This window comes from Phalacrocorax aristotelis, chromosome 3 (assembly GCF_949628215.1).
Source record: "Phalacrocorax aristotelis chromosome 3, bGulAri2.1, whole genome shotgun sequence".
Classification (NCBI taxonomy): Eukaryota; Metazoa; Chordata; class Aves; order Suliformes; family Phalacrocoracidae; genus Phalacrocorax; species Phalacrocorax aristotelis.
In genome coordinates this window covers 92,297,872-92,442,050 of record NC_134278.1, presented here as the reverse complement: position 1 = coordinate 92,442,050, position 144,179 = coordinate 92,297,872, and the positions used below count along the sequence as shown (strand labels likewise).

The window sequence follows — 144,179 nt, the reverse complement described above, 5'->3', positions numbered from 1 at the left end:
AGGGGAAGGAGGGACACAAGCCAATGTCCTAGGCAAGTCAAATTGTTTTGGTCTGATTTTGAAAAAGACAGCTAGTATTGTTGCTTGAAGCATTAGATTTGTCTAAATAGCTCTGGGCCTTACAACTGTCCTACGTTCTCCCTGACACACTGAATCCTTGAGAACTGAGTGGCTTTTAGATTGCAAAATATTTGGGCAAATTATTAATTATAACCCATTTCTGACAGGAACTTAAAGTATGCTGAAAATTGGACTCGTGTTCTTTAGCAGTTCACATTTTCTTTAATTGCAGACAACAACAGGTAGCAGAAAGGGAGAAAAATAAAAGAGAAGCAGCGCAGCAACGAAAGAAAATGGGGGAAGAAGCCCAAAGGCTAATGAAAGAAGAAGAAAACAAAACTGATGTAGAAGTGTCCGGACACAAGCCAGGCATCAGTGGCACAGTGCCAATGAAAAAGAGAATTTCAGCTCTACAACATACATATTGGTATTGATTGAAGTATTTCTAGGGCTGCAGCATTTCTAGGACTCCAACCGTTTGGTTTCAGTACATTCTTCAGGGCATCTTGGAAGGCAGGGTTCTCTCCGAATATCTTCAACGACTAGTAGGTGGTTATTAAAGGAGAAAAAAAGCCCACAGAAAATCATGCCTTGATGGAATGAAGTTTCCTGCAATAGTCCTATTCCAGCACCCTTCTTTGCAGCAAAAGTGATTGAGCAAGGATGTTGACTGAAAGACATCCTTAATGAATAGTTCAAGCCTAGAGAAAAGAATGGAAATACCTAAGAGTGTGGTAAATCTCCTGTATTGTCTATGCTTACCCAAAACATGTAATTAAACAGTTTTAAAGAACCCTTTGCTTCCTGCCTGATCGAGAATGTCTGCTTTTGCCTTTCCATAAAGGTATTTATAAATGTTTCACATTTTTCCATGGGAGATAATATTGACGCGTGCAGAAGAAAATTACTTGTTAAAGGTGACCCACGACTCTCAACGTACTCCTGGTAGAGTACGCTCTGGTAGAACACAAGTTACAGCTGAACACAAAAGTGGATTTCTTGTCACTTTGTCACTTGCAGCCCCTGTGCTACCTTGCCCCTTTACAACACTACAGTGGTTAACAGCAGGGGCATCGCTACACAGCAGTGGTGCGTGCTGCTCCTTTCTTATGAAGGCTAATGTTGTGAACGTAGGGGAGCAATTCAATTGCTTACTTGTATTGGTAAATTTGTATTTCTAGCAGAAATTCTTCTACTTCCTACATTACGGGGAAAAAAAAGTCTCACGCTGTATACTTGTTGCATAGGTAGTACAACTGAAAAAAAGGTGTCCTCCTGTGAATACATCTAAGTGTGAAAATTCTCAGTTCAGTTAACAGCACTTCTCAGGTTCCATTTTTGTACACTTACTGTATGTATTTACAGTGGGATTCCTGTCAGAAAAGCGTGCAAGGTAAATAGGCAGTAGAAGACAACAGTAGTTTAATGAAGAAGAAAAGTTAATGTCTGCTGGAGGGCAAGGTGTGTGGGAGGAGGAGGGTCCATGTGGTTATTAGGTGCAGCTCAGAACTTCAGTGAATACCTCCTGCATCTTCTGCTGTGCGGATGCTATTATCCCTGAATTCATGGGCTGTCTTGTGGCAGATGAGTGAGGACAGCAAATCCTGTGCCTGAGACGGGTTCCCTGTGTATCCAGGGTCCTGTGAAGTTGTAACAGAATGGGAAGGGGCGGGGGGACTAGATCACCTCTGCCTCGAAAAATAGAATTTTTAACTAAGTTGTAAGACACAAGTTCTGCTTAAAAGAGAAGTACTTGAGAAAGTAAAGACAGTAAGACTTACTCTGAATGGCCTTTGTCATGGAGAAAAGTTTTAAAAAATACTTAGTATGCTTGTCATGCTGCTTAAAACCTTGCACAGACCAACTGATTTGACAGCAATTTTTAGACATTAAAGAAGTCATTGAGAAATGTGAAATTTTAAAATACCTTTTAGAAAGCAACAATATGCACTTTTGTGTGTATCTTCTGCGCAAGTGTTCTGGCTGGAGTAGAATCGATGACTACAGTCTGTCCAGACTGAACAGCAGTATGGCAAGCAAATCTGCTCCTAGTACACACCTCTAAAGTATCTGATGGTGGATTGGAGATAAGAAGAAAGTCTGTGAATAAGCTTTAATAGCAATCCGTGTCTGTCCTTTTAACCACACCGATGAAGCAAGGAGGCACATGTCGTAATTCTTTCCCTATTGCTGACACAGGGCAGGGAAACCTAATACCTGTTGCCTAGTTTAGGTTGGAAGCGACATCGCATCTTTCTAAAAAAATTAGTTTAGTGCTTACTATTGCTATTTCTGAGACAATGTAAAATAGGTGCAACTAGATGTTATTTATTAAAAATAACAAAACATTGGCTAGTTAAGAAGTTAGAAACAAAGCCCCTGACTGCGTCATGAGAATGCTCGCGTTTTTTGAGCCTTCAGCCGTTTTAAAAACGATTAGGTGCTGCCACCTCCTGCACATCAGCCCTCCTGCGTTGCTTTGCCCTCTCCTGCTGCGTACTCACACTGTTTTGCTGTTCTTCCCTCCATTTCCCTGCCTGTACTTGAGCACAACTGCTCTAGGAATTGCTCCCATCTACTCTACCAAGTCCTGACATAATGCCAGAAAGGGTACAGTGCTCTCGTAGCTAGTAGTCTGTATGTCAAAACAGCATGCATTAGTTTCATATGTTTTCCTGCGCTACAGTTGCTTGTGTCTGCAATGCCCCATGTTCATTTGTCTGAAGGGTTTTGGAGGAAAATGCTCCCCTGTTCTGCTCATGTAGGACATAAATAAAACAGTGGTTCAATTTTAGCGCATTTCTAGCGGTTGGGATTTAGGTGAGGTAGTTGATTTGGGGGGGGAAAGAAGGCAAAATGAGGAAGGGATCAGAAGTGAAGAAGAGCCTTGTGAGTGGGTGGACCTAAGTAAGCATGCAGGTGAATCTCTGGTGAGGCGGTGGGCAGTGCCTGTGCCTCGGTGTTTTCAGCAGCTGAGAGGCATGTTGGGTACCTCTTCAGCTGAATATTAAAGAAAGGCTTCTTTGAGCCTGGATTAGAAAGAGAAATAGAGAAACGCATAATGGGATTATCAATAGGTGTTGCTTCAACCAGGGAAGGAGCCGCCTTGGTTCCTATGCTACCCTGTAAGCATGAATTCAAGCAGCCACCTGCTACCTGACCCTTAACCTATGCCCTGCTTGTCCTCCCCACCTGCACACTTTGAGGCAAGACTTCAATTCTTGCCTCAGTATGGTATGAACAATTTCTCAACTCAGAAAAAGGAGGAGGTTTTATTGAACTCTTTGGAGGCTAATGGTCCTCCCCTGGCTGCTCCATACAGCAGCAGCAGGATCCAGGTGAATCATGGCTAAGAGTAAAGCCAAATATTAGATGGGGAAAAATCAAGGTGGTACATTTGTCACAACAGCTGGGATAGCCTCTGTGGATCGGGGAGCAAAGGCCAGCCCCACAAAGTCTGGGACTGGAGCATTTATCGTGGTACTTCAGGCCTCTTCTTACAAAGGGTACCTTGAGCTGTCTGCATACTTGCAGGATGGAGGAGGAAAGGCGGCAGCTTGGAAGCGAGCTGTATTTCAGGTAGAGATCAGAGCACGGACTTCTATCAGGAATGTGACGGGAACTCTCTTGCTGAGCATAGTTAAATAACTTATGAGAGTTGAGCGGACAGAAGATTTTTAAGGGCAAGAAGCAATTTTGACGTTATTCTGGTGTTAGCGCCTTGTGTCTTAAACATGGACCACGTCCAAAACATGGTTTGAAATGAGTTCAGCCTATTGACATTTTAAATGTAAGTGTAGGTTCATACTGCTTTGTTGCCTGCCTGCTGCAAAAGACACCCACGTAGTCACAGGTGAATCTCTCTCCTAGAACTGAAGATCTAAACTAGTCCTCTAAACTGTGCTCCATTTCACCACCACTCAAAGCAAAGATCACTTAAACAATAGTGGCTGTTAAAGAGAAACCCAAAATTGTGATAAAGATGGTAAAATCCCATATAAAATATTGCGCTCTCAGCCTTGAACAGACATGCTTTGAAGTAGCAATAAGGCATGTTGTGTCATGTGTTCCAGTCCCATCCCCTCCACCCGCCAACCTATTAATTTTGGCCCTTGTGCCCAGGTACTTAAAAGAAAAGCTTTTGAAAGTGACTTTGCAGCAACTATGTATTGCAGTAGTGTCATAAGGCAAGTCAAGTGGCCTGCAGGAACCCAACAAGGTAGGTGAGCGTGGAAGAGGAAGTTGCTGGCAGAGGAAGCAAGGCGCTCTCGTGTTCTCATCTTTGTGAACTCTTGGAGCCTGTGTTACATCAACATGCCTGTTTGATTCCTCTTCCTTAGTGAAATGCTTAATGAACACTAGGGAATCTGTTGCAAACACAAGTAATTCAGAACCCAGGCATTACAAGGATGCAAAAGGTCTCTGAATTGCCTCTGTAAGCATTGGTGCATGTCACCCTCTTGAGTGTTGCAAATGCTCCCCACATGCTGGCCAACTATTCCTCCTTCCTTGTGGCTAATAACTCCATTCTTCCCCAAAGCGGCAGGGCAGTGCATGGCGTTGTCTGGCTTCACCAGGCTTCTTCTGCTCTGGGTTGCACAGAGAAATATTACACTTGCTTTGCTGGAGGGGAGAACAGGAAGCCAGTGAGGTTTAACCGGCCAGAGGTGTTGTTGAAAGGTTGGTTGGGTGGAGGCAGGCAAACACCGCTATGTCGCCTGTTGGTTAGCATTGCCCTCCTCTGAACTATGCATGGATTTCAAGTTTTGGACAGGAAGAATTTGTGGTTTGATGGTCACAGTGGCATCTCAGCGGGCACACTGAGACTGCATGGCTCTCAGGTTAATTAAACAAGGTATTCTGGACTTCTGTTAAATGCCGGGAAGACTGACACTCTCCTGGCAGCACAGAAATGAGCAGTTACAAGCTTCTGGAAGATTGCATTGAATTAAAGATTAGGCACTTGCATTTGTTAACTCAGCATGGGTGCAGTCATGCAGGTGGCATGTGTGTCCACCGACCAACTGGAGCCTTTTTCTCTGCCTGAGTGCTTATGCTTGGAGCTGTAATGAAGTTTTTCTCAGCAGAATTCTCTTCTTTGGGTCCTGATGGTTCCTTATGCCCTGATACAGTGCCTCCGCCAGCTCTGCCTGTGCCCAATAGCTCAGCTGAGACCGGCTATTTTATATGGCTTTGCTACAATAAAACACTCACACATTTACCATTTCTAACAGGCTTCATTGAACTTGTGATTATAAAGGTAATTTACAATAAAACACTTAAATAAACAATAAGCTAAAGCACAATACATTTCAAAGGGCTCATATGACTACAACATTCCAACACATTAAAACTTTAAAACAACATTAACACTCAAATTGTACCTACACCTATACTTATATTTCTAACACGTTTCAAGACTCTCAACAAAGTACCTTTTTGGTTACAGTCCCTGTAAACACACAAGACCAGTGAAACACTCAAGCAATTGTACAACTGAGAAGAACACTACACAAGACAGGAACAAACAATGTGCTGGAAACTGCCTGGGGAATAGGGGGTTTACCTCTAAATTGAACTGACTCTTTGGACAACGAATGGATAACACTAGCATGCTCTCTGGAATACATGTGTGACATCCTTAGCGGGAACAAGCCTCCGTGTCACTCAACACTGTAATTTCACAAAAGCTTTAGGTTAGTGCTGCCTAAAGAAATAGCCCACCTTTCTCTGGCCGTTTGCTCCCGTGCACGTCTCACGCTACTCTTGAGCCAGTGCAAAGTGCTGGTATATTTGCCCAGTGAAGCAGCCAGGGAAACTCATTGAGCTTAACAAACAACAAATTAACATTCAGCAAACAAACATGAAAGAGAACTCACTGTATTCTCCTTGATCTCCCTGGTCATGTTCACTGTGCAGATATGTTGGCACCAGAAAGACACCAGCGCGGTGGGGTGGGGGGGTGGGGAACATGGTGACTGGGAGCAGGAGGACTATTTCTGTAGGCAGCAGTACTCTCAAAAAACACCAGTTACAAACATCCTGTAGAAAGGCTTTACCTTTTCCATTCTGAAACAAGTAACATGTTTTCAAACCGATTTATAGGGCAAATCAAATAGTCAAGAGCAAAACGGTGGACTAGGACAGAACTGCAAAACAATGGTCTAGTACTGTAAATGAGATCTGTTCCTGCTCCATGAGTACTGAAAGGCCGCATGATAGTTGGTACAACAGGGGCTGCTACAGCCAGATCGCTGGCGAGTCTGCTGCTCCAGTATCTCTTCTTTATTCCTGTCTGAGAAACAGTATTGACGTACCCAAAGACTTCATCATCATGAGGTTCTGTAAAATCAAGTTCTTTCACAAAATGGTTTTCATTAACTCCGTGCTCCACCTTCCTGCATGGAGGTGTCACAGGAGACAAAAGGATGGTCGAGTTTGGCTCACCTGGAGTTAAGTCCACAACGATACCAGAATCACTGAGGCTTTCAAGAGAAATTGACCCAATTCCTTCAGTGAAGAAGGCGGGCTTAGAGGACAGGCATCTTGAGCTCTGAGCTCTGAACATGTTTTGAATGAACTGCTCCCCTTCTAGGCTATATGGCACCACATCAGTCTGGATGGTCTGCTCCACCATCATGTTTCTGACTTTCTCCTCCTCCTCCTGGGAAAAAGTTAGTTTTTCATCCAGAACATTTTCAAGCATCTCTTGATTCACAGTAGAATTGGAGGGAGCTGGCTCACTCAACTCAGGGGTTGTGGTGGTCAAACTCTCTTCAAATAAATCAGTCCCGTTAGCTGTGTCCTCATGAAGAAACAGCCCACTATCTGCCAGCTCCTCCAGAGCTTGGTCCTCTGTGGTGGGGCTGTCTGGCATCGTGGTACACAACGGCTTGCCCTCAGAGTCACATGTGTACTCCGGGCGCTGCTCATCTCTCACAGAGCTCTTCAGGGCCATCTCCATGCTCGACACCAAAGATTCCAGTTTCTTGTTCTCAATGCTTATTTCTAGGAAGTATTTCTGAAATTTTTTGTCTTTCTCAGCCAAGCTGTTCTTCATGCTCTCAATAACTTGCTTGAGTTCTTTAATTTCCCTCCTTGCTTCCAAGAGGCTCAGCTCCATCTCCACATGATTACACTCGTCTTCGATCCAGTCTTCCTTCATATGTTCCACCTGAGCTTTGAGCTTTTCGATTTCTCTTTCCCTGGAGCAAAATAAAAATATCGTAACAATTCTGGTGACTGCCTAGTTAAAGAGTCAACGTGAGGCTCCACCTCACTGGGGTGGCTATGCTGCAAAGATGCTCCAAGGAAGAAGCAAATTCCTCCATGCATCGTTTGCTGCCACCTCTGAGAGAACTGGCAGAGATGTCAGCTGGCTGCCAAGACACACTGGCTGATTCCTAGCTGGAGTCACCAACCTTGCCACACAGCCAGCAGCCTTGTGGGCTATGCTGTGATCCTGGACACTTTGAGGTGAAAGTGGTGGCCTCTGGGTTAGGTCCAACCAGTACAGTGCTTGACATCTCATCTACTGCCTCACCCTGGAGGAAATGACAAACAGCTGCCTGGATGTGTCCCCTGTGCCTGCCAGCAGCTCGTCACGTATAGCCAGAGCCAACAGTGGCCTCAGACAGCAGGATGGCTCAGGGCTGCAGGCACCTGGCTTGCTTTGCACCCGGCTTGCTTTGCACCCCCCCAGCTCAGCATGGATCCAGAGGCTTCTGCCTTCGCTTGCAAGCAAGTGGGGAGAAGGGCCCCCTGCGTGAGATCCAGCCCTCACAGGTACAGATGTTGGGCCACCCAAAGCAGGACCAAGGGGTCCCTGGGACTCTACCTTGGGGCTCCATTCAAACAACCCGTTGTGCCCGCTTGGGTTGTGTGTGCTGGAAAGCCAGTTCTCAGAGCACAGCTTTAGTAAAAGAGACAACATCTGTTGCTGTGTAATGTACATTGTTGCTTCTTCGCTTAGCATCCATACAAAGTGCTATTGCAAAAAAGTCCATATCTAAGCAACAAAACCACAAGCGGGCACACTAGCTTGTGTCAGAGCTTTTCTTTCATTAGGGGAAAAGGGGGACATTTTTGGTCGTATTTTCTGAGTGAGGTGGAACTTTTTTTATGTATAAAAGGTCTCAGTGCTAAAGTAGGCTGGTGAAGAACTATCCTTTGAAAGTCTTCTATCGGGAAAGTTCAAAAAAAGGGAAAAAGAGACAGCCATATTTGTAATGAAAGTGCACGGTACATATTCACTGAGCACACAATGAAACCTTAAATACCTGAAAACAACCTAATCAGCCCGATCATATTTCAAATCTCTTAATGAAAACTTTACATGGTCAAGAAAAGAGTACAAATGATCAGGACTCCCATCCCTTAATGCTCCTGAATAAATCTTGTCCAGTCTTATTTCTGAAGTGAAATATACCTTTCTGTAACTTTGCACTCGGATTCCTTCAGCTTTTTTTTCAAATGCCGTATTGTAACTTCTTTCTGCTGCAGAGGAGTCAAATACCGCTCCGGATTTTCTGGCTTAGTGCTGCAATTGTGACCACAAGAAATAGATTTCCCTGATCGCCTGAAAAGAAAAAAACCATCACACCATCACATAACATCACTCCTACAGTTCTTCAGTCCTGGCAAAAAGGAACACATCCCATAGACTGATATGGCGCTTGACTCATTTTGGGCTCCTCAGTGTCCACACAAGTGACTCCCTCTGGCAAATCAAAGTACTTGAGAAAATGGCTGATTTGTGGCTATAGTACAAAATTTACTATTTATCGTACTTGTTTTCAGTGCCATTACCTCAAATGAGACATTTAACTTTAAAACACCTAGCCATCTCCTCACCCAAAACGGTGCCCAAGAGCAGGCAGCTGGGCCATTGGCAAGGGCACCCAGCTGCAGACACAGCCAGGTAAGGAAGCGTACAGACTGAGTTCAGCTCCACATGTGAGTTAAGAAGCTGAGCACCCTGAAACCTACATTAATCCTGTCTAGCTTTAGGTGTGTATCTGACATGCTTGGCTGTTGAGTTGCCTGGGGTGGGAGGAAAGAGAGAGAAAGGGAGGGAGAGAAACAACCAATTTCTTCTCTGCAATACCTGTCGCACGCTCCCGCAGGTATTAGTTTTCTTCCCTGTAGAGGAAACTGCACGCAGAGGTACCTAAGGCCGGGCAGGGTGAATTTTCACCCGAGCATACAATATTTTCTATACAACCCCACCCAACTCTCTCCAAAGGAGAAAGGACCTTTCTGTGAAAGAACCAGGAAAGCCACGTGAGAACTGACAGCATAAAACCACGGAAAGGAGCCTGCCTTGGAGTGAAAACCAGCTACAAAGTGCTTTGACTAAAAGTAACCTTGAATTTTACAGTACTGAAACAGTAAAACTTCTACATGGGATAGAGCACACTGTTGATTGTCGAGCCACCAATATGAAGAGTCACACCCATGCTGAGGAGCAACACGACCCCTTTGGCAAGCCAGACAACCAGCTGATGCCCCATTTGAGTGCAGAGAAGGTAAGTCAGTGTGCTGAACACCAGGATGCTGAAATAAAGACTTGCCTCGTCACTTGGCTGCTGTCACTTCCTTTGTTTGAGCCTGAGTTGCTTCTGCTGGCTAAAGAAGCCCCATAATTCTGACGGGTGTTCGCAGGACTCGGCTGGTTTTTGCTCAGTGTTGACAAAGGGGCCTTTTCACGGGAAGCAGGTGGGCTGGGTCTGGACTTGTTGGATAAGGATCCATTATTCTGACCATGAAGGCCACAACTGGAGGAGAACCAACATGGTTAAAGCATACTGGATTATCTTTATCACACAACTCATTATGTGTCTTATTTCACGCACAAAGTTGTCTACACACTAAAACAGGTAGATAACTGTGAGTGGCCGGGAAGAAAGTCCTGAAGTCATCAGCCACTGCACACTCTTTCACTGACTGTGGGGCTCTCAGTCTGAATTATGTGATCTAGGGAAATGGTGGCCATTTTCACATTTCTCTGTGGCTAGCACGGTCCCCACTGACTCCACCAGATCATCCACATTCCCTGAACCTCTGACTCCATTAAGTAATGAGAGGACTGCAGCCTGGGCTAGTGCCAAAAGAACCACGCTTCAGCCTTCCCTGGCCAGACCTGCAGAGAGATGCCTGCTCGTGGAGGTTTGCTCTAAGACTGCTTTCATGCTCCTTGGCAAGCAGCCTGAGGGATCACAGTGTGTGATGAAAACAGATTTGTTTGAGCCACTGTTCCTTTCTCTCTTTGGCATAGAGGGTGCTTCTGCTGCCACTGTCAACTATTCATAGAATCATAGAAGAGAACCATAGAATCATTAAGGTTGGAAAAGACCCCTAGGATCATCAAGTCCAACTGTCAACCCAACATCACCAAGTCTCCTAAACCATGCCCTGAGGTGCCACATCTACACATCTTTTAAGTACCTCCAGGAATGGCGACTCTGCCTCCTCCCTGGGCAGCCTGTTCCAATGCCTGACCATTCATTTGCTTAGATATAGTTCAAACCCTACTGTGAGCAGGCTGAAATAGTATTAAAATAGACAAAGAAAACCACACATTTTTTTCTTCCTTCCTTCCTTCCTTCCAGTTTCCCTCATACGTATCTACCTTTCTTTTCCCACTCTTTATTAAATAACCTGACTGTCGACTGTGGGCTTGAAAGCAACTGGTATCTGTGCTGCTGGCAACTGCCAAAGGACTGAGGTGCTCTGAGCACAGCTTCCCAAGGTGGGTTCCTCGCTTGCTCACTTGGTTTGTCTTCCTGCACTGCTACACTGCTACCTACATCCTCTCATGGAATTTGTTCTTCTAAACTGTAATGAACGGGGTGGTTTCAGAAAAGAAAAAGGCAAATCCAGCCAACCAAAGAGGCTTGAACATAAAAATTTAAATACCACAGCACTATGAAGCAAGAACTCTCCTCAAGATTCCCTAACTTGGTTTCGTCCCTCCTCTGAAAATGGAACAGTTTATAAGGAAGGTGGCTGCTGCAAACCTTCATCACACTGCTGTGGTTTGGGTGATTTTATAATTATTTTACAATGAAGTGCTGGACTGTGGTTTGTGACAACACTGAGATTTTTCAGAGGAAGTTGAGTCAAACAGTTAAAAGAGAACATATCGCAAAGGAGACCTCTCCTTCCACTTCGTACAGTACAGCATCAACTCTTGGGTGAGGCAGAATTCACATAGACTGTGCGTAACGCAGCAATGCAATTGAAGGAGCATTATTACAGAGGACTTCTGTCTAATTAAGTGGGTCAGGATGCTCTAATTTAAAGTTACATTTAAATGCACAGAAATACATGCAATGATACAGAATCTTACTGCAAGTAAGGTGATTTTAGGGCTTCATATTATACTTAGTATTTTTCACACACACACACACACACACCCCTGTCCAGTACCTTTACTGGTTAGATTTAATCTAGAGAGTGCTTAGGTAATGTTTATTTTTCTAACAGTCTCATGACACAGATAGGAAACTGCTCATTAAGCATCATTCTGCCGATCTCTGTGCACTGGGGCACACTCCGACCTCAGAGACATCTGTGTGACTTAAGCATAGAGGTATCCCACTGCCAGTCCCGGCCTGGCCTACCTGCCAGCACTTCCACAAAGGGCAGGAAACCCGTCCTGTCAATCTGAACTCTTTGCACCTGCTCCAACAAATGTAACCAGCAGGGATTTTGTGGGTGGAGCACAATGTGCGCTGCTCCACCCAAATGTCCTCACCCTCGCATTCACAAGCTCTCTGGATTTGCACTTCACAAATGATAGGGAGAAATCTTACAGAAATCTTTCTTGAAAGATTTGTTTAGATAGATAACTGATTTATTTTTTTTTTTTTTTATTTGCATATAGTTTTAGTTACAGAAAGGTTGGGCAAGGGTGTTGAATACAAAAGCATCAAAGGCAATATTGTCTACTTCTTCCTACAAAAAATAAGGTCATGACCTGGAAAGGGACATGCCAAGCTGACAGTTTATTACAAAGAGAAAACAGTGATAAGACCAAAAGGTTAAGGTTAACTTCTTAGAGGTACTGCTGTTAAGCAACATATACCCAGTTGTCTCCTCCTCCACTCCAGCTGAAGTCTTTTCTGTCTTACCTGAGGGTATCTCCCATACTTGTTATGAACAAACAACAAAAAAAATACCTGTCGGCTGATCTGGCCTACTGACATGTTTTGGTCTCAAAAAATATAGCTTTTTTTTCCCCTTTCTCATATTACAGTTCTCATCAGGGTAAGTGCTGCCCAAGAGCATAGTGTTAGCCAAATTGTTTCAAAACTCACACTAGTGGTATTTTATGTATTAGCTGCAAGACCTTACATAGTAGTCTCTCTCTGCACTAGCAACTCTCTCACTCTTCAGGAAAAATTGCTTTGCTTACTTGTGAGAAAAAGACCTTTTGCTTCCAGCAGCCGACACACGGGCTTCAGGCACTGAGGTACAGCCTGTGTTGCTTGAAGAGCTAAAATTGGTTTTAATCCCTGGAAAAGAAAAGGGATGAGTAAAAACACAGTGGAAATCATAAGTCAAAGGCTGTTTTAAAAATCACAATGAACAACAGGCATCATCCCTTTGCCCATCCTGTGTGAATTTTAGCAGTTGCATGAATTTTCCAACATCCCTGATGTCAAGCACGTGATTTGTTCTGGATTTGCAACATTTCTTCAGAAGTGGCACTTAAACAAGAGCAGAGAAAAACCATTTGGACACAAACCCCTCACACTAAAGAAGCCCTTTTAGGACACGGCTAGGAACATTTGTTGTGACAACCTGTTTGCTTTCTTACAGCCGTCAATACAAGAATCAGGCTGCTCACATGGCTCCTGCAGCAGCACACAACTGTCACTGCAGATTTCGCTTGCTTTAAACCATATGAAAAGACTACGCGCTGGGGGAAAAGCCGCTTCCATTTTGGTTTCTGAGACGATGTACACATACATGCATATGCACATATAAATGTGTATAGGCTAATAGGGTATATGTGTCTGCGTATGTACACACATATGCAGGTTCTCGTGGCACACAGAAGGACAGTAAAGCAGTTCTAATAGCCTTAAATCAATCCAATAATCACGCGCAGCTCTCAAGTGCTTCTGGGGTGTTAAGCCATCTACCTGATTTCTGACTTTCTATGGATCACAGCTTTTATTTCCCAAGCCCTGGCATGTACAGGGAAAACCGCTTTCATTTTGCTACAATCAGTAGTAGGTAGAGCTACTAAGAAAGTCTTATCACCTGGAAAAATACCCACCCTAAAGTTAGGATCTTTTTCAGTCTGTCACTCAAATGGCAGATGTCCAAAGCCATATCTGGGCCTTACACTGCAAAGCCACAATATTGTACGACGACTTTATTCTGAGGGAATGGAAATAACTTTCCAACATCCTTTAAACAGCTGGTCGGGGGGAGCATCTCTCACCTGAGAATTTCTGGGCGCCGTCTCACGCACAGACACCCCCAGCCAGCAGCTGCAGACTTTCCATGAACCCCATTTTTGCTATATTTTCCATGATGCATCTGCAGATACCATCATCCCCCACTGGGGTGGATAAACCTTCAGCTGCACAGTCTTTCTTAAATCCTTTGCAGAACTGATGGTGATGTGCACGGCTTGTACCCCAGTTGACTAGGTTTGTCGCTGTGACAATGTGATTGCGAAAGCTCACACATCTAAATCCCAGAACAACCCACCTAAGCAGCATTAACCATGAAAGAGGCTGCCATTTCTCAAAAACCATTTCTTTTGTCTGAACTGGCTATAACACTTGTTTTGCCCTGATCTGAGACTCCCCTGACTAAGAGGATTGTCTTACCCAACATTTCCCACAAAGGATACCACATATTGAGTCATCAGCTTAAGCGGGATCTCAGTTGAAATTCATTCATACATATATTTCCATGCTGCGGCCACTCAGTGTCACAGTGCTGGCAGGCAAGACAACTTGGCACTATGCTCTGACGGAAACGCTCATGCCACGCGTAGTGGCATCCAACACTGAGAGGCCCGTCACTCTGGCCCCAGCCCACCTTGCAGCAGGCTACAAGCAGCAGCACGCCCACTCCCTAGGAGCAGAGCTGTGCACCGCTCTGTGCAACGGGAAGAACAACACAGTGATGGCCAACAAAGTACTGCAACGTTTTCCAGGATTGCTTCTTGCCTGCAAGACACTGGAGTGAAATAGTGCAGTATCAAGTGCTGTCCCTGCACTTTATTGCTCAGTGGGCAACGGCACTGAGCTAAGAGAGTGCTGCAAACAGCATCATGCTTTCTGCACTGCCTTTTAGCCTCCTTGCTGCCCTGACAGCACCACTACAGTCACCTAGCTCTAGCTGACAAGGAGGGGAGAGGGGAGCCTGCAACCCCACGACTGCATGCTGTGCTGCCCATGATGAGGAGTGCAGGCAGTGCCAGCTGGCACAACCCAGGCAGAGGCAGAAAAGGCAGTGACGGTACGTCAGACGTGTGTGCACATCTGCCCCATGGGTTGGAGGACCACTGCTTAGGGAGCTAACACCGTCCTGCCACAGCACTGCAATTGGCTGGGCAAGGTAGAACAGCTTAGGTATACTTGGTCTGCCAGGACAGTATGCAACAGCATCACATACGTACGTATGTATATGGAGCCAGTATATACATTTCTTACACAGATCCACACAATAACCATACACCACAAGCAATCTAGGAAAGAAAACCAGACTGCTCACATGCACGAACAAATGTAAGAAAAAGAAGCTGCACAGAAGTGATGAAGTCTTGCTTCAGCATTTCCGGCTTTTCTTCAGATAACACCCTTTAAAAAATGACCCATGTTGAGGGCAAAGGCTGCCAGCAGGGAATGTACTCAATTCACAGTGTCAAGCTCAGCTGACAGCGTGTTTTTGTTCCAGTCCCTGGCCTTTGACTTACTATGCGATTTACTATTACTATACATGAGACTCTTGCCTTGCACTTTGCTATAAATTTCACATCCAACAGTAACTGCGTAAATGCAGATATAATCCTGGGAGCAAAGACCAGGACTCTCCTCCACGTAGACTGCTCTATTCTTTGTGTGACAGAGAAGCTGCTCCCATGTGCTCTGCCGCTGCCCATGTCCGACAGATACCCTCTACTACCACGAGGTCTAAAGCCAGTGGAGGAAGCTGAAGATGCTCTGTAGGTTGCAGTGGTTGAGAACTCTTGTGAGAGGTGTGGATTTGAACTCCTTTGGTCTAAGGAGGGCACTGAACTCAGATCTTTTCCCCAAGCTCTACTTGCTCAGCTGCCACACAAAACAGGGTGGGTGGTAGCACCAGTGCTGGCCATAGTTCAAAGCAATGAAACGTGCTGGTTGCTGGCACTCACAGAGGTGGTCTGGCTCTGGTACAGAGGTTCAGAGTGAATGTGAGGCATGTGCATGGGCGCAAGCAGGGTACAAGTAGGTGGCCAAATCTGGGAGATGGGCACGCCTCTCTGGCCTCTCCTGTGGACTGGGAGAGGTGCGTTCCTGCCTGGCATGCTCTCTGCTGTGAATCTTGGATTGTAGTACCTAACCACCCCCTCTTATTTTATATGCAGTTTAGTCATCAAGCTCAGACTTGCAAGTTGTGCTCCCAGAATGACAGTGAGAACCTGAGCACAGCAATGCCTGGCATCAGCATCCCCTCCCCTATCCCACTGCGCTGGCCAAAGAAGCTATCACTTATCATTCTTGGGTGGACATCTACCTGACTGCTTGCCTGTGCTCTCTCATCAGACAGATCTGTTAATCATGTTGCAGCTGATTGCACAGCGCAGTAACAGCTGATAAATTGGCAGCTGGCAAACATGCAGTCAGAGAAGACGTGGAGCAAAACTTTCAGTGTGGGTGACCATCAACTGTTCAAACCTGCTGGGTGAGGAGACTTCCAGCTCAATACCAGGCAGAAGACTTTGGGGAAGAACTTCAACGCAGATCCTGCTTCCCTGCATTTAGATCTAAACTTGATTTTACTTGATCCCCTCAATTCATACTGCTGGTTGTGTGATCTAAACTAATTATGCATCTTGATTTTTGCTCATCTAGTTCACCTACTTTTCTTACTTTGGAAGAAAGTTTGTTTTCAAATAATCAAAATTTATCTCATTAAGCAGTTTTCCAATCTCATCTAAATACTATAGCTTTGGTAGTAATCTGAACTGCATTCATGCAAAGTATAAGCACTGCAGATCTCAAAATAAATATGGAACGTGGCTTGTGCGTGCTGTGAAACCACAGTCAGTCAAGCTCATCTCTAGAAACAGTCACTACAAACTAATTACTGAGATTGGCTGAGAGCCATCATGTAGACTCTGCATATCACTGTATCCTGAGCCAGCATTTTTCTTCATTGTTTTTAATTCATGGATTTGCAGAGCAGCCACGAGCAGATGTTGGAACAGACAAAGAGCATTACTAGGTGTAGTTTTTTTCCTGCTTTATGTACCTTACAGAGATTCTTCGTACGGATATTAGCCTGACCTAATTATTTTTTGTGATTCTATATGCAGTTTGAGCTCTTCTAACACCACTTTAGAACAGCTGCCAGCAATTTTCCCTTCTCATCCTGAAATGACCTCTGTTGGGGGAACACATGTTCATGGAGAAAAGAACAGTCTGGACAACTTATCTTTCTGTTCAAACCAAAAGGCTCTTTCGATCAGAGATGGAAGGATGCTACTTTGCTACTCCAACCTCATTAGAAACATTGAGACTGGAGGTTCAAGAAATACCAATAGATGTATAACATGATACTCAACTTGTATATGACAGTTTTGGAAAAACGTCCGTGATGTGTAAATCCACTTACGGACAAGTCTTTAACAAGGAAGCATGTGGTGTCACCTCAGGAGTTTTCTCATATGCCTGGCAGTACTACCTGGTCTGCTTGACTAGAAATGAATAGGCTGGTCAGAAGTACTTTTAGAAGCTGGAAAACATCATCTTTGGCAGGGATGACTTAACAGGACACAGAAAGGGAGTGAACTCATAGTTCACTATGACCTAGTCATAGACTAGGTCAACATCCCAGCCGTCCCGTTATGTTGGCGGCAGAAGTTTAACAGAGGGCTTTCAGAGGCCTCTTCAACACATCTCCTAAATCTGGGTCCAATGCACAAGGAGGAGAGAGGCTGGCTGGTGCACAGCAACAAACCCCGCAGGCATGCATTCACAGCAGCAAATGCTGCAGGTATGTGTCCACAGCATATATGCAAACGCATGAAATCACATGCTAAACCTGATTCAGCTGAAAGCTTTTGCACAATCACCCTTAATATAAGGCACATGGTTTTCATTCTAATGTGCATAAAACATTTTAAATCAGTTTTACATGTTTTCAACAGGGAAGAGAAAACCACCAGAATGAGAAATATATCTGAGAGGTAACTAACTAAGCAGCCCTGCAATCCCAGGATCAAAAGCAAAATTTGTCATAAAGCTAGTCAAACATTTACTGTAACGCACACCTTGAAATTATTACAAAAAAATAATAGAGATCAAGTGCCATCTACTGAAACGAACAGTAAAACCCTACCCAGTATATTGATTGGTTGCCTAAACTATGTTTCTATAGTTATAAAGAAAGACAAGGTGGGTCTCAAAGCAATGAATGTCAAGTTACGACTGCTGTCATTTGCTTGTTTTTCCCCCCAGTAGCACTCTTAGCATTAAGGAACACTAAGGACAGACATGAAGCCTGTGCTTTTCCAGCCTATTAATCCTTGAGGGTTTGCGGTCACACCGTATTCTGCCAACTTGAGCAAAGACTCACAGCGTGCCAGGTGCCCAGACTTCGAAAGCCAACAACTTCCTGTTACTTAGAGAATTTCAGAAGGGAGGAACAGACGACCTGTAATGAAATGCCTCAACATGGAAGCAAGACAAGGCTTGTAATCCAAATAAAATACAAAACAAACTCTGCAGAATTTTCATTTCCTTTAAACACAGCTTACATAACAGTACACCTAAGATACGGTATTATAAGGTACATCTACTGTTTTGTTACAACACATTAAAAGTAATATATTTCAAGCTCCTTGGGGAAGCGATGTCCACCTTACAGCGGCTGGAGCAGGATTTATGAAAGGATGCCAGGGCCCCAGCTCCACGGGGGGAATTTTGGAAGTAGCGCTCTCCCTATCTGCCACCTCACTTGAGAAATCCCGCTCTCAATCAGCAGAGTGTCTCAGCTATGTGAAACTCTTGTTTCTGGGCATGCCTAGAAGCAGGTCAGCTTTAAAGGAGCTCGGTGCCTGGCTCCTCTCCAAAGACCAGGGTGGGTGTTTCACACTACACAAAAGACATCAGGGTCCACACAAAAGCAGCCCAAGGAAAGCTCTCTTCTGCTCTCTGCTTTACTGGAGAAAGGATCCACCTGGGATTTGCAGGGCCAGATTTAGCTTTGAACTGGGAGGAGGCTGCACATCATCTCCCCATCACACCACCTGGGACACGCACTGCGTCCAGCTGTAAGAACCAGGGGAGGAGATGGGGTTCCTGTCCTCTCAGCTTATCAGGGCCTTCTCTAGCTCCTCCACAGATTCACCCAGTTTAGGGTGCCTGCACGTCTTTGTCACCCGTTGCTACATACATAGTGGAATCCAAACAGGCCTGAATTTCCCACAGCTCCCCTGCCTCCATCAGGAGACCCTGCCTAACCCCTGCACCCAACACACCTGAGAAAAGTAAGTTCTACAATCTAGAGTTTTGGGCAAAGTTGGGCAACCTCTGTCTAGTTGCTCTATCAGATGCTGGCTTTTATTTTCTTTTCATAATTGTGGTTTATTTATTGGAACAGGGACTGGGCATGCATTTCCCCCTTCTTCCAGGCTCTTCCTAATCTCGAAATCATAACGACAGGTGAGGACCAAAAGAGATTGAAGGCATCTAAAACACAGCTTCCCCAGGATTTATATAGCTAGGTACGTAAAAGCAAGCAAATGTTCAAAATGCCACCGCTATCTGCAAGGTCCTGCTTAGTTGTTTATGGCTGAGTTTCCACTGTTGAGCCCATTAACCACCAACTTCCCCAATGTCCATATACCACAGTGAAACCAAATCAGTCAGATTTGCATGGCTAAGATAAAGACGTTCCCTTAGCTTTCTATGCCTGCATACAAATACAGATGTATAAACAGAAGGAATATAGAGACATATCCACTCAATACTGATCAAAAAGGATTAAAAGATGTCACTCTAAAGCACAAAAAAAAAAATTTCTGAGTGATTTGGTCACCAAAAAACAAAGTTCAGAGAACACTGAAACTATTTCTGATTTTAATTCAAACATGGCCAGATAATGGAAAAACAGAATTTTCTACTTTCTGTCTGAAATGATGCTTAAATTTTGAAAACTGTCAAATTCCTTTCTTCTTTTAAAAAAGGGGTACAAATATTTTGATATTTTTATTGCTTTAATTTAACTAATTCCTAATTAAAACTAAATCCTTTCCGTGTTTAATTTAAAAAAAATTTTACATTTAAAATTTAAAATTAAATAAATTAATTTAATTAAATAAATTTAAAATATAAAATTTAAAATTTAAAAATAAATTTTAAAATTATTGAATTAAATTAAGTACATTAATTAAAGCCTTAAAATATCTCTAAGCATTCTAAATATTTTAGATTGAAGATTGTCTTTGTTCACTCTGAGAGAAAGGCTTTCTTTAATGTTTTGATTTGGTCAACAACAATGATGACAGGATTACAGGGCACTGTTTATGAAGGAAGATTAAGGGAATACAATTTGTGTATTCTAATCAGTCTGGCAACACTCTATCATGGGGAGGAGGAGTACAGCTGGAAAACTGTAAAGAAAACCATTGAACAGCAACACAGGATTCTGGCTATGATGCATGTTATGTCATGAAAAATTACTTTAAATAAAAACGGATGTTTGGTGGAAGTGCTCATAGTAGAATGTAGCTGGAGGATGTTCAGAATATTTTAACCAGGGCATCAGAAAACTATTTTCAACATTGGCATAAATAATACAGGTTGTAAATTACAAGCAGAGCACCAAGAAAAAAAAAAAATCTCCTAAGAGAAGATTTATAATGGCCTTTCCATAGGCACAGTATTTCCTTCCGTACAGGTGAAGCGGGCTGAAAACCACGGAAAACAGCCAGAAAGAGCAGAACACTTGCTGCAGTAGATACACAAATTGCAAAGCCTGCTCCAGCTTGACCTCACACATATTTTAAAACAAATACTTAAGAGCGTGCAGTGTGTGTAGCATCGGTTTCTCTTATTTGACTCATATTCCATAACGAATGAGCAGAAGAGAGAAAAAAAGCTTCTTAAATATAAAAAAGACTTTTTTTTTTTTTTACTAAAGATCACAGCTCTTGCCATCTTCCATACCTGCCTCAACTCTGACCTCTAAACCTCAGTGCCCTTCTTACGCCAGGAGCTCAGCCGTCTTTTCCAGATGGAGGAGGAGCATGTCCCCACAGTCCCCAGGAGACCTGCATCTCTATCAAAAGGCATTTGGCACTAAAAGGTGAATCGGCTGGCACAGGTCTCACCTTGTCCAACAGCCCAGCGGCTGAGGTGCTCCCTGCAATAGTCCCATATCTGCATCCCCTACTTACTCAGATTTGCAGTTGGAGCCGTGGCTTTCTCACGGACCATGCGCGAGGCTGAGCTTGAGGTTGCAGGCGTCCTGAGGCGAGAATCTCCCTTTAACAGTTGGCGTCCCACTTTCAGGAGATCTGGAGTGGTATCAGGACAATTAATGGGCCAGAGAGAGAGAGAGAGAGAGAGAAGAGTTATGGTGTGCCTGCTGGGTACTTGGCTTCAAACCCCCAGTACAAGAGTAACTAGATTATACAAAGTGGAAGAGCTTCCCTGGGAGCAGACTCCCTGCATCCCCTCAGCCTGCTCAGCGGCCTGCTACTAGGGCACTCGTCTCCTTTGTGCTCAAGTCCAGCCTCCAAAAGAGGCAAACAGACCTAAGTAGAAGTTTCTTTTCCCTTTACTGAACTAAGTAACAGGCATCTCCTTTTAATGTTCTTTTCCTTTGTGAGGAAGGACGTAAGCACCTAAGTGCGCAAGATTTGTGCCCGAGACCCTGAATTGTAGGTGGCCTGTGCCACCAGCCCAGAGCTGAGCAGATCATTGCTTAGGACAGATGGGATTCAGGCTTTCGCCTTTTACTTGCCCATTCCTCCTTTGTAACTTGCTGACTTCTTTTCGGGATCCTCTATTATCTCTGTGATGTCTGGGTGCCTGCTGCAGCCCGGTATCCTTCTGAACAAAAGGAGATATATGTCTTGAGGGGCCTCAGCCCAAACACGTCCCTACTAAGCAACATCAACAATAATTTTTTAGAAAGGGTGGATCATACAATCTGTGACATTTTTCTAGAACACTTTAACAGGAACTTGCAGATTTGGGTTCAAAAATACAAAACACTTGAAAGCCAAAACAGTCTTTGTAGGTGCTACTTTGTTTATTCTTCTTTGAAAGAAATACGTGGCCCTTTGAATGTGTTATCCACACCAATTCAACTCAATTTGTTGAAATTCAAACTCTAAATCTAAAACATATAAAAATCCTAAATAAAAAACCATAGCGCTATGCTCATAATTTTTCAAAGATGCTTTTTCAGCATCTTTTGCTGAAAATATTTGTCTTCCAATTATATTCCGTTCTTATCTCTTGGAAGTTATACAGCACTTTTTTCACTTCAGTGCAATTCAGTTAGCTTATACCCTAAAAATTCTTCACTCCTGCTAACAAAATTCACGGTGCAACGGGAGATACAGGCTGTCCATGTGCAATGCTAGGTGCCTTGGGCAGCGGTCCTCAGAAACAGGACAAACGGACAGTGCCCAAGCCTGTGAGGGATGAACAGGAGAGGAAGAGGCATCTAATTAGACTTAGTTGAAGATCCAAGCGTGATCTTCAAACACAAACTTTCTTCCGCAAATGAATGTCTAAGACTGGGTTTCCTTTCTGTTAAACAAAACAAAAACAAAAACAAAAACAAAACAAAACAAAAGAAAACAAAACAAAAAAAAGAAAAGAAAAAAAAAAGAAAAAGAAAAGAGACAGAAACCGTACTTGGCTTCAGTAAAGGCTAACAGCAGAGCTGTCATAGACCTGATGAGGAGCACAGGAGATTGGGGTGGGATTCATCTGACTAAGCATGGATGTCTCTAATGTAGACACCCATGTCTGAGCCAGCCTCGGTCCCATATTTAGGCAACCGAGAGTTCGTCAATATAACCAGTGAGTTCAAGGTACTCCCTCACCCCCGAAACAGCTCCCACAACGGCCAGGAGAGAAATGGCAGATTCACCTGTTCAAGCTGTTCCACTTCTGATCAGCGATGGGACCAGTCACTGGAGCAGACAAGGGGGGCACCCCCCCATCTGCAGCCCACAGCTCCTGAAGGTTGTCTAAGGAGACCCGTAGATTCGGTTTTCACCTCTTCTGAATCACAAATACCGAGGGATTTACCCCAGGCAGAGGAGCCCCAGCGGGATCCGCCGCCTGCGCTGGGTCCGTTGACCCAACTGGCAGGGACCGGTCAAAAACTGCCACAGGGGGGACCCAGGCGTTCCGATGCACGCGGAGGGGGCTGGGCTATGCAAATGAGGGAACCCCCCAGCAGCCGCTTCCCCCCTGCTGCCAGCCGCCAGACCTCACAGCACCAGCTGCTACAACACACCAAGCCTTCACAGGGTGACGCCTCTCTGTGCTCAACTCCGGGATGCAAGCTTCGAGGTTAGCGCGGGCTTCAGCCTGGGCACGGCATCCTCGCTCACGGAGGGCGACATGTGCGTGCTCATTTCCCTCTGAAAGAGTTAAAAATAACATTAGAAACCCTCAAGCTGACACAACAACATCTTCAACTCGTTTAGACTAGACACAGGAGATGTTTCTGTGATCCTAGTTTTTAAGAACAAAAACACATGCTTTTTTGAGCCTTCAGCCGTTTTAATGCTGACTGTACTCCAGCAGTGCTTATTGAGAATGAAATCCATGTGCAGAAAAAGTAAGGATCTCCCTTAGCTGCCTGTGTCTGGGTACCTATTGGTGCTCAGTTAATATCTGGAAGTGTCTTAGAATGGAATCATTTTTGTGTAGTAATGGAGGGCTGTGTTCCGTTAAGTAACAGGGAAGACTATATCCTGTGACCTTTTCTCTGGTGGCTTGGTATTTATGTGTAGCAGTTGAAATAAGCCCAATATGGCTTCCTGGAAACCAAAGCGTTCTGGAAGACAGTGCTGAGCAGTAGGCTACTAGTGCCTGCAAAGTTCCTGTAGTCTCTTTCTTCCCCACTCCCCAGCAGATTCTGGGCTGAGATGCACCCAAATTTTCCAGGCAGTGATCAACATAGTGGACGATAAAATGGGATTTTCCTTTAAACTGGATTTTCAGTTAATTGAAGTTAGTTAGAACTTGGTTGCTTCTGCAAATTGTAGATACCTATCTGCACCTTTAGACTTTCTAAATGCCAACGAATTTATTTTTTTTCCCAACAGGAACAGTCAAGCTAAATGCTCTTTGGCTGAATAAGCAGCACTGTATAAAATGTCTCGTGTGTGAAAATGTTTTTTGTGCATTTATAATCGTGTTGAAGTAAAAGAATAGTATGAAGTCGTTCTTCTTACAGTTATTCAGTAGGTCTACAGTAAGTAAAAACACGCTGGAATAAGAAGGTCTGCTAAGAGTGTGCTAACAGTGATTATAATTAGTGTTCTGTTAACCAATGAGTTGGGTTTTTCCGGGCATAAATTGTGTTAGGAATGCAAAGCAAGGCTGACATCAGGAATGAATACTTCCCTGGTTTAAACAGCTTGCATCATTCCATCCAAACTCCGCTCAAATTCTTGCTTTGGAACCCAGAAAGAATGAGTCACATGTGGCTGTAGTTCATCATAGGTGCCTCTTTATTGAGAAACGAAACCTTTTCTGAGCCTGAAAGGTCGTAGCTTTATGTTGAATACGCATAGGAAGTTTGGAATAGAGATCAATGTTTGGAATAATGACCAAGTAAAAGAGCAGTGAAAAGGTAATCACTTTGTGGTTGTATTTATTGCTTGTATTTATTTTTCAGTGACTTCAGTTCCTCTGTCTGAGGTAATGTGAAGGTCTCCTCTCATTTGGATGCTACTGGACTCCAATAAAATTACTCAGCCAGCGGAGTGCATGGAAACCACCTCTCTGTGCAGAGGAGTTGTGTGTTGTGCAGTTTATAGGGTGGGGCAGAAACATGATCTGCTGTGACTATCCTCGCTTCAGAATTGCAAATGAATAGCAGCACTGCTTAACGCCTCATGTGGCTTTTTGGAATACCGCTGCCTTTACATGCAGGCTAGTGCGCATATACCGTCTTCCTTTCTGCATCAGTTCAGAGGTGCAGGGAACATACAAAAATCTGCTACTGTAAAGTGGCAAACATTATTTCTCTGCATATGCTAGACTGACAGCACTGTCACCTACCTGGCCTTCTGGTGGAATGTACAACAGTGGGACATCACCTCAAAAACACCGTTGGGAATTCCGTTAACTTGGGAGGTAGATCCTGATGCAAATTACTAATTTCATTCTTCCATGACAGACAGCAGAGCAGCTTAACAGAGCATAGGGAAACTTCTGGCCATTAATAATCAATGAAGGGAAACCGTGAAGGTACTGAATAAGTGCAGTCCCTCTCCTGTCCTGCCCAGTCCAAAGATAATATGAAGCCTTTGTACCTCAAATACTTCTAAGTTTTGTGTGCCCAGTTTGTCCATAGTTGGCATCTACCAGACACGGCTGCATCCAATGATGACAGCTTTTAATTCTCTGCATTTTACACACTTATGTGGATGCGCACGCGTAGTTTAGGCATGTTGAAAGTTAACTCCTTACGGCCTTGTCAATGAGAATTCTTGATTCTCTTTTAATAAGCACATCTTTATTCTTACCGAATCTGTGTTAAATTTCACCTTTTCAAACTAATGAAGCTTCATTTTTATTTTTAAGTCCTCTTGCAAGCAGCTTGACAGATTTTTCTAATCTAATAAACTGAATGCGAAGCGGCAGCGACCTCCTAACATCATTCTGTTACTACTTATGCAATCGAGGAGAGAGCTGCAACGTGCCACTTGGAGTATGGATCCAGTTGTTGCCCCAGCGCCACTCAGTGATGTGTTCTAGCTGAAGTGGGGAATAAAACAAGTGGATTTGGGGGTTACTTTTTTCCTTTGCTCTAGTCAGCCATGTATTTGTTGAAATTAGAAACCTATTTCTGTCGACAGATTCTCTGAGCTAGCAGGTAATGATGTCTGGGGTTTTATAGCAGTGATAAGAAATAATGCTAAAAGGATACACAACTGTAGACTTTAATTTTTTTTTCCTTAAAGGCTATTGTTTCTATCTGTACTGAGCAATAGAATACAACACAGATGCTGAATACATGAAAAGGAACATTAGAAGTTGTCACCTCATCTGATCATGAAGAAAATGTTTGTAGTACTTGCATTACAAAGAGGATAGCTTCTGATGCCTCTGCTGAGGGGAAGGAGGGACACAAGCCAATGTCCTAGGCAAGTCAAATTGTTTTGGTCTGATTTTGAAAAAGACAGCTAGTATTGTTGCTTGAAGCATTAGATTTGTCTAAATAGCTCTGGGCCTTACAACTGTCCTACGTTCTCCCTGACACACTGAATCCTTGAGAACTGAGTGGCTTTTAGATTGCAAAATATTTGGGCAAATTATTAATTATAACCCATTTCTGACAGGAACTTAAAGTATGCTGAAAATTGGACTCGTGTTCTTTAGCAGTTCACATTTTCTTTAATTGCAGACAACAACAGGTAGCAGAAAGGGAGAAAAATAAAAGAGAAGCAGCGCAGCAACGAAAGAAAATGGGGGAAGAAGCCCAAAGGCTAATGAAAGAAGAAGAAAACAAAACTGATGTAGAAGTGTCCGGACACAAGCCAGGCATCAGTGGCACAGTGCCAATGAAAAAGAGAATTTCAGCTCTACAACATACATATTGGTATTGATTGAAGTATTTCTAGGGCTGCAGCATTTCTAGGACTCCAACCGTTTGGTTTCAGTACATTCTTCAGGGCATCTTGGAAGGCAGGGTTCTCTCCGAATATCTTCAACGACTAGTAGGTGGTTATTAAAGGAGAAAAAAAGCCCACAGAAAATCATGCCTTGATGGAATGAAGTTTCCTGCAATAGTCCTATTCCAGCACCCTTCTTTGCAGCAAAAGTGATTGAGCAAGGATGTTGACTGAAAGACATCCTTAATGAATAGTTCAAGCCTAGAGAAAAGAATGGAAATACCTAAGAGTGTGGTAAATCTCCTGTATTGTCTATGCTTACCCAAAACATGTAATTAAACAGTTTTAAAGAACCCTTTGCTTCCTGCCTGATCGAGAATGTCTGCTTTTGCCTTTCCATAAAGGTATTTATAAATGTTTCACATTTTTCCATGGGAGATAATATTGACGCGTGCAGAAGAAAATTACTTGTTAAAGGTGACCCACGACTCTCAACGTACTCCTGGTAGAGTACGCTCTGGTAGAACACAAGTTACAGCTGAACACAAAAGTGGATTTCTTGTCACTTTGTCACTTGCAGCCCCTGTGCTACCTTGCCCCTTTACAACACTACAGTGGTTAACAGCAGGGGCATCGCTACACAGCAGTGGTGCGTGCTGCTCCTTTCTTATGAAGGCTAATGTTGTGAACGTAGGGGAGCAATTCAATTGCTTACTTGTATTGGTAAATTTGTATTTCTAGCAGAAATTCTTCTACTTCCTACATTACGGGGAAAAAAAAGTCTCACGCTGTATACTTGTTGCATAGGTAGTACAACTGAAAAAAAGGTGTCCTCCTGTGAATACATCTAAGTGTGAAAATTCTCAGTTCAGTTAACAGCACTTCTCAGGTTCCATTTTTGTACACTTACTGTATGTATTTACAGTGGGATTCCTGTCAGAAAAGCGTGCAAGGTAAATAGGCAGTAGAAGACAACAGTAGTTTAATGAAGAAGAAAAGTTAATGTCTGCTGGAGGGCAAGGTGTGTGGGAGGAGGAGGGTCCATGTGGTTATTAGGTGCAGCTCAGAACTTCAGTGAATACCTCCTGCATCTTCTGCTGTGCGGATGCTATTATCCCTGAATTCATGGGCTGTCTTGTGGCAGATGAGTGAGGACAGCAAATCCTGTGCCTGAGACGGGTTCCCTGTGTATCCAGGGTCCTGTGAAGTTGTAACAGAATGGGAAGGGGCGGGGGGACTAGATCACCTCTGCCTCGAAAAATAGAATTTTTAACTAAGTTGTAAGACACAAGTTCTGCTTAAAAGAGAAGTACTTGAGAAAGTAAAGACAGTAAGACTTACTCTGAATGGCCTTTGTCATGGAGAAAAGTTTTAAAAAATACTTAGTATGCTTGTCATGCTGCTTAAAACCTTGCACAGACCAACTGATTTGACAGCAATTTTTAGACATTAAAGAAGTCATTGAGAAATGTGAAATTTTAAAATACCTTTTAGAAAGCAACAATATGCACTTTTGTGTGTATCTTCTGCGCAAGTGTTCTGGCTGGAGTAGAATCGATGACTACAGTCTGTCCAGACTGAACAGCAGTATGGCAAGCAAATCTGCTCCTAGTACACACCTCTAAAGTATCTGATGGTGGATTGGAGATAAGAAGAAAGTCTGTGAATAAGCTTTAATAGCAATCCGTGTCTGTCCTTTTAACCACACCGATGAAGCAAGGAGGCACATGTCGTAATTCTTTCCCTATTGCTGACACAGGGCAGGGAAACCTAATACCTGTTGCCTAGTTTAGGTTGGAAGCGACATCGCATCTTTCTAAAAAAATTAGTTTAGTGCTTACTATTGCTATTTCTGAGACAATGTAAAATAGGTGCAACTAGATGTTATTTATTAAAAATAACAAAACATTGGCTAGTTAAGAAGTTAGAAACAAAGCCCCTGACTGCGTCATGAGAATGCTCGCGTTTTTTGAGCCTTCAGCCGTTTTAAAAACGATTAGGTGCTGCCACCTCCTGCACATCAGCCCTCCTGCGTTGCTTTGCCCTCTCCTGCTGCGTACTCACACTGTTTTGCTGTTCTTCCCTCCATTTCCCTGCCTGTACTTGAGCACAACTGCTCTAGGAATTGCTCCCATCTACTCTACCAAGTCCTGACATAATGCCAGAAAGGGTACAGTGCTCTCGTAGGTAGTAGTCTGTATGTCAAAACAGCATGCATTAGTTTCATATGTTTTCCTGCGCTACAGTTGCTTGTGTCTGCAATGCCCCATGTTCATTTGTCTGAAGGGTTTTGGAGGAAAATGCTCCCCTGTTCTGCTCATGTAGGACATAAATAAAACAGTGGTTCAATTTTAGCGCATTTCTAGCGGTTGGGATTTAGGTGAGGTAGTTGATTTGGGGGGGGAAAGAAGGCAAAATGAGGAAGGGATCAGAAGTGAAGAAGAGCCTTGTGAGTGGGTGGACCTAAGTAAGCATGCAGGTGAATCTCTGGTGAGGCGGTGGGCAGTGCCTGTGCCTCGGTGTTTTCAGCAGCTGAGAGGCATGTTGGGTACCTCTTCAGCTGAATATTAAAGAAAGGCTTCTTTGAGCCTGGATTAGAAAGAGAAATAGAGAAACGCATAATGGGATTATCAATAGGTGTTGCTTCAACCAGGGAAGGAGCCGCCTTGGTTCCTATGCTACCCTGTAAGCATGAATTCAAGCAGCCACCTGCTACCTGACCCTTAACCTATGCCCTGCTTGTCCTCCCCACCTGCACACTTTGAGGCAAGACTTCAATTCTTGCCTCAGTATGGTATGAACAATTTCTCAACTCAGAAAAAGGAGGAGGTTTTATTGAACTCTTTGGAGGCTAATGGTCCTCCCCTGGCTGCTCCATACAGCAGCAGCAGGATCCAGGTGAATCATGGCTAAGAGTAAAGCCAAATATTAGATGGGGAAAAATCAAGGTGGTACATTTGTCACAACAGCTGGGATAGCCTCTGTGGATCGGGGAGCAAAGGCCAGCCCCACAAAGTCTGGGACTGGAGCATTTATCGTGGTACTTCAGGCCTCTTCTTACAAAGGGTACCTTGAGCTGTCTGCATACTTGCAGGATGGAGGAGGAAAGGCGGCAGCTTGGAAGCGAGCTGTATTTCAGGTAGAGATCAGAGCACGGACTTCTATCAGGAATGTGACGGGAACTCTCTTGCTGAGCATAGTTAAATAACTTATGAGAGTTGAGCGGACAGAAGATTTTTAAGGGCAAGAAGCAATTTTGACGTTATTCTGGTGTTAGCGCCTTGTGTCTTAAACATGGACCACGTCCAAAACATGGTTTGAAATGAGTTCAGCCTATTGACATTTTAAATGTAAGTGTAGGTTCATACTGCTTTGTTGCCTGCCTGCTGCAAAAGACACCCACGTAGTCACAGGTGAATCTCTCTCCTAGAACTGAAGATCTAAACTAGTCCTCTAAACTATGCTCCATTTCACCACCACTCAAAGCAAAGATCACTTAAACAATAGTGGCTGTTAAAGAGAAACCCAAAATTGTGATAAAGATGGTAAAATCCCATATAAAATATTGCGCTCTCAGCCTTGAACAGACATGCTTTGAAGTAGCAATAAGGCATGTTGTGTCATGTGTTCCAGTCCCATCCCCTCCACCCGCCAACCTATTAATTTTGGCCCTTGTGCCCAGGTACTTAAAAGAAAAGCTTTTGAAAGTGACTTTGCAGCAACTATGTATTGCAGTAGTGTCATAAGGCAAGTCAAGTGGCCTGCAGGAACCCAACAAGGTAGGTGAGCGTGGAAGAGGAAGTTGCTGGCAGAGGAAGCAAGGCGCTCTCGTGTTCTCATCTTTGTGAACTCTTGGAGCCTGTGTTACATCAACATGCCTGTTTGATTCCTCTTCCTTAGTGAAATGCTTAATGAACACTAGGGAATCTGTTGCAAACACAAGTAATTCAGAACCCAGGCATTACAAGGATGCAAAAGGTCTCTGAATTGCCTCTGTAAGCATTGGTGCATGTCACCCTCTTGAGTGTTGCAAATGCTCCCCACATGCTGGCCAACTATTCCTCCTTCCTTGTGGCTAATAACTCCATTCTTCCCCAAAGCGGCAGGGCAGTGCATGGCGTTGTCTGGCTTCACCAGGCTTCTTCTGCTCTGGGTTGCACAGAGAAATATTACACTTGCTTTGCTGGAGGGGAGAACAGGAAGCCAGTGAGGTTTAACCGGCCAGAGGTGTTGTTGAAAGGTTGGTTGGGTGGAGGCAGGCAAACACCGCTATGTCGCCTGTTGGTTAGCATTGCCCTCCTCTGAACTATGCATGGATTTCAAGTTTTGGACAGGAAGAATTTGTGGTTTGATGGTCACAGTGGCATCTCAGCGGGCACACTGAGACTGCATGGCTCTCAGGTTAATTAAACAAGGTATTCTGGACTTCTGTTAAATGCCGGGAAGACTGACACTCTCCTGGCAGCACAGAAATGAGCAGTTACAAGCTTCTGGAAGATTGCATTGAATTAAAGATTAGGCACTTGCATTTGTTAACTCAGCATGGGTGCAGTCATGCAGGTGGCATGTGTGTCCACCGACCAACTGGAGCCTTTTTCTCTGCCTGAGTGCTTATGCTTGGAGCTGTAATGAAGTTTTTCTCAGCAGAATTCTCTTCTTTGGGTCCTGATGGTTCCTTATGCCCTGATACAGTGCCTCCGCCAGCTCTGCCTGTGCCCAATAGCTCAGCTGAGACCGGCTATTTTATATGGCTTTGCTACAATAAAACACTCACACATTTACCATTTCTAACAGGCTTCATTGAACTTGTGATTATAAAGGTAATTTACAATAAAACACTTAAATAAACAATAAGCTAAAGCACAATACATTTCAAAGGGCTCATATGACTACAACATTCCAACACATTAAAACTTTAAAACAACATTAACACTCAAATTGTACCTACACCTATACTTATATTTCTAACACGTTTCAAGACTCTCAACAAAGTACCTTTTTGGTTACAGTCCCTGTAAACACACAAGACCAGTGAAACACTCAAGCAATTGTACAACTGAGAAGAACACTACACAAGACAGGAACAAACAATGTGCTGGAAACTGCCTGGGGAATAGGGGGTTTACCTCTAAATTGAACTGACTCTTTGGACAACGAATGGATAACACTAGCATGCTCTCTGGAATACATGTGTGACATCCTTAGCGGGAACAAGCCTCCGTGTCACTCAACACTGTAATTTCACAAAAGTTTTAGGTTAGTGCTGCCTAAAGAAATAGCCCACCTTTCTCTGGCCGTTTGCTCCCGTGCACGTCTCACGCTACTCTTGAGCCAGTGCAAAGTGCTGGTATATTTGCCCAGTGAAGCAGCCAGGGAAACTCATTGAGCTTAACAAACAACAAATTAACATTCAGCAAACAAACATGAAAGAGAACTCACTGTATTCTCCTTGATCTCCCTGGTCATGTTCACTGTGCAGATATGTTGGCACCAGAAAGACACCAGCGCGGTGGGGTGGGGGGGTGGGGAACATGGTGACTGGGAGCAGGAGGACTATTTCTGTAGGCAGCAGTACTCTCAAAAAACACCAGTTACAAACATCCTGTAGAAAGGCTTTACCTTTTCCATTCTGAAACAAGTAACATGTTTTCAAACCGATTTATAGGGCAAATCAAATAGTCAAGAGCAAAACGGTGGACTAGGACAGAACTGCAAAACAATGGTCTAGTACTGTAAATGAGATCTGTTCCTGCTCCATGAGTACTGAAAGGCCGCATGATAGTTGGTACAACAGGGGCTGCTACAGCCAGATTGCTGGCGAGTCTGCTGCTCCAGTATCTCTTCTTTATTCCTGTCTGAGAAACAGTATTGACGTACCCAAAGACTTCATCATCATGAGGTTCTGTAAAATCAAGTTCTTTCACAAAATGGTTTTCATTAACTCCGTGCTCCACCTTCCTGCATGGAGGTGTCACAGGAGACAAAAGGATGGTCGAGTTTGGCTCACCTGGAGTTAAGTCCACAACGATACCAGAATCACTGAGGCTTTCAAGAGAAATTGACCCAATTCCTTCAGTGAAGAAGGCGGGCTTAGAGGACAGGCATCTTGAGCTCTGAGCTCTGAACATGTTTTGAATGAACTGCTCCCCTTCTAGGCTATATGGCACCACATCAGTCTGGATGGTCTGCTCCACCATCATGTTTCTGACTTTCTCCTCCTCCTCCTGGGAAAAAGTTAGTTTTTCATCCAGAACATTTTCAAGCATCTCTTGATTCACAGTAGAATTGGAGGGAGCTGGCTCACTCAACTCAGGGGTTGTGGTGGTCAAACTCTCTTCAAATAAATCAGTCCCGTTAGCTGTGTCCTCATGAAGAAACAGCCCACTATCTGCCAGCTCCTCCAGAGCTTGGTCCTCTGTGGTGGGGCTGTCTGGCATCGTGGTACACAACGGCTTGCCCTCAGAGTCACATGTGTACTCCGGGCGCTGCTCATCTCTCACAGAGCTCTTCAGGGCCATCTCCATGCTCGACACCAAAGATTCCAGTTTCTTGTTCTCAATGCTTATTTCTAGGAAGTATTTCTGAAATTTTTTGTCTTTCTCAGCCAAGCTGTTCTTCATGCTCTCAATAACTTGCTTGAGTTCTTTAATTTCCCTCCTTGCTTCCAAGAGGCTCAGCTCCATCTCCACATGATTACACTCGTCTTCGATCCAGTCTTCCTTCATATGTTCCACCTGAGCTTTGAGCTTTTCGATTTCTCTTTCCCTGGAGCAAAATAAAAATATCGTAACAATTCTGGTGACTGCCTAGTTAAAGAGTCAACGTGAGGCTCCACCTCACTGGGGTGGCTATGCTGCAAAGATGCTCCAAGGAAGAAGCAAATTCCTCCATGCATCGTTTGCTGCCACCTCTGAGAGAACTGGCAGAGATGTCAGCTGGCTGCCAAGACACACTGGCTGATTCCTAGCTGGAGTCACCAACCTTGCCACACAGCCAGCAGCCTTGTGGGCTATGCTGTGATCCTGGACACTTTGAGGTGAAAGTGGTGGCCTCTGGGTTAGGTCCAACCAGTACAGTGCTTGACATCTCATCTACTGCCTCACCCTGGAGGAAATGACAAACAGCTGCCTGGATGTGTCCCCTGTGCCTGCCAGCAGCTCGTCACGTATAGCCAGAGCCAACAGTGGCCTCAGACAGCAGGATGGCTCAGGGCTGCAGGCACCTGGCTTGCTTTGCACCCGGCTTGCTTTGCACCCCCCCAGCTCAGCATGGATCCAGAGGCTTCTGCCTTCGCTTGCAAGCAAGTGGGGAGAAGGGCCCCCTGCGTGAGATCCAGCCCTCACAGGTACAGATGTTGGGCCACCCAAAGCAGGACCAAGGGGTCCCTGGGACTCTACCTTGGGGCTCCATTCAAACAACCCGTTGTGCCCGCTTGGGTTGTGTGTGCTGGAAAGCCAGTTCTCAGAGCACAGCTTTAGTAAAAGAGACAACATCTGTTGCTGTGTAATGTACATTGTTGCTTCTTCGCTTAGCATCCATACAAAGTGCTATTGCAAAAAAGTCCATATCTAAGCAACAAAACCACAAGCGGGCACACTAGCTTGTGTCAGAGCTTTTCTTTCATTAGGGGAAAAGGGGGACATTTGTCGTCATATTTTCTGAGTGAGGTGGAACTTTTTTTATGTACAAAAGTTCTCAGTGCTAAAGTAGGCTGGTGAAGAACTATCCTTTGAAAGTCTTCTATCGGGAAAGTTCAAAAAAAGGGAAAAAGAGACAGCCATATTTGTAACAAAAGTGCACGGTACATATTCACTGAGCACACAATGAAACCTTAAATACCTGAAAACAACCTAATCAGCCCGACCATATTTCAAATCTCTTAATGAAAACTTTACATGGTCAAGAAAAGAGTACAAATGATCAGGACTCCCATCCCTTAATGCTCCTGAATAAATCTTGTCCAGTCTTATTTCTGAATTGAAATATACCTTTCTGTAACTTTGCACTCGGATTCCTTCAGCTTTTTTTTCAAATGCCGTATTGTAACTTCTTTCTGCTGCAGAGGAGTCAAATACCGCTCCGGATTTTCTGGCTTAGTGCTGCAATTGTGACCACAAGAAATAGATTTCCCTGATTGCCTGAAAAGAAAAAAAAACATCACACCATCACATAACATCACTCCTACAGTTCTTCAGTCCTGGCAAAAAGGAACACATCCCATAGACTGATATGGCGCTTGACTCATTTTGGGCTCCTCAGTGTCCACACAAGTGACTCCCTCTGGCAAATCAAAGTACTTGAGAAAATGGCTGATTTGTGGCTATAGTACAAAATTTACTATTTATCATACTTGTTTTCAGTGCCATTACCTCAAATGAGACATTTAACTTTAAAACACCTAGCCATCTCCTCACCCAAAACGGTGCCCAAGAGCAGGCAGCTGGGCCATTGGCAAGGGCACCCAGCTGCAGACACAGCCAGGTAAGGAAGCGTACAGACTGAGTTCAGCTCCACATGTGAGTTAAGAAGCCGAGCACCCTGAAACCTACATTAATCCTGTCTAGCTTTAGGTGTGTGTCTGACATGCTTGGCTGTTGAGTTGCCTGGGGTGGGAGGAAAGAGAGAGAAAGGGAGGGAGAGAAACAACCAATTTCTTCTCTGCAATACGTGTCGCACGCTCCCGCAGGTATTAGTTTTCTTCCCTGTAGAGGAAACTGCACACAGAGGTACCTAAGGCCGGGCAGGGTGAATTTTCACCCGAGCATACAATATTTTCTATACAACCCCACCCAACTCTCTCCAAAGGAGAAAGGACCTTTCTGTGAAAGAACCAGGAAAGCCACATGAGAACTGACAGCATAAAACCACGGAAAGGAGCCTGCCTTGGAGTGAAAATCAGCTACAAAGTGCTTTGACTAAAAGTAACCTTGAATTTTACAGTACTGAAACAGTAAAACTTCTACATGGGATAGAGCACACTGTTGATTGTCGAGCCACCAATATGAAGAGTCACACCCATGCTGAGGAGCAACACGACCCCTTTGGCAAGCCAGACAACCAGCTGATGCCCCATTTGAGTGCAGAGAAGGTAAGTCAGTGTGCTGAACACCAGGATGCTGAAATAAAGACTTGCCTCGTCACTTGGCTGCTGTCACTTCCTTTGTTTGAGCCTGAGTTGCTTCTGCTGGCTAAAGAAGCCCCATAATTCTGACGGGTGTTCGCAGGACTCGGCTGGTTTTTGCTCAGTGTTGACAAAGGGGCCTTTTCACGGGAAGCAGGTGGGCTGGGTCTGGACTTGTTGGATAAGGATCCATTATTCTGACCATGAAGGCCACAACTGGAGGAGAACCAACATGGTTAAAGCATACTGGATTATCTTTATCACACAACTCATTATGTGTCTTATTTCACGCACAAAGTTGTCTACACACTAAAACAGGTAGATAACTGTGAGTGGCCGGGAAGAAAGTCCTGAAGTCATCAGCCACTGCACACTCTTTCACTGACTGTGGGGCTCTCAGTCTGAATTATGTGATCTAGGGAAACGGTGGCCATTTTCACGTTTCTCTGTGGCTAGCACGGTTCCCACTGACTCCACCAGATCATCCACATTCCCTGAACCTCTGACTCCATTAAGTAATGAGAGGACTGCAGCCTGGGCTAGTGCCAAAAGAACCACGCTTCAGCCTTCCCTGGCCAGACCTGCAGAGAGATGCCTGCTCGTGGAGGTTTGCTCTAAGACTGCTTTCATGCTCCTTGGCAAGCAGCCTGAGGGATCACAGTGTGTGATGAAAACCGATTTGTTTGAGCCACTGTTCCTTTCTCTCTTTGGCATAGAGGGTGCTTCTGCTGCCACTGTCAACTATTCATAGAATCATAGAAGAGAACCATAGAATCATTAAGGTTGGAAAAGACCCCTAGGATCATCAAGTCCAGCTGTCAACCCAACATCACCAAGTCTCCTAAACCATGCCCTGAGGTGCCACATCTACACATCTTTTAAGTACCTCCAGGAATGGCGACTCTACCACCTCCCTGGGTAGCCTGTTCCAATGCCTGACCATTCATTTGCTTAGATGTGGGAGAATGGCTAGCTGAACAGGGACATACCAACATAGAAATGATTACTCATCAGGATCTCAAGAAATATCGTAAACAGCTAGTCTAGGAGCCAATCAGAGACAAGGACAAATTACCCTTGTTTATGAGAAAGGATACGAAACCAGGGACTTGCGATAAGAAAATATGTAGGGGAGTCTATGGGAAAGGATACGAAACCAGGGACTTGCGATAAGAAAATATGTAGGGGAGTCACTGAAGCAAAGTAAGAAAACGGAACATGAACTTTAGGCTGTTAACCAATGAGGAGCTTAGCTTTTGCAATATGTATGAGCTGATTAAGAATGGTATAAATTGTGTAACCAGAGGACAATAAACGAAGCTTGCTGATCACTCATATTGAGCGACTGCGTCTTCCCTCCGTCTCGACGAATGGCACGACAATTTGGCGCCCGAACAGGGACCCCGGCGACCCGATAGCGGAGTCCGGCAGCCACGGTCGGCGGAGATTTGGAGCGGTCCTGTAGCAGCGCAGGAGGCGAAAGGGAGTTTTTCCCCGCGCCCGGGAGCACCTATAGAGGCTGTCCCGCCTGCCACGCGCCGCCGAAGTCTGCAAAGGCTGCAACAGCGCGCTGAGTGAGGTATGAACAGACAAGCGGCGTATAATTTGCTCAAGTGCTTTTTAGAAAAGCGGAGCATTGAGGGTATAGATTTAAAGAAAGAGCTAAATGATCTCTTAGCCTATGGAGAACTTATGGGGATTTTTACTGACCCCAACACGGTGTTTGAGGAGGAGGAGTGGAGAAAGCTAGGAGATAAATTGTTTGATGCCGTTATTAACGAGGAAAAGGCGGCAAAGAAATTAATGAAGCCGTGGCGGGCGGTAACGAATACTCTGACCATGCATAAGGCAGAGCAGCGCGTTGCCGCCGCCGCCGCTGAAAGGTTAAGCAGCACAGCCCCCACCGGGGGTACCCCTGTACAGCCAACAGCCCCAGCGGCTCCAGACTGCCCCTTGCCCCCTTCTGTGCGGAGTATTGTTATCCCGCAGAGTTCTAGGGACGCTTGGGACCTGTCTCGCTTAAGCTCCACGTTGGAGAGCGAGGGAAAGGAGTCTCCGCCGACAGATCAGGCGGCACAAGGGGCGATGAGTATTGACCCGAGCGCAGACACATGCGGGGCAATAGGCCCGGGGCCGGACGCTACTGCTACTCCGGTGCGCAGCCGTGGAGATAGTTCTTATTCGAGTCAGGGAGCAGCAGGTATAGCGTCGGAGCGCCAACAGTGCTGGCAGAAAATCGCAGAGGCCGCCCTCAATGAAGGAGACCGAGAGGTCGCTGCCAGACTATTAGACGAGGTAGGGGCATTTCCCGTGCTGTACCAACCAGATGCACAGGGCCGATTAGTAGCCAGTATCCAGAATTTAGATTGGAAGCTACTCTTACAGTTGCGGGCTACAGTTAATGAGTCAGGAGTAAAAGGAGAACCTACGCAACAAATGTTAGACTATATTTGGGGAACCAACATCTTACTCCCGGGGGATATACGAAGTATCATGAAGTTAATTCTTACCCAGCATCAACTGCTATTATTTAATGCGCATTGGCAAGCAGCTTGTATGCGGTCAGTAGCTACGGTTAGACAACCAGGTGATCCTCTATATGGAATAACAGTCGATGAACTGATGGGCTTCGGTCCATATCTCCATTTAGAGGCTCAAGCAGTAATGGGCCCAGATAAAGCCAAAGAAGCGATGTTACTCGCACGACAGGCATTTAGTCAGCTTAAAGAGCCAGGTGGAATCCCGTCATATATGGGAATCAAGCAGGGTCGAGAAGAGGCGTTTGGGTTGTTTATTGACAGAGTAGCCAATGCCATACAGGCGGCAGGTGTTCCGGAATATCTGAGAGGGTCCATTTTGAAACAGTGTGCGATTCAAAACAGTAATCTTACCACCCGGAACATCCTAGCTACCCTTCCCGGGACCTTTTCAATTGAAGAGGCCTTGGAGCGAATGGCACAGGTTCCGATGGGCCCACAGGCTATGTTGGTAGAAGCAGTGAAGGAATTAGGGAAAACTTTGCAGGAGCATACGCAGACATCGCATAGTCAAATTATGGCAGCCCTTGCACCTTTGCAAACTCCTACGGCTCGCCCAATGTCCCGTGGGCCATCCCGTCTGCGATGTTTCCGCTGCGGAAGCGTTACAGCCAGGCTTGCCGAACCCCGCCATGATACCTGAAGGCTGGCATCTACTCATCGTAGACTTGAAAGACTGTTTCTTTACCATAGCACTGCACGAGAAGGATAAGCAGCGTTTTGCCTTTACCCTGCCTTCTTTGAACCGTGAGCGCCCTGCCCAACGGTTCGAATGGACTGCGTTACCGCAAGGAATGCGTAACCCACCCACCCTTTGCCAAATCTATGTGGATGATGCACTGCAGCCTTTACGTCGCAGATAGAATGAGACTCTGATATACCACTATATGGACGATATTTTGTTGGCACAAGCAGTCTCATTCTCTGAAACACAGAAAGAGGAGTTAGTCCAGGCGCTTGCGTCTCGCGGCCTAGTAGTTGCCCCTGAAAAGGTTCAGGAGACGAGCCCTTGGAAATACTTAGGGTGGCAGATAACTGATGCGGCCATTCGTCCACAAAAATTGACAATACATTTGGAACTCCATACTCTACGCGACGCCCAGAAGCTGTTAGGCGACCTGCAGTGGCTACGTCCTGTCGTAGGCATTCCCAATGAAATGCTAAATCAGCTGCGCCCGCTACTGAAAGGATCCGATCCTGCGACACCAATACACGTATCGGAGCAGCAGCGGCAAGTTCTCCAGCATATAGCGGAACTGATTACCGAGCGTGCCACACACCGCCGTCTTGCGGACGTCCCCATTGATTTGACCATCTTTTGAGGCACCCAATACCCTATGGTGGCCCTTACGCAGCACAAAATAAAAACGGGGGAGACAGTTGTATTAGAATGGATTGCTCCCCCACTGCAGCCCCGTCGGACAGTGCAAGAAAAGGTACTCTCTGGGTCCCCAGCCGATGGGTCAAGCCCGCCGTAGAGGGAAGCACCAGCGACAGCAACAGACGACCATCAGCAGGCACTAGCTGAGAGCCTCTCTTTGGGCGAAGGGAAGAAGCCGCGACCACGAGACTTTGCCATAGGCACTCCTACTGTGCCATAAGGACTGTTAGCATATAAACAGAAGCATTAAGCAATTAATTGTTGGTGATTGGTGATAGTTGTGCAAAGCTTATTAATGGTGTTGATCATTGTCATAATAGGGCTTATTTTGCTTAGTTTGCTTATGTCTTGTATTAAACGCCTCATTTTGCAAGCTACCCACAATACCTGGGTAGCCCAAAATAAAAACGGGGGAATTGTGGGAGAATGGCTAGCTGAACAGGGACATACCAACATAGAAATGATTACTCATCAGGATCTCAAGAAATATCGTAAACAGCTAGTCTAGGAGCCAATCAGAGACAAGGACAAATTACCCTTGTTTATGAGAAAGGATACGAAACCAGGGACTTGCGATAAGAAAATATGTAGGGGAGTCTATGGGAAAGGATACGAAACCAGGGACTTGCGATAAGAAAATATGTAGGGGAGTCACTGAAGCAAAGTAAGAAAACGGAACATGAACTTTAGGCTGTTAACCAATGAGGAGCTTAGCTTTTGCAATATGTATGAGCTGATTAAGAATGGTATAAATTGTGTAACCAGAGGACAATAAACGAAGCTTGCTGATCACTCATATTGAGCGACTGCGTCTTCCCTCCGTCTCGACGAATGGCATGACACTTAGATATAGTTCAAACCCTACTGTGAGCAGGCTGAAATAGTATTAAAATAGACAAAGAAAACCACAGATTTTTTTCTTCCTTCCTTCCTTCCTTCCTTCCTTCCAGTTTCCCTCATACGTATCTACCTTTCTTTTCCCACTCTTTATTAAATAACCTGACTGTCGACTGTGGGCTTGAAAGCAACTGGTATCTGTGCTGCTGGCAACTGCCAAAGGACTGAGGTGCTCTGAGCACAGCTTCCCAAGGTGGGTTCCTCGCTTGCTCACTTGGTTTGTCTTCCTGCACTGCTACACTGCTACCTACATCCTCTCATGGAATTTGTTCTTCTAAACTGTAATGAACGGGCTGGTTTCAGAAAAGAAAAAGGCAAATCCAGCCAACCAAAGAGGCTTGAACATAAAAATTTAAATACCGCAGCACTATGAAGCAAGAACTCTCCTCAAGATTCCCTAACTTGGTTTCGTCCCTCCTCTGAAAATGGAACAGTTTATAAGGAAGGTGGCTGCTGCAAACCTTCATCACACTGCTGTGGTTTGGGTGATTTTATAATTATTTTACAATGAAGTGCTGGAGTGTGGTTTGTGACAACACTGAGATTTTTCAGAGGAAGTTGAGTCAAACAGTTAAAAGAGAACATATCGCAAAGGAGACCTCTCCTTCCACTTCGTACAGTACAGCATCAACTCTTGGGTGAGGCAGAATTCACATAGACTGTGCGTAACGCAGCAATGCAATTGAAGGAGCATTATTACAGAGGACTTCTGTCTAATTAAGTGGGTCAGGATGCTCTAATTTAAAGTTACATTTAAATGCACAGAAATACATGCAATGATACAGAATCTTACTGCAAGTAAGGTGATTTTAGGGCTTCATATTATACTTAGTATTTTTCACACACACACACACACACCCCCCGGCCAGTACCTTTACTGGTTAGATTTAATCTAGAGAGTGCTTAGGTAATGTTTATTTTTCTAACAGTCTCATGACACAGATAGGAAACTGCTCATTAAGCATCATTCTGCCAATCTCTGTGCACTGGGGCACACTCCGACCTCAGAGACATCTGTGTGACTTAAGCATAGAGGTATCCCACTGCCAGTCCCGGCCTGGCCTACCTGCCAGCACTTCCACAAAGGGCAGGAAACCCGTCCTGTCAATCTGAACTCTTTGCACCTACTCCAAAAAATGTAACCAGCAGGGATTTTGTGGGTGGAGCACAATGTGTGCTGCTCCACCCAAATGTCCTCACCCTTGCATTCACAAGCTCTCTGGATTTGCACTTCACAAATGATAGGGAGAAATCTTACAGAAATCTTTCTTGAAAGATTTGTTTAGATAGATAACTGATCTATATTTTTTTTTTTTTATTTGCATATCGTTTTAGTTACAGAAAGGTTGGGCAAGGGTGTTGAATACAAAAGCATCAAAGGCAATATTGTCTACTTCTTCCTACAAAAAATAAGGTCATGACCTGGAAAGGGACATGCCAAGCTGACAGTTTATTACAAAGAGAAAACAGTGATAAGACCAAAAGGTTAAGGTTAACTTCTTAGAGGTACTGCTGTTAAGCAACATATACCCAGTTGTCTCCTCCTCCACTCCAGCTGAAGTCTTTTCTGTCTTACCTGAGGGTATCTCCCATACTTGTTATGAACAAACAACAAAAAAATACCTGTCGGCTGATCTGGCCTACTGACATGTTTTGGTCTCAAAAAATATAGCTTTTTTTTCCCCTTTCTCATATTACAGTTCTCATCAGCGTAAGTGCTGCCCAAGAGCATAGTGTTAGCCAAATTGTTTCAAAACTCACACTAGTGGTATTTTATGTATTAGCTGCAAGGCCTTACATAGTAGTCTCTCTCTGCACTAGCAACTCTCTCACTCTTCAGGAAAAATTGCTTTGCTTACTTGTGAGAAAAAGACCTTTTGCTTCCAGCAGCCGACACATGGGCTTCAGGCACTGAGGTACAGCCTGTGTTGCTTGAAGAGCTAAAATTGGTTTTAACCCCTGGAAAAGAAAAGGGACGAGTAAAAACACAGTGGAAATCATAACTCAAAGGCTGTTTTAAAAATCACAATGAACAACAGGCATCATCCCTTTGCCCATCCTGTGTGAATTTTAGCAGTTGCATGAATTTTCCAACATCCCTGATGTCAAGCACGTGATTTGTTCTGGATTTGCAACATTTCTTCAGAAGTGGCACTTAAACAAGAGCAGAGAAAAACCATTTGGACACAAACCCCTCACACTAAAGAAGCCCTTTTAGGACACGGCTAGGAACATTTGTTGTGACAACCTGTTTGCTTTCTTACAGCCGTCAATACAAGAATCAGGCTGCTCACACAGCTCCTGCAGCAGCACACAACTGTAACTGCAGATTTCGCTTGCTTTAAACCATATGAAAACACTACGCGCTGGGGGAAAAGCCGCTTCCATTTTGGTTTCTGAGACGATGTACACATACATGCATATGTACATGTAAATGCGTATAGGCTAATAGGGTATATGTGTCTGCATATGTACACACATATGCAGGTTCTCGTGGCACACAGAAGGACAGTAAAGCAGTTCTAATAGCCTTAAATCAATCCAATAATCATGCGCGGCTCTCAAGTGCTTCTGGGGTGTTAAGCCATCTACCTGATTTCTGACTTTCTATGGATCACAGCTTTTATTTCCCAAGCCCTGGCATGTACAGGGAAAACCGCTTTCATTTTGCTACAAACAGTAGTAGGTAGAGCTACTAAGAAAGTCTTATCACCTGGAAAAATACCCACCCTAAAGTTAGGATTTTTTTCAGTCTGTCACTCAAATGGCAGATGTCCAAAGCCATATCTGGGCCTTACACTGCAAAGCCACAATATTGTACGATGACTTTAATCTGAGGGAATGGAAATAACTTTCCAACATCCTTTAAACAGCTGGTCGGGGCGAGCATCTCTCACCTGAGAATTTCTGGGCGCCGTCTCACGCACAAACACCCCCAGCCAGCAGCTGCAGACTTTCCATGAACCCCATTTTTGCTATATTTTCCATGATGCATCTGCAGATACCATCATCCCCCACTGGGGTGGATAAACCTTCAGCTGCACAGTCTTTCTTAAATCCTTTGCAGAACTGATGGTGATGTGCACGGCTTGTATCCCAGTTGACTAGGTTTGTCGCTGTGACAATGTGATTGCGAAAGCTCACACATCTAAGTCCCAGAACAACCCACCTAAGCAGCATTAACCATGAAAGAGGCTGCCATTCCTCAAAAACCATTTCTTTTGTCTGAACTGGCTATAACACTTGTTTTGCCCTGATCTGAGACTCCCCTGACTAAGAGGATTGTCTTTACCCACCATTTCCCACAAAGGATACCACATATTGAATCATCAGCTTAAGCGGTATCTCAGTTGAAATTCATTCATACATATATTTCCATGCTGCAGCCACTCAGTGTCACAGTGCTGGCAGGCAAGACAACTTGGCACTATGCTCTGACGGAAACGCTCATGCCACGCGTAGTGGCATCCAACACTGAGAGGCCCGTCACTCTGGCCCCAGCGCACCTTGCAGCAGGCTACAAGCAGCAGCACACCCACTCCCTAGGAGCAGAGCTGTGCACTGCTCTGTGCAACGGGAAGAACAACACAGTGACGGCCAACAAAGTACTGCAACGTTTTCCAGGATTGCTTCTTGCCTGCAAGACACTGGAGTGAAATAGTGCAGTATCAAGTGCTGTCCCTGCACTTTATTGCTCAGTGGGCAACGGCACTGAGCTAAGAGAGTGCTGCAAACAGCATCATGCTTTCTGCACTGCCTTTTAGCCTCCTTGCTGCCCTGACAGCACCACTACAGTCACCTAGCTCTAGCTGACAGGGAGGGGAGAGGGGAGCCTGCAACCCCACGACTGCATGCTGTGCTGCCCATGACGAGGAGTGCAGGCAGTGCCAGCTGGCACAACCCAGGCAGAGGCAGAAAAGGCAGTGACGGTAGGTCAGACGTGTGTGCACATCTGCCCCATGGGTTGGAGGACCACTGCTTAGGGAGCTAACACCGTCCTGCCACAGCACTGCAATTGGCTGGGCAAGGTAGAACAGCTTAGGTATACTTGGTCTGCCAGGACAGTATGCAACCGCATCACATACGTACTTATGTATATGGAGCCAGTATGTACATTTCTTACACAGGTCCACACAATAACCATACATGCATGCCTGGAGTATAGCATCCCAGTCTGCTATTTATAGCCATTACAGATGGTTGGATACCTTGTGGCATGGTCTTCTGGCCTCAAAAGTCAAATTTTGCTTGCACTTGAGCGTGTAATATTTTTCCTTCTATAAGAATAAAGCTCAAACTTTCCTGCGTGCATTTGATTGTCCATGTGCTATCTAAATGGTAAGGTTACAACATAGAAAAAAGGAAGAAGTGTCAGTAATACCTGTGACAGGAACACTGACAGCTGAGCAGAACTGGATTCCTAAAACTCAGGATGCATCTGAGTTTAGTAAATCTTTTAAGCTAATTTAGTCTTTTTGTGTAAGTCTTTCTTATTTGCAACTTCACCACTCTTTCATAGCTGCCAAAGTATAGAAACCACAGAACTACCTATCTTCTGACTCCATAAACATGACCTCTTAATATATATCTATGTGTGTGTATATATAGATATAAAAATCATTCTTGATGCTAGGTTTGCATATAGTCACCCAGTGAATCAGAGCTGTAAATGAAACAGCGCTGACAGAGACAGCTTGTCCTCAGAATGTAAAGCACTTCAATTTGCTGAGCTTACGTGCCTTCAAAAGCATCCTGTTACACAGCAAAGAGACGAAAACACAAAATAATATAAGTTCACCACTCCAGTGCAGCTGCTAGAGGAATAAGTAGCATGCTGTCCCTGTAGATAGCTTTATTTAGAGACCCCAAGGGAAGAGAGGGGGCCTGACTGCATAAGAACTTCCAGCAAAGCCATTAGAAACAGCTGGAAAAGTAGAGATAATTCAGTTGTAATGCCCTTTATTGAAAGAATCTGTATTTTTAAAAGACTAAGTTTAATTTATCTTAAAACTTTTAACTCACAGCTACATCTCCAGTTTCAATCTTTCACAGCATAAGCAGTAATATTTCCAGGAAACATTAATGCTACTTCTTTTCTATTTAATATGGGGTTGTTCCTGCAAGATTGTTTTTGTACACCACAAGCAATCTAGGAAAGAAAACCAGACTGCTCACATGCACGAACAAATGTAAGAAAAAGAAGCTGCTCAGAAGTGATGAAGTCTTGCTTCAGCATTTCCGGCTTTTCTTCAGATAACACCCTTTAAAAAATGACCCATGTTGAGGGCAAAGGCTGCCAGCAGGGAATGTACTCAATTCACAGTGTCAAGCTCAGCTGACAGCGTGTTTTTGTTCCAGTCCCTGGCCTTTGACTTACTATGCGATTTACTATTACTATACATGAGACTCTTGCCTTGCACTTTGCTATAAATTTCACATCCAACAGTAACTGCGTAAATGCAGATATAATCCTGGGAGCAAGGATCAGGACTCTCGTCCACGTAGACTGCTCTATTCTTTGTGTGACAGAGAAGCTGCTCCCATGTGCTCTGCCTCTGCCCACGTCTGACAGATACCCTCTACTACCACGAGGTCTAAAGCCAGTGGAGGAAGCTGATGATGCTCTGTAGGTTGCAGTGGTTGAGAACTCTTGTGAGAGGTGTGGATTTGAACTCCTTTGGTCTAAGGAGGGCACTGAACTCAGATCTTTTCCCCAAGCTCTACTTGCTCAGCTGCCACACAAAACAGGGTGGGTGGTAGCACCAGTGCTGGCCATAGTTCAAAGCAATGAAACGTGCTGGTTGCTGGCACTCACAGAGGTGGTCTGGCTCTGGTACAGAGGTTCAGAGTGAATGTGAGGCACGTGCATGGGTGCAAGCAGGGTACAAGTAGGTGGCCAAATCTGGGAGACGGGCACGCCTCTCTGGCCTCTCCTGTGGACTGGGAGAGGTACGTTCCTGCCTGGCATGCTCTCTGCTGTGAATCTTGGATTGTAGTACCTAACCACCCCCTCTTATTTTATATGCAGTTTAGTCATCAAGCTCAGACTTGCAAGTTGTGCTCCCAGAATGACAGTGAGAACCTGAGCACAGCAATGCCTGGCATCAGCATCCCCTCCCCTATCCCACTGCGCTGGCCAAAGAAGCTATCGCTTGTCACTCTTGGGTGGACATCTACCTGACTGCTTGCCTGTGCTCTCTCATCAGACAGATCTGTTAATCATGTTGCAGCTGATTGCACAGCGCAGTAACAGCTGATAAATTGGCAGCTGGCAAACATGCAGTCAGAGAAGACGTGGAGCAAAACTTTCAGTGTGGGTGACCATCAACTGTTCAAACCTGCTGGGTGAGGAGACTTCCAGCTCAATACCAGGCAGAAGACTTTGGGGAAGAACTTCAACGCAGATCCTGCTTCCCTGCATTTAGATCTAAACTTGATTTTACTTGATCCCCTCAATTCATACTGCTGGTTGTGTGACCTAAACTAATTATGTATCTTGATTTTTGCTCATCTAGTTCACCTACTTTTCTTACTTTGGAAGAAAGTTTGTTTTCAAATAATCAAAATTTATCTCATTAAGCAGTTTTCCAATCTCATCTAAATACTATAGCTTTGGTAGTAATCTGAACTGCATTCATGCAAAGTATAAGCACTGCAGATCTCAAAATAAATATGGAATGTGGCTTGTGTATGCTGTGAAACCACAGTCAGTCAAGCTCATCTCTAGAAACAGTCACTACAAACTAATTACTGAGATTGGCTGAGAGCCATCATGTAGACTCTGCATATCACTGTATCCTGAGCCAGCATTTTTCTTCATTGGTTTTAATTCATGGATTTGCAGAGCAGCCACGAGCAGATGTTGGAACAGACAAAGAGCATTACAAGGTGGGGTTTTTTTCCTGCTTTATATACCTTACAGAGATTCTTTGTACGGAAATTAGCCTGACCTAATTATTTTTTGTGATTCTATATGCAGTTTGAGCTCTTCTAACACCACTTTAGAACAGCTCCCAGCAATTTTCCCTTCTCATCCCGAAATGACCTTTGTTGGGGGAACACATGTTCACGGAGAAGAGAACAGTCTGGACAACTTATCTTTCTGTTCAAACCAAAAGGCTCTTTCGATCAGAGATGGAAGGATGCTACTTTGCTACTCCAACCTCATTAGAAACATTGAGACTGGAGGTTCAAGAAATACCAATAGATGTATAACATGATACTCAACTTGTATATGACAGTTTTGGAAAAACCTCCGTGATGTGTAAATCCACCTACAGACAAGTCTTTAATAAGGAAGCATGTGGTGTCACCTCAGGAGTTTTCTCATATGCCTGGCAGTACTACCTGGTGTGCTTGAATAGAAATGAATAGGCTGGTCAGAAGTACTTTTAGAAGCTGGAAAACATCATCTTTGGCAGGGATGACTTAACAGGACACAGAAAGGGAGTGAACTCCGTCATAGACTAGGTCAACATCCCAGCCGTCCCGTTATGTTGGTGGCAGAAGTTTAACAAAGGGCTTTCAGAGGCCTCTTCAACACATCTCCTAAATCTGGGTCCAATGCACAAGGAGGAGAGAGGCTGGCTGGTGCACAGCAACAAACCCCGCAGGCATGCATTCACAGCAGCAAATGCTGCAGGTATGTGTCCACAGCATATAGGCAAACGCACGAAATCACATGCTCAACCTGATTCAGCTGAAAGCTTTTGCACAATCACCCTTAATATAAGGCACATGGTTTTCATTCTAATGTGCATAAAAATTTTTAAATCAGTTTTACATGTTTTCAACAGGGAAGAGAAAACCGCACACCTTGAAATTATTACAAAAAACTAATAGAGATCAAGTGCCATCTACTGAAACGAACAGTAAAACCCTACCCAGTATATTGATAGGTTGCCTAAACTATATTTCTATAGTTATAAAGAAAGACAAGGTGGGTCTCAAAGCAATGAATGTCAAGTTACGACTGCTGTCATTTGCTTGTTTTTCCCCCCAGTAGCACTCTTAGCATTAAGGAACACTAAGGACAGACATGAAGCCTGTGCTTTTTCAGCCTATTAATCCTTGAGGGTTTGCGGTCACACCGTATTCTGCCAACTTGAACAAAGACTCACAGCGTGCCAGGTGCCCAGACTTCGAAAGCCAACAACTTCCTATTACTTAGAGAATTTCAGAAGGGAGGAACAGACGACCTGTAATGAAATGCCTCAACATGGAAGCAAGACAAGGCTTGTAATCCAAATAAAATACAAAACAAACTCTGCAGAATTTTCATTTCCTTTAAACACAGCTTACATAACAGTACACCTAAGATACGGTATTATAAGGTACATCTACTGTTTTGTTACAACACATTAAAAGTAATATATTTCAAGCCCCTTGGGGAAGCGATGTCCACCTTGCAGCGGCTGGAGCAGGATTTATGAAAGGATGCCAGGGCCCCAGCTCCACGGGGGGAATTTTGGAAGTAGCGCTCTCCCTATCTGCCACCTCACTTGAGAAATCCCGCTCTCAATCAGCAGAGTGTCTCAGCTATGTGAAACTCTTGTTTCTGGGCATGCCTAGAAGCAGGTCAGCTTTAAAAGAGCTCGGTGCCTGGCTCCTCTCCAAAGACCAGGGTGGGTGTTTCACACTACACAAAAGACATCAGCGTCCACACAAAAGCAGCCCAAGCAAAGCTCTCTTCTGCTCTCTGCTTTACTGGAGAAAGGATCCACCTGGGATTTGCAGGGCCAGATTTAGCTTTGAACTGGGAGGAGGCTGCACATCATCTCCCCATCACACCACCTGGGACACGCACTGCGTCCAGCTGTAAGAACCAGGGGAGGAGATGGGGTTCCTGTCCTCTCAGCTTATCAGGGCCTTCTCTAGCTCCTCCACAGATTCACCCAGTTTAGGGTGCCTGCACGTCTTTGTCACCCGTTGCTACATACATAGTGGAATCCAAACAGGCCTGAATTTCCCACAGCTCCCCTGCCTCCATCAGGAGACCCTGCCTAACCCCTGCACCCAACACACCTGAGAAAAGTAAGTTCTACAATCTAGAGTTTTGGGCAAAGTTGGGCAACCTCTGTCTAGTTGCTCTATCAGATGCTGGGTTTTATTTTCTTTTCATAATTGTGGTTTATTTATTGGAACAGGGACTGGGCATGCATTTCCCCCTTCTTCCAGGCTCTTCCTAATCTCGGAATCATAACGACAGGTGAGGACCAAAAGAGATTGAAGGCATCTAAAACACAGCTTCCCCAGGATTTATATAGCTAGGTACGTAAAAGCAAGCAAATGTTCAAAATGCCACCGCTATCTGCAAAGACCTGCTTAGTTGTTTATGGCTGAGTTTCCACTGTTGAGCCCATTAACCACCAACTTCCCCAATGTCCATATACCACAGTGAAACCAAATCAGTCAGATTTGCATGGCTAAGATAAAGACGTTCCCTTAGCTTTCTATGCCCGCATACAAATACAGATGTATAAACAGAAGGAATATAGAGACATATCCACTCAACACTGATCAAAAAGGATTAAAAGATGTCACTCTAAAGCACAAAAAAAAAAATTTCTGAGTGATTTGGTCACCAAAAAACAAAGTTCAGAGAGCACTGAAACTATTTCTGATTTTAATTCAAACATGGCCAGATAATGGAAAAACAGAATTTTCTACTTTCTGTCTGAAATGATGCTTTAATTTTGAGAACTGTCAAAATCCTTTCTTCTTTTAAAAAAGGGGTACAAATATTTTGATATTTTTATTGCTTTAATTTAACTAATTCCTAATTAAAACTAAATCCTTTCTGTTTTTTAATTTTAAAAAAAATTTCATTTAAAAATTAAAATTAAATAAATTGATTTAATTAAATAAATTTAAAATATAAATTTTAAAATTTAAAAATAAATTTAAAATTTATTGAATTAAATTAAGTACATTAATTAAAGCCTTAAAATATCTCTAAGCATTCTAAATATTTTAGATTGAAGATTGTCTTTGTTCAGTCTGAGAGAAAGGCTTTCTTTAATGTTTTGATTTGGTCAACAACAATGATGACAGGATTACAGGGCACTGTTTATGAAGGAAGATTAAGGGAATACAATTTGTGTATTCTAATCAGTCTGGCAACACTCTATCATGGGGAGGAGGAATACAGCTGGAAAACTGTAAAGAAAACCATTTAACAGCAACACAGGATTCTGGCTATGATGCATGTTATGTCATGAAAAATTACTTTAAATAAAAACGGATGTTTGGTGGAAGTGCTCATAGTAGAATGTAGCTGGAGGATGTTCAGAATATTTTAACCAGGGCATCAGAAAACTATTTTCAACATTGGCATAAATAATACAGATTGTAAATTACAAGCAGAGCACCAAGAAAAAAAAAAATCTCCTAAGAGAAGATTTATAATGGCCTTTCCATAGGCACAGTATTTCCTTCCGTACAGGTGAAGCGGGCTGAAAACCACGGAAAACAGCCAGAAAGAGCAGAACATTTGCTGCAGTAGATACACAAATTGCAAAGCCTGCTCCAGCTTGACCTCACACATATTTTAAAACAGATACTTAAGAGCGTGCAGTGTGTATAGCATCGGTTTCTCTTATTTGACTCATATTCCATAACGAATGAGCAGAAGAGAGAAAAAGGCTTCTTAAATATAAAAAAGACTTTTTTTTTTTTTTACTAAAGATCACAGCTCTTGCCATCTTCCATACCTGCCTCAACTCTGACCTCTAAACCTCAGTGCCCTTCTTACGCCAGGAGCTCAGCCATCTTTTCCAGATGGAGGAGGAGCATGTCCCCACAGTCCCCAGGAGACCTGCATCTCTATCAAAAGGCATTTGGCACTAAAAGGTGAATTGGCTGGCACAGGTCTCACCTTGTCCAACAGCCCAGCGGCTGAGGCGCTCCCTGCAAAAGTCCCATATCTGCATCCCCTACTTACTCAGATTTGCAGTTGGAGCCGTGGCTTTCTCACGGACCACGCGCGAGGCTGAGCTTGAGGTTGCAGGCGTCCTGAGGCGAGAATCTCCCTTTAACAGTTGGCGTCCCACTTTCAGGAGATCTGGAGTGGTATCAGGACAATTAATGGGCCAGAGAGAGAGAGAGAGAGAGAAGAGTTATGGTGTGCCTGCTGGGTACTTGGCTTCAAACCCCCAGTACAAGAGTAACTAGATTATACAAAGTGGAAGAGCTTCCCTGGGAGCAGACTCCCTGCATCCCCTCAGCCTGCTCAGCGGCCTGCTACTAGGGCACTCGCCTCCTTTGTGCTCAAGTCCAGCCTCCAAAAGAGGCAAACAGACCTAAGTAGAAGTTTCTTTTCCCTTTACTGAACTAAGTAACAGGCATCTCCTTTTAATGTTCTTTTCCTTTGTGAGGAAGGACATAAGCACCTAAGTGCGCAAGATTTGTGCCCGAGACCCTGAATTGTAGGTGGCCTGTGCCACCAGCCCAGAGCTGAGCAGATCATTGCTTAGGACAGATGGGATTCAGGCTTTCGCCTTTTACTTGCCCATTCCTCCTTTGTAACTTGCTGACTTCTTTTCGGGATCCTCTATTATCTCTGTGATGTCTGGGTGCCTGCTGCAGCCCGAGAGTCTTCTGAACAAAAGGAGATATATGTCTTGAGGGGCCTCAGCCCAACCACGTCCCTACTAAGCAACATCAACAATAATTTTTTAGAAAGGGTGGATCATACAATCTGTGACATTTTTCTAGAACACTTTAATTTAACAGGAACTTGCAGATTTGGGTTCAAAAATACAAAACACTTGAAAGCCAAAACAGTCTTTGTAGGTGCTACTTTGTTTATTCTTCTTTGAAAGAAATACGTGGCCCTTTGAATGTGTTATCCACACCAATTCAACTCAATTTGTTGAAATTCAAACTCTAAATCTAAAACATATAAAAATCCTAAATAAAAAACGATAGCGCTATGCTCATAATTTTTCAAAGATGCTTTTTCAGCATCTTTTGCTCAAAATATTTGTCTTCCAATTATATTCCGTTCTTATCTCTTGGAAGTTATACAGCACTTTTTTCACTTCAGTGCAATTCAGTTAGCTTATACCCTAAAAATTCTTCACTCCTGCTAACAAAATTCACGGTGCAACGGGAGATACAGGCTGTCCATGTGCAATGCTAGGTGCCTTGGGCAGCGGTCCTCAGAAACAGGACAAACGGACAGTGCCCAAGCCTATGAGGGATGAACAGGAGAGGAAGAGGCATCTAATTAGACTTAGTTGAAGATCCAAGCGTGATCTTCAAACACAAACTTTCTTCCGCAAATGAATGTCTAAGACTGGGTTTCCTTTCTGTTAAACAAAACAAAAAAAAACAGAAAAAAAAAAAAAGAAAAAGAAAAGAGACAGAAACCGTACTTGGCTTCAGTAAAGGCTAACAGCAGAGCTGTCATAGACCTGATGAGGAACATAGGAGATTGGGGTGGGATTCATCTGACTAAGCATGGATGTCTCTAATGTAGACACCCATGTCTGAGCCAGCCTCGGTCCCATATTTAGGCAACCAAGAGTTCGTCAATATAACCAGTGAGTTCAAGGTACTCCCTCACCCCCGAAACAGCTCCCACAACGGCCAGGAGAGAAATGGCAGATTCACCTGTTCAAGCTGTTCCACTTCTGACCAGCAATGGGACCAGTCACTGGAGCAGACAAGGGGGGCGCCCCCCCATCTGCAGCCCACAGCTCCTGAAGGTTGTCTAAGGAGACCCGTAGATTCGGTTTTCACCTCTTCTGAATCACAAATACCGAGGGATTTACCCCAGGCAGAGGAGCCCCAGCGGGATCCGCCGCCTGCGCTGGGTCCGTTGACCCAACTGGCAGGGACCAGTCAAAAACTGCCACAGGGGGGACCCAGGCGTTCCGATGCACGCAGAGGGGGCTGGGCTATGCAAATGAGGGAACCCCCCAGCAGCCGCTTCCCCCCTGCTGCCAGCCGCCAGACCTCACAGCACCAGCTGCTACAACACACCAAGCCTTCACAGGGTGACGCCTCTCTGTGCTCAACTCCGGCATGCAAGCTTCGAGGTTAGCGCGGGCTTCAGCCTGGGCACGGCATCCTCGCTCACGGAGGGCGACATGTGCGTGCTCATTTCCCTCTAAAAGAGTTAAAAATAACATTAGAAACCCTCAAGCTGACACAACAACATCTTCAACTCGTTTAAACTAGACACAGGAGATGTTTCTGTGATCCTAGTTTTTAAGAACAAAAATACATGCTTTTTTGAGCCTTCAGCCGTTTTAAAAACCATTAGGTGCTGCCACCTCCTGCACATCAGCCCTCCCGCATTGCTTTGCCCTCTCCTGCTGCGTTGCTTTGCCCTCTCCTTCCCCTGCTTGCCAGGCACTCACCACAGCAGCAACGTTCTCCTGGTAGACGGTCATCATCACGGCGTTGGCAGGACCAAAGCTGATATAGGTGGAGTAGGCTTCCAACACGGCCATACTGAGGTAGAACAGAGATGCTGTCTCCTGGCAGATGACAGCCTAAGAACCAAGGATGACACAGTCATTCCCAGGAGGGAGCACACTGCAAAGGGGGGAAAAAAGGAACCCACACAAGCAAGCCCCAGCCGGCAATTTGGTGTGCAGTAGCAGCAAAGGAGACCATTGTATACCAGTGGTACCAGGGAGGGGAGAGGCCCTGAGGTTTGTCCCATCCACTTACCAAGGTGACCCAGGAGCTACTGCCCCCATGTGCACCGCAGATGTAGAGGCACAGGAGGGTGATGGACATGACAAAGCAGAACACAGAGACAAACATCACCCAGCCTTGCAGCATGGGTAACTGGACCTTCGAGGATGCCACCAGGATCCAGACAAGGCCCCCAAAGATCTGCAAGTGAAAGTGGGAGAGAAAGCAAGCATGGGGTAAATCGGCTTATCCAGGGCAGAGCCAAAGGCCACGCACACCTCTGGCGCTAGCACTGCACATGGCAATAGCCCAGGGATACCTCTGAGTTCTTCCCAGCCTCCACTTGAAACTGGGTATTTAGCTGGGAGCACCTGCCTCTGATCTTGACCCAAAAAAAGCCTGCCTGTGGCCCTGCCTCCTGGTGTCACTGCCATTCATGCCCTCCCCACATCAGTGTGCTCAGGAGGCTGGTTCAGACATTTCTGAAGGCTGGTGTCGATGAACAGGGAAGCTTATCCCAGTAGGGCATGTTTGCTTCACACCCAGTGTGGCAGATACCTGAAAGGAGTGCTGTCAAAGGCAGCTCAGCTGCACAAACAGCACAGACATGGCCTTAATGAAGGCCACGTGAAAATGTTACCCTGAAAGGAGAGAGAACAAGCTGAAGAGAGGTAATACTGCCAGTTTTACTTTCTGGTAGGGGAAATAAGGTTGGGGCTCCCAGCTTCTCCTGGGAAGGAGGACTTGTATTGCTGCTCCAGCTATTTGGGTCTTCCTTCGCTGGCTACACCAGAGCTGCACAATGCACCAGCTGCTGCTCCAGTAGCAGGTGGGACCCCATTCTTCTCACCCAGGCTTGGGAGTTTGCCTTGGGTTTTTTGGTGGGATGGGGAACGCAAGGACAGCTACATCTAGGCTCTACCTTTTCTCCACCAGCAGATTCCTACACCAGAGGATGAGAGCACAATGTCCAATGCTGCAGAGTGTTGAGCTGCAAACGGTGTCTTTGCACTACAACACACTCAGCAGCTTTTCTCTGCCTCAAATCAGCCCAGTTGTTTCTTGAACCTGTGCAAAGTTTAGTCTATGCAGCATCCTATGATGAGGAGTTTCTCGGCTGAACGCACACTGCGTGGAGACTGGTGCTGCTGTGGGGACCTATCCCTCATCACTGGCTGGTCTTGGGCTCGCAGGCAAATCTCCAGAGGTAAGACAGCCTCACTGACTCTAAGAGCATTCTGATCGCCAGTGTATCCCAGGCCAGCCTTTGCCACCATCCAAGTGCCAACTCATACAGGTCACGGCATTTCCATTTCCTTGGAGGCTTTTTGCAAGTGGAGAAAAACGTTTCTGATTTACAATACTCAGAAAATGTTACATCATTTGTGTCACCCACATTTGTAGGAAAGTTCATTGGTTACATTACACAAATTGATACATTAAATCAAGGATGCGGTTGAGACCTTGCAAATATCTGAGTGCAAATAGGTTGTCCAAAGTGCTGCTGTTTTGCTGCCTCTAATAACAACCAAAGACTGACACTTGAAAACTAATCCAGTCCCTGTAATAAATCGTGCAATGACACCATGAGTGCGTTGCAGCTAAAGGTCCTGGAGAAAACCTCACCGCTGCTCCATTAAAATCCAACACAAGTGGGGTGAGATAAGAGGTTGGGGGAAGAAGTATCACTTCTCATTTCTTACCACTCCCCAACTCTCCTTTCTGCAGGATGCGATTTCTCACTCAGACAAGTATGTTTGCGTGGTTTGATTACTGGCTTTGGTTCAGAAGAGTCATAAAACTGAGGAAAGGGTCAAGAGGCTTCCAATAAACACACAGCAGGTTGGGGACAACAGTCTGAGGAAAAAAAGTCTTTTAAATAGCCTTTACAAAGCAAACATATCTGCTTTCAGCTCATTTCAGCTTTTCCACCTAGGCCTGGCTATCCAGATATGCAGAAGACTCTTCAAATGAAATAGATTACAAGAATGAAACCCAGCCTCACAGAATAAAAAATGGTAGCTCTTAATCAGCACACCCCGATGTGGCAATCGTATGAGCTGCGGGCAGGACCTTCTGGCTTTTTCGCATCTGTCTTAGCATTTGAAATGACAAATATTTTTGTGGTTACCATATTAGTCCACTGCAGGCAACCTTGGATTCCGCTACGGACTGAGAAACTCTTTGTCCTTCTGAATGCTGTGATATGAGGCAGCTGCCCCTTTTGTACACAGAGATAATACAGCTGGACGACCTAGAGTCATAACGCCTCCAGAGATGGAGAAATCCAGTTATGCAACATTCTTCTTTCCCAGGTGGTTCCTTAGCCTTTAGGATGCACATTTCCAGATCTTACCCAAACCAGAGGATAGGGTGCTTATTTTCGTCTCATTAAGCAAGCTGCCTTGCCAAATCCCCTGGAGAAAGGGATTACAAACAGTTCAAGGCACAGCCACGACCGTAATATGCTGATGCCAACAGCATGTTCAGCACCAGGACCACCGTAACCCAGTGGTAGAGGTGGCTGGCAAGTGTCTGCCCCACCAGAACCTCCACAGGGACTTTGTACCCACCTTCATGCAGCTGCAGGAAACCTAGACCATGCTCTCAGGCCCTGGGCAGAGACCAAGTCCCCAGAGCGTATTTGGAGGAGCTGAGGCAAACTTCTCCTTATACATCAGTAACGCCTGCTTTACTCCAATTCTTCTTTGCTCGACAGCTAGGAGAATGAAGTAAGTGCTGTAAATCCCAGGAGTGTGGACTGACTTGGGTGGCAAGGAAGGATTTGGTCACAAAGGGCAAAGTTGAAGTTTTAGCATTAAGTGATCTGAGTGCCATTCTACAACCCTCAGCCAAGCCCCTCAGTGCTGGATGAAAGTACTCAGGCTTTGGAACAAGCCTCTCAAACTGTTGTGAGAAGAGCAGGCTTCATGGGCAGAAGACACAGGAAAAAGACTTTAGTTGAAACTTTCCATCTTCTAGTCAGTGCTCGCAGCAACTGCTTTTAATCACCTGTGCCAAACCTATTAAGATTATGATCTTCTCCTGCTTAAGGAAACTACAATATGGGAAGAAGTTATAAGGTGTTTGTTCACTCTTTGCTCACCCACTGTTGCCCACGCACCCAGGTCCAGCGCTCTGTGTCTTCAGCTCGGGAACATTGCAGCTGAGCAGAACGGCTTCAGCAGCCTTGAGTCTTTGCTGCTGTGAACAATTACTTCAGCTTGCCTTTAGCCCCTGCTTTAAGCAAACCGTTTATCTTCTGCCTGTTTCAGCTGCTAAAATCATCTTCCAATTAATTAATCGGCTCAAATTGGCAACCTAGTTTAAACCTACCAGCAACCCCTTCCATTTTGTTAGGCAGGAGATTACAAAATGTTTACAGATACACCACAAAAATCCCCTGCAGACTAAAGGAGAGCTTCAGAGCTCCCAGCTCAGGGCTTGTGCTTTTCTCTGAGAGTGAGCTAGGCACCAGGGGCTGCCCTCAGACCCCTATGGCTCAGAGACCTGGCACGGGTCCTGAACCACATGCTTTGTATGAGGTCTCATCCCTCAGGCACCTGCAGCATGAAGCGTGCTGGATGCCCTGCAAACAGGATCTGCCCTCCCCAGGAAGAAGCCAGAACTCACGATTTCAGGAATGAAGAGCACATCTGGAAAAGTTGTCAGAACAGCCAGGCCGCTGGGCAAAGAAGTGGTGGAAGTTGCTGAGGACATTGTGAGCCTCTCCCACGGTGACTGTCAGCTGCTCTGGCTCTAGCTGCTGGAGGTAGCTGCCAAATGCAACCTTCTTCCCTCCCTCTTTTCCTTCCTTCTGTCCCTCCCCTTCTTCCTGCTCTTCCTCCTGCCCTCACTCCTTCCTGTTGGCAGATGAAGAAAGCTGTGAATGGCACAGGTGTGGCCAAACCCTGTGACCAGGGGCTACTTGGTGGCTGATGGGAGCCACATGGGAGGTTTTCAGGAGATGTGAGGAGCCCTGAGGCATTTTGAGCACAGCTGTCTGTACACAAGCTGAGCGTGTAGGGCAAGTCCCTGGGTGGTGGTGGGTGGCACTGCCTTATACCTGAGGGCAGTAGGGAAGACCTGTACACATCCAGACAGGCAACCTCTCATCCCCTTTATTTGCACAGTAAATCAGCTTGTCCGCCACCCACATGAGCTGTCCACAGCAGCTGCCACAAGGGCAGCTGGTGGACAGGGCAAGACAGGACATGACAGCTACTGGCAAAGAGCAGGGCTGAGAAACCTCTCGCAGATGGACATGCGTCCCAAGACAAGGGCAGCTGCATTGCAGGATGAACCACTTCTATCATCTCAGAGGGAGATTGGATATGCCAAGGTAAGAAAAATGACATAAAATAAAGAGATTTCCCAAGCCATTTGGCTTTTTCCATGACATCAATCCCTTGGCAGCCCTTTCACAACCACACCAACGCTGGGCCTCTCTGCTTGCTTTGCCATGTAAGTGGCAACCTTGCCAGAGCCCAGCAACAAAGTGGACACTCACCTGCTAGGGCTCCAACAAATAAATGACCGGGACTGAAACCTGTTGACAGTTCATCACTGCGAAACCCTGGAAGCGTGCATCTTCTTGGTTTTTTGGGGGTATTTTAAATCAGCTTCAGTAAAATGTCTCTTAGATTTGTAAATCGTTAGGAAGAACAAACATTGCATAATGCAGGTGAAGTGCTTGGAAATGTTCTGACTTAAATGTTGTTGACATGTAAAATTGTCTGAAACCTCAAAATTGCATGTTACGGTTAAAAAAGGAGGAGAGAATTGTTGGGGTTTTTCTTGCTGAAGAGTAGTAGTGCTGTGTTAATTTTTAAGGACAATTTCATACTGAAGGGGCTAAGATTGTAAACCTTTGAAAAGCCCACTCGTGATTTGCATTTTGGATTTGTTTTGAAATCTAAAAATTATTAATATTTTAGCGCTCTGTCTTTGCTTTTTTCTCTTGAGCTGTGGAGTTATTTAGGACACTTGATGTAGTATATGTACATAGATCTGTCTTGTTCTTTTGTGTAATTCTTTTTGTAAGGTATTACGCTTACTTGTTACAAGTACAGTAATCAAGTACTCCATACAAAGTCTCAGATGATTTTTTTAGCAAGGTTGATAAGCAATACCTTCTGGGTTTACAGTTTCTCTTGCAGTATATATCTGTGGTGTAATTAACTTCTGACATTTAACATTTCGGCATAGTACTTGGCAGGCCTGCCTCTGTTCTCAGCAGACGGTAGTAAGGAACTGATCTGTAGTCTCTTAATGCTAGAAGACTGCCTCTTGGTCTACAAAATGATCTGAAGATTTCAGACAGCTAAATGGGGGACAAAGTCTCCCCAAACCCTCCGGAGTGTTAATGCTGACTGTACTCCAGCAGTGCTTATTGAGAATGAAATCCATGTGCAGAAAAAGTAAGGATCTCCCTTAGCTGCCTGTGTCTGGGTACCTATTGGTGCTCAGTTAATATCTGGAAGTGTCTTAGACTGGAATCATTTTTGTGTAGAAATGGAGGGCTGTGTTCCGTTAAGTAACAGGGAAGACTATATCCTGTGACCTTTTCTCTGGTGGCTTGGTATTTATGTGTAGCAGTTGAAATAAGCCCAATATGGCTTCCTGGAAACCAAAGCATTCTGGAAGACAGTGCTGAGCAGTAGGCTACTAGTGCCTGCAAAGTTCCTGTAGTCTCTTTCTTCCCCACACCCCAGCAGATTCTGGGCTGAGATGTACCCAAATTTTCCAGGCAGTGATCAACATAGTGGACGATAAAATGGATTTTCCTTTAAACTGGATTTTCAGTTAATTGAAGTTAGTTAGAACTTGGTTGCTTCTGCAAATTGTAGATACCTATCTGCACCTTTAGACTTTCTAAATGCCAACGAATTTATTTTTTTTCCCAACAGGAACAGTCAAGCTAAATGCTCTTTGGCTGAATAAGCAGCACTGTATAAAATGTCTCATGTGTGAAAATGTTTTTTGTACATTTATAATCGTGTTGAAGTAAAAGAATAGTATGAAGTCGTTCTTCTTACAGTTATTCAGTAGGTCTACAGTAAGTAAAAACACGCTGGAATAAGAAGGTCTGCTAAGAGTGTGCTAACAGTGATTATAATTAGTGTTCTGTTAACCAGTGAGTTGGGTTTTTCCGGGCATAAATTGTGTTAGGAATGCAAAGCAAGGCTGACATCAGGAATGAATACTTCCCTGGTTTAAACAGCTTGCATCATTCCATCCAAACTCCGCTCAAATTCTTGCTTTGGAACCCAGAAAGAATGAGTCACCTGTGGCTGTAGTTCATCATAGGTGCCTCTTTATTGAGAAACGAAACCTTTTCTGAGCCTGAAAGGTCGTAGCTTTATGTTGAATACGCATAGGAAGTTTGGAATAGAGATCAATGTTTGGAATAATGACCAAGTAAAAGAGCAGTGAAAAGGTAATCACTTTGTGGTTGTATTTATTGCTTGTATTTATTTTTCAGTGACTTCAGTTCCTCTGTCTGAGGTAATGTGAAGGTCTCCTCTCATTTGGATGCTACTGGACTCCAATAAAATTACTCAGCCAGCGGAGTGCATGGAAACCACCTCTCTGTGCAGAGGAGTTGTGTGTTGTGCAGTTTATAGGGTGGGGCAGAAACATGATCTGCTGTGACTATCCTCGCTTCAGAATTGCAAATGAATAGCAGCACTGCTTAACGCCTCATGTGGCTTTTTGGAATACCGCTGCCTTTACATGCAGGCTAGTGCGCATATACCGTCTTCCTTTCTGCATCAGTTCAGAGGTGCAGGGAACATACAAAAATCTGCTACTGTAAAGTGGCAAACATTATTTCTCTGCATATGCTAGACTGACAGCACTGTCACCTACCTGGCCTTCTGGTGGAATGTACAACAGTGGGACATCACCTCAAAAACACCGTTGGGAATTCCGTTAACTTGGGAGGTAGATCCTGATGCAAATTACTAATTTCACTCTTCCATGACAGACAGCAGAGCAGCTTAACAGAGCATAGGGAAACTTCTGGCCATTAATAATCAATGAAGGGAAACCGTGAAGGTACTGAATAAGTGCAGTCCCTCTCCTGTCCTGCCCAGTCCAAAGATAATATGAAGCCTTTGTACCTCAAATACTTCTAAGTTTTGTGTGCCCAGTTTGTCCATAGTTGGCATCTACCAGACACGGCTGCATCCAATGATGACAGCTTTTAATTCTCTGCATTTTACACACTTATGTGGATGCGCACGCGTAGTTTAGGCATGTTGAAAGTTAACTCCTTACGGCCTTGTCAATGAGAATTCTTGATTCTCTTTTAATAAGCACATCTTTATTCTTACCGAATCTGTGTTAAATTTCACCTTTTCAAACTAATGAAGCTTCATTTTTATTTTTAAGTCCTCTTGCAAGCAGCTTGACAGATTTTTCTAATCTAATAAACTGAATGCGAAGCGGCAGCGACCTCCTAACATCGTTCTGTTACTACTTATGCAATCGAGGAGAGAGCTGCAACATGCCACTTGGAGTATGGATCCAGTTGTTGCCCCAGCGCCACTCAGTGATGTGTTCTAGCTGAAGTGGGGAATAAAACAAGTGGATTTGGGGGTTACTTTTTTCCTTTGCTCTAGTCAGCCATGTATTTGTTGAAATTAGAAACCTATTTCTGTCGACAGATTCTCTGAGCTAGCAGGTAATGATGTCTGGGGTTTTATAGCAGTGATAAGAAATAATGCTAAAAGGATACACAACTGTAGACTTTAATTTTTTTTTCCTTAAAGGCTATTGTTTCTATCTGTACTGAGCAATAGAATACAACACAGATGCTGAATACATGAAAAGGAACATTAGAAGTTGTCACCTCATCTGATCATGAAGAAAATGTTTGTAGTACTTGCATTACAAAGAGGATAGCTTCTGATGCCTCTGCTGAGGGGAAGGAGGGACACAAGCCAATGTCCTAGGCAAGTCAAATTGTTTTGGTCTGATTTTGAAAAAGACAGCTAGTATTGTTGCTTGAAGCATTAGATTTGTCTAAATAGCTCTGGGCCTTACAACTGTCCTACGTTCTCCCTGACACACTGAATCCTTGAGAACTGAGTGGCTTTTAGATTGCAAAATATTTGGGCAAATTATTAATTATAACCCATTTCTGACAGGAACTTAAAGTATGCTGAAAATTGGACTCGTGTTCTTTAGCAGTTCACATTTTCTTTAATTGCAGACAACAACAGGTAGCAGAAAGGGAGAAAAATAAAAGAGAAGCAGCGCAGCAACGAAAGAAAATGGGGGAAGAAGCCCAAAGGCTAATGAAAGAAGAAGAAAACAAAACTGATGTAGAAGTGTCCGGACACAAGCCAGGCATCAGTGGCACAGTGCCAATGAAAAAGAGAATTTCAGCTCTACAACATACATATTGGTATTGATTGAAGTATTTCTAGGGCTGCAGCATTTCTAGGACTCCAACCGTTTGGTGTCAGTACATTCTTCAGGGCGTCTTGGAAGGCAGGGTTCTCTCCGAATATCTTCAACGACTAGTAGGTGGTTATTAAAGGAGAAAAAAAGCCCACAGAAAATCATGCCTTGATGGAATGAAGTTTCCTGCAATAGTCCTATTCCAGCACCCTTCTTTGCAGCAAAAGTGATTGAGCAAGGATGTTGACTGAAAGACATCCTTAATGAATAGTTCAAGCCTAGAGAAAAGAATGGAAATACCTAAGAGTGTGGTAAATCTCCTGTATTGTCTATGCTTACCTGAAACATGTAATTAAACAGTTTTAAAGAACCCTTTGCTTCCTGCCTGATCGAGAATGTCTGCTTTTGCCTTTCCATAAAGGTATTTATAAATGTTTCACATTTTTCCATGGGAGATAATATTGACGCGTGCAGAAGAAAATTACTTGTTAAAGGTGACCTACGGCTCTCAACGTACTCCTGGTAGAGTACGCTCTGGTAGAGCACAAGTTACAGCTGAACACAAAAGTGGATTTCTTGTCACTTTGTCACTTGCAGCCCCTGTGCTACCTTGCCCCTTTACAACACTACAGTGGTTAACAGCAGGGGCATCACTACACAGCAGTGGTGCGTGCTGCTCCTTTCTTATGAAGGCTAATGTTGTGAATGTAGGGGAGCAATTCAATCACTTACTTGTATTGGTAAATTTGTATTTCTAGCAGAAATTCTTCTAGTTCCTACATTAAGGGGAAAAAAAAGTCTCACGCTGTATACTTGTTGCATAGGTAGTACAACTGAAAAAAAGGTGTCCTCCTGTGAATACATCTAAGTGTGAAAATTCTCAGTTCAGTTAACAGCACTTCTCAGGTTCCATTTTTGTACAGTTACTGTATGTATTTACAGTGGAATTCCTCTCAGAAAAGCGTGCAAGGTAAATAGGCAGTAGAAGACAACAGTAGTTTAATGAAGAAGAAAAGTTAATGTCTGCTGGAGGGCAAGGTGTGTGGGAGGAGGAGGGTCCATGTGGTTATTAGGTGCAGCTCAGAACTTCAGTGAATACCTCCTGCATCTTCTGCTGTGCGGATGCTATTATCCCTGAATTCATGGGCTGTCTTGTGGCAGATGAGTGAGGACAGCAAATCCTGTGCCTGAGACGGGTTCCCTGTGTATCCAGGGTCCTGTGAAGTTGTAACAGAATGGGAAGGGGCGGGGGGACTAGATCACCTCTGCCTCGAAAAATAGAATTTTTAACTAAGTTGTAAGACACAAGTTCTGCTTAAAAGAGAAGTACTTGAGAAAGTAAAGACAGTAAGACTTACTCTGAATGGCCTTTGTCATGGAGAAAAGTTTTAAAAAATACTTAGTATGCTTGTCATGCTGCTTAAAACCTTGCACAGACCAACTGATTTGACAGCAATTTTTAGACATTAAAGAAGTCATTGAGAAATGTGAAATTTTAAAATACCTTTTAGAAAGCAACAATATGCCCTTTTGTGTGTATCTTCTGCGCAAGTGTTCTGGCTGGAGTAGAATCGATGACTACAGTCTGTCCAGACTGAACAGCAGTATGGCAAGCAAATCTGCTCCTAGTACACACCTCTAAAGTATCTGATGGTGGATTGGAGATAAGAAGAAAGTCTGTGAATAAGCTTTAATAGCAATCCGCGTCTGTCCTTTTAACCACACCGATGAAGCAAGGAGGCACATGTCGTAATTCTTTCCCTATTGCTGACACAGGGCAGGGAAACCTAATACCTGTTGCCTAGTTTAGGTTGGAAGCGACATCGCATCTTTCTAAAAAAATTAGTTTAGTGCTTACTATTGCTATTTTTGAGACAATGTAAAATAGGTGCAACTAGATGTTATTTATTAAAAATAACAAAACATTGGCTAGTTAAGAAGTTAGAAACAAAGCCCCTGACTGCGTCATGAGAATGCTCGTGTTTTTTGAGCCTTCAGCCGTTTTAAAAACGATTAGGTGCTGCCACCTCCTGCACATCAGCCCTCCTGCGTTGCTTTGCCCTCTCCTGCTGCGTACTCACACTGTTTTGCTGTTCTTCCCTCCATTTCCCTGCCTGTACTTGAGCACAACTGCTCTAGGAATTGCTCCCATCTACTCTACCAAGTCCTGACATAATGCCAGAAAGGGTACAGTGCTCTCGTAGGTAGTAGTCTGTATGTCAAAACAGCATGCATTGGTTTCATATGTTTTCCTGCGCTACAGTTGCTTGTGTCTGCAATGCCCCATGTTCATTTGTCTGAAGGGTTTTGGAGGAAAATGCTCCCCTGTTCTGCTCATGTAGGACATAAATAAAACAGTGGTTCAATTTTAGCGCATTTCTAGCGGTTGGGATTTAGGTGAGGTAGTTGATTTGGGGGGGGAAAGAAGGCAAAATGAGGAAGGGATCAGAAGTGAAGAAGAGCCTTGTGAGTGGGTGGACCTAAGTAAGCATGCAGGTGAATCTCTGGTGAGGCGGTGGGCAGTGCCTGTGCCTCGGTGTTTTCAGCAGCTGAGAGGCATGTTGGGTACCTCTTCAGCTGAATATTAAAGAAAGGCTTCTTTGAGCCTGGATTAGAAAGAGAAATGCATAATGGGATTATCAATAGGTGTTGCTTCAACCAGGGAAGGAGCCGCCTTGGTTCCTACGCTACCCTGTAAGCATGAATTCAAGCAGCCACCTGCTACCTGACCCTTAACCTATGCCCTGCTTGTCCTCCCCGCCTGCACACTTTGAGGCAAGACTTCAATTCTTGCCTCAGTATGGTATGAACAATTTCTCAACTCAGAAAAAGGAGGAGGTTTTATTGAACTCTTTGGAGGCTAATGGTCCTCCCCTAGCTGCTCCATACAGCAGCAGCAGGATCCAGGTGAATCATGGGTAAGAGTAAAGCCAAATATTAGATGGGGAAAAATCAAGGTGGTACATTTGTCACAACAACTGGGATATCCTCTGTGGATCGGGGAGCAAAGGCCAGCCCCACAAAGTCTGGGACTGGAGCATTTATCGTGGTACTTCAGGCCTCTTCTTTCAAAGGGTACCTTGAGCTGTCTGCATACTTGCAGGATGGAGGAGGAAAGGCGGCAGCTTGGAAGCGAGCTGTATTTCAGGTAGAGATCAGAGCACGGACTTCTATCAGGAATGTGACGGGAACTCTCTTGCTGAGCATAGTTAAATAACTTATGAGAGTTGAGCGGACAGAAGATTTTTAAGGGCAAGAAGCAATTTTGACGTTATTCTGGTGTTAGCGCCTTGTGTCTTAAACATGGACCACGTCCAAAACATGGTTTGAAATGAGTTCAGCCTATTGACATTTTAAATGTAAGTGTAGGTTCATACTGCTTTGTTGCCTGCTTGCTGCAAAAGACACCCACGTAGTCACAGGTGAATCTCTCTCCTAGAACTGAAGATCTAAACTAGTCCTCTAAACTATGCTCCATTTCACCACCGCTCAAAGCAAAGATCACTTAAACAATAGTGGCTGTTAAAGAGAGACCCAAAATTGTGATAAAGATGGTAAAATCCCATATAAAATATTGCGCTCTCAGCCTTGAACAGACATGCTTTGAAGTAGCAATAAGGCATGTTGTGTCATGTGTTCCAGTCCCATCCCCTCCACCCGCCAACCTATTAATTTTGGCCCTTGTGCCCAGGTACTTAAAAGAAAAGCTTTTGAAAGTGACTTTGCAGCAACTATGTATTGCAGTAGTGTCATAAGGCAAGTCAAGTGGCCTGCAGGAACCCAACAAGGTAGGTGAGCATGGAAGAGGAAGTTGCTGGCAGAGGAAGCAAGGCGCTCTCGTGTTCTCATCTTTGTGAACTCTTGGAGCCTGTGTTACATCAACATGCCTGTTCGATTCCTCTTCCTTAGTGAAATGCTTAATGAACACTAGGGAATCTGTTGCAAACACAAGTAATTCAGAACCCTCGCATTACAAGGATGCAAAAGGTCTCTGAATTGCCTCTGTAAGCATTGGTGCATGTCACCCTCTTGAGTGTTGCAAATGCTCCCCACATGCTGGCCAACTATTCCTCCTTCCTTGTGGCTAATAACTCCATTCTTCCCCAAAGCGGCAGGGCAGTGCATGGCATTGTCTGGCTTCACCAGGCTTCTTCTGCTCTGGGTTGCACAGAGAAATATTACACTTGCTTTGCTGGAGGGGAGAACAGGAAGCCAGTGAGGTTTAACCGGCCAGAGGTGTTGTTGAAAGGTTGGTTGGGTGGAGGCAGGCAAACACCGCTATGTCGCCTGTTGGTTAGCATTGCCCTCCTCTGAACTATGCATGGATTTCAAGTTTTGGACAGGAAGAATTTCTGGTTTGATGGTCACAGTGGCATCTCGGTGGGCACACTGAGACTGCATGGCTCTCAGATTAATTAAACAAGGTATTCTGGACTTCTGTTAAATGCCGGGAAGACTGACACTCTCCTGGCAGCACAGAAATGAGCAGTTACAAGCTTCTGGAAGATTGCATTGAATTAAAGATTAGGCACTTGCATTTGTTAACTCAGCATGGGTGCAGTCATGCAGGTGGCATGTGTGTCCACAGACCAACTGGAGCCTTTTTCTCTGCCTGAGTGCTTATGCTTGGAGCTGTATTGAAGTTTTTCTCAGCAGAATTCTCTTCTTTGGGTCCTGATGGTTCCTTATGCCCTGATACAGTGCCTCCGCCAGCTCTGCCTGTGCCCAATAGCTCAGCTGAGACCGGCTATTTTATATGGCTTTGCTACAATAAAACACTCACACATTTACCATTTCTAACAGGCTTCATTGAACTTGTGATTATAAAGGTAATTTACAATGAAACAATTAAATAAACAATAAGCTAAAGCACAATACATTTCAAAGGGCTCATATGACTACAACATTCCAACACATTAAAACTTTAAAACAACATTAACACTCAAATTGTACCTACACCTATACTTATCTTTCTAACACGTTTCAAGACTCTCAACAAAGTACCTTTTTGGTTACAGTCCCTGTAAACACACAAGACCAGTGAAACACTCAAGCAATTGTACAACTGAGAAGAACACTACACAAGACAGGAACAAACAATGTGCTGGAAACTGCCTGGGGAATAGGGGGTTTACCTCTAAATTGAACTGACTCTTTGGACAACGAATGGATAACACTAGCATGCTCTCTGGAATACATGTGTGATATCCTTAGCGGGAACAAGCCTCCGTGTCACTCAACACTGTAATTTCACAAAAGCTTTAGGTTAGTGCTGCCTAAAGAAATAGCCCACCTTTCTCTGGCCGTTTGCTCCCATGCACGTCTCACGCTACTCTTGAGCCAGTGCAAAGTGCTGGTATATTTGCCCAGTGAAGCAGCCAGGGAAACTCATTGAGCTTAACAAACAACAAATTAACATTCAGCAAACAAACATGAAAGAGAACTCACTGTATTCTCCTTGATCTCCCTGGTCATGTTCACTGTGCAGATATGTTGGCACCAGAAAGACACCAGCGCGGTGGGGTGGGGGGGTGGGGAACATGGTGACTGGGAGCAGGAGGACTATTTCTGTAGGCAGCAGTACTCTCAAAAAACACCAGTTACAAACATCCTGTAGAAAGGCTTTACCTTTTCCATTCTGAAACAAGTAACATGTTTTCAAACCAATTTATAGGGCAAATCAAATAGTCAAGAGCAAAACGGTGGACTAGGACAGAACTGCAAAACAATGGTCTAGTACTGTAAATGAGATCTGTTCCTGCTCCATGAGTACTGAAAGGCCGCATGATAGTTGGTACAACAGGGGCTGCTACAGCCAGATCGCTGGCGAGTCTGCTGCTCCAGTATCTCTTCTTTATTCCTGTCTGAGAAACAGTATTGACGTACCCAAAGACTTCATCATCATGAGGTTCTGTAAAATCAAGTTCTTTCACAAAATGGTTTTCATTAACTCCGTGCTCCACCTTCCTGCATGGAGGTGTCACAGGAGACAAAAGGATGGTCGAGTTTGGCTCACCTGGAGTTAAGTCCACAATGATACCAGAATCACTGAGGCTTTCAAGAGAAATTGACCCAATTCCTTCAGTGAAGAAGGCAGGCTTAGAGGACAGGCATCTTGAGCTCTGAGCTCTGAACATGTTTTGAATGAACTGCTCCCCTTCTAGGCTATATGGCACCACATCAGTCTGGATGGTCTGCTCCACCATCATGTTTCTGACTTTCTCCTCCTCCTCCTGGGAAAAAGTTAGTTTTTCATCCAGAACATTTTCAAGCATCTCTTGATTCACAGTAGAATTGGAGGGAGCTGGCTCACTCAACTCAGGGGTTGTGGTGGTCAAACTCTCTTCAAATAAATCAGTCCCGTTAGCTGTGTCCTCATGAAGAAACAGCCCACTATCTGCCAGCTCCTCCAGAGCTTGGTCCTCTGTGGTGGGGCTGTCTGGCATAGTGGTACACAACGGCTTCCCCTCAGAGTCACATGTGTACTCCGGGCGCTGCTCATCTCTCACAGAGCTCTTCAGGGCCATCTCCATGCTCGACACCAAAGATTCCAGTTTCTTGTTCTCAATGCTTATTTCTAGGAAGTATTTCTGAAATTTTTTGTCTTTCTCAGCCAAGCTGTTCTTCATGCTCTCAATAACTTGCTTGAGTTCTTTAATTTCCCTCCTTGCTTCCAAGAGGCTCAGCTCCATCTCCACATGATTACACTCGTCTTCGATCCAGTCTTCCTTCATACGTTCCACCTGAGCTTTGAGCTTTTCGATTTCTCTTTCCCTGGAGCAAAATAAAAATATCGTAACACTTCTGGTGACTGCCTAGTTAAAGAGTCAACGTGAGGCTCCACCTCACTGGGGTGGCTATGCTGCAAAGATGCTCCAAGGAAGAAGCAAATTCCTCCATGCATCGTTTGCTGCCACCTCTGAGAGAACTGGCAGAGATGTCAGCTGGCTGCCAAGACACACTGGCTGATTCCTAGCTGGAGTCACCAACCTTGCCACACAGCCAGCAGCCTTGTGGGCTATGCTGTGATACTGGACACTTTGAGGTGAAAGTGGTGGCCTCTGGGTTAGGTCCAACCAGTACAGTGCTTGACATCTCATCTACTGCCTCACCCTGGAGGAAATGACAAACAGCTGCCTGGATGTGTCCCCTGTGCCTGCCAGCAGCTCGTCACGTATAGCCAGAGCCAACAGTGGCCTCAGACAGCAGGATGGCTCAGGGCTGCAGGCACCTGGCTTGCTTTGCACCCGGCTTGCTTTGCACCCCCCCAGCCCAGCATGGATCCAGAGGCTTCTGCCTTCACTTGCAAGCAAGTGGGGAGAAAGGCCCCCTGCGTGAGATCCAGCCCTCACAGGTACAGATGTTGGGCCACCCAAAGCAGGACCAAGGGGTCCCTGGGACTCTACCTTGGGGCTCCATTCAAAAAACCCTTTGTGCCCGCTTGGGTTGTGTGTGCTGGAAAGCCAGTTCTCAGAGCACAGCTTTAGTAAAAGAGAGAACATCTGTTGCTGTGTAATGTACATTGTTGCTTCTTCGCTTAGCATCCATACAAAGTGCTATTGCAAAAAAGTCCATATCTAAGCAACAAAACCACAAGCGGGCACACTAGTTTGTGTCAGAGCTTTTCTTTCATTAGGGGAAAAGGGGGACATTTGTCGTCGTATTTTCTGAGTGAGGTGGAACTTTTTTTATGTACAAAAGGTCTCAGTGCTAAAGTAGGCTGGTGAAGAACTATCCTTTGAAAGTCTTCTATCGGGAAAGTTCAAAAAAAGGGAAAAAGAGACAGCCATATTTGTAACAAAAGTGCACGGTACATATTCACTGAGCACACAATGCAACCTTAAATACCTGAAAACAACCTAATCAGCCCGATCATATTTCAAATCTCTTAATGAAAACTTTACATGGTCAAGAAAAGAGTACAAATGATCAGGACTCCCATCCCTTAATGCTCCTGAATAAATCTTGTCCAGTCTTATTTCTGAAGTGAAATATACCTTTCTGTAACTTTGCACTCGGATTCCTTCAGCTTTTTTTTCAAATGCCGTATTGTAACTTCTTTCTGCTGCAGAGGAGTCAAATACCGCTCCGGATTTTCTGGCTTAGTGCTGCAATTGTGACCACAAGAAATAGATTTCCCTGATTGCCTGAAAAGAAAAAAAACCATCACACCATCACATAACATCACTCCTACAGTTCTTCAGTCCTGGCAAAAAGGAACACATCCCATAGACTGATATGGCGCTTGACTCATTTTGGGCTCCTCAGTGTCCACACAAGTGACTCCCTCTGGCAAACCAAAGTACTTGAGAAAATGGCTGATTTGTGGCTATAGTACAAAATTTACTATTTATCGTACTTGTTTTCAGTGCCATTACCTCAAATGAGACATTTAACTTTAAAACACCTAGCCATCTCCTCACCCAAAACGGTGCCCAAGAGCAGGCAGCTGGGCCATTGGCAAGGGCACCCAGCTGCAGACACAGCCAGGTAAGGAAGCGTACAGACTGAGTTCAGCTCCACATGTGAGTTAAGAAGCCGAGCACCCTGAAACCTACATTAATCCTGTCTAGCTTTAGGTGTGTGTCTGACATGCTTGGCTGTTGAGTTGCCTGGGGTGGGAGGAAAGAGAGAGAAAGGGAGGGAGAGAAACAACCAATTTCTTCTCTGCAATACGTGTCGCACGCTCCCGCAGGTATTAGTTTTCTTCCCTGTAGAGGAAACTGCACGCAGAGGTACCTAAGGCCGGGCAGGGTGAATTTTCACCCGAGCATACAATATTTTCTATACAACCCCACCCAACTCTCTCCAAAGGAGAAAGGACCTTTCTGTGAAAGAACCAGGAAAGCCACATGAGAACTGACAGCATAAAACCACGGAAAGGAGCCTGCCTTGGAGTGAAAATCAGCTACAAAGCGCTTTGACTAAAAGTAACCTTGAATTTTACAGTACTGAAACAGTAAAACTTCTACATGGGATAGAGCACACTGTTGATTGTCGAGCCACCAATATGAAGAGTCACACCCATGCTGAGGAGCAACACGACCCCTTTGGCAAGCCAGACAACCAGCTGATGCCCCATTTGAGTGCAGAGAAGGTAAGTCAGTGTGCTGAACACCAGGATGCTGAAATAAAGACTTGCCTCGTCACTTGGCTGCTGTCACTTCCTTTGTTTGAGCCTGAGTTGCTTCTGCTGGCTAAAGAAGCCCCATAATTCTGACGGGTGTTCGCAGGACTCGGCTGGTTTTTGCTCAGTGTTGACAAAGGGGCCTTTTCACGGGAAGCAGGTGGGCTGGGTCTGGACTTGTTGGATAAGGATCCATTATTCTGACCATGAAGGCCACAACTGGAGGAGAACCAACATGGTTAAAGCATACTGGATTATCTTTATCACACAACTCATTATGTGTCTTATTTCACGCACAAAGTTGTCTACACACTAAAACAGGTAGATAACTGTGAGTGGCCGGGAAGAAAGTCCTGAAGTCATCAGCCACTGCACACTCTTTCACTGACTGTGGGGCTCTCAGTCTGAATTATGTGATCTAGGGAAACGGTGGCCATTTTCACGTTTCTCTGTGGCTAGCACGGTTCCCACTGACTCCACCAGATCATCCACATTCCCTGAACCTCTGACTCCATTAAGTAATGAGAGGACTGCAGCCTGGGCTAGTGCCAAAAGAACCACGCTTCAGCCTTCCCTGGCCAGACCTGCAGAGAGATGCCTGCTCGTGGAGGTTTGCTCTAAGACTGCTTTCATGCTCCTTGGCAAGCAGCCTGAGGGATCACAGTGTGTGATGAAAACCGATTTGTTTGAGCCACTGTTCCTTTCTCTCTTTGGCATAGAGGGTGCTTCAGCTGCCACTGTCAACTATTCATAGAATCATAGAAGAGAACCATAGAATCATTAAGGTTGGAAAAGACCCCTAGGATCATCAAGTCCAACTGTCAACCCAACATCACCAAGTCTCCTAAACCATGCCCTGAGGTGCCACATCTACACATCTTTTAAGTACCTCCAGGAATGGCGACTCTGCCTCCTCCCTGGGCAGCCTGTTCCAATGCCTGACCATTCATTTGCTTAGATATAGTTCAAACCCTACTGTGAGCAGGCTGAAATAGTATTAAAATAGACAAAGAAAACCACACATTTTTTTCTTCCTTCCTTCCTTCCTTCCAGTTTCCCTCATACGTATCTACCTTTCTTTTCCCACTCTTTATTAAATAACCTGACTGTCGACTGTGGGCTTGAAAGCAACTGGTATCTGTGCTGCTGGCAACTGCCAAAGGACTGAGGTGCTCTGAGCACAGCTTCCCAAGGTGGGTTCCTCGCTTGCTCACTTGGTTTGTCTTCCTGCACTGCTACACTGCTACCTACATCCTCTCATGGAATTTGTTCTTCTAAACTGTAATGAACGGGCTGGTTTCAGAAAAGAAAAAGGCAAATCCAGCCAACCAAAGAGGCTTGAACATAAAAATTTAAATACCACAGCACTATGAAGCAAGAACTCTTCTCAAGATTCCCTAACTTGGTTTCGTCCCTCCTCTGAAAATGGAACAGTTTATAAGGAAGGTGGCTGCTGCAAACCTTCATCACACTGCTGTGGTTTGGGTGATTTTATAATTATTTTACAATGAAGTGCTGGACTGTGGTTTGTGACAACACTGAGATTTTTCAGAGGAAGTTGAGTCAAACGGTTAAAAGAGAACATATCGCAAAGGAGACCTCTCCTTCCACTTCGTACAGTACAGCATCAACTCTTGGGTGAGGCAGAATTCACATAGACTGTGCGTAACGCAGCAATGCAATTGAAGGAGCATTATTACAGAGGACTTCTGTCTAATTAAGTGGGTCAGGATGCTCTAATTTAAAGTTACATTTAAATGCACAGAAATACATGCAATGATACAGAATCTTACTGCAAGTAAGGTGATTTTAGGGCTTCATATTATACTTAGTATTTTTCACACACACACACACACACACCCCTGTCCAGTACCTTTACTGGTTAGATTTAATCTAGAGAGTGCTTAGGTAATGTTTATTTTTCTAACAGTCTCATGACACAGATAGGAAACTGCTCATTAAGCATCATTCTGCCGATCTCTGTGCACTGGGGCACACTCCGACCTCAGAGACATCTGTGTGACTTAAGCATAGAGGTATCCCACTGCCAGTCCCGGCCTGGCCTACCTGCCAGCACTTCCACAAAGGGCAGGAAACCCGTCCTGTCAATCTGAACTCTTTGCACCTACTCCAACAAATGTAACCAGCAGGGATTTTGTGGGTGGAGCACAATGTGCGCTGCTCCACCCAAATGTCCTCACCCTTGCATTCACAAGCTCTCTGGATTTGCACTTCACAAATGATAGGGAGAAATCTTACAGAAATCTTTCTTGAAAGATTTGTTTAGATAGATAACTGATTTATATTTTTTTTTTAATTTGCATATAGTTTTAGTTACAGAAAGGTTGGGCAAGGGTGTTGAATACAAAAGCATCAAAGGCAATATTGTCTACTTCTTCCTACAAAAAATAAGGTCATGACCTGGAAAGGGACATGCCAAGCTGACAGTTTATTACAAAGAGAAAACAGTGATAAGACCAAAAGGTTAAGGTTAACTTCTTAGAGGTACATATTCACTGAGCACACAATGCAACCTTAAATACCTGAAAACAACCTAATCAGCCCAATCATATTTCAAATCTCTTAATGAAAACTTTACATGGTCAAGAAAAGAGTACAAATGATCAGGACTCCCATTCCTTAATGCTCCTGAATAAATCTTGTCCAGTCTTATTTCTGAAGTGAAATATACCTTTCTGTAACTTTGCACTCGGATTCCTTCAGCTTTTTTTTCAAATGCCGTATTGTAACTTCTTTCTGCTGCAGAGGAGTCAAATACCGCTCCGGATTTTCTGGCTTAGTGCTGCAATTGTGACCACAAGAAATAGATTTCCCTGATCGCCTGAAAAGAAAAAAACCGTCACACCATCACATAACATCACTCCTACAGTTCTTCAGTCCTGGCAAAAAGGAACACATCCCATAGACTGATATGGCGCTTGACTCATTTTGGGCTCCTCAGTGTCCACACAAGTGACTCCCTCTGGCAAACCAAAGTACTTGAGAAAATGGCTGATTTGTGGCTATAGTACAAAATTTACTATTTATCGTACTTGTTTTCAGTGCCATTACCTCAAATGAGACATTTAACTTTAAAACACCTAGCCATCTCCTCACCCAAAACGGTGCCCAAGAGCAGGCAGCTGGGCCATTGGCAAGGGCACCCAGCTGCAGACACAGCCAGGTAAGGAAGCGTACAGACTGAGTTCAGCTCCACATGTGAGTTAAGAAGCCGAGCACCCTGAAACCTACATTAATCCTGTCTAGCTTTAGGTGTGTATCTGACATGCTTGGCTGTTGAGTTGCCTGGGGTGGGAGGAAAGAGAGAGAAAGGGAGGGAGAGAAACAACCAATTTCTTCTCTGCAATACGTGTCGCACGCTCCCGCAGGTATTAGTTTTCTTCCCTGTAGAGGAAACTGCACGCAGAGGTACCTAAGGCCGGGCAGGGTGAATTTTCACCCGAGCATACAATATTTTCTATACAACCCCACCCAACTCTCTCCAAAGGAGAAAGGACCTTTCTGTGAAAGAACCAGGAAAGCCACGTGAGAACTGACAGCATAAAACCACGGAAAGGAGCCTGCCTTGGAGTGAAAATCAGCTACAAAGTGCTTTGACTAAAAGTAACCTTGAATTTTACAGTACTGAAACAGTAAAACTTCTACATGGGATAGAGCACACTGTTGATTGTCGAGCCACCAATATGAAGAGTCACACCCATGCTGAGGAGCAACACGACCCCTTTGGCAAGCCAGACAACCAGCTGATGCCCCATTTGAGTGCAGAGAAGGTAAGTCAGTGTGCTGAACACCAGGATGCTGAAATAAAGACTTGCCTCGTCACTTGGCTGCTGTCACTTCCTTTGTTTGAGCCTGAGTTGCTTCTGCTGGCTAAAGAAGCCCCATAATTCTGACGGGTGTTCGCAGGACTCGGCTGGTTTTTGCTCAGTGTTGACAAAGGGGCCTTTTCACGGGAAGCAGGTGGGCTGGGTCTGGACTTGTTGGATAAGGATCCATTATTCTGACCATGAAGGCCACAACTGGAGGAGAACCAACATGGTTAAAGCATACTGGATTATCTTTATCACACAACTCATTATGTGTCTTATTTCACGCACAAAGTTGTCTACACACTAAAACAGGTAGATAACTGTGAGTGGCCGGGAAGAAAGTCCTGAAGTCATCAGCCACTGCACACTCTTTCACTGACTGTGGGGCTCTCAGTCTGAATTATGTGATCTAGGGAAACGGTGGCCATTTTCACGTTTCTCTGTGGCTAGCACGGTTCCCACTGACTCCACCAGATCATCCACATTCCCTGAACCTCTGACTCCATTAAGTAATGAGAGGACTGCAGCCTGGGCTAGTGCCAAAAGAACCACGCTTCAGCCTTCCCTGGCCAGACCTGCAGAGAGATGCCTGCTCGTGGAGGTTTGCTCTAAGACTGCTTTCATGCTCCTTGGCAAGCAGCCTGAGGGATCACAGTGTGTGATGAAAACCGATTTGTTTGAGCCACTGTTCCTTTCTCTCTTTGGCATAGAGGGTGCTTCAGCTGCCACTGTCAACTATTCATAGAATCATAGAAGAGAACCATAGAATCATTAAGGTTGGAAAAGACCCCTAGGATCATCAAGTCCAACTGTCAACCCAACATCACCAAGTCTCCTAAACCATGCCCTGAGGTGCCACATCTACACATCTTTTAAGTACCTCCAGGAATGGCGACTCTACCACCTCCCTGGGCAGCCTGTTCCAATGCCTGACCATTCATTTGCTTAGATATAGTTCAAACCCTACTGTGAGCAGGCTGAAATAGTATTAAAATAGACAAAGAAAACCACACATTTTTTTCTTCCTTCCTTCCTTCCTTCCAGTTTCCCTCATACGTATCTACCTTTCTTTTCCCACTCTTTATTAAATAACCTGACTGTCGACTGTGGGCTTGAAACAACTGGTATCTGTGCTGCTGGCAACTGCCAAAGGACTGAGGTGCTCTGAGCACAGCTTCCCAAGGTGGGTTCCTCGCTTGCTCACTTGGTTTGTCTTCCTGCACTGCTACACTGCTACCTACATCCTCTCATGGAATTTGTTCTTCTAAACTGTAATGAACGGGCTGGTTTCAGAAAAGAAAAAGGCAAATCCAGCCAACCAAAGAGGCTTGAACATAAAAATTTAAATACCACAGCACTATGAAGCAAGAACTCTCCTCAAGATTCCCTAACTTGGTTTCGTCCCTCCTCTGAAAATGGAACAGTTTATAAGGAAGGTGGCTGCTGCAAACCTTCATCACACTGCTGTGGTTTGGGTGATTTTATAATTATTTTACAATGAAGTGCTGGACTGTGGTTTGTGACAACACTGAGATTTTTCAGAGGAAGTTGAGTCAAACAGTTAAAAGAGAACATATCGCAAAGGAGACCTCTCCTTCCACTTCGTACAGTACAGCATCAACTCTTGGGTGAGGCAGAATTCACATAGACTGTGCGTAACGCAGCAATGCAATTGAAGGAGCATTATTACAGAGGACTTCTGTCTAATTAAGTGGGTCAGGATGCTCTAATTTAAAGTTACATTTAAATGCACAGAAATACATGCAATGATACAGAATCTTACTGCAAGTAAGGTGATTTTAGGGCTTCATATTATACTTAGTATTTTTCACACACACACACACACACCCCCCGGCCAGTACCTTTACTGGTTAGATTTAATCTAGAGAGTGCTTAGGTAATGTTTATTTTTCTAACAGTCTCATGACACAGATAGGAAACTGCTCATTAAGCATCATTCTGCCGATCTCTGTGCACTGGGGCACACTCCTACCTCAGAGACATCTGTGTGACTTAAGCATAGAGGTATCCCACTGCCAGTCCCGGCCTGGCCTACCTGCCAGCACTTCCACAAAGGGCAGGAAACCCGTCCTGTCAATCTGAACTCTTTGCACCTACTCCAACAAATGTAACCAGCAGGGATTTTGTGGGTGGAGCACAATGTGCGCTGCTCCACCCAAATGTCCTCACCCTCGCATTCACAAGCTCTCTGGATTTGCACTTCACAAATGATAGGGAGAAATCTTACAGAAATCTTTCTTGAAAGATTTGTTTAGATAGATAACTGATTTATTTTTTTTTTTTTTTATTTGCATATAGTTTTAGTTACAGAAAGGTTGGGCAAGGGTGTTGAATACAAAAGCATCAAAGGCAATATTGTCTACTTCTTCCTACAAAAAATAAGGTCATGACCTGGAAAGGGACATGCCAAGCTGACAGTTTATTACAAAGAGAAAACAGTGATAAGACCAAAAGGTTAAGGTTAACTTCTTAGAGGTACTGCTGTTAAGCAACATATACCCAGTTGTCTCCTCCTCCACTCCAGCTGAAGTCTTTTCTGTCTTACCTGAGGGTATCTCCCATACTTGTTATGAACAAACAACAAAAAAAATACCTGTCGGCTGATCTGGCCTACTGACATGTTTTGGTCTCAAAAAATATAGCTTTTTTTTCCCCTTTCTCATATTACAGTTCTCATCAGTGTAAGTGCTGCCCAAGAGCATAGTGTTAGCCAAATTGTTTCAAAACTCACACTAGTGGTATTTTATGTATTAGCTGCAAGGCCTTACATAGTAGTCTCTCTCTGCACTAGCAACTCTCTCACTCTTCAGGAAAAATTGCTTTGCTTACTTGTGAGAAAAAGACCTTTTGCTTCCAGCAGCCGACACATGGGCTTCAGGCACTGAGGTACAGCCTGTGTTGCTTGAAGAGCTAAAATTGGTTTTAACCCCTGGAAAAGAAAAGGGACGAGTAAAAACACAGTGGAAATCATAACTCAAAGGCTGTTTTAAAAATCACAATGAACAACAGGCATCATCCCTTTGCCCATCCTGTGTGAATTTTAGCAGTTGCATGAATTTTCCAACATCCCTGATGTCAAGCACGTGATTTGTTCTGGATTTGCAACATTTCTTCAGAAGTGGCACTTAAACAAGAGCAGAGAAAAACCATTTGGACACAAACCCCTCACACTAAAGAAGCCCTTTTAGGACACGGCTAGGAACATTTGTTGTGACAACCTGTTTGCTTTCTTACAGCCGTCAATACAAGAATCAGGCTGCTCACACGGCTCCTGCAGCAGCACACAACTGTAACTGCAGATTTCGCTTGCTTTAAACCATATGAAAAGACTACGCGCTGGGGGAAAAGCCGCTTCCGTTTTGGTTTCTGAGACGATGTACACATACATGCACATGTACATATAAATGTGTATAGGCTAATAGGGTATATGTGTCTGCGTATGTACACACATATGCAGGTTCTCGTGGCAAACAGAAGGACAGTAAAGCAGCTCTAATAGCCTTAAATCAATCCAATAATCACGCGCGGCTCTCAAGTGCTTCTGGGGTGTTAAGCCATCTACCTGATTTCTGACTTTCTATGGATCACAGCTTTTATTTCCCAAGCCCTGGCATGTACAGGGAAAACCGCTTTCATTTTGCTACAATCAGTAGTAGGTAGAGCTACTAAGAAAGTCTTATCACCTGGAAAAATACCCACCCTAAAGTTAGGATCTTTTTCAGTCTGTCACTCAAATGGCAGATGTCCAAAGCCATATCTGGGCCTTACACTGCAAAGCCACAATATTGTACGATGACTTTAAGCTGAGGGAATGGAAATAACTTTCCAACATCCTTTAAACAGCTGGTCGGGGCGAGCATCTCTCACCTGAGAATTTCTGGGCACCATCTCACGCACAGACACCCCCAGCCAGCAGCTGCAGACTTACCATGAACCCCATTTTTGCTATATTTTCCATGATGCATCTGCAGATACCATCATCCCCCACTGGGGTGGATAAACCTTCAGCTGCACAGTCTTTCTTAAATCCTTTGCAGAACTGATGGTGATGTGCACGGCTTGTACCCCAGTTGACTAGGTTTGTCGCTGTGACAATGTGATTGCGAAAGCTCACACATCTAAGTCCCAGAACAACCCACCTAAGCAGCATTAACCATGAAAGAGGCTGCCATTTCTCAAAAACCATTTCTTTTGTCTGAACTGGCTATAACACTTGTTTTGCCCTGATCTGAGACTCCCCTGACTAAGAGGATTGTCTTACCCAACATTTCCCACAAAGGATACCACATATTGAGTCATCAGCTTAAGCGGGATCTCAGTTGAAATTCATTCATACATATATTTCCATGCTGCAGCCACTCAGTGTCACAGTGCTGGCAGGCAAGACAACTTGGCACTATGCTCTGACGGAAACGCTCATGCCACGCGTAGTGGCATCCAACACTGAGAGGCCCGTCACTCTGGCCCCAGCCCACCTTGCAGCAGGCTACAAGCAGCAGCACACCCACTCCCTAGGAGCAGAGCTGTGCACCGCTCTGTGCAACGGGAAGAACAACACAGTGATGGCCAACAAAGTACTGCAACGTTTTCCAGGATTGCTTCTTGCCTGCAAGACACTGGAGTGAAATAGTGCAGTATCAAGTGCTGTCCCTGCACTTTATTGCTCAGTGGGCAACGGCACTGAGCTAAGAGAGTGCTGCAAACAGCATCATGCTTTCTGCACTGCCTTTTAGCCTCCTTGCTGCCCTGACAGCACCACTACAGTCACCTAGCTCTAGCTGACAAGGAGGGGAGAGGGGAGCCTGCAACCCCACGACTGCATGCTGTGCTGCCCATGATGAGGAGTGCAGGCAGTGCCAGCTGGCACAACCCAGGCAGAGGCAGAAAAGGCAGTGACGGTACCTCAGATGTGTGTACACATCTGCCCCATGGGTTGGAGGACCACTGCTTAGGGAGCTAACACCGTCCTGCCACAGCACTGCAATTGGCTGGGCAAGGTAGAACAGCTTAGGTATACTTGGTCTGCCAGGACAGTATGCAACCGCATCACATACGTACGTATGTATATGGAGCCAGTATATACATTTCTTACACAGATCCACACAATAACCATACACCACAAGCAATCTAGAAAAGAAAACCAGACTGCTCACATGCACGAACAAATGTAAGAAAAAGAAGCTTCTCAGAAGTGATGAAGTCTTGCTTCAGCATTTCCGGCTTTTCTTCAGATAACACCCTTTAAAAAATGACCCATGTTGAGGGCAAAGGCTGCCAGCAGGGAATGTACTCAATTCACAGTGTCAAGCTCAGCTGACAGCGTGTTTTTGTTCCAGTCCCTGGCCTTTGACTTACTATGCGATTTACTATTACTATACATGAGACTCTTGCCTTGCACTTTGCTATAAATTTCACATCCAACAGTAACTGCGTAAATGCAGATATAATCCTGGGAGCAAGGACCAGGACTCTCCTCCACGTAGACTGCTCTATTCTTTGTGTGACAGAGAAGTTGCTCCCATGTGCTCTGCCTCTGCCCACGTCTGACAGATACCCTCTACTACCACGAGGTCTAAAGCCAGTGGAGGAAGCTGATGATGCTCTGTAGGTTGCAGTGGTTGAGAACTCTTGTGAGAGGTGTGGATTTGAACTCCTTCGGTCTAAGGAGGGCACTGAACTCAGATCTTTTCCCCGAGCTCTACTTGCTCAGCTGCCACACAAAACAGGGTGGGTGGTAGCACCAGTGCTGGCCATAGTTCAAAGCAATGAAACGTGCTGGTTGCTGGCACTCACAGAGGTGGTCTGGCTCTGGTACAGAGGTTCAGAGTGAATGTGAGGCACGTGCATGGGCGCAAGCAGGGTACAAGTAGGTGGCCAAATCTGGGAGACGGGCACGCCTCTCTGGCCTCTCCTGTGGACTGGGAGAGGTGCGTTCCTGCCTGGCATGCTCTCTGCTGTGAATCTTGGATTGTAGTACCTAACCACCCCCTCTTATTTTATATGCAGTTTAGTCATCAAGCTCAGACTTGCAAGTTGTGCTCCCAGAATGACAGTGAGAACCTGAGCACAGCAATGCCTGGCATCAGCATCCCCTCCCCTATCCCACTGCGCTGGCCAAAGAAGCTATCGCTTGTCACTCTTGGGTGGACATCTACCTGACTGCTTGCCTGTGCTCTCTCATCAGACAGATCTGTTAATCATGTTGCAGCTGATTGCACAGCGCAGTAACAGCTGACAAATTGGCAGCTGGCAAACATGCAGTCAGAGAAGACGTGGAGCAAAACTTTCAGTGTGGGTGACCATCAACTGTTCAAACCTGCTGGGTGAGGGGACTTCCAGCTCAATACCAGGCAGAAGACTTTGGGGAAGAACTTCAACGCAGATCCTGCTTCCCTGCATTTAGATCTAAACTTGATTTTACTTGATCCCCTCAATTCATACTGCTGGTTGTGTGACCTAAACTAATTATGTATCTTGATTTTTGCTCATCTAGTTCACCTACTTTTCTTACTTTGGAAGAAAGTTTGTTATCAAATAATCAAAATTTATCTCATTAAGCAGTTTTCCAATCTCATCTAAATACTATAACTTTGGTAGTAATCTGAACTGCATTCATGCAAAGTATAAGCACTGCAGATCTCAAAATAAATATGGAATGTGGCTTGTGCGTGCTGTGAAACCACAGTCAGTCAAGCTCATCTCTAGAAACAGTCACTACAAACTAATTACTGAGATTGGCTGAGAGCCATCATGTAGACTCTGCATATCACTGTATCCTGAGCCAGCATTTTTCTTCATTGTTTTTAATTCATGGATTTGCACAGCAGCCACGAGCAGATGTTGGAACAGACAAAGAGCATTACAAGGTGGGGTTTTTTTCCTGCTTTATATACCTTACAGAGATTCTTCGTACGGAAATTAGCCTGACCTCATTATTTTTTGTGATTCTATATGCAGTTTGAGCTCTTCTAACACCACTTTAGAACAGCTCCCAGCAATTTTCCCTTCTCATCCCGAAATGACCTTTGTTGGGGGAACACATGTTCACGGAGAAGAGAACAGTCTGGACAACTTATGTTTCTGTTCAAACCAAAAGGCTCTTTCGATCAGAGATGGAAGGATGCTACTTTGCTACTCCAACCTCATTAGAAACATTGAGACTGGAGGTTCAAGAAATACCAATAGATGTATAACATGATACTCAACTTGTATATGACAGTTTTGGAAAAACCTCCGTGATGTGTAAATCCACTTACGGACAAGTCTTTAACAAGGAAGCATGTGGTGTCACCTCAGGAGTTTTCTCATATGCCTGGCAGTACTACCTGGTGTGCTTGAATAGAAATGAATAGGCTGGTCAGAAGTACTTTTAGAAGCTGGAAAACATCATCTTTGGCAGGGATGACTTAACAGGACACAGAAAGGGAGTGAACTCCGTCATAGACTAGGTCAACATCCCAGCCGTCCCGTTATGTTGGTGGCAGAAGTTTAACAAAGGGCTTTCAGAGGCCTCTTCAACACATCTCCTAAATCTGGGTCCAATGCACAAGGAGGAGAGAGGCTGGCTGGTGCACAGCAACAAACCCCGCAGGCATGCATTCACAGCAGCAAATGCTGCAGGTATGTGTCCACAGCATATATGCAAACGCATGAAATCACATGCTAAACCTGATTCAGCTGAAAGCTTTTGCACAATCACCCTTAATATAAGGCACATGGTTTTCATTCTAATGTGCATAAAACATTTTAAATCAGTTTTACATGTTTTCAACAGGGAAGAGAAAACCACCAGAATGAGAAACATATCTGAGAGGTAACTAACTAAGCAGCCCTGCAATCCCAGGATCAAAAGCAAAATTTGTCATAAAGCTAGTCAAATATTTACTGTAACGCATACCTTGAAATTATTACAAAAAACTATTTAATAGAGATCAAGTGCCATCTACTGAAACGAACAGTAAAACCCTACCCAGTATATTGATAGGTTGCCTAAACTGTATTTCTATAGTTATAAAGAAAGACAAGGTGGGTCTCAAAGCAATGAATGTCAAGTTACGACTGCTGTCATTTGCTTGTTTTTCCCCCCAGTAGCACTCTTAGCATTAAGGAACACTAAGGACAGACATGAAGCCTGTGCTTTTTCAGCCTATTAATCCTTGAGGGTTTGCGGTCACACCGTATTCTGCCAACTTGAGCAAAGACTCACAGCGTGCCAGGTGCCCAGACTTCGAAAGCCAACAACTTCCTATTACTTAGAGAATTTCAGAAGGGAGGAACAGACGACCTGTAATGAAATGCCTCAACATGGAAGCAAGACAAGGCTTGTAATCCAAATAAAATACAAAACAAACTCTGCAGAATTTTCATTTCCTTTAAACACAACTTACATAACAGTACACCTAAGATACAGTATTATATGGTACATCTACTGTTTTGTTACAACACATTAAAAGTAATATATTTCAAGCTCCTTGGGGAAGCGATGTCCACCTTGCAGCGGCTGGAGCAGGATTTATGAAAGGATGCCAGGGCCCCAGCTCCACGGGGGGAATTTTGGAAGTAGCACTCTTCCTATCTGCCACCTCACTTGAGAAGTCCCGCTCTCAATCAGCAGAGTGTCTCAGCTATGTGAAACTCTTGTTTCTGGGCATGCCTAGAAGCAGGTCAGCTTTAAAAGAGCTCGGTGCCTGGCTCCTCTCCAAAGACCAGGGTGGGTGTTTCACACTACACAAAAGACATCAGGGTCCACACAAAAGCAGCCCAAGGAAAGCTCTCTTCTGCTCTCTGCTTTACTGGAGAAAGGATCCACCTGGGATTTGCAGGGCCAGATTTTAGCTTTGAACTGGGAGGAGGCTGCACATCATCTCCCCATCACACCACCTGGGACACGCACTGCGTCCAGCTGTAAGAACCAGGGGAGGAGATGGGGTTCCTGTCCTCTCAGCTTATCAGGGCCTTCTCCAGCTCCTCCACAGATTCACCCAGTTTAGGGTGCCTGCACGTCTTTGTCACCCGTTGCTACATACATAGTGGAATCCAAACAGGCCTGAATTTCCCACAGCTCCCCTGCCTCCATCAGGAGACCCTGCCTAACCCCTGCACCCAACACACCTGAGAAAAGTAAGTTCTACAATCTAGAGTTTTGGGCAAAGTTGGGCAACCTCTGTCCAGTTGCTCTATCAGATGCTGGGTTTTATTTTCTTTTCATAATTGTGGTTTATTTATTGGAACAGGGACTGGGCATGCATTTCCCCCTTCTTCCAGGCTCTTCCTAATCTCGGAATCATAACGACAGGTGAGGACCAAAAGAGATTGAAGGCATCTAAAACACAGCTTCCCCAGGATTTATATAGCTAGGTACGTAAAAGCAAGCAAATGTTCAAAATGCCACCGCTATCTGCAAGGTCCTGCTTAGTTGTTTATGGCTGAGTTTCCACTGTTGAGCCCATTAACCACCAACTTCCCCAATGTCCATATACCACAGTGAAACCAAATCAGTCAGATTTGCATGGCTAAGATAAAGACATTCCCTTAGCTTTCTATGCCTGCATACAAATACAGATATATAAACAGAAGGAATATAGAGACATATCCACTCAACACTGCTCAAAAAGGATTAAAAGATGTCACTCTAAAGCACAAAAAAAAAAAATTTCTGAGTGATTTGGTCACCAAAACACAAAGTTCAGAGCGCACTGAAACTATTTCTGATTTTAATTCAAACATGGCCAGATAGTGGAAAAACAGAATTTTCTACTTTCTGTCTGAAATGATGCTTTAATTTTGATAACTGTCAAATTCCTTTCTTCTTTTAAAAAAGGGGTACAAATATTTTGATATTTTTATTGCTTTAATTTAACTAATTCCTAATTAAAACTAAATCCTTTCCGTTTTTTAATTTTTAAAAAAATTTACATTTAAAAATTAAAATTAAATAAATTAATTTAATTAAATAAATTTAAAATATAAAATTTAAAATTTAAAAATAAATTTTAAAATTATTGAATTAAATTAAGTACATTAATTAAAGCCTTAAAATATCTCTAAGCATTCTAAATATTTTAGATTGAAGATGATTGTCTTTGTTCAGCCTGAGAGAAAGGCTTTCTTTAATGTTTTGATTTGGTCAACAACAATGATGACAGGATTACAGGGCACTGTTTATGAAGGAAGATTAAGGGAATACAATTTGTGTATTCTAATCAGTCTGGCAACACTCTATCATGGGGAGGAGGAATACAGCTGGAAAACTGTAAAGAAAACCATTGAACAGCAACACAGGATTCTGGCTATGATGCATGTTATGTCATGAAAAATTACTTTAAATAAAAACGGATGTTTGGTGGAAGTGCTCATAGTAGAATGTAGCTGGAGTATGTTCAGAATATTTTAACCAGGGCATCAGAAAACTATTTTCAACATTGGCATAAATAATACGGATTGTAAATTACAAGCAGAGCACCAAGAAAAAAAAATATCTCCTAAGAGAAGATTTATAATGGCCTTTCCATAGGCACAGTATTTCCTTCCGTACAGGTGAAGCGGGCTGAAAACCACGGAAAACAGCCAGAAAGAGCAGAACATTTGCTGCAGTAGATACACAAATTGCAAAGCCTGCTCCAGCTTGACCTCACACATATTTTAAAAAAAATACTTAAGAGCGTGCAGTGTGTATAGCATCGGTTTCTCTTATTTGACTCATATTCCATAACGAATGAGCAGAAGAGAGAAAAAAAGCTTCTTAAATATAAAAAAGACTTTTTTTTTTTTTACTAAAGATCACAACTCTTGCCATCTTCCATACCTGCCTCAACTCTGACCTCTAAACCTCAGTGCCCTTCTTACGCCAGGAGCTCAGCCATCTTTTCCAGATGGAGGAGGAGCATGTCCCCACAGTCCCCAGGAGACCTGCATCTCTATCAAAAGGCATTTGGCACTAAAAGGTGAATTGGCTGGCACAGGTCTCACCTTGTCCAACAGCCCAGCGGCTGAGGCGCTCCCTGCAATAGTCCCATATCTGCATCCCCTGCTTACTCAGATTTGCAGTTGGAGCCGTGGCTTTCTCACGGACCACGCGCGAGGCTGAGCTTGAGGTTGCAGGCGTCCTGAGGCGAGAATCTCCCTTTAACAGTTGGCGTCCCACTTTCAGGAGATCTGGAGTGGTATCAGGACAATTAATGGGCCAGAGAGAGAGAGAGAGAGAGAGAAGAGTTATGGTGTGCCTGCTGGGTACTTGGCTTCAAACCCCCAATACAAGAGTAACTAGATTATACAAAGTGGAAGAGCTTCCCTGGGAGCAGACTCCCTGCATCCCCTCAGCCTGCTCAGCGGCCTGCTACTAGGGCACTCGTCTCCTTTGTGCTCAAGTCCAGCCTCCAAAAGAGGCAAACAGACCTAAGTAGAAGTTTCTTTTCCCTTTACTGAACTAAGTAACAGGCATCTCCTTTTAATGTTCTTTTCCTTTGTGAGGAAGGACATAAGCACCTAAGTGCGCAAGATTTGTGCCCGAGACCCTGAATTGTAGGTGGCCTGTGCCACCAGCCCAGAGCTGAGCAGATCATTGCTTAGGACAGATGGGATTCAGGCTTTCGCCTTTTACTTGCCCATTCCTCCTTTGTAACTTGCTGACTTCTTTTCGGGATCCTCTATTATCTCTGTGATGTCTGGGTGCCTGCTGCAGCCCGGTATCCTTCTGAACAAAAGGAGATATATGTCTTGAGGGGCCTCAGCCCAACCACGTCCCTACTAAGCAACATCAACAATAATTTTTTGGAAAGGGTGGATCATACAATCTGTGACATTTTTCTAGAACACTTTAATTTAACAGGAACTTGCAGATTTGGGTTCAAAAATACAAAAACACTTGAAAGCCAAAACAGTCTTTGCAGGTGCTACTTTGTTTATTCTTCTTTGAAAGAAATACGTGGCCCTTTGAATGTGTTATCCACACCAATTCAACTCAATTTGTTGAAATTCAAACTCTAAATCTAAAACATATAAAAATCCTAAATAAAAAACCATAGCGCTATGCTCATAATTTTTCAAAGATGCTTTTTCAGCATCTTTTGCTCAAAATATTTGTCTTCCAATTATATTCCGTTCTTATCTCTTGGAAGTTATACAGCACTTTTTTCACTTCAGTGCAATTCAGTTAGCTTATACCCTAAAAATTCTTCACTCCTGCTAACAAAATTCACGGTGCAACGGGAGATACAGGCTGTCCATGTGCAATGCTAGGTGCCTTGGGCAGCGGTCCTCAGAAACAGGACAAACGGACAGTGCCCAAGCCTATGAGGGATGAACAGGAGAGGAAGAGGCATCTAATTAGACTTACTTGAAGATCCAAGCGTGATCTTCAAACACAAACTTTCTTCCGCAAATGAATGTCTAAGACTGGGTTTCCTTTCTGTTAAACAAAACAAAAACAAAAACAAAACAAAACAAAACAAAAAAAAAAAAGAAAAGAAAAAGAAAAGAGACAGAAACCGTACTTGGCTTCAGTAAAGGCTAACAGCAGAGCTGTCATAGACCTGATGAGGAGCACAGGAGATTGGGGTGGGATTCATCTGACTAAGCATGGATGTCTCTAATGTAGACACCCATGTCTGAGCCAGCCTCGGTCCCATATTTAGGCAACCAAGAGTTCGTCAATATAACCAGTGAGTTCAAGGTACTCCCTCACCCCCGAAACAGCTCCCACAACGGCCAGGAGAGAAATGGCAGATTCACCTGTTCAAGCTGTTCCACTTCTGACCAGCAATGGGACCAGTCACTGGAGCAGACAAGGGGGGCGCCCCCCCATCTGCAGCCCACAGCTCCTGAAGGTTGTCTAAGGAGACCCGTAGATTCGGCTTTCACCTCTTCTGAATCACAAATACCGAGGGATTTACCCCAGGCAGAGGAGCCCCAGCGGGATCCGCCGCCTGCGCTGGGTCCGTTGACCCAACTGGCAGGGACCGGTCAAAAACTGCCACAGGGGGGACCCAGGCGTTCCGATGCACGCGGAGGGGGCTGGGCTATGCAAATGAGGGAACCCCCCAGCAGCCGCTTCCCCCCTGCTGCCAGCCGCCAGACCTCACAGCACCAGCTGCTACAACACACCAAGCCTTCACAGGGTGACGCCTCTCTGTGCTCAACTCCGGGATGCAAGCTTCGAGGTTAGCGCGGGCTTCAGCCTGGGCACGGCATCCTCGCTCACGGAGGGCGACATGCGCGTGCTCATTTCCCTCTGAAAGAGTTAAAAATAACATTAGAAACCCTCAAGCTGACACAACAACATCTTCAACTCGTTTAAACTAGACACAGGAGATGTTTCTGTGATCCTAGTTTTTAAGAACAAAAATACATGCTTTTTTGAGCCTTCAGCCGTTTTAAAAACCATTAGGTGCTGCCACCTCCTGCACATCAGCCCTCCTGCATTGCTTTGCCCTCTCCTGCTGCGTTGCTTTGCCCTCTCCTTCCCCTGCTTGCCAGGCACTCACCACAGCAGCAACGTTCTCCTGGTAGACGGTCATCATCACGGCGTTGGCAGGACCAAAGCTGATATAGGTGGAGTAGGCTTCCAACACAGCCATACTGAGGTAGAACAGAGATGCTGTCTCCTGGCAGATGACAGCCTAAGAACCAAGGATGACACAGTCATTCCCAGGAGGGAGCACACTGCAAAGGGGGGAAAAAAGGAACCCACACAAGCAAGCCCCAGCCTGCAATTTGGTGTGCAGTAGCAGCAAAGGAGACCATTGTATACCAGTGGTACCAGGGAGGGGAGAGGCCCTGAGGTTTGTCCCATCCACTTACCAAGGTGACCCAGGAGCTACTGCCCCCATGTGCACCGCAGATGTAGAGGCACAGGAGGGTGATGGACATGACAAAGCAGAACACAGAGACAAACATCACCCAGCCTTGCAGCATGGGTAACTGGACCTTCGAGGATGCCACCAGGATCCAGACAAGGCCCCCAAAGATCTGCAAGTGAAAGTGGGAGAGAAAGCAAGCATGGGGTAAATCGGCTTATCCAGGGCAGAGCCAAAGGCCACGCACACCTCTGGCGCTAGCACTGCACATGGCAATAGCCCAGGGATACCTCTGAGTTCTTCCCAGCCTCCACTTGAAACTGGGTATTTAGCTGGGAGCACCTGCCTCTGATCTTGACCCAAAAAAAGCCTGCCTGTGGCCCTGCCTCCTGGTGTCACTGCCATTCATGCCCTCCCCACATCAGTGTGCTCAGGAGGCTGGTTCAGACATTTCTGAAGGCTGGTGTCGATGAACAGGGAAGCTTATCCCAGTAGGGCATGTTTGCTTCACACCCAGTGTGGCAGATACCTGAAAGGAGTGCTGTCAAAGGCAGCTCAGCTGCACAAACAGCACAGACATGGCCTTAATGAAGGTCACGTGAAAATGTTACCCTGAAAGGAGAGAGAACAAGCTGAAGAGAGGTAATACTGCCAGTTTTACTCTCTGGTAGGGGAAATAAGGTTGGGGCTCCCAGCTTCTCCTGGGAAGGAGGACTTGTATTGCTGCTCCAGCTATTTGGGTCTTCCTTCGCTGGCTACACCAGAGCTGCACAATGCACCAGCTGCTGCTCCAGTAGCAGGTGGGACCCCATTCTTCTCACCCAGGCTTGGGAGTTTGCCTTGGGTTTTTTGGTGGGATGGGGAACGCAAGGACAGCTACATCTAGGCTCTACCTTTTCTCCACCAGCAGATTCCTACACCAGAGGATGAGAGCACAATGTCCAATGCTGCAGAGTGTTGAGCTGCAAACGGTGTCTTTGCACTACAACACACTCAGCAGCTTTTCTCTGCCTCAAATCAGCCCAGTTGTTTCTTGAACCTGTGCAAAGTTTAGTCTATGCAGCATCCTATGATGAGGAGTTTCTCGGCTGAACGCACACTGCGTGGAGACTGGTGCTGCTGTGGGGACCTATCCCTCATCACTGGCTGGTCTTGGGCTCGCAGGCAAATCTCCAGAGGTAAGACAGCCTCACTGACTCTAAGAGCATTCTGATCGCCAGTGTATCCCAGGCCAGCCTTTGCCACCATCCAAGTGCCAACTCATACAGATCACGGCATTTCCATTTCCTTGGAGGCTTTTTGCAAGTGGAGAAAAACGTTTCTGATTTACAATACTCAGAAAATGTTACATCATTTGTGTCACCCACATTTGTAGGAAAGTTCATTGGTTACATTACACAAATTGATACATTAAATCAAGGATGCGGTTGAGACCTTGCAAATATCTGAGTGCAAATAGGTTGTCCAAAGTGCTGCTGTTTTGCTGCCTCTAATAACAACCAAAGACTGACACTTGAAAACTAATCCAGTCCCTGTAATAAATCGTGCAATGACACCATGAGTGCGTTGCAGCTAAAGGTCCTGGAGAAAACCTCACCGCTGCTCCATTCAAATCCAACACAAGTGGGGTGAGATAAGAGGTTGGGGGAAGAAGTATCACTTCTCATTTCTTACCACTCCCCAACTCTCCTTTCTGCAGGATGCGATTTCTCACTCAGACAAGTATGTTTGCGTGGTTTGATTACTGGCTTTGGTTCAGAAGAGTCATAAAACTGAGGAAAGGGTCAAGAGGCTTCCAATAAACACACAGCAGGTTGGGGACAACAGTCTGAGGAAAAAAAGTCTTTTAAATAGCCTTTACAAAGCAAACATATCTGCTTTCAGCTCGTTTCAGCTTTTCCACGTAGGCCTGGCTATCCAGATATGCAGAAGACTCTTCAAATGAAATAGATTACAAGAATGAAACCCAGCCTCACAGAATAAAAAATGGTAGCTCTTAATCAGCGCACCCCGATGTGGCAATCGTATGAGCTGCGGGCAGGACCTTCTGGCTTTTTCGCATCTGTCTTAGCAATTGAAATGACAAATATTTTTGTGGGTACCATATTAGTCCACTGAAGGCAACCTTGGATTCCGCTACGGACTGAGAAACTCTTTGTCCTTCTGAATGCTGTGATATGAGGCAGCTGCCCCTTTTGTACACAGAGATAATACAGCTGGACGACCTAGAGTCATAACGCCTCCAGAGATGGAGAAATCCAGTTATGCAACATTCTTCTTTCCCAGGTGGTTCCTTAGCCTTTAGGATGCACATTTCCAGATCTTACCCAAACCAAAGGATAGGGTGCTTATTTTCGTCTCATTAAGCAAGCTGCCTTGCCAAATCCCCTGGAGAAAGGGATTACAAACAGTTCAAGGCACAGCCACGACCGTAATATGCTGATGCCAACAGCATGTTCAGCACCAGGACCACCGTAACCCAGTGGTAGAGGTGGCTGGCAAGTGTCTGCCCCACCAGAACCTCCACAGGGACTTTGTACCCACCTTCATGCAGCTGCAGGAAACCTAGACCATGCTCTCAGGCCCTGGGCAGAGACCAAGTCCCCAGAGCGTATTTGGAGGAGCTGAGGCAAACTTCTCCTTATACATCAGTAACGCCTGCTTTACTCCAATTCTTCTTTGCTCGACAGCTAGGAGAATGAAGTAAGTGCTGTAAATCCCAGGAGTGTGGACTGACTTGGGTGGCAAGGAAGGATTTGGTCACAAAGGGCAAAGTTGAAGTTTTAGCATTAAGTGATCTGAGTGCCATTCTACAACCCTCAGCCAAGCCCCTCAGTGCTGGATGAAAGTACTCAGGCTTTGGAACAAGCCTCTCAAACTGTTGTGAGAAGAGCAGGCTTCATGGGCAGAAGACACAGGAAAAAGACTTTAGTTGAAACTTTCCATCTTCTAGTCAGTGCTCGCAGCAACTGCTTTTAATCACCTGTGCCAAACCTATTAAGATTATGATCTTCTCCTGCTTAAGGAAACTACAATATGGGAAGAAGTTATAAGGTGTTTGTTCACTCTTTGCTCACCCACTGTTGCCCACACACCCAGGTCCAGCGCTCTGTGTCTTCAGCTCGGGAACACTGCAGCTGAGCAGAATGGCTTCAGCAGCCTTGAGTCTTTGCTGCTGTGAACAATTACTTCAGCTTGCCTTTAGCCCCTGCTTTAAGCAAACCGTTTATCTTCCGCCTGTTTCAGCTGCTAAAATCATCTTCCAATTAATTAATTGGCTCAAATTGGCAACCTAGTTTAAACCTACCAGCAACCCCTTCCATTTTGTTAGGCAGGAGATTACAAAATGTTTACAGATACACCACAAAAATCCCCTGCAGACTAAAGGAGAGCTTCAGAGCTCCCAGCTCAGGGCTTGTGCTTTTCTCTGAGAGTGATCTAGGCACCAGGGGCTGCCCTCAGACCCCTACGTCTCAGAGACCTGGCACGGGTCCTGAACCACATGCTTTGTATGAGGTCTCATCCCTCAGGCACCTGCAGCATGAAGCGTGCTGGATGCCCTGCAAACAGGATCTGCCCTCCCCAGGAAGAAGCCAGAACTCACGATTTCAGGAATGAAGAGCACATCTGGAAAAGTTGTCAGAACAGCCAGGCCGCTGGGCAAAGAAGTGGTGGAAGTTGCTGAGGACATTGTGAGCCTCTCCCACGGTGACTGTCAGCTGCTCTGGCTCTAGCTGCTGGAGGTAGCTGCCAAATGCAACCTTCTTCCCTCCCTCTTTTCCTTCCTTCTGTCCCTCCCCTTCTTCCTGCTCTTCCTCCTGCCCTCACTCCTTCCTGTTGGCAGATGAAGAAAGCTGTGAATGGCACAGGTGTGGCCAAACCCTGTGACCAGGGGCTACTTGGTGGCTGATGGGAGCCACATGGGAGGTTTTCAGGAGATGTGAGGAGCCCTGAGGCATTTTGAGCACAGCTGTCTGTACACAAGCTGAGCGTGTAGGGCAAGTCCCTGGGTGGTGGTGGGTGGCACTGCCTTATACCTGAGGGCAGTAGGGAAGACCTGTACACATCCAGACAGGCAACCTCTCATCCCCTTTATTTGCACAGTAAATCAGCTTGTCCGCCACCCACATGAGCTGTCCACAGCAGCTGCCACAAGGGCAGCTGGTGGACAGGGCAAGACAGGACATGACAGCTACTGGCAAAGAGCAGGGCTGAGAAACCTCTCACAGATGGACATGCGTCCCAAGACAAGGGCAGCTGCATTGCAGGATGAACCACTTCTATCATCTCAGAGGGAGATTGGATATGCCAAGGTAAGAAAAATGACATAAAATAAAGAGATTTCCCAAGCCATTTGGCTTTTTCCATGACATCAATCCCTTGGCAGCCCTTTCACAACCACACCAACGCTGGGCCTCTCTGCTTGCTTTGCCATGTAAGTGGCAACCTTGCCAGAGCCCAGCAACAAAGTGGACGCTCACCTGCTAGGGCTCCAACAAATAAATGACCGGGACTGAAACCTGTTGACAGTTCATCACTGCGCAACCCTGGAAGCGTGCATCTTCTTGGTTTTTTGGGGGTATTTTAAATCAGCTTCAGTAAAATGTCTCTTAGATTTGTAAATCGTTAGGAAGAACAAACATTGCATAATGCAGGTGAAGTGCTTGGAAATGTTCTGACTTAAATGTTGTTGACATGAAAAATTGTCTGAAACCTCAAAATTGAATGTTACGGTTAAAAAAGGAGGAGAGAATTGTTGGGGTTTTCCTTGCTGAAGAGTAGTAGTGCTGTGTTAATTTTTAAGGACAATTTCATACTGAAGGGGCTAAGATTGTAAACCTTTGAAAAGCCCACTCGTGATTTGCATTTTGGATTTGTTTTGAAATCTAAAAATTATTAATATTTTAGCGCTCTGTCTTTGCTTTTTTCTCTTGAGCTGTGGAGTTATTTAGGACACTTGATGTAGTATATGTACATAGATCTGTCTTGTTCTTTTGTGTAATTCTTTTTGTAAGGTATTACGCTTACTTGTTACAAGTACAGTAATCAAGTACTCCATACAAAGTCTCAGATGATTTTTTTTAGCAAGGTTGATAGGCAATACCTTCTGGGTTTACAGTTTCTCTTGCAGTATATATCTGCGGTGTAATTAACTTCTGACATTTAACATTTCGGCATAGTACTTGGCACGCCTGCCTCTGTTCTCAGGAGACTGTAGTAAGGAACTGATCTGTAGTCTCTTAATGCTAGAAGACTGCCTCTTGGTCTACAAAATGATCTGAAGATTTCAGACAGCTAAATGGGGGACAAAGTCTCCCCAAACCCTCCGGAGTGTTAATGCTGACTGTACTCCAGCAGTGCTTATTGAGAATGAAATCCATGTGCAGAAAAAGTAAGGATCTCCCTTAGCTGCCTGTGTCTGGGTACCTATTGGTGCTCAGTTAATATCTGGAAGTGTCTTAGACTGGAATCATTTTTGTGTAGAAATGGAGGGCTGTGTTCCGTTAAGTAACAGGGAAGACTATATCCTGTGACCTTTTCTCTGGTGGCTTGGTATTTATGTGTAGCAGTTGAAATAAGCCCAATATGGCTTCCTGGAAACCAAAGCGTTCTGGAAGACAGTGCTGAGCAGTAGGCTACTAGTGCCTGCAAAGTTCCTGTAGTCTCTTTCTTCCCCACTCCCCAGCAGATTCTGGGCTGAGATGCACCCAAATTTTCCAGGCAGTGATCAACATAGTGGACGATAAAATGGGATTTTCCTTTAAACTGGATTTTCAGTTAATTGAAGTTAGTTAGAACTTGGTTGCTTCTGCAAATTGTAGATACCTATCTGCACCTTTAGACTTTCTAAATGCCAACGAATTTATTTTTTTTCCCAACAGGAACAGTCAAGCTAAATGCTCTTTGGCTGAATAAGCAGCACTGTATAAAATGTCTCGTGTGTGAAAAAGTTTTTTGTACATTGTAGGGGAATAGACAGGGATCGGCGACCGGAAGATCACGGGCTGTGACGGAAAGGTAGACTCCTCCCCATAGGAGTGGCAGGAACAGGAAGCTGAAGAGCTATATAAGCGTGTGACGCAGCTAAATAAACGGACATTTTGTATCCATCATATTGATGTCTGTGCATCACTGTCCCCAGGGTGGGTAGAGCCCTGTGTCCCGGAGATATGCGGCCCAAGATAAGTTCTCCCATAGAAGCGTACAGCAACAAGTGGGGACCCCGACGTGATCGGCGGGGCGGCATGGCAAGTTCGCCGGGGGGAAAAGATAGCTTGGGGCACGCAGGGGTGGGACGGGGAGCCGCAGGACGGCGGGCGCGCCATGGAATCAGTCGTAAAGGTACTGAAGGGATTGGGGAAGGAACATGGAACTTCGATTTCGAAGGCGCCTACCTCAAAGGCCATCCAATGGATGATTACGCGGGGGCTCATACGGAGTCCCGCAGACATATTTAATAAAGATAATTGGGTGAGAATTAAAGAGGAGTCAGCCGAAAGGGCTATGATGAGAAAACGGCAGTACATACAGCTCTGAGAAAGATACACCGGTTACTATTGAAAGCTCGGGATGATCAGGAGACGTGGCGGCAGGCGCGGCTGTGCCTGCACGGTGCTACAGGCGAGAGTAGCCCGGAAATAGACCCAGGATCGGCAGTGGGGACGCAGACAGGGGCAAGCATCGCGGGGGATGCGGAAGAAGCAGAGAGTTCGGACGGAGTAGCCTGGCCAACTACTCAGTCTGAGGCTCCCAAAGAGGTGGATCGGGAAGCGGCGGTGTTCCCTGTTGAGCCAGCAGGACCTTTGGAATGCCCCCCGCCCCCCGCATACCCCTGGGACGATTTGGCACAGGCGCGGGGAGGGTGACGTGCCAGCGGACGCAGCGGGAGTGACGGAGCGGAAGGAGAAAGATGACCAGCGCCGGAAGCAGCGCCGGCAGCGGCACCGCCCTCTGCCCGACCCTCGAGACTGGCTGCCGGGGCAACCCTTGAGATGGGAGTCGGACGAGGAGGAGGAGGATTGGGGTGCCTGGAGGGGAGGACAGGGGGGGTATAGATCAACCTCGAGTAGCAGCGAATGAGAAGTTGGGGGAGAAACCGATGCCCACATGTGGGAAGACGGGGCAGATCGCCTGCAGCGCGCAAAAAAGAGGCATAAGGCAGCGGGGCCTCGGAGGACCAATCAGAAGGAGGGAAGAGAGGGACCGCCAAAAGGGGAGGTCTGGAGCGCTGCAGCTCCGGAGGGGTCCGCGGAGGACGTGCTGCGGCAGCTGCAGCAGGCTATGCGCGCACCAGGGGAAGTAACTGGGAGGCAGACAGGACTCTTAACGAAGGGGGCGCCCCAGCGACAGTCGAGTTACCTAACTGGCGGCTGATAGCCAGAGATTGTAGCCTCGATGGAGTAAGGATAGAGATGCCCGGGATATTCCCTGTCCGGATAGCTCCTGGAGGAGGGGCAGGGAGCTGCAAGCGGTAACGGAGAGTTCCCGCAGAGCGTATAGCAAAGTGGGCAGGTATGAAAAAAAAGCGGAACCTTGGCAAAAGATACAGCAAGGACTAGCAGAGCCGTTTACAACGTTTTGTGACAGGTTGCAGAAGGCTATTGTAGAATCAGAATTGCCACAAGCAGCCAAGGAGGCAGTCCTTATGGATTGCCTCCGAAATCAAGCAAATCCGCAAACACAAGATGTCCTCCGCACCCTGGCGGTGGGGGCATCATTGGGTCAAACCATCAGGCATGTCTTGCGCCAGGAGGCGTTGAATCAGCATGGCGGTGTGGGAGCGCACATCTGCCAGAACCCTGACTGTGGAAGCGAATAAAGGGTGATGGTGCAAGCGGCCGGGGTGGGGCCGAGATGTCACTTGTGTGGACAGCAAGGGCACTTTAAAGCTGGGTGCCTGCTAGCGGAAAGGGGGGGACGTAATGGAGGAGGAGCGCGCCCAGTAGGGAGGTGCTGGGTGTATGGGAAGCCAGGACATCTGGCAAGAGATTGTCCAACTACAAAGCCGGGAAACGGCCAAAGGAGGGCGAAGCAAGGGGGATTCGCGCCTCCTGTGAGTCAAATGGCCCCCATCATGGTGCCAGTGCCAGGAGCTTGGCCCACCGTAGCGGGCCAAGGGGGAGTGAACCTTCAGGCAGGGGAGCAGAACCAGCAAGATTTGCAGGTTGCAGCCCCCGCGTGGCCTTGGTCATAGGCTGTGATGAGAGACCCATGGCGGCGGTGATGATTACCCCGCAAGAGCCGAGTTGCCCGGCACGGATATGCCTGGGAATGTTAATGGATACCGGGGCAGACGTCACAGTGATGCCACTCGAACGGTGGCCACCAACTTGGCCCCTTGCCATGGGAAAACGTATAATAGGGGTAGGAGGAGAACAACAGATGAGGACTAGTACTTGCCCGGTAAAATTCGAAGTCATGGACGAGGAGGCAGGGAAGCTCCTCACGGCCGTAGTGACCATACTAGTAGCAGATGGGGTAGCAAGCCCCTTGTTGGGGCAAGACGCCCTTGCCCAGATGGGGATCGGGTTGAAAAATTTAGCATAAGGGCCACTGCCTCAGAGGGGCTTCGTCACCGCAGGTTAGTGTGGAAAACCGAACAGCCCGTCTGGGTGGAGCAGTGGCCCCTGACAACAGAGAAAACAGAGGCTGTAAGAGCTATAGTAAAACGAGAGCATGAAGCAGGGCACCTAGAGCCCTCGATGAGCCCGTGGAACACCCCTATATTTGCTATAAAAAAGAAAGATAAAAACCAATGGAGGATGCTGCATGACCTTAGAGCAGTAAATCAGCAAATGGAGGACATGGGGCCTCTCCAACCTGGCCTACCAGATCTGAGTGCTGTCCCGAAAGGATGGCGAGTCATTGTTTTAGATCTCAAAGACTGCTTCTTCAGTATTGCACTACATCCAGATGATAGAAAGAGATTTGCCTTTACTCTGCCCGCGGTGAACCGCGCAGAACCAGGTAGTAGATGGCAGTGGAGAGTACTTTCGCAGGGGATGAAAAATTCTCCAGCGATCTGCCAGAGGTATGTGGCTTCTGCATTGCAGCAAGTAAGGCAACAGTATCAGGAGAGAATCTACATGATCCACTACATGGATGACGTCCTCATAGCTGTGCCCACCGAGGCATTGTGTGAACAAGTCTTTTCAGACACCCAAAGGGGCCTTGCGGGACAGGGCCTCAAGGTAGCTGAGGCAAAGGTACAGCGAGGACCAGTGTGTGGATTTCTGGGTGCTAGAATACAAGGTGATTGCATACAAGCTCAGCCTGTTAAACTTACACCTAAGGTTAAAAATTTACACGATGTACAGAAGCTGGTAGGAGCACTGCAGTGGTTGCGGACATTCGTGAGCACCACCGGTGAGGAGATGCAACCCTTCTATGTGTTGCTGAAAGGGACCGACCCATGGGAGCCCAGGAGTTTAGACCCTGAGGCAGTCGAGCAGTTGCAGGTGATAGAACGTCGAATGCAAAAGGAAGGAGTATGGCGGTGGGACCCTCAGGAGGAATTAATTGCAGGTTGGATTCTGACCACCGGTGGAGGATTAGGATTGCTATATCAAATACGGACAGGGGAAGAAAAGCCACTGCGATGGGTATATCAGAAGGTTCCCAAGGATGCGTTCTCCACAAAAGTCAAGGTAGCCGGGGGAATGATTTGGCGTCTGCGACGGGAGAGCAAGGGAATCTTTGGAAAGGAGCCAGATAAGCTCACAGTGCCGTGGAATGGGGAGAAATGGCGGAAGGTGGTAGAGAGTGAAGAGGATATACAATTGGCAGTATACTCATACCCAGGGAAAATCGTCACAGGCACGGTACAGAGGTGGGCCAAGACAGCCAAAGTGGTGGATTTGAGTGTGGATAGTAGAGTTTTGGATACCCCTCACCCAGGACCAACATATTTCACAGACGCTTCCTCAAAGACGAACAGAGCGGCGGTAGCGTGGAAAGAAGAGAATAGTTGGATGCGCCAGACGTATGAAGAGCAGGGTAAAAGTGTGCAGTGGCTAGAAGTGAAAGCGCTAGAGATGGCCCTGCGAAAGGATATAGATCGGCATATAAATGTGTGCACGGACTCCTTATATGTGTATAAACTATTCATGTCCATGAAACGAGAGGGTGTACCACACACGGAAATTGCCTTGATGCTAGAGGTTGCTTTATCGCAGCGAGGAGCAACTGTGACAGTAATTCACATTCGCAGTCATCAGACGGGGCCTGGACCACTGATTGAGGGGAATCACATGGCTGATGAGGCAGCCGCGGGAGTCTGGACATTGACGGAGGCAAAGAAACTGCATGAAAAACTGCACCTGGGTGCTAAAGCCTTGGCAAAGGAGTGTGGCATCTCAATAAGAGCAGCAAGAGAAGTAGTAGCCACCTGTCCTTACTGTCAGCACTCGCCATTGTGGGAGGCAGGAGTCAACCCTCGAGGACTGGAAGCAAATGCCATCTGGCAGACTGACTTTACTGAATGTCCACAGTTGGCCCCCGGACGGCACCTGGCGATTACAATTGATACATATAGTGGAGTCATCATGGCTACTCAGCATCGGAAGCAGACCGCAACGCAGTTGACTGCGCATTGGACCACGGTAATGGCGTGGCTTGGAAAGCCCACCGAGATAAAAACAGACAATGGACCACGCTTTTGGGCTTGAAGTACCGAAGAATGGTGTAAAGCTTGGAATATTGTATTAAAACACGGCATTGCTTACAATAGCACGGGGCAGGCAATAGTTGAACGCGCTCATCGCACCTTGAAAGCAAAAATAATACAGCTTGGGGAGGGGGAGGGGATTAAGGGAGCTATACCCATAGCAGCTCAGCAAACTATTTTAATGCGTGCATCATATTCGCTTAATCATTTTATACGCGGGCAGGAGCAAGTTACAGCAGTGGAGAAGCACTTTGGCAAAGCTCAAGCAGGCGAGCGCTATCCGCAGGTACGAGTAAGGTTCCCAGGCAGTGAGCAATGGGAGAGAGGATGGAAACTGAGATGCCTGGGGAGGGGCTACGCCGCGGTTGAGAATGAAGGGCGCATAGAATGGGTGCCTGCAAAGTGTGTGAAAGCAGAACTGTGCAAGGATGTACAATGAATAATCCCTTTCTGAGTTGTCTCTTTGCAGGGTCTGCAGACATGGATCCTCATGCTAGCCGTACCATTGGGAAAAGAAATGAGCTCCTTGACAAGATCGCAAGCAATATTGCAACGAGAGCGACACTGGGAAAGGGCGGCAAAAGAGAGATATGAACTGGGACTGGATAGTAATAATTGGGGGGATCTTGTTGTGTGTAGTAACCATGGTTACTTGTGGGCTGCCATTGTAATGCTGTGTTATAAGACAAATCAAAGAGCGCCTGAAAGAGTTACATGAATATAGACCTGACCGCAATATGTATCCGCTTACGCAAGTAGCTTTGTAGAACTTTTAGCAGCATGGGGAGGGGGAGATGTAGGGGAATAGACAGGGATCAGCGACCGGAAGATCACGGGCTGTGACGGAAAGGTAGACTCCTCCCCATAGGAGTGGCAGGAACAGGAAGCGCAAGAGCTATATAAGCGTGTGACGCAGCTAAATAAACGGACATTTTGTATCCATCATAATGATGTCTGTGCATCACTGTCCCCAGGGTGGGTAGAGCCCTGTGTCCCGGAGATATGCGGCCCAAGATAAGTTCTCCCATAGAAGCGTACAGCAACAGTACATTTATAATCGTGTTGAAGTAAAAGAATAGTATGAAGTCGTTCTTCTTACAGTTATTCAGTAGGTCTACAGTAAGTAAAAACAGGCTGGAATAAGAAGGTCTGCTAAGAGTGTGCTAACAGTGATTATAATTAGTGTTCTGTTAACCAATGAGTTGGGTTTTTCCGGACATAAATTGTGTTAGGAATGCAAAGCAAGGCTGACATCAGGAATGAATACTTCCCTGGTTTAAACAGCTTGCATCATTCCATCCAAACTCCGCTCAAATTCTTGCTTTGGAACCCAGAAAGAATGAGTCACATGTGGCTGAAGTTCATCATAGGTGCCTCTTTATTGAGAAACGAAACCTTTTCTGAGCCTGAAAGGTCGTAGCTTTATGTTGAATACGCATAGGAAGTTTGGAATAGAGATCAATGTTTGGAATAATGACCAAGTAAAAGAGCAGTGAAAAGGTAATCACTTTGTGGTTGTATTTATTGCTTGTATTTATTTTTCAGTGACTTCAGTTCCTCTGTCTGAGGTAATGTGAAGGTCTCCTCTCATTTGGATGCTACTGGAGTCCAATAAAATTACTCAGCCAGCGGAGTGCATGGAAACCACCTCTCTGTGCAGAGGAGTTGTGTGTTGTGCAGTTTATAGGGTGGGGCAGAAACATGATCTGCTGTGACTGTCCTCGCTTCAGAATTGCAAATGAATAGCAGCACTGCTTAACGCCTCATGTGGCTTTTTGGAATACCGCTGCCTTTACATGCAGGCTAGTGCGCATATACCGTCTTCCTTTCTGCATCAGTTCAGAGGTGCAGGGAACATACAAAAATCTGCTACTGTAAAGTGGCAAACATTATTTCTCTGCATATGCTAGACTGACAGCACTGTCACCTACCTGGCCTTCTGGTGGAATGTACAACAGTGGGACATCACCTCAAAAACACCGTTGGGAATTCCGTTAACTTGGGAGGTAGATCCTGATGCAAATTACTAATTTCATTCTTCCATGACAGACAGCAGAGCAGCTTAACAGAGCATAGGGAAACTTCTGGCCATTAATAATCAATGAAGGGAAACCGTGAAGGTACTGAATAAGTGCAGTCCCTCTCCTGTCCTGCCCAGTCCAAAGATAATATGAAGCCTTTGTACCTCAAATACTTCTAAGTTTTGTGTGCCCAGTTTGTCCATAGTTGGCATCTACCATACACGGCTGCATCCAATGATGACAGCTTTTAATTCTCTGCATTTTACACACTTATGTGGATGCGCACGGGTAGTTTAGGCATGTTGAAAGTTAACTCCTTACGGCCTTGTCAATGAGAATTCTTGATTCTCTTTTAATAAGCACATCTTTATTCTTACCGAATCTGTGTTAAATTTCACCTTTTCAAACTAATGAAGCTTCATTTTTATTTTTAAGTCCTCTTGCAAGCAGCTTGACAGATTTTTCTAATCTAATAAACTGAACGCAAAGCCGGAGCAACCTCCTAACATCATTCTGTTACTACTTATGCAATCGAGGAGAGAGCTGCAACGTGCCACTTGGAGTATGGATCCAGTTGTTGCCCCGGCGCCACTCAGTGATGTGTTCTAGCTGAAGTGGGGAATAAAACAAGTGGATTTGGGGGTTACTTTTTTCCTTTGCTCTAGTCAGCCATGTATTTGTTGAAATTAGAAACCTATTTCTGTCGACAGATTCTCTGAGCTAGCAGGTAATGATGTCTGGGGTTTTATAGCAGTGATAAGAAATAATGCTAAAAGGATACACAACTGTAGACTTTAATTTTTTTTTTCCTAAAAGGCTATTGTTTCTATCTGTACTGAGCAATAGAATACAACACAGATGCTGAATACATGAAAAGGAACATTAGAAGTTGTCACCTCATCTGATCATGAAGAAAATGTTTGTAGTACTTGCATTACAAAGAGGATAGCTTCTGATGCCTCTGCTGAGGGGAAGGAGGGACACAAGCCAATGTCCTAGGCAAGTCAAATTGTTTTGGTCTGATTTTGAAAAAGACAGCTAGTATTGTTACTTGAAGCATTAGATTTGTCTAAATAGCTCTGGGCCTTACAACTGTCCTACGTTCTCCCTGACACACTGAATCCTTGAGAACTGAGTGGCTTTTAGATTGCAAAATATTTGGGCAAATTATTAATTATAACCCATTTCTGACAGGAACTTAAAGTATGCTGAAAATTGGACTCGTGTTCTTTAGCAGTTCACATTTTCTTTAATTGCAGACAACAACAGGAAGCAGAAAGGGAGAAAAATAAAAGAGAAGCAGCGCAGCAACGAAAGAAAATGGGGGAAGAAGCCCAAAGGCTAATGAAAGAAGAAGAAAACAAAACTGATGTAGAAGTGTCCGGACACAAGCCAGGCATCAGTGGCACAGTGCCAATGAAAAAGAGAATTTCAGCTCTACAACATACATATTGGTATTGATTGAAGTATTTCTAGGGCTGCAGCATTTCTAGGACTCCAACCGTTTGGTTTCAGTACATTCTTCAGGGCATCTTGGAAGGCAGGGTTCTCTCCGAATATCTTCAACGACTAGTAGGTGGTTATTAAAGGAGAAAAAAAGCCCACAGAAAATCATGCCTTGATGGAATGAAGTTTCCTGCAATAGTCCTATTCCAGCACCCTTCTTTGCAGCAAAAGTGATTGAGCAAGGATGTTGACTGAAAGACATCCTTAATGAATAGTTCAAGCCTAGAGAAAAGAATGGAAATACCTAAGAGTGTGGTAAATCTCCTGTATTGTCTATGCTTACCCGAAACATGTAATTAAACAGTTTTAAAGAACCCTTTGCTTCCTGCCTGATCGAGAATGTCTGCTTTTGCCTTTCCATAAAGGTATTTATAAATGTTTCACATTTTTCCATGGGAGATAATATTGACGCGTGCAGAAGAAAATTACTTGTTAAAGGTGACCCACGACTCTCAACGTACTCCTGGTAGAGTACGCTCTGGTAGAGCACAAGTTACAGCTGAACACAAAAGTGGATTTCTTGTCACTTTGTCACTTGCAGCCCCTGTGCTACCTTGCCCCTTTACAACACTACAGTGGTTAACAGCAGGGGCATCGCTACACAGCAGTGGTGCGTGCTGCTCCTTTCTTATGAAGGCTAATGTTGTGAACGTAGGGGAGCAATTCAATCGCTTACTTGTATTGGTAAATTTGTATTTCTAGCAGAAATTCTTCTACTTCCTACATTACGGGGAAAAAAAAGTCTCACGCTGTATACTTGTTGCATAGGTAGTACAACTGAAAAAAAGGTGTCCTCCTGTGAATACATCTAAGTGTGAAAATTCTCAGTTCAGTTAACAGCACTTCTCAGGTTCCATTTTTGTACACTTACTGTATGTATTTACAGTGGGATTCCTCTCAGAAAAGCGTGCAAGATAAATAGGCAGTAGAAGACAACAGTAGTTTAATGAAGAAGAAAAGTTAATGTCTGCTGGAGGGCAAGGTGTGTGGGAGGAGGAGGGTCCATGTGGTTATTAGGTGCAGCTCAGAACTTCAGTGAATACCTCCTGCATCTTCTGCTGTGCGGATGCTATTATCCCTGAATTCATGGGCTGTCTTGTGGCAGATGAGCGAGGACAGCAAATCCTGTGCCTGAGACGGGTTCCCTGTGTATCCAGGGTCCTGTGAAGTTGTAACAGAATGGGAAGGGGCGGGGGGACTAGATCACCTCTGCCTCGAAAAATAGAATTTTTAACTAAGTTGTAAGACACAAGTTCTGCTTAAAAGAGAAGTACTTGAGAAAGTAAAGACAGTAAGACTTACTCTGAATGGCCTTTGTCATGGAGAAAAGTTTTAAAAAATACTTAGTATGCTTGTCATGCTGCTTAAAACCTTGCACAGACCAACTGATTTGACAGCAATTTTTAGACATTAAAGAAGTCATTGAGAAATGTGAAATTTTAAAATACCTTTTAGAAAGCAACAATATGCACTTTTGTGTGTATCTTCTGCGCAAGTGTTCTGGCTGGAGTAGAATCGATGACTACAGTCTGTCCAGACTGAACAGCAGTATGGCAAGCAAATCTGCTCCTAGTACACACCTCTAAAGTATCTGATGGTGGATTGGAGATAAGAAGAAAGTCTGTGAATAAGCTTTAATAGCAATCCGCGTCTGTCCTTTTAACCACACTGATGAAGTAAGGAGGCACATGTCATAATTCTTTCCCTGTTGCTGACACAGGGCAGGGAAACCTAATACCTGTTGCCTAGTTTAGGTTGGAAGCGACATCGCATCTTTCTAAAAAAATTAGTTTAGTGCTTACTATTGCTGTTTCTGAGACAATGTAAAATAGGTGCAACTAGATGTTATTTATTAAAAATAACAAAACATTGGCTAGTTAAGAAGTTAGAAACAAAGCCCCTGACTGCGTCATGAGAATGCTCGTGTTTTTTGAGCCTTCAGCCGTTTTAAAAACGATTAGGTGCTGCCACCTCCTGCACATCAGCCCTCCTGCGTTGCTTTGCCCTCTCCTGCTGCGTACTCACACTGTTTTGCTGTTCTTCCCTCCATTTCCCTGCCTGTACTTGAGCACAACTGCTCTAGGAATTGCTCCCATCTACTCTACCAAGTCCTGACATAATGCCAGAAAGGGTACAGTGCTCTCGTAGCTAGTAGTCTGTATGTCAAAACAGCATGCATTGGTTTCATATGTTTTCCTGCGCTATAATTGCTTGTGTTTGCAATGCCCCATGTTCATTTGTCTGAAGGGTTTTGGAGGAAAATGCTCCCCTGTTCTGCTCATGTAGGACATAAATAAAACAGTGGTTCAATTTTAGCGCATTTCTAGCGGTTGGGATTTAGGTGAGGTAGTTGATTTGGGGGGGGAAAGAAGGCAAAATGAGGAAGGGATCAGAAGTGAAGAAGAGCCTTGTGAGTGGGTGGACCTAAGTAAGCATGCAGGTGAATCTCTGGTGAGGCGGTGGGCAGTGCCTGTGCCTCGGTGTTTTCAGCAGCTGAGAGGCATGTTGGGTACCTCTTCAGCTGAATATTAAAGAAAGGCTTCTTTGAGCCTGGATTAGAAAGAGAAATAGAGAAATGCATAATGGGATTATCAATAGGTGTTGCTTCAACCAGGGAAGGAGCCGCCTTGGTTCCTATGCTACCCTGTAAGCATGAATTCAAGCAGCCACCTGCTACCTGACCCTTACCTATGCCCTGCTTGTGCTCCCCACCTGCACACTTTGAGGCAAGACTTCAATTCTTGCCTCAGTATGGTATGAACAATTTCTCAACTCAGAAAAAGGAGGAGGTTTTATTGAACTCTTTGGAGGCTAATGGTCCTCCCCTAGCTGCTCCATACAGCAGCAGCAGGATCCAGGTGAATCATGACTAAGAGTAAAGCCAAATATTAGATGGGGAAAAATCAAGGTGGTACATTTGTCACAACAACTGGGATATCCTCTGTGGATCGGGGAGCAAAGGCCAGTCCCACAAAGTCTGGGACTGGAGCATTTATCGTGGTACTTCAGGCCTCTTCTTACAAAGGGTACCTTGAGCTGTCTGCATACTTGCAGGATGGAGGAGGAAAGGCGGCAGCTTGGAAGCGAGCTGTATTTCAGGTAGAGATCAGAGCACGGACTTCTATCAGGAATGTGACGGGAACTCTCTTGCTGAGCATAGTTAAATAACTTATGAGAGTTGAGCGGACAGAAGATTTTTAAGGGCAAGAAGCAATTTTGACGTTATTCTGGTGTTAGCGCCTTGTGTCTTAAACATGGACCACGTCCAAAACATGGTTTGAAATGAGTTCAGCCTATTGACATTTTAAATGTAAGTGTAGGTTCATACTGCTTTGTTGCCTGCCTGCTGCAAAAGACACCCACGTAGTCACAGGTGAATCTCTCTCCTAGAACTGAAGATCTAAACTAGTCCTCTAAACTATGCTCCATTTCACCACCACTCAAAGCAAAGATCACTTAAACAATAGTGGCTGTTAAAGAGAAACCCAAAATTGTGATAAAGATGGTAAAATCACATATAAAATATTGCGCTCTCAGCCTTGAACAGACATGCTTTGAAGTAGCAATAAGGCATGTTGTGTCTTGTGTTCCAGTCCCATCCCCTCCACCCGCCAACCTATTAATTTTGGCCCTTGTGCCCAGGTACTTAAAAGAAAAGCTTTTGAAAGTGACTTTGCAGCAACTATGTATTGCAGTAGTGTCATAAGGCAAGTCAAGTGGCCTGCAGGAACCCAACAAGGTAGGTGAGCGTGGAAGAGGAAGTTGCTGGCAGAGGAAGCAAGGCGCTCTCATGTTCTCATCTTTGTGAACTCTTGGAGCCTGTGTTACATCAACATGCCTGTTTGATTCCTCTTCCTTAGTGAAATGCTTAATGAACACTAGAGAATCTGTTGCAAACACAAGTAATTCAGAACCCTCGCATTACAAGGATGCAAAAGGTCTCTGAATTGCCTCTGTAAGCATTGGTGCACGTCACCCTCTTGAGTGTTGCAAATGCTCCCCACATGCTGGCCAACTATTCCTCCTTCCTTGTGGCTAATAACTCCATTCTTCCCCAAAGCGGCAGGGCAGTGCATGGCGTTGTCTGGCTTCACTAGGCTTCTTCTGCTCTGGGTTGCACAGAGAAATATTACACTTGCTTTGCTGGAAGCCAGTGAGGTTTAACCGGCCAGAGGTGTTGTTGAAAGGTTGGGTGGAGGCAGGCAAACACCGCTATGTCGCCTGTTGGTTAGCATTGCCCTCCTCTGAACTATGCATGGATTTCAAGTTTTGGACAGGAAGAATTTGTGGTTTGATGGTCACAGTGGCATCTCAGCGGGCACACTGAGACTGCATGGCTCTCAGGTTAATTAAACAAGGTATTCTGGACTTCTGTTAAATGCCGGGAAGACTGACACTCTCCTGGCAGCACAGAAATGAGCAGTTACAAGCTTCTGGAAGATTGCATTGAATTAAAGATTAGGCACTTGCATTTGTTAACTCAGCATGGGTGCAGTCATGCAGGTGGCATGTGTGTCCACCGACCAACTGGAGCCTTTTTCTCTGCCTGAGTGCTTATGCTTGGAGCTGTAATGAAGTTTTTCTCAGCAGAATTCTCTTCTTTGGGTCCTGATGGTTCCTTATGCCCTGATACAGTGCCTCCGCCAGCTCTGCCTGTGCCCAATAGCTCAGCTGAGACCGGCTATTTTATATGGCTTTGCTACAATAAAGCACTCACACATTTACCATTTCTAACAGGCTTCATTGAACTTGTGATTATAAAGGTAATTTACATTGAAACAATTAAATAAACAATAAGCTAAAGCACAATACATTTCAAAGGGCTCATATGACTACAACATTCCAACACATTAAAACTTTAAAACAACATTAACACTCAAATTGTACCTACACCTATACTTATCTTTCTAACACGTTTCAAGACTCTCAACAAAGTACCTTTTTGGTTACAGTCCCTGTAAACACACAAGACCGGTGAAACACTCAAGCAATTGTACAACTGAGAAGAACACTACACAAGACAGGAACAAACAATGTGCTGGAAACTGCCTGGGGAATAGGGGGTTTACCTCTAAATTGAACTGACTCTTTGGACAACGAATGGATAACACTAGCATGCTCTCTGGAATACATGTGTGATATCCTTAGCGGGAACAAGCCTCCGTGTCACTCAACACTGTAATTTCACAAAAGCTTTAGGTTAGTGCTGCCTAAAGAAATAGCCCACCTTTCTCTGGCCGTTTGCTCCCGTGCACGTCTCACGCTACTCTTGAGCCAGTGCAAAGTGCTGGTATATTTGCCCAGTGAAGCAGCCAGGGAAACTCATTGAGCTTAACAAACAACAAATTAACATTCAGCAAACAAACATGAAAGAGAACTCACTGTATTCTCCTTGATCTCCCTGGTCATGTTCACTGTGCAGATATGTTGGCACCAGAAAGACACCAGCACGGTGGGGTGGGGGGGTGGGGAACATGGTGACTGGGAGCAGGAGGACTATTTCTGTAGGCAGCAGTACTCTCAAAAAACACCAGTTACAAACATCCTGTAGAAAGGCTTTACCTTTTCCATTCTGAAACAAGTAACATGTTTTCAAACCGATTTATAGGGCAAATCAAAGAGTCAAGAGCAAAACGGTGGACTAGGACAGAACTGCAAAACAACGCTCTAGTACTGTAAATGAGATCTGTTCCTGCTCCATGAGTACTGAAAGGCCGCATGATAGTTGGTACAACAGGGGCTGCTACAGCCAGATCGCTGGCGAGTCTGCTGCTCCAGTATCTCTTCTTTATTCCTGTCTGAGAAACAGTATTGACGTACCCAAAGACTTCATCATCATCAGGTTCTGTAAAATCAAGTTCTTCCACAAAATGGTTTTCATTAACTCCGTGCTCCACCTTCCTGCATGGAGGTGTCACAGGAGACAAAAGGATGGTCGAATTTGGCTCACCTGGAGTTAAGTCCGCTACGATACCAGAATCACTGAGGCTTTCAAGAGAAATTGACCCAATTCCTTCAGTGAAGAAGGCGGGCTTAGAGGACAGGCACCTTGAGCTCTGAGCTCTGAACATGTTTTGAATGAACTGCTCCCCTTCTAGGCTATATGGCACCACATCAGTCTGGATGGTCTGCTCCACCATCATGTTTCTGACTTTCTCCTCCTCCTCCTGGGAAAAAGTTAGTTTTTCATCCAGAACATTTTCAAGCATCTCTTGATTCACAGTAGAATTGGAGGGAGCTGGCTCACTCAACTCAGGGGTTGTGGTGGTCAAACTCTCTTCAAATAAATCAGTCCCGTTAGCTGTGTCCTCATGAAGAAACAGCCCACTATCTGCCAGCTCCTCCAGAGCTTGGTCCTCTGTGGTGGGGCTGTCTGGCATCGTGGTACACAACGGCTTGCCCTCAGAGTCACATGTGTACTCCGGGCGCTGCTCATCTCTCACAGAGCTCTTCAGGGCCATCTCCATGCTCGACACCAAAGATTCCAGTTTCTTGTTCTCAATGCTTATTTCTAGGAAGTATTTCTGAAATTTTTTGTCTTTCTCAGCCAAGCTGTTCTTCATGCTCTCAATAACTTGCTTGAGTTCTTTAATTTCCCTCCTTGCTTCCAAGAGGCTCAGCTCCATCTCCACATGATTACACTCGTCTTCGATCCAGTCTTCCTTCATACGTTCCACCTGAGCTTTGAGCTTTTCGATTTCTCTTTCCCTGGAGCAAAATAAAAATATCGTAACACTTCTGGTGACTGCCTAGTTAAAGAGTCAACGTGAGGCTCCACCTCACTGGGGTGGCTATGCTGCAAAGATGCTCCAAGGAAGAAGCAAATTCCTCCATGCATCATTTGCTGCCACCTCTGGGAGAACTGGCAGAGATGTCAGCTGGCTGCCAAGACACACTGGCTGATTCCTAGCTGGAGTCACCAACCTTGCCACACAGCCAGCAGCCTTGTGGGCTATGCTGTGATCCTGGACACTTTGAGGTGAAAGTGGTGGCCTCTGGGTTAGGTCCAACCAGTACAGCGCTTGACATCTCATCTACTGCCTCACCCTGGAGGAAATGACAAACAGCTGCCTGGATGTGTCCCCTGTGCCTGCCAGCAGCTCGTCACGTATAGCCAGAGCCAACAGTGGCCTCAGACAGCAGGATGGCTCAGGGCTGCAGGCACCTGGCTTGCTTTGCACCCGGCTTGCTTTGCACCCCCCCAGCCCAGCATGGATCCAGAGGCTTCTGCCTTCACTTGCAAGCAAGTGGGGAGAAGGGCCCCCTGCGTGAGATCCAGCCCTCACAGGTACAGATGTCGGGCCACCCAAAGCAGGACCAAGGGGTCCCTGGAACTCTACCTTGGGGCTCCATTCAAACAACCCTTTGTGCCCGCTTGGGTTGTGTGTGCTGGAAAGCCAGTTCTCAGAGCACAGCTTTAGTAAAAGAGACAACATCTGTTGCTGTGTAATGTACATTGTTGCTTCTTCGCTTAGCATCCATACAAAGTGCTATTGCAAAAAAGTCCATATCTAAGCAACAAAACCACAAGCGGGCACACTAGTTTGTGTCAGAGCTTTTCTTTCATTAGGGGAAAAGGGGGACATTTGTCGTCATATTTTCTGAGTGAGGTGGAACTTTTTTTATGTATAAAAGGTCTCAGTGCTAAAGTAGGCTGGTGAAGAACTATCCTTTGAAAGTCTTCTATCGGGAAAGTTCAAAAAAAGGGAAAAAGAGACAGCCATATTTGTAACGAAAGTGCACGGTACATATTCACTGAGCACACAATGAAACCTTAAATACCTGAAAACAACCTAATCAGCCCGACCATATTTCAAATCTCTTAATGAAAACTTTACATGGTCAAGAAAAGAGTACAAATGATCAGGACTCCCATCCCTTAATGCTCCTGAATAAATCTTGTCCAGTCTTATTTCTGAAGTGAAATATACCTTTCTGTAACTTTGCACTCGGATTCCTTCAGCTTTTTTTTCAAATGCCGTATTGTAACTTCTTTCTGCTGCAGAGGAGTCAAATACCGCTCCGGATTTTCTGGCTTAGTGCTGCAATTGTGACCACAAGAAATAGATTTCCCTGATCGCCTGAAAAGAAAAAAACCATCACACCATCACATAACATCACTCCTACAGTTCTTCAGTCCTGGCAAAAAGGAACACATCCCATAGACTGATATGGCGCTTGACTCATTTTGGGCTCCTCAGTGTCCACACAAGTGACTCCCTCTGGCAAACCAAAGTACTTGAGAAAATGGCTGATTTGTGGCTATAGTACAAAATTTACTATTTATCGTACTTGTTTTCAGTGCCATTACCTCAAATGAGACATTTAACTTTAAAACACCTAGCCATCTCCTCACCCAAAACGGTGCCCGAGAGCAGGCAGCTGGGCCATTGGCAAGGGCACCCAGCTGCAGACACAGCCAGGTAAGGAAGCGTACAGACTGAGTTCAGCTCCACATGTGAGTTAAGAAGCCGAGCGCCCTGAAACCTACATTAATCCTGTCTAGCTTTAGGTGTGTATCTGACATGCTTGGCTGTTGAGTTGCCTGGGGTGGGAGGAAAGAGAGAGAAAGGGAGGGAGAGAAACAACAATTTCTTCTCTGCAATACCTGTCGCACGCTCCCGCAGGTATTAGTTTTCTTCCCTGTAGAGGAAACTGCACGCAGAGGTACCTAAGGCCGGGCAGGGTGAATTTTCACCCGAGCATACAATATTTTCTATACAACCCCACCCAACTCTCTCCAAAGGAGAAAGGACCTTTCTGTGAAAGAACCAGGAAAGCCACATGAGAACTGACAGCATAAAACCACGGAAAGGAGCCTGCCTTGGAGTGAAAACCAGCTACAAAGCGCTTTGACTAAAAGTAACCTTGAATTTTACAGTACTGAAACAGTAAAACTTCTACATGGGATAGAGCACACTGTTGATTGTCGAACCACCAATATGAAGAGTCACACCCATGCTGAGGAGCAACACGACCCCTTTGGCAAGCCAGACAACCAGCTGATGCCACATTTGAGTGCAGAGACGGTAAGTCAGTGTGCTGAACACCAGGATGCTGAAATAAAGACTTGCCTCGTCACTTGGCTGCTGTCACTTCCTTTGTTTGAGCCTGAGTTGCTTCTGCTGGCTAAAGAAGCCCCATAATTCTGACGGGTGTTCACAGGACTCGGCTGGTTTTTGCTCAGTGTTGACAAAGGGGCCTTTTCACGGGAAGCAGGTGGGCTGGGTCTGGACTTGTTGGATAAGGATCCATTATTCTGACCATGAAGGCCACAACTGGAGGAGAACCAACATGGTTAAAGCATACTGGATTATCTTTATCACACAACTCATTATGTGTCTTATTTCACGCACAAAGTTGTCTACACACTAAAACAGGTAGATAACTGTGAGTGGCCGGGAAGAAAGTCCTGAAGTCATCAGCCACTGCACACTCTTTCACTGACTGTGGGGCTCTCAGTCTGAATTATGTGATCTAGGGAAACGGTGGCCATTTTCACGTTTCTCTGTGGCTAGCACGGTTCCCACTGACTCCACCAGATCATCCACATTCCCTGAACCTCTGACTCCATTAAGTAATGAGAGGACTGCAGCCTGGGCTAGTGCTAAAAGAACCACGCTTCAGCCTTCCCTGGCCAGACCTGCAGAGAGATGCCTGCTCGTGGAGGTTTGCTCTAAGACTGCTTTCATGCTCCTTGGCAAGCAGCCTGAGGGATCACAGTGTGTGATGAAAACAGATTTGTTTGAGCCACTGTTCCTTTCTCTCTTTGGCATAGAGGGTGCTTCAGCTGCCACTGTCAACTATTCATAGAATCATAGAAGAGAACCATAGAATCATTAAGGTTGGAAAAGACCCCTAGGATCATCAAGTCCAGCTGTCAACCCAACATCACCAAGTCTCCTAAACCATGCCCTGAGGTGCCACATCTACACATCTTTTAAGTACCTCCAGGAACGGCGACTCTGCCACCTCCCTGGGCAGCCTGTTCCAATGCCTGACCGTTCATTTGCTTAGATATAGTTCAAACCCTACTGTGAGCAGGCTGAAATAGTATTAAAATAGACAAAGAAAACCACACATTTTTTTCTTCCTTCCTTCCTTCCTTCCTTCCTTCCTTCCTTCCTTCCTTCCTTCCTTCCTTCCTTCCTTCCTTCCTTCCTTCCTTCCTTCCTTCCTTCCTTCCTTCCTTCCCTCCTTCCTTCCTTCCTTCCAGTTTCCCTCATACGTATCTACCTTTCTTTTCCCACTCTTTATTAAATAACCTGACTGTCGACTGTGGGCTTGAAACAACTGGTATCTGTGCTGCTGGCAACTGCCAAAGGACTGAGGTGCTCTGAGCACAGCTTCCCAAGGTGGGTTCCTCGCTTGCTCACTTGGTTTGTCTTCCTGCACTGCTACACTGCTACCTACATCCTCTCATGGAATTTGTTCTTCTAAACTGTAATGAACGGGCTGGTTTCAGAAAAGAAAAAGGCAAATCCAGCCAACCAAAGAGGCTTGAACATAAAAATTTAAATACCACAGCACTATGAAGCAAGAACTCTTCTCAAGATTCCCTAACTTGGTTTCGTCCCTCCTCTGAAAATGGAACAGTTTATAAGGAAGGTGGCTGCTGCAAACCTTCATCACACTGCTGTGGTTTGGGTGATTTTATAATTATTTTACAATGAAGTGCTGGACTGTGGTTTGTGACAACACTGAGATTTTTCAGAGGAAGTTGAGTCAAACAGTTAAAAGAGAACATATCGCAAAGGAGACCTCTCCTTCCACTTCGTACAGTACAGCATCAACTCTTGGGTGAGGCAGAATTCACATAGACTGTGCGTAACGCAGCAATTCAATTGAAGGAGCATTATTACAGAGGACCTCTGTCTAATTAAGTGGGTCAGGATGCTCTAATTTAAAGTTACATTTAAATGCACAGAAATACATGCAATGATACAGAATCTTACTGCAAGTAAGGTGATTTTAGGGCTTCATATTATACTTAGTATTTTTCACACACACACACACACAACCCCGGCCAGTACCTTTACTGGTTAGATTTAATCTAGAGAGTGCTTAGGTAATGTTTATTTTTCTAACAGTCTCATGACACAGATAGGAAACTGCTCATTAAGCATCATTCTGCCAATCTCTGTGCACTGGGGCACACTCCGACCTCAGAGACATCTATGTGACTTAAGCATAGAGGTATCCCACTGCCAGTCCCGGCCTGGCCTACCTGCCAGCACTTCCACAAAGGGCAGGAAACCCATCCTGTCAATCTGAACTCTTTGCGCCTACTCCAAAAAATGTAACCAGCAGGGATTTTGTGGGTGGAGCACAATGTGCGCTGCTCCACCCAAATGTCCTCACCCTCGCATTCACAAGCTCTCTGGATTTGCACTTCACAAATGATAGGGAGAAATCTTACAGAAATCTTTCTTGAAAGATTTGTTTAGATAGATAACAGGTTTGTTTTTTTTTTTATTTGCATATAGTTTTAGTTACAGAAAGGTTGGGCAAGGGTGTTGAATACAAAAGCATCAAAGGCAATATTGTCTACTTCTTCCTACAAAAAATAAGGTCATGACCTGGAAAGGGACATGCCAAGCTGACAGTTTATTACAAAGAGAAAACAGTGATAAGACCAAAAGATTAAGGTTAACTTCTTAGAGGTACTGCTGTTAAGCAACATACACCCAGTTGTCTCCTCCTCCACTCCAGCTGAAGTCTTTTCTGTCTTACCTGAGGGTATCTCCCATACTTGTTATGAACAAACAACAAAAAAAATACCTGTCGGCTGATCTGGCCTACTGACATGTTTTGGTCTCAAAAAATATAGCTTTTTTTTCCCCTTTCTCATATTACAGTTCTCATCAGGGTAAGTGCTGCCCAAGAGCATAGTGTTAGCCAAATTGTTCCAAAACTCACACTAGTGGTATTTTATGTATTAGCTGCAAGGCCTTACATAGTAGTCTCTCTCTGCACTAGCAACTCTCTCACTCTTCAGGAAAAATTGCTTTGCTTACTTGTGAGAAAAAGACCTTTTGCTTCCAGCAGCCGACACACGGGCTTCAGGCACTGAGGTACAGCCTGTGTTGCTTGAAGAGCTAAAATTGGTTTTAACCCCTGGAAAAGAAAGGGGACGAGTAAAAACACAGTGGAAATCATAACTCAAAGGCTGTTTTAAAAATCACAATGAACAACAGGCATCATCCCTTTGCCCATCCTGTGTGAATTTTAGCAGTTGCATGAATTTTCCAACATCCCTGATGTCAAGCACGTGATTTGTTCTGGATTTGCAACATTTCTTCAGAAGTGGCACTTAAACAAGAGCAGAGAAAAACCATTTGGACACAAACCCCTCACACTAAAGAAGCCCTTTTAGGACACGGCTAGGAACATTTGTTGTGACAACCTGTTTGCTTTCTTACAGCCGTCAATACAAGAATCAGGCTGCTCACACGGCTCCTGCAGCAGCACACAACTGTAACTGCAGATTTCGCTTGCTTTAAACCATATGAAAAGACTACACGCTGGGGGAAAAGCCGCTTCCGTTTTGGTTTCTGAGACGATGTACACATACATGCATATGTACATATAAATGTGTATAGGCTAATAGGGTATATGTGTCTGCATATGTACACACATATGCAGGTTCTCGTGGCAAACAGAAGGACAGTAAAGCAGCTCTAATAGCCTTAAATCAATCCAATAATCATGCGCGGCTCTCAAGTGCTTCTGGGGTGTTAAGCCATCTACCTGATTTCTGACTTTCTATGGATCACAGCTTTTATTTCCCAAGCCCTGGCATGTACAGGGAAAACCGCTTTCATTTTGCTACAATCAGTAGTAGGTAGAGCTACTAAGAAAGTCTTATCACCTGGAAAAATACCCACCCTAAAGTTAGGATTTTTTTCAGTCTGTCACTCAAATGGCAGATGTCCAAAGCCATATCTGGGCCTTACACTGCAAAGCCACAATATTGTACGATGACTTTAATCTAAGGGAATGGAAATAACTTTCCAACATCCTTTAAACAGCTGGTCGGGGGGAGCATCTCTCACCTGAGAATTTCTGGGCACCGTCTCACGCACAGACACCCCCAGCCAGCAGCTGCAGACTTACCATGAACCCCATTTTTGCTATATTTTCCATGATGCATCTGCAGATACCATCATCCCCCACTGGGGTGGATAAACCTTCAGCTGCACAGTCTTTCTTAAATCCTTTGCAGAACTGATGGTGATGTGCACGGCTTGTACCCCAGTTGACTAGGTTTGTCGCTGTGACAATGTGATTGCGAAAGCTCACACATCTAAGTCCCAGAACAACCCACCTAAGCAGCATTAACCATGAAAGAGGCTGCCATTTCTCAAAAACCATTTCTTTTGTCTGAACTGGCTATAACACTTGTTTTGCCCTGATCTGAGACTCCCCTGACTAAGAGGATTGTCTTTACCCACCATTTCCCACAAAGGATACCACATATTGAGTCATCAGCTTAAGCGGGATCTCAGTTGAAATTCATTCATACATATATTTCCATGCTGCAGCCACTCAGTGTCACAGTGCTGGCAGGCAAGACAACTTGGCACTATGCTCTGACGGAAACGCTCATGCCACGCGTAGTGGCATCCAACACTGAGAGGCCCGTCACTCTGGCCCCAGCCCACCTTGCAGCAGGCTACAAGCAGCAGCACACCCACTCCCTAGGAGCAGAGCTGTGCACCGCTCTGTGCAACGGGAAGAACAACACAGTGACGGCCAACAAAGTACTGCAACGTTTTCCAGGATTGCTTCTTGCCTGCAAGACACTGGAGTGAAATAGTGCAGTATCAAGTGCTGTCCCTGCACTTTATTGCTCAGTGGGCAACGGCACTGAGCTAAGAGAGTGCTGCAAACAGCATCATGCTTTCTGCACTGCCTTTTAGCCTCCTTGCTGCCCTGACAGCACCACTACAGTCACCTAGCTCTAGCTGACATGGAGGGGAGAGGGGAGCCTGCAACCCCACGACTGCATGCTGTGCTGCCCATGACGAGGAGTGCAGGCAGTGCCAGCTGGCACAACCCAGGCAGAGGCAGAAAAGGCAGTGATGGTAGGTCAGACGTGTGTGCACATCTGCCCCATGGGTTGGAGGACCACTGCTTAGGGAGCTAACACCATCCTGCCACAGCACTGCAATTGGCTGGGCAAGGTAGAACAGCTTAGGTATACTTGGTCTGCCAGGACAGTATGCAACCGCATCACATACGTACGTATGTATATGGAGCCAGTATATACATTTCTTACACAGATCCACACAATAACCATACATGCATGCCTGGAGTATAGCATCCCAGTCTGCTATTTATAGCCATTACAGATGGTTGGATACCCTGTGGCATGGTCTTCTGGCCTCAAAAGTCAAATTTTGCTTGCACTTGAGCATGTAATATTTTTCCTTCTATAAGAAAAAGCTCAAACTTTCCTGTGTGCATTTGATTGTCCATGTGCTATCTAAATGGTAAGGTTACAATGTAGAAAAAAGGAAGAAGTGTCAGTAATACCTGTGACAGGAACACTGACAGCTGAGCAGAACTGGATTCCTAAAACTCAGGATGCACCTGAGTTTAGTAAATCTTTTAAGCTAATTTAGTCTTTTTGTGTAAGCCTTTCTTATTTGCAACTTCACCACTCTTTCATAGCTGCCAAAGTATAGAAACCACAGAACTACCTATCTTCTGACTCCATAAACATGACCTCTTAATATATATCTATGTGTGTGTATATATAGATATAAAAATCATTCTTGATGCTAGGTTTGCATATAGTCACCCAGTGAATCAGAGCTGTAAATGAAACAGCGCTGACAGAGACAACTTGTCCTCAGAATGTAAAACACTTCAATTTGCTGAGCTTCCGTGCCTTCAAAAGCATCCTGTTACACAGCAAAGAGACAAAAACACAAAATAATATAAGTTCACCACTCCAGTGCAGCTGCTAGAGGAATAAGTAGCATGCTGTCCCTGTAGATAGCTTTATTTAGAGACCCCAAGGGAAGAGAAGGGGCCTGACTGCATAAGAACTTCCAGCAAAGCCATTAGAAACAGCTGGAAAAGTAGAGATAATTCAGTTGTAATGCCCTTTATTGAAAGAATCTGTATTTTTAAAAGACTAAGTTTAATTTATCTTAAAACTTTTAACTCACAGCTACATCTCCAGTTTCAATCTTTCACAGCATAAGCAGTAATATTTCTAGGAAACATTAATGCTACTTCTTTTCTATTTAATATGGGGTTGTTCCTGCAAGATTGTTTTTGTACACCACAAGCAATCTAGGAAAGAAAACCAGACTGCTCACATGCACGAACAAATGTAAGAAAAAGAAGCTGCTCAGAAGTGATGAAGTCTTGCTTCAGCATTTCCGGCTTTTCTTCAGATAACACCCTTTAAAAAATGACCCATGTTGAGGGCAAAGGCTGCCAGCAGGGAATGTACTCAATTCACAGTGTCAAGCTCAGCTGACAGCGTGTTTTTGTTCCAGTCCCTGGCCTTTGACTTACTATGTGATTTACTATTACTATACATGAGACTCTTGCCTTGCACTTTGCTATAAATTTCACATCCAACAGTAACTGCGTAAATGCAGATATAATCCTGGGAGCAAGGACCAGGACTCTCGTCCACGTAGACTGCTCTATTCTTTGTGTGACAGAGAAGCTGCTCCCTTGTGCTCTGCCGCTGCCCATGTCCGACAGATACCCTCTACTACCACGAGGTCTAAAGCCAGTGGAGGAAGCTGATGATGCTCTGTAGGTTGCAGTGGTTGAGAACTCTTGTGAGAGGTGTGGATTTGAACTCCTTTGGTCTAAGGAGGGCACTGAACTCAGATCTTTTCCCCAAGCTCTACTTGCTCAGCTGCCACACAAAACAGGGTGGGTGGTAGCACCAGTGCTGGCCATAGTTCAAAGCAATGAAACGTGCTGGTTGCTGGCACTCACAGAGGTGGTCTGGCTCTGGTACAGAGGTTCAGAGTGAATGTGAGGCACGTGCATGGGCGCAAGCAGGGTACAAGTAGGTGGCCAAATCTGGGAGACGGGCATGCCTCTCTGGCCTCTCCTGTGGACTGGTAGAGGTACGTTCCTGCCTGGCATGCTCTCTGCTGTGAATCTTGGATTGTAGTACCTAACCACCCCCTCTTATTTTATATGCAGTTTAGTCATCAAGCTCAGACTTGCAAGTTGTGCTCCCAGAATGACAGTGAGAACCTGAGCACAGCAATGCCTGGCATCAGCATCCCCTCCCCTATCCCACTGCGCTGGCCAAAGAAGCTATCGCTTGTCACTCTTGGGTGGACATCTACCTGACTGCTTGCCTGTGCTCTCTCATCAGACAGATCTGTTAATCATGTTGCAGCTGATTGCACAGCGCAGTAACAGCTGACAAATTGGCAGCTGGCAAACATGCAGTCAGAGAAGACGTGGAGCAAAACTTTCAGTGTGGGTGACCATCAACTGTTCAAACCTGCTGGGTGAGGGGACTTCCAGCTCAATACCAGGCAGAAGACTTTGGGGAAGAACTTCAACGCAGATCCTGCTTCCCTGCATTTAGATCTAAACTTGATTTTACTTGATCCCCTCAATTCATACTGCTGGTTGTGTGACCTAAACTAATTATGTATCTTGATTTTTGCTCATCTAGTTCACCTACTTTTCTTACTTTGGAAGAAAGTTTGTTATCAAATAATCAAAATTTATCTCATTAAGCAGTTTTCCAATCTCATCTAAATACTATAGCTTTGGTAGTAATCTGAACTGCATTCATGCAAAGTATAAGCACTGCAGATCTCAAAATAAATATGGAATGTGGCTTGTGCGTGCTGTGAAACCACAGTCAGTCAAGCTCATCTCTAGAAACAGTCACTACAAACTAATTACTGAGATTGGCTGAGAGCCATCATGTAGACTCTGCATATCACTGTATCCTGAGCCAGCATTTTTCTTCATTGTTTTTAATTCATGGATTTGCAGAGCAGCCACGAGCAGATGTTGGAACAGACAAAGAGCATTACAAGGTGGTTTTTTTTCCTGCTTTATATACCTTACAGAGATTCTTCGTACGGAAATTAGCCTGACCTAGTTATTTTTTGTGATTCTATATGCAGTTTGAGCTCTTCTAACACCACTTTAGAACAGCTCCCAGCAATTTTCCCTTCTCATCCCGAAATGACCTTTGTTGGGGGAACACATGTTCACGGAGAAGAGAACAGTCTGGACAACTTATCTTTCTGTTCAAACCAAAAGGCTCTTTCGATCAGAGATGGAAGGATGCTACTTTGCTACTCCAACCTCATTAGAAACATTGAGACTGGAGGTTCAAGAAATACCAATAGATGTATAACATGATACTCAACTTGTATATGACAGTTTTGGAAAAACGTCCGTGATGTGTAAATCCACCTACGGACAAGTCTTTAACAAGGAAGCATGTGGTGTCACCTCAGGAGTTTTCTCATATACCTGGCAGTACTACCTGGTGTGCTTGAATAGAAATGAATAGGCTGGTCAGAAGTACTTTTAGAAGCTGGAAAACATAATCTTTGGCAGGGATGACTTAACAGGACACAGAAAGGGAGTGAACTCCATCATAGACTAGGTCAACATCCCAGCCGTCCCGTTATGTTGGTGGCAGAAGTTTAACAAAGGGCTTTCAGAGGCCTCTTCAACACATCTCCTAAATCTGGGTCCAATGCACAAGGAGGAGAGAGGCTGGCTGGTGCACAGCAACAAACCCCGCAGGCATGCATTCACAGCAGCAAATGCTGCAGGTATGTGTCCACAGCATATATGCAAACGCATGAAATCACATGCTCAACCTGATTCAGCTGAAAGCTTTTGCACAATCACCCTTAATATAAGGCACATGGTTTTCATTCTAATGTGCATAAAACATTTTAAATCAGTTTTACATGTTTTCAACAGGGAAGAGAAAACCACCAGAATGAGAAACATATCTGAGAGGTAACTAACTAAGCAGCCCTGCAATCCCAGGATCAAAAGCAAAATTTGTCATAAAGCTAGTCAAACATTTACTGTAACGCACACCTTGAAATTATTACAAAAAAATAATAGAGATCAAGTGCCATCTACTGAAACGAACAGTAAAACCCTACCCAGTATATTGATAGGTTGCCTAAACTATATTTCTATAGTTATAAAGAAAGACAAGGTGGGTCTCAAAGCAATGAATGTCAAGTTACGACTGCTGTCATTTGCTTGTTTTTCCCCCCAGTAGCACTCTTAGCATTAAGGAACACTAAGGACAGACATGAAGCCTGTGCTTTTTCAGCCTATTAATCCTTGAGGGTTTGCGGTCACACCGTATTCTGCCAACTTGAACAAAGACTCACAGCCTGCCAGGTGCCCAGACTTCGAAAGTCAACAACTTCCTGTTACTTAGAGAATTTCAGAAGGGAGGAACAGACGACCTGTAATGAAATGCCTCAACATGGAAGCAAGACAAGGCTTGTAATCCAAATAAAATACAAAACAAACTCTGCAGAATTTTCATTTCCTTTAAACACAGCTTACATAACAGTACACCTAAGATACGGTATTATAAGGTACATCTACTGTTTTGTTACAACACATTAAAAGTAATATATTTCAAGCTCCTTGGGGAAGCGATGTCCACCTTGCAGTGGCTGGAGCAGGATTTATGAAAGGATGCCAGGGCCCCAGCTCCACGGGGGGAATTTTGGAAGTAGCGCTCTCCCTATCTGCCACCTCACTTGAGAAATCCCGCTCTCAATCAGCAGAGTGTCTCAGCTATGTGAAACTCTTGTTTCTGGGCATGCCTAGAAGCAGGTCAGCTTTAAAAGAGCTTGGTGCCTGGCTCCTCTCCAAAGACCAGGCTGGGTGTTTCACACTACACAAAAGACATCAGGGTCCACACAAAAGCAGCCCAAGCAAAGCTCTCTTCTGCTCTCTGCTTTACTGGAGAAAGGATCCACCTGGGATTTGCAGGGCCAGATTTAGCTTTGAACTGGGAGGAGGCTGCACATCATCTCCCCATCACACCACCTGGGACACGCACTGCGTCCAGCTGTAAGAACCAGGGGAGGAGATGGGGTTCCTGTCCTCTCAGCTTATCAGGGCCTTCTCCAGCTCCTCCACAGATTCACCCAGTTTAGGGTGCCTGCACGTCTTTGTCACCCGTTGCTACATACATAGTGGAATCCAAACAGGCCTGAATTTCCCACAGCTCCCCTGCCTCCATCAGGAGACCCTGCCTAACCCCTGCACCCAACACACCTGAGAAAAGTAAGTTCTACAATCTAGAGTTTTGGGCAAAGTTGGGCAACCTCTGTCTAGTTGCTCTATCAGATGCTGGGTTTTATTTTCTTTTCATAATTGTGGTTTATTTATTGGAACAGGGACTGGGCATGCATTTCCCCCTTCTTCCAGGCTCTTCCTAATCTCGGAATCATAACGACAGGTGAGGACCAAAAGAGATTGAAGGCATCTAAAACACAGCTTCCCCAGGATTTATATAGCTAGGTACGTAAAAGCAAGCAAATGTTCAAAATGCCACCGCTATCTGCAAAGTCCTGCTTAGTTGTTTATGGCTGAGTTTCCACTGTTGAGCCCATTAACCACCAACTTCCCCAATGTCCATATACCACAGTGAAACCAAATCAGTCAGATTTGCATGGCTAAGATAAAGACATTCCCTTAGCTTTCTATGCCTGCATACAAATACAGATGTATAAACAGAAGGAATATAGAGACATATCCACTCAATACTGCTCAAAAAGGATTAAAAGATGTCACTCTGAAGCACAAAAAAAAAATTTCTGAGTGATTTGGTCACCAAAAAACAAAGTTCAGAGAGCACTGAAACTATTTCTGATTTTAATTCAAACATGGCCAGATAATGGAAAAACAGAATTTTCTACTTTCTGTCTGAAATGATGCTTAAATTTTGAGAACTGTCAAATTCCTTTCTTCTTTTAAAAAAGGGGTACAAATATTTTGATATTTTTATTGCTTTAATTTAACTAATTCCTAATTAAAACTAAATCCTTTCCGTTTTTTAATTTTAAAAAAAATTTACATTTAAAAATTAAAATTAAATAAATTGATTTAATTAAATAAATTTAAAATATAAATTTTAAAATTTAAAAATAAATTTAAAATTTATTGAATTAAATTAAGTACATTAATTAAAGCCTTAAAATATCTCTAAGCATTCTAAATATTTTAGATTGAAGATGATTGTCTTTGTTCAGCCTGAGAGAAAGGCTTTCTTTAATGTTTTGATTTGGTCAACAACAATGATGACAGGATTACAGGGCACTGTTTATGAAGGAAGATTAAGGGAATACAATTTGTGTATTCTAATCAGTCTGGCAACACTCTATCATGGGGAGGAGGAATACAGCTGGAAAACTGTAAAGAAAACCATTGAACAGCAACACAGGATTCTGGCTATGATGCATGTTATGTCATGAAAAATTACTTTAAATAAAAACTGATGTTTGGTGGAAGTGCTCATAGTAGAATGTAGCTGGAGGATGTTCAGAATATTTTAACCAGGGCATCAGAAAACTATTTTCAACATTGGCATAAATAATACAGATTGTAAATTACAAGCAGAGCACCAAGAAAAAAAAAAATCTCCTAAGAGAAGATTTATAATGGCCTTTCCATAGGCACAGTATTTCCTTCCATACAGGTGAAGTGGGCTGAAAACCACGGAAAACAGCCAGAAAGAGCAGAACATTTGCTGCAGTAGATACACAAATTGCAAAGCCTGCTCCAGCTTGACCTCACACGTATTTTAAAAAAAAATACTTAAGAGCGTGCAGTGTGTATAGCATCGGTTTCTCTTATTTGACTCATATTCCATAACGAATGAGCAGAAGAGAGAAAAAGGCTTCTTAAATATAAAAAAGACTTTTTTTTTTTTTTTACTAAAGATCACAGCTCTTGCCATCTTCCATACCTGCCTCAACTCTGACCTCTAAACCTCAGTGCCCTTCTTACGCCAGGAGCTCAGCCATCTTTTCCAGATGGAGGAGGAGCATGTCCCCACAGTCCCCAGGAGACCTGCATCTCTATCAAAAGGCATTTGGCACTAAAAGGTGAATTGGCTGGCACAGGTCTCACCTTGTCCAACAGCCCAGCGGCTGAGGTGCTCCCTGCAAAAGTCCCATATCTGCATCCCCTACTTACTCAGATTTGCAGTTGGAGCCGTGGCTTTCTCACGGACCACGCGCGAGGCTGAGCTTGAGGTTGCAGGCGTCCTGAGGCGAGAATCTCCCTTTAACAGTTGGCGTCCCACTTTCAGGAGATCTGGAGTGGTATCAGGACAATTAATGGGCCAGAGAGAGAGAGAGAGAGAGAGAGAGAGAAGAGTTATGGTGTGCCTGCTGGGTACTTGGCTTCAAACCCCCAATACAAGAGTAACTAGATTATACAAAGTGGAAGAGCTTCCCTGGGAGCAGACTCCCTGCATCCCCTCAGCCTGCTCAGCGGCCTGCTACTAGGGCACTCGTCTCCTTTGTGCTCAAGTCCAGCCTCCAAAAGAGGCAAACAGACCTAAGTAGAAGTTTCTTTTCCCTTTACTGAACTAAGTAACAGGCATCTCCTTTTAATGTTCTTTTCCTTTGTGAGGAAGGACATAAGCACCTAAGTGCGCAAGATTTGTGCCCGAGACCCTGAATTGTAGGTGGCCTGTGCCACCAGCCTAGAGCTGAGCAGATCATTGCTTAGGACAGATGGGATTCAGGCTTTCGCCTTTTACTTGCCCATTCCTCCTTTGTAACTTGCTGACTTCTTTTCGGGATCCTCTATTATCTCTGTGATGTCTGGGTGCCTGCTGCAGCCCGGTATCCTTCTGAACAAAAGGAGATATATGTCTTGAGGGGCCTCAGCCCAACCACGTCCCTACTAAGCAACATCAACAATAATTTTTTAGAAAGGGTGGATCATACAATCTGTGACATTTTTCTAGAACACTTTAATTTAACAGGAACTTGCAGATTTGGGTTCAAAAATACAAAAACACTTGAAAGCCAAAACAGTCTTTGTAGGTGCTACTTTGTTTATTCTTCTTTGAAAGAAATACGTGGCCCTTTGAATGTGTTATCCACACCAATTCAACTCAATTTGTTGAAATTCAAACTCTAAATCTAAAACATATAAAAATCCTAAATAAAAAACCATAGCGCTATGCTCATAATTTTTCAAAGATGCTTTTTCAGCATCTTTTGCTGAAAATATTTGTCTTCCAATTATATTCCGTTCTTATCTCTTGGAAGTTATACAGCACTTTTTTCACTTCAGTGCAATTCAGTTAGCTTATACCCTAAAAATTCTTCACTCCTGCTAACAAAATTCACGGTGCAACGGGAGATACAGGCTGTCCATGTGCAATGCTAGGTGCCTTGGGCAGCGGTCCTCAGAAACAGGACAAACGGACAGTGCCCAAGCCTATGAGGGATGAACAGGAGAGGAAGAGGCATCTAATTAGACTTACTTGAAGATCCAAGCGTGATCTTCAAACACAAACTTTCTTCCGCAAATGAATGTCTAAGACTGGGTTTCCTTTCTGTTAAACAAAACAAAACAAAAAAAAAAAAAAAAAGAAAAAGAAAAAGAAAAGAGACAGAAACCGTACTTGGCTTCAGTAAAGGCTAACAGCAGAGCTGTCATAGACCTGATGAGGAACACAGGAGATTGGGGTGGGATTCATCTGACTAAGCATGGATGTCTCTAATGTAGACACCCATGTCTGAGCCAGCCTCGGTCCCATATTTAGGCAACCAAGAGTTCGTCAATATAACCAGTGAGTTCAAGGTACTCCCTCACCCCCGAAACAGCTCCCACAACGGCCAGGAGAGAAATGGCAGATTCACCTGTTCAAGCTGTTCCACTTCTGACCAGCAATGGGACCAGTCACTGGAGCAGACAAGGGGGGTGCCCCCCCATCTGCAGCCCACAGCTCCTGAAGGTTGTCTAAGGAGACCCGTAGATTCGGTTTTCACCTCTTCTGAATCACAAGTACCGAGGGATTTACCCCAGGCAGAGGAGCCCCAGCGGGATCCGCCGCCTGCGCTGGGTCCGTTGACCCAACTGGCAGGGACCGGTCAAAAACTGCCACAGGGGGGACCCAGGCGTTCCGATGCACGCGGAGGGGGCTGGGCTATGCAAATGAGGGAACCCCCCAGCAGCCGCTTCCCCCCTGCTGCCAGCCGCCAGACCTCACAGCACCAGCTGCTACAACACACCAAGCCTTCACAGGGTGACGCCTCTCTGTGCTCAACTCCGGCATGCAAGCTTCGAGGTTAGCGCGGGCTTCAGCCTGGGCACGGCATCCTCGCTCACGGAGGGCGACATGTGCGTGCTCATTTCCCTCTGAAAGAGTTAAAAATAACATTAGAAACCCTCAAGCTGACACAACAACATCTTCAACTCGTTTAAACTAGACACAGGAGATGTTTCTGTGATCCTAGTTTTTAAGAACAAAAATACATGCTTTTTTGAGCCTTCAGCCGTTTTAAAAACCATTAGGTGCTGCCACCTCCTGCACATCAGCCCTCCTGCATTGCTTTGCCCTCTCCTGCTGCGTTGCTTTGCCCTCTCCTTCCCCTGCTTGCCAGGCACTCACCACAGCAGCAACGTTCTCCTGGTAGACGGTCATCATCACGGCGTTGGCAGGACCAAAGCTGATATAGGTGGAGTAGGCTTCCAACACGGCCATACTGAGGTAGAACAGAGATGCTGTCTCCTGGCAGATGACAGCCTAAGAACCAAGGATGACACAGTCATTCCCAGGAGGGAGCACACTGCAAAGGGGGGAAAAAAGGAACCCACACAAGCAAGCCCCAGCCGGCAATTTGGTGTGCAGTAGCAGCAAAGGAGACCATTGTATACCAGTGGTACCAGGGAGGGGAGAGGCCCTGAGGTTTGTCCCATCCACTTACCAAGGTGACCCAGGAGCTACTGCCCCCATGTGCACCGCAGATGTAGAGGCACAGGAGGGTGATGGACATGACAAAGCAGAACACAGAGACAAACATCACCCAGCCTTGCAGCATGGGTAACTGGACCTTCGAGGATGCCACCAGGATCCAGACAAGGCCCCCAAAGATCTGCAAGTGAAAGTGGGAGAGAAAGCAAGCATGGGGTAAATCGGCTTATCCAGGGCAGAGCCAAAGGCCACGCACACCTCTGGCGCTAGCACTGCACATGGCAATAGCCCAGGGATACCTCTGAGTTCTTCCCAGCCTCCACTTGAAACTGGGTATTTAGCTGGGAGCACCTGCCTCTGATCTTGACCCAAAAAAAGCCTGCCTGTGGCCCTGCCTCCTGGTGTCACTGCCATTCATGCCCTCCCCACATCAGTGTGCTCAGGAGGCTGGTTCAGACATTTCTGAAGGCTGGTGTCGATGAACAGGGAAGCTTATCCCAGTAGGGCATGTTTGCTTCACACCCAGTGTGGCAGATACCTGAAAGGAGTGCTGTCAAAGGCAGCTCAGCTGCACAAACAGCACAGACATGGCCTTAATGAAGGCCACGTGAAAATGTTACCCTGAAAGGAGAGAGAACAAGCTGAAGAGAGGCAATACCGCCAGTTTTACTCTCTGATAGGGGAAATAAGGTTGGGGCTCCCAGCTTCTCCTGGGAAGGAGGACTTGTATTGCTGCTCCAGCTATTTGGGTCTTCCTTCACTGGCTACACCAGAGCTGCACAATGCACCAGCTGCTGCTCCAGTAGCAGGTGGGACCCCATTCTTCTCACCCAGGCTTGGGAGTTTGCCTTGGGTTTTTTGGTGGGATGGGGAACGCAAGGACAGCTACATCTAGGCTCTACCTTTTCTCCACCAGCAGATTCCTACACCAGAGGATGAGAGCACAATGTCCAATGCTGCAGAGTGTTGAGCTGCAAACGGTGTCTTTGCACTACAACACACTCAGCAGCTTTTCTCTGCCTCAAATCAGCCCAGTTGTTTCTTGAACCTGTGCAAAGTTTAGTCTATGCAGCATCCTATGATGAGGAGTTTCTCGGCTGAACGCACACTGCGTGGAGACTGGTGCTGCTGTGGGGACCTATCCCTCATCACTGGCTGGTCTTGGGCTCGCAGGCAAATCTCCAGAGGTAAGACAGCCTCACTGACTCTAAGAGCATTCTGATCGCCAGTGTATCCCAGGCCAGCCTTTGCCACCATCCAAGTGCCAACTCATACAGATCACGGCATTTCCATTTCCTTGGAGGCTTTTTGCAAGTGGAGAAAAACGTTTCTGATTTACAATACTCAGAAAATGTTACATCATTTGTGTCACCCACATTTGTAGGAAAGTTCATTGGTTACATTACACAAATTGATACATTAAATCAAGGATGCGGTTGAGACCTTGCAAATATCTGAGTGCAAATAGGTTGTCCAAAGTGCTGCTGTTTTGCTGCCTCTAATAACAACCAAAGACTGACACTTGAAAACTAATCCAGTCCCTGTAATAAATCGTGCAATGACACCATGAGTGCGTTGCAGCTAAAGGTCCTGGAGAAAACCTCACCGCTGCTCCATTCAAATCCAACACAAGTGGGGTGAGATAAGAGGTTGGGGGAAGAAGTATCACTTCTCATTTCTTACCACTCCCCAACTCTCCTTTCTGCAGGATGCGATTTCTCACTCAGACAAGTATGTTTGCGTGGTTTGATTACTGGCTTTGGTTCAGAAGAGTCATAAAAATGAGGAAAGGGTCAAGAGGCTTCCAATAAACACACAGCAGGTTGGGGACAACAGTCTGAGGAAAAAAAGTCTTTTAAATAGCCTTTACAAAGCAAACATATCTGCTTTCAGCTCATTTCAGCTTTTCCACCTAGGCCTGGCTATCCAGATATGCAGAAGACTCTTCAAATGAAATAGATTACAAGAATGAAACCCAGCCTCACAGAATAAAAATGGTAGCTCTTAATCAGCACACCCCGATGTGGCAATCGTATGAGCTGCGGGCAGGACCTTCTGGCTTTTTCGCATCTGTCTTAGCATTTGAAATGACAAATATTTTTGTGGTTACCATATTAGTCCACTGCAGGCAACCTTGGATTCCGCTACGGACTGAGAAACTCTTTGTCCTTCTGAATGCTGTGATATGAGGCAGCTGCCCCTTTAGTACACAGAGATAATACAGCTGGACGACCTAGAGTCATAACGCCTCCAGAGATGGAGAAATCCAGTTATGCAACATTCTTCTTTCCCAGGTGGTTCCTTAGCCTTTAGGATGCACATTTCCAGATCTTACCCAAACCAGAGGATAGGGTGCTTATTTTCGTCTCATTAAGCAAGCTGCCTTGCCAAATCCCCTGGAGAAAGGGATTACAAACAGTTCAAGGCACAGCCACGACCGTAATATGCTGATGCCAACAGCATGTTCAGCACCAGGACCACCGTAACCCAGTGGTAGAGGTGGCTGGCAAGTGTCTGCCCCACCAGAACCTCCACAGGGACTTTGTACCCACCTTCATGCAGCTGCAGGAAACCTAGACCATGCTCTCAGGCCCTGGGCAGAGACCAAGTCCCCAGAGCGTATTTGGAGGAGCTGAGGCAAACTTCTCCTTATACATCAGTAACGCCTGCTTTACTCCAATTCTTCTTTGCTCGACAGCTAGGAGAATGAAGTAAGTGCTGTAAATCCCAGGAGTGTGGACTGACTTGGGTGGCAAGGAAGGATTTGGTCACAAAGGGCAAAGTTGAAGTTTTAGCATTAAGTGATCTGAGTGCCATTCTACAACCCTCAGCCAAGCCCCTCAGTGCTGGATGAAAGTACTCAGGCTTTGGAACAAGCCTCTCAAACTGTTGTGAGAAGAGCAGGCTTCATGGGCAGAAGACACAGGAAAAAGACTTTAGTTGAAACTTTCCATCTTCTAGTCAGTGCTCGCAGCAACTGCTTTTAATCACCTGTGCCAAACCTATTAAGATTATGATCTTCTCCTGCTTAAGGAAACTACAATATGGGAAGAAGTTATAAGGTGTTTGTTCACTCTTTGCTCACCCACTGTTGCCCACGCACCCAGGTCCAGCGCTCTGTGTCTTCAGCTCGGGAACATTGCAGCTGAGCAGAACGGCTTCAGCAGCCTTGAGTCTTTGCTGCTGTGAACAATTACTTCAGCTTGCCTTTAGCCCCTGCTTTAAGCAAACCGTTTATCTTCTGCCTGTTTCAGCTGCTAAAATCATCTTCCAATTAATTAATCGGCTCAAATTGGCAACCTAGTTTAAACCTACCAGCAACCCCTTCCATTTTGTTAGGCAGGAGATTACAAAATGTTTACAGATACACCACAAAAATCCCCTGCAGACTAAAGGAGAGCTTCAGAGCTCCCAGCTCAGGGCTTGTGCTTTTCTCTGAGAGTGAGCTAGGCACCAGGGGCTGCCCTCAGACCCCTATGGCTCAGAGACCTGGCACGGGTTCTGAACCACATGCTTTGTATGAGGTCTCATCCCTCAGGCACCTGCAGCATGAAGCGTGCTGGATGCCCTGCAAACAGGATCTGCCCTCCCCAGGAAGAAGCCAGAACTCACGATTTCAGGAATGAAGAGCACATCTGGAAAAGTTGTCAGAACAGCCAGGCCGCTGGGCAAAGAAGTGGTGGAAGTTGCTGAGGACATTGTGAGCCTCTCCCACGGTGACTGTCAGCTGCTCTGGCTCTAGCTGCTGGAGGTAGCTGCCAAATGCAACCTTCTTCCCTCCCTCTTTTCCTTCCTTCTGTCCCTCCCCTTCTTCCTGCTCTTCCTCCTGCCCTCACTCCTTCCTGTCGGCAGATGAAGAAAGCTGTGAATGGCACGGGTGTGGCCAAACCCTGTGACCAGGGGCTACTTGGTGGCTGATGGGAGCCACATGGGAGGTTTTCAGGAGATGTGAGGAGCCCTGAGGCATTTTGAGCACAGCTGTCTGTACACAAGCTGAGCGTGTAGGGCAAGTCCCTGGCTGGTGGTGGGTGGCACTGCCTTATACCTGAGGGCAGTAGGGAAGACCTGTACACATCCAGACAGGCAACCTCTCATCCCCTTTATTTGCACAGTAAATCAGCTTGTCCGCCACCCACATGAGCTGTCCACAGCAGCTGCCACAAGGGCAGCTGGTGGACAGGGCAAGACAGGACATGACAGCTACTGGCAAAGAGCAGGGCTGAGAAACCTCTCGCAGATGGACATGCGTCCCAAGACAAGGGCAGCTGCATTGCAGGATGAACCACTTCTATCATCTCAGAGGGAGATTGGATATGCCAAGGTAAGAAAAATGACATAAAATAATGAGATTTCCCAAGCCATTTGGCTTTTTCCATGACATCAATCCCTTGGCAGCCCTTTCACAACCACACCAACGCTGGGCCTCTCTGCTTGCTTTGCCATGTAAGTGGCAACCTTGCCAGAGCCCAGCAACAAAGTGGACACTCACCTGCTAGGGCTCCAACAAATAAATGACCGGGACTGAAACCTGTTGACAGTTCATCACTGCGAAACCCTGGAAGCGTGCATCTTCTTGGTTTTTTGGGGGTATTTTAAATCAGCTTCAGTAAAATGTCTCTTAGATTTGTAAATCGTTAGGAAGAACAAACATTGCATAATGCAGGTGAAGTGCTTGGAAATGTTCTGACTTAAATGTTGTTGACATGTAAAATTGTCTGAAACCTCAAAATTGCATGTTACGGTTAAAAAAGGAGGAGAGAATTGTTGGGGTTTTTCTTGCTGAAGAGTAGTAGTGCTGTGTTAATTTTTAAGGACAATTTCATACTGAAGGGGCTAAGATTGTAAACCTTTGAAAAGCCCCCTTGTGATTTGCATTTTGGATTTGTTTTGAAATCTAAAAATTATTAATATTTTAGCGCTCTGTCTTTGCTTTTTTCTCTTGAGCTGTGGAGTTATTTAGGACACTTGATGTAGTATATGTACATAGATCTGTCTTGTTCTTTTGTGTAATTCTTTTTGTAAGGTATTACGCTTACTTGTTACAAGTACAGTAATCAAGTACTCCATACAAAGTCTCAGATGATTTTTTTAGCAAGGTTGATAAGCAATACCTTCTGGGTTTACAGTTTCTCTTGCAGTATATATCTGTGGTGTAATTAACTTCTGACATTTAACCTTTCGGCATAGTACTTGGCAGGCCTGCCTCTGTTCTCAGGAGACTGTAGTAAGGAACTGATCTGTAGTCTCTTAATGCTAGAAGACTGCCTCTTGGTCTACAAAATGATCTGAAGATTTCAGACAGCTAAATGGGGGACAAAGTCTCCCCAAACCCTCCGGAGTGTTAATGCTGACTGTACTGCAGCAGTGCTTATTGAGAATGAAATCCATGTGCAGAAAAAGTAAGGATCTCCCTTAGCTGCCTGTGTCTGGGTACCTATTGGTGCTCAGTTAATATCTGGAAGTGTCTTAGACTGGAATAATTTTTGTGTAGAAATGGAGGGCTGTGTTCCGTTAAGTAACAGGGAAGACTATATCCTGTGACCTTTTCTCTGGTGGCTTGGTATTTATGTGTAGCAGTTGAAATAAGCCCAATACGGCTTCCTGGAAACCAAAGCATTCTGGAAGACAGTGCTGAGCAGTAGGCTACTAGTGCCTGCAAAGTTCCTGTAGTCTCTTTCTTCCCCACTCCCCAGCAGATTCTGGGCTGAGATGCACCCAAATTTTCCAGGCAGTGATCAACATAGTGGACGATAAAATGGATTTTCCTTTAAACTGGATTTTCAGTTAATTGAAATTAGTTAGAACTTGGTTGCTTCTGCAAATTGTAGATACCTATCTGCACCTTTAGACTTTCTAAATGCCAACGAATTTATTTTTTTTCCCAACAGAAACAGTCAAGTTAAATGCTCTTTGGCTGAATAAGCAGCACTGTATAAAATGTCTCATGTGTGAAAATGTTTTTTGTACATTTATAATCGTGTTGAAGTAAAAGAATAGTATGAAGTCGTTCTTCTTACAGTTATTCAGTAGGTCTACAGTAATTAAAAACACGCTGGAATAAGAAGGTCTGCTAAGAGTGTGCTAACAGTGATTATAATTAGTGTTCTGTTAACCAATGAGTTGGGTTTTTCCGGGCATAAATTGTGTTAGGAATGCAAAGCAAGGCTGACATCAGGAATGAATACTTCCCTGGTTTAAACAGCTTGCATCATTCCATCCAAACTCCGCTCAAATTCTTGCTTTGGAACCCAGAAAGAATGAGTCACCTGTGGCTGTAGTTCATCATAGGTGCCTCTTTATTGAGAAACGAAACCTTTTCTGAGCCTGAAAGGTCGTAGCTTTATGTTGAATACGCATAGGAAGTTTGGAATAGAGATCAATGTTTGGAATAATGACCAAGTAAAAGAGCAGTGAAAAGGTAATCACTTTGTGGTTGTATTTATTGCTTGTATTTATTTTTCAGTGACTTCAGTTCCTCTGTCTGAGGTAATGTGAAGGTCTCCTCTCATTTGGATGCTACTGGAGTCCAATAAAATTACTCAGCCAGCGGAGTGCATGGAAACCACCTCTCTGTGCAGAGGAGTTGTGTGTTGTGCAGTTTATAGGGTAGGGCAGAAACATGATCTGCTGTGACTGTCCTCGCTTCAGAATTGCAAATGAATAGCAGCACTGCTTAACGCCTCATGTGGCTTTTTGGAATACCGCTGCCTTTACATGCAGGCTAGTGCGCATATACCGTCTTCCTTTCTGCATCAGTTCAGAGGTGCAGGGAACATACAAAAATCTGCTACTGTAAAGTGGCAAACATTATTTCTCTGCATATGCTAGACTGACAGCACTGTCACCTACCTGGCCTTCTGGTGGAATGTACAACAGTGGGACATCACCTCAAAAACACCGTTGGGAATTCCGTTAACTTGGGAGGTAGATCCTGATGCAAATTACTAATTTCATTCTTCCATGACAGACAGCAGAGCAGCTTAACAGAGCATAGGGAAACTTCTGGCCATTAATAATCAATGAAGGGAAACCGTGAAGGTACTGAATAAGTGCAGTCCCTCTCCTGTCCTGCCCAGTCCAAAGATAACATGAAGCCTTTGTACCTCAAATACTTCTAAGTTTTGTGTGCCCAGTTTGTCCATAGTTGGCATCTACCAGACACGGCTGCATCCAATGATGACAGCTTTTAATTCTCTGCATTTTACACACTTATGTGGATGCGCACGGGTAGTTTAGGCATGTTGAAAGTTAACTCCTTACGGCCTTGTCAATGAGAATTCTTGATTCTCTTTTAATAAGCACATCTTTATTCTTACCGAATCTGTGTTAAATTTCACCTTTTCAAACTAATGAAGCTTCATTTTTATTTTTAAGTCCTCTTGCAAGCAGCTTGACAGATTTTTCTAATCTAATAAACTGAATGCGAAGCGGCAGCGACCTCCTAACATCGTTCTGTTACTACTTATGCAATCGAGGAGAGAGCTGCAACGTGCCACTTGGAGTATGGATCCAGTTGTTGCCCCAGCGCCACTCAGTGATGTGTTCTAGCTGAAGTGGGGAATAAAACAAGTGGATTTGGGGGTTACTTTTTTCCTTTGCTCTAGTCAGCCATGTATTTGTTGAAATTAGAAACCTATTTCTGTCGACAGATTCTCTGAGCTAGCAGGTAATGATGTCTGGGGTTTTATAGCAGTGATAAGAAATAATGCTAAAAGGATACACAACTGTAGACTTTAATTTTTTTTTCCTTAAAGGCTATTGTTTCTATCTGTACTGAGCAATAGAATACAACACAGATGCTGAATACATGAAAAGGAACATTAGAAGTTGTCACCTCATCTGATCATGAAGAAAATGTTTGTAGTACTTGCATTACAAAGAGGATAGCTTCTGATGCCTCTGCTGAGGGGAAGGAGGGACACAAGCCAATGTCCTAGGCAAGTCAAATTGTTTTGGTCTGATTTTGAAAAAGACAGCTAGTATTGTTGCTTGAAGCATTAGATTTGTCTAAATAGCTCTGGGCCTTACAACTGTCCTACGTTCTCCCTGACACACTGAATCCTTGAGAACTGAGTGGCTTTTAGATTGCAAAATATTTGGGCAAATTATTAATTATAACCCATTTCTGACAGGAACTTAAAGTATGCTGAAAATTGGACTCGTGTTCTTTAGCAGTTCATATTTTCTTTAATTGCAGACAACAACAGGTAGCAGAAAGGGAGAAAAATAAAAGAGAAGCAGCGCAGCAACGAAAGAAAATGGGGGAAGAAGCCCAAAGGCTAATGAAAGAAGAAGAAAACAAAACTGGTGTAGAAGTGTCCGGACACAAGCCAGGCATCAGTGGCACAGTGCCAATGAAAAAGAGAATTTCAGCTCTACAACATACATATTGGTATTGATTGAAGTATTTCTAGGGCTGCAGCATTTCTAGGACTCCAACCGTTTGGTTTCAGTACATTCTTCAGGGCATCTTGGAAGGCAGGGTTCTCTCCGAATATCTTCAACGACTAGTAGGTGGTTATTAAAGGAGAAAAAAAGCCCACAGAAAATCATGCCTTGATGGAATGAAGTTTCCTGCAATAGTCCTATTCCAGCACCCTTCTTTGCAGCAAAAGTGATTGAGCAAGGATGTTGACTGAAAGACATCCTTAATGAATAGTTCAAGCCTAGAGAAAAGAATGGAAATACCTAAGAGTGTGGTAAATCTCCTGTATTGTCTATGCTTACCCGAAACATGTAATTAAACAGTTTTAAAGAACCCTTTGCTTCCTGCCTGATTGAGAATGTCTGCTTTTGCCTTTCCATAAAGGTATTTATAAATGTTTCACATTTTTCCATGGGAGATAATATTGACGCGTGCAGAAGAAAATTACTTGTTAAAGGTGACCCACGACTCTCAACGTACTCCTGGTAGAGTACGCTCTGGTAGAGCACAAGTTACAGCTGAACACAAAAGTGGATTTCTTGTCACTTTGTCACTTGCAGCCCCTGTGCTACCTTGCCCCTTTACAACACTACAGTGGTTAACAGCAGGGGCATCGCTACACAGCAGTGGTGCGTGCTGCTCCTTTCTTATGAAGGCTAATGTTGTGAACGTAGGGGAGCAATTCAATTGCTTACTTGTATTGGTAAATTTGTATTTCTAGCAGAAATTCTTCTACTTCCTACATTACGGGGAAAAAAAAGTCTCACGCTGTATACTTGTTGCATAGGTAGTACAACTGAAAAAAAGGTGTCCTCCTGTGAATACATCTAAGTGTGAAAATTCTCAGTTCAGTTAACAGCACTTCTCAGGTTCCATTTTTGTACACTTACTGTATGTATTTACAGTGGGATTCCTGTCAGAAAAGCGTGCAAGGTAAATAGGCAGTAGAAGACAACAGTAGTTTAATGAAGAAGAAAAGTTAATGTCTGCTGGAGGGCAAGGTGTGTGGGAGGAGGAGGGTCCATGTGGTTATTAGGTGCAGCTCAGAACTTCAGTGAATACCTCCTGCATCTTCTGCTGTGCGGATGCTATTATCCCTGAATTCATGGGCTGTCTTGTGGCAGATGAGTGAGGACAGCAAATCCTGTGCCTGAGACGGGTTCCCTGTGTATCCAGGGTCCTGTGAAGTTGTAACAGAATGGGAAGGGGCGGGGGGACTAGATCACCTCTGCCTCGAAAAATAGAATTTTTAACTAAGTTGTAAGACACAAGTTCTGCTTAAAAGAGAAGTACTTGAGAAAGTAAAGACAGTAAGACTTACTCTGAATGGCCTTTGTCATGGAGAAAAGTTTTAAAAAATATTTAGTATGCTTGTCATGCTGCTTAAAACCTTGCACAGACCAACTGATTTGACAGCAATTTTTAGACATTAAAGAAGTCATTGAGAAATGTGAAATTTTAAAATACCTTTTAGAAAGCAACAATATGCACTTTTGTGTGTATCTTCTGCGCAAGTGTTCTGGCTGGAGTAGAATCGATGACTACAGTCTGTCCAGACTGAACAGCAGTATGGCAAGCAAATCTGCTCCTAGTACACACCTCTAAAGTATCTGATGGTGGATTGGAGATAAGAAGAAAGTCTGTGAATAAGCTTTAATAGCAATCCGCGTCTGTCCTTTTAACCACACCGATGAAGCAAGGAGGCACATGTCGTAATTCTTTCCCTATTGCTGACACAGGGCAGGGAAACCTAATACCTGTTGCCTAGTTTAGGTTGGAAGCGACATCGCATCTTTCTAAAAAAATTAGTTTAGTGCTTACTATTGCTATTTCTGAGACAATGTAAAATAGGTGCAACTAGATGTTATTTATTAAAAATAACAAAACATTGGCTAGTTAAGAAGTTAGAAACAAAGCCCCTGACTGCGTCATGAGAATGCTCGTGTTTTTTGAGCCTTCAGCCGTTTTAAAAACGATTAGGTGCTGCCACCTCCTGCACATCAGCCCTCCTGCGTTGCTTTGCCCTCTCCTGCTGCGTACTCACACTGTTTTGCTGTTCTTCCCTCCATTTCCCTGCCTGTACTTGAGCACAACTGCTCTAGGAATTGCTCCCATCTACTCTACCAAGTCCTGACATAATGCCAGAAAGGGTACAGTGCTCTCGTAGCTAGTAGTCTGTATGTCAAAACAGCATGCATTGGTTTCATATGTTTTCCTGCGCTATAGTTGCTTGTGTCTGCAATGCCCCATGTTCATTTGTCTGAAGGGTTTTGGAGGAAAATGCTCCCCTGTTCTGCTCATGTAGGACATAAATAAAACAGTGGTTCAATTTTAGCGCATTTCTAGCGGTTGGGATTTAGGTGAGGTAGTTGATTTGGGGGGGGAAAGAAGGCAAAATGAGGAAGGGATCAGAAGTGAAGAAGAGCCTTGTGAGTGGGTGGACCTAAGTAAGCATGCAAGTGAATCTCTGGTGAGGCGGTGGGCAGTGCCTGTGCCTCGGTGTTTTCAGCAGCTGAGAGGCATGTTGGGTACCTCTTCAGCTGAATATTAAAGAAAGGCTTCTTTGAGCCTGGATTAGAAAGAGAAATAGAGAAATGCATAATGGGATTATCAATAGGTGTTGCTTCAACCAGGGAAGGAGCCGCCTTGGTTCCTATGCTACCCTGTAAGCATGAATTCAAGCAGCCACCTGCTACCTGACCCTTAACCTATGCCCTGCTTGTCCTCCCCACCTGCACACTTTGAGGCAAGACTTCAATTCTTGCCTCAGTATGGTATGAACAATTTCTCAACTCAGAAAAAGGAGGAGGTTTTATTGAACTCTTTGGAGGCTAATGGTCCTCCCCTAGCTGCTCCATACAGCAGCAGCAGGATCCAGGTGAATCATGACTAAGAGTAAAGCCAAATATTAGATGGGGAAAAATCAAGGTGGTACATTTGTCACAACAACTGGGATATCCTCTGTGGATCGGGGAGCAAAGGCCAGTCCCACAAAGTCTGGGACTGGAGCATTTATCGTGGTACTTCAGGCCTCTTCTTTCAAAGGGTACCTTGAGCTGTCTACATGCTTGCAGGATGGAGGAGGAAAGGTGGCAGCTTGGAAGCGAGCTGTATTTCAGGTAGAGATCAGAGCACGGACTTCTATCAGGAATGTGACGGGAACTCTCTTGCTGAGCATAGTTAAATAACTTATGAGAGTTGAGCGGACAGAAGATTTTTAAGGGCAAGAAGCAATTTTGACGTTATTCTGGTGTTAGCGCCTTGTGTCTTAAACATGGACCACGTCCAAAACATGGTTTGAAATGAGTTCAGCCTATTGACATTTTAAATGTAAGTGTAGGTTCATACTGCTTTGTTGCCTGCTTGCTGCAAAAGACACCCACGTAGTCACAGGTGAATCTCTCTCCTAGAACTGAAGATCTAAACTAGTCCTCTAAACTATGCTCCATTTCACCACCACTCAAAGCAAAGATCACTTAAACAATAGTGGCTGTTAAAGAGAGACCCAAAATTGTGATAAAGATGGTAAAATCACATATAAAATATTGCGCTCTCAGCCTTGAACAGACATGCTTTGAAGTAGCAATAAGGCATGTTGTGTCATGTGTTCCAGTCCCATCCCCTCCACCCGCCAACCTATTAATTTTGGCCCTTGTGCCCAGGTACTTAAAAGAAAAGCTTTTGAAAGTGACTTTGCAGCAACTATGTATTGCAGTAGTGTCATAAGGCAAGTCAAGTGGCCTGCAGGAACCCAACAAGGTCGGTGAGCATGGAAGAGGAAGTTGCTGGCAGAGGAAGCAAGGCGCTCTCATGTTCTCATCTTTGTGAACTCTTGGAGCCTGTGTTACATCAACATGCCTGTTCGATTCCTCTTCCTTAGTGAAATGCTTAATGAACACTAGGGAATCTGTTGCAAACACAAGTAATTCAGAACCCAGGCATTACAAGGATGCAAAAGGTCTCTGAATTGCCTCTGTAAGCATTGGTGCATGTGACCCTCTTGAGTGTTGCAAATGCTCCCCACATGCTGGCCAACTATTCCTCCTTCCTTGTGGCTAATAACTCCATTCTTCCCCAAAGCGGCAGGGCAGTGCATGGCGTTGTCTGGCTTCACTAGGCTTCTTCTGCTCTGGGTTGCACAGAGAAATATTACACTTGCTTTGCTGGAGGGGAGAACAGGAAGCCAGTGAGGTTTAACCGGCCAGAGGTGTTGTTGAAAGGTTGGGTGGAGGCAGGCAAACACCGCTATGTCGCCTGTTGGTTAGCATTGCCCTCCTCTGAACTATGCACGGATTTCAAGTTTTGGACAGGAAGAATTTCTGGTTTGATGGTCACAGTGGCATCTCGGTGGGCACACTGAGACTGCATGGCTCTCAGATTAATTAAACAAGGTATTCTGGACTTCTGTTAAATGCCGGGAAGACTGACACTCTCCTGGCAGCACAGAAATGAGCAGTTACAAGCTTCTGGAAGATTGCATTGAATTAAAGATTAGGCACTTGCATTTGTTAACTCAGCATGGGTGCAGTCATGCAGGTGGCATGTGTGTCCACCGACCAACTGGAGCCTTTTTCTCTGCCTGAGTGCTTATGCTTGGAGCTGTAATGAAGTTTTTCTCAGCAGAATTCTCTTCTTTGGGTCCTGATGGTTCCTTATGCCCTGATACAGTGCCTCCGCCAGCTCTGCCTGTGCCCAATAGCTCAGCTGAGACTGGCTATTTTATATGGCTTTGCTACAATAAAACACTCACACATTTACCATTTCTAACAGGCTTCATTGAACTTGTGATTATAAAGGTAATTTACAATAAAACACTTAAATAAACAATAAGCTAAAGCACAATACATTTCAAAGGGCTCATATGACTACAACATTCCAACACATTAAAACTTTAAAACAACATTAACACTCAAATTGTACCTACACCTATACTTATCTTTCTAACACGTTTCAAGACTCTCAACAAAGTACCTTTTTGGTTACAGTCCCTGTAAACACACAAGACCAGTGAAACACTCAAGCAATTGTACAACTGAGAAGAACGCTACACAAGACAGGAACAAACAATGTGCTGGAAATTGCCTGGGGAATAGGGGGTTTACCTCTAAATTGAACTGACTCTTTGGACAACGAATGGATAACACTAGCATGCTCTCTGGAATACATGTGTGACATCCTTAGCGGGAACAAGCCTCCGTGTCACTCAACACTGTAATTTCACAAAAGTTTTAGGTTAGTGCTGCCTAAAGAAATAGCCCACCTTTCTCTGGCCGTTTGCTCCCATGCACGTCTCACGCTACTCTTGAGCCAGTGCAAAGTGCTGGTATATTTGCCCAGTGAAGCAGCCAGGGAAACTCATTGAGCTTAACAAAAAACAAATTAACATTCAGCAAACAAACATGAAAGAGAACTCACTGTATTCTCCTTGATCTCCCTGGTCATGTTCACTGTGCAGATATGTTGGCACCAGAAAGACACCAGCGCGGTGGGTTGGGGGGGGTGGGGAACATGGTGACTGGGAGCAGGAGGACTATTTCTGTAGGCAGCAGTACTCTCAAAAAACACCAGTTACAAACATCCTGTAGAAAGGCTTTACCTTTTCCATTCTGAAACAAGTAACATGTTTTCAAACCGATTTATAGGGCAAATCAAAGAGTCAAGAGCAAAACGGTGGACTAGGACAGAACTGCAAAACAATGGTCTAGTACTGTAAATGAGATCTGTTCCTGCTCCATGATTACTGAAAGGCTGCATGATAGTTGGTACAACAGGGGCTGCTACAGCCAGATTGCTGGCGAGTCTGCTGCTCCAGTATCTCTTCTTTATTCCTGTCTGAGAAACAGTATTGACGTACCCAAAGACTTCATCATCATCAGGTTCTGTAAAATCAAGTTCTTTCACAAAATGGTTTTCATTAACTCCGTGCTCCACCTTCCTGCATGGAGGTGTCACAGGAGACAAAAGGATGGTCGAGTTTGGCTCACCTGGAGTTAAGTCCACAACGATACCAGAATCACTGAGGCTTTCAAGAGAAATTGACCCAATTCCTTCAGTGAAGAAGGCAGGCTTAGAGGACAGGCATCTTGAGCTCTGAGCTCTGAACATGTTTTGAATGAACTGCTCCCCTTCTAGGCTATATGGCACCACATCAGTCTGGATGGTCTGCTCCACCATCATGTTTCTGACTTTCTCCTCCTCCTCCTGGGAAAAAGTTAGTTTTTCATCCAGAACATTTTCAAGCATCTCTTGATTCACAGTAGAATTGGAGGGAGCTGGCTCACTCAACTCAGGGGTTGTGGTGGTCAAACTCTCTTCAAATAAATCAGTCCCGTTAGCTGTGTCCTCATGAAGAAACAGCCCACTATCTGCCAGCTCCTCCAGAGCTTGGTCCTCTGTGGTGGGGCTGTCTGGCATCGTGGTACACAACGGCTTGCCCTCAGAGTCACATGTGTACTCCGGGCGCTGCTCATCTCTCACAGAGCTCTTCAGGGCCATCTCCATGCTCGACACCAAAGATTCCAGTTTCTTGTTCTCAATGCTTATTTCTAGGAAGTATTTCTGAAATTTTTTGTCTTTCTCAGCCAAGCTGTTCTTCATGCTCTCAATAACTTGCTTGAGTTCTTTAATTTCCCTCCTTGCTTCCAAGAGGCTCAGCTCCATCTCCACATGATTACACTCGTCTTCGATCCAGTCTTCCTTCATACGTTCCACCTGAGCTTTGAGCTTTTCGATTTCTCTTTCCCTGGAGCAAAATAAAAATATCGTAACACTTGTGGTGACTGCCTAGTTAAAGAGTCAACGTGAGGCTCCACCTCACTGGGGTGGCTATGCTGCAAAGATGCTCCAAGGAAGAAGCAAATTCCTCCATGCATCGTTTGCTGCCACCTCTGAGAGAACTGGCAGAGATGTCAGCTGGCTGCCAAGACACACTGGCTGATTCCTAGCTGGAGTCACCAACCTTGCCACACAGCCAGCAGCCTTGTGGGCTATGCTGTGATCCTGGACACTTTGAGGTGAAAGTGGTGGCCTCTGGGTTAGGTCCAACCAGTACAGTGCTTGACATCTCATCTACTGCCTCACCCTGGAGGAAATGACAAACAGCTGCCTGGATGTGTCCCCTGTGCCTGCCAGCAGCTCGTCACGTATAGCCAGAGCCAACAGTGGCCTCAGACAGCAGGATGGCTCAGGGCTGCAGGCACCTGGCTTGCTTTGCACCCGGCTTGCTTTGCACCCCCCCAGCTCAGCATGGATCCAGAGGCTTCTGCCTTCGCTTGCAAGCAAGTGGGGAGAAGGGCCCCCTGCGTGAGATCCAGCCCTCACAGGTACAGATGTTGGGCCACCCAAAGCAGGACCAAGGGGTCCCTGGGACTCTACCTTGGGGCTCCATTCAAACAACCCGTTGTGCCCGCTTGGGTTGTGTGTGCTGGAAAGCCAGTTCTCAGAGCACAGCTTTAGTAAAAGAGGCAACATCTGTTGCTGTGTAATGTACATTGTTGCTTCTTCGCTTAGCATCCATACAAAGTGCTATTGCAAAAAAGTCCATATCTAAGCAACAAAACCACAAGCGGGCACACTAGCTTGTGTCAGAGCTTTTCTTTCATTAGGGGAAAAGGGGGACATTTTTGGTCGTATTTTCTGAGTGAGGTGGAACTTTTTTTATGTATAAAAGGTCTCAGTGCTAAAGTAGGCTGGTGAAGAACTATCCTTTGAAAGTCTTCTATCGGGAAAGTTCAAAAAAAGGGAAAAAGAGACAGCCATATTTGTAACGAAAGTGCACGGTACATATTCACTGAGCACACAATGAAACCTTAAATACCTGAAAACAACCTAATCAGCCCGATCATATTTCAAATCTCTTAATGAAAACTTTACATGGTCAAGAAAAGAGTACAAATGATCAGGACTCCCATCCCTTAATGCTCCTGAATAAATCTTGTCCAGTCTTATTTCTGAAGTGAAATATACCTTTCTGTAACTTTGCACTCGGATTCCTTCAGCTTTTTTTTCAAATGCCGTATTGTAACTTCTTTATGCTGCAGAGGAGTCAAATACCGCTCTGGATTTTCTGGCTTAGTGCTGCAATTGTGACCACAAGAAATAGATTTCCCTGATCGCCTGAAAAGAAAAAAACCATCACACCATCACATAACATCACTCCTACAGTTCTTCAGTCCTGGCAAAAAGGAACACATCCCATAGACTGATATGGCGCTTGACTCATTTTGGGCTCCTCAGTGTCCACACAAGTGACTCCCTCTGGCAAATCAAAGTACTTGAGAAAATGGCTGATTTGTGGCTATAGTACAAAATTTACTATTTATCATACTTGTTTTCAGTGCCATTACCTCAAATGAGACATTTAACTTTAAAACACCTAGCCATCTCCTCACCCAAAACGGTGCCCGAGAGCAGGCAGCTGGGCCATTGGCAAGGGCACCCAGCTGCAGACACAGCCAGGTAAGGAAGCGTACAGACTGAGTTCAGCTCCACATGTGAGTTAAGAAGCTGAGCACCCTGAAACCTACATTAATCCTGTCTAGCTTTAGGTGTGTATCTGACATGCTTGGCTGTTGAGTTGCCTGGGGTGGGAGGAAAGAGAGAGAAAGGGAGGGAGAGAAACAACCAATTTCTTCTCTGCAATACGTGTCGCACGCTCCCGCAGGTATTAGTTTTCTTCCCTGTAGAGGAAACTGCACGCAGAGGTACCTAAGGCCGGGCAGGGTGAATTTTCACCCGAG

At 44.9% G+C, this 144,179-nt stretch overlaps 4 protein-coding genes and 2 long non-coding RNA genes across 6 annotated transcripts; all 6 read right to left on the bottom strand.

The window, feature by feature from the left end:
- Positions 1–5,277: 5,277 nt before the first annotated feature.
- Positions 5,278–7,045, bottom strand: LOC142055797 (syntabulin-like). The gene is made up of 2 exons (XM_075089877.1): positions 6,087–7,045; positions 5,278–5,750 (listed from the first exon to the last, which is right to left on the bottom strand). The coding sequence occupies exon 1, from the start codon at positions 7,022–7,024 to the stop codon at positions 6,116–6,118; it is 909 nt and encodes a 302-aa protein (XP_074945978.1). The 5' UTR covers positions 7,025–7,045; the 3' UTR covers positions 5,278–5,750; positions 6,087–6,115.
- A 28,180-nt stretch (positions 7,046–35,225) lies between these two features.
- LOC142055796 (uncharacterized) lies at positions 35,226–51,187 on the bottom strand. Its single transcript, XR_012660054.1, has 3 exons — positions 50,989–51,187; positions 41,906–42,005; positions 35,226–35,447 (listed from the first exon to the last, which is right to left on the bottom strand). It is a non-coding gene; the product is annotated as an uncharacterized LOC142055796 (long non-coding RNA).
- Positions 51,188–57,756: 6,569 nt separating this feature from the next.
- LOC142055662 (syntabulin-like) lies at positions 57,757–69,200 on the bottom strand. Its single transcript, XM_075089780.1, is given in 5 exon segments — positions 57,757–57,871; positions 67,833–68,169; positions 68,172–68,235; positions 68,237–68,920; positions 69,183–69,200. Coding segments are annotated over 5 exon segments (1,218 nt in total).
- A 5,850-nt stretch (positions 69,201–75,050) lies between these two features.
- On the bottom strand, positions 75,051–86,260 carry LOC142055795 (uncharacterized). Its single transcript, XR_012660053.1, has 3 exons — positions 86,118–86,260; positions 77,913–78,012; positions 75,051–75,272 (listed from the first exon to the last, which is right to left on the bottom strand). It is a non-coding gene; the product is annotated as an uncharacterized LOC142055795 (long non-coding RNA).
- A 2,041-nt stretch (positions 86,261–88,301) lies between these two features.
- Positions 88,302–92,642, bottom strand: LOC142055661 (myelin and lymphocyte protein-like). The gene is made up of 4 exons (XM_075089779.1): positions 92,481–92,642; positions 88,881–89,048; positions 88,506–88,699; positions 88,302–88,311 (listed from the first exon to the last, which is right to left on the bottom strand). The coding sequence occupies exons 1-4, from the start codon at positions 92,565–92,567 to the stop codon at positions 88,302–88,304; spliced, it is 459 nt and encodes a 152-aa protein (XP_074945880.1). The 5' UTR covers positions 92,568–92,642.
- A 265-nt stretch (positions 92,643–92,907) lies between these two features.
- LOC142055660 (syntabulin-like) lies at positions 92,908–109,910 on the bottom strand. The gene is made up of 2 exons (XM_075089778.1): positions 108,967–109,910; positions 92,908–92,913 (listed from the first exon to the last, which is right to left on the bottom strand). The coding sequence occupies exons 1-2, from the start codon at positions 109,735–109,737 to the stop codon at positions 92,908–92,910; spliced, it is 777 nt and encodes a 258-aa protein (XP_074945879.1). The 5' UTR covers positions 109,738–109,910.
- Positions 109,911–144,179: the final 34,269 nt, after the last annotated feature.

Coding starts and splice junctions, on each gene's coding strand:
- LOC142055660 (XM_075089778.1), bottom strand. CDS start 109,737: ATGAAGGAAGACTGGATCGAAGACGAGTGTAATCATGTGGAGATGGAG.
- LOC142055797 (XM_075089877.1), bottom strand. CDS start 7,024: ATGGAGATGGCCCTGAAGAGCTCTGTGAGAGATGAGCAGCGCCCGGAG.
- LOC142055661 (XM_075089779.1), bottom strand. CDS start 92,567: ATGTCCTCAGCAACTTCCACCACTTCTTTGCCCAGCGGCCTGGCTGTT. Junction 89,049..92,480: donor TGCTCTTCATTCCTGAAATC/GTGAGTTCTGGC, acceptor TTTCACTTGCAG/ATCTTTGGGGGCCTTGTCTG. Junction 88,700..88,880: donor GTAGCTCCTGGGTCACCTTG/GTAAGTGGATGG, acceptor CTTGGTTCTTAG/GCTGTCATCTGCCAGGAGAC.